Here is a 144179-nt window from a genome sequence, read left to right as displayed (position 1 = left end):
CCCTGGCTCCTCCCTCCCTCGACTCCGCCCTGGGGAATTTTCATCTGGATTTTCATCTGACTCCTCCTGCTCCTGGCTTTCCCCTGTTATATGTCTGGTTTTCTGTTTCCCCTGTGACCTAGTTTTCCCCATTCTGTTTAATTAGTCATTCAGTTCACCTGTTGTCTTAATTATCTCATTAGTCTCCTTTGTTTAGTTCATGCTTTATAAGTCCTCAGTTCTCCCTTAGTCTTGTCAGATGAAAGTAAATTTTGCATTTAATTTGGAAATCAAGGTCCCAGAGTCTGGAGGAAGAGTGGAGAGGCACAGAATCCATGTTGCTTGAAGTCCAGTGTGAAGTTTCCACAGTCAGTGATGATTTGGGCTGCCATGTCATCTGCTGGTGTTGGTCCATTGTGTTTTCTGAAGTCCACAGTCAACACAGCCATCTACCAGGAAATTTTAGAGCACTTCATGCTTCCTTCTGCTGACAAGCTTTATGGAGATGCTGATTTCATTTTCCAGCAGGACTCTGCACCTGCCCACACTGCCAAAGGTACCAAAAGCTGGTTCACCGACCATGGTGTTACTGTGCTTGATTGGCCAGCAAACTCGCCTGACCTGAACCCCATAGAATGTGGGGGACAATATGGTGTATTGTCAAGAGGAAGATGAGTGACACCAGACCCAACAATGCAGATGACCTGAACGCCGCTATCAAAGCAACCTGGGCTTCCATAGCACCTCAGCAGTGTCACAAACTGATCAACTCCATGCCACGCCGAATTGAGGCAGTAATTAAAACAAAAGGAGCCCCTACCAAGTATTGAGTACATATACAGTAAATGAACATACTTTACAGAAGGCCAACAATTAACTAAAAATGTTTTTTTTATTGATCTTATGAAATATTCTAATTTGTTGAGAATTGGTGGGTTTTTGTTAAATGTGAGCATAAATCATCACATTTAAAAGAACCAAAGACTTAAACTACTTCAGTCTGTGTGCATTGAATTTATTGAATACACTAGTTTCACAATTTGAGTTAAATTACTGAAATAAATGAACTTTTCCATGACATTCTAATTTATTGAGATGCACCTGTATAGCACTTTTAGCTTGTCATGTGTGATCAGGGTGAGCTGACTTAGCTCTAACATCACTGTATCTCCAGTAACAAACCTGCACTGATCCTGCAAAATGAATCACTCCAGATAAGTACAAAAATACTGCATATTACAAACACAACCAGTAATGTAACACCTCACTCTTCAAATGCAAAAACACAACAACATTATTTCTAGAGGTGGCTGATATATTGAATATTACTGGTGGTTATAATATCGATTATAGATCGGATCTTTGAATTTTGTTTAGTAGCGTTAAATTTAATTTTAAATCGTTAATTTAAAAATACAATATTGTATTTTCAGCAGCCAAATTTCTTGGTCCACCTAATATCAGAATCATTCATAGATAAATTATAGGACAATATTAATTCCCCTCCCGAGTCCATATATCAAGAACTGCCGGGTGTGAAAGCCGCAGGAATGGCACGAATAAATTAAGAATAAAGAAAGCTTATTTCAAGATATACTTGATTCTTTATCTGCAGTAATAAAGTCTCATCTGTAATCATGCAAACGCGCCGCTCCTCTGTTCTCGTTTGATCAGTGAAGCTCCTTCATGCGTCGCGACTCCAGAAACATCATGACGTAGTAGTTTTGGCGCATAAAACAAAAGAGCTACTTTGTGCGTGGTTACATGTTATTTCAGGCTTTTCATTTCTGTTCAAGTTCAAGTTGTCCTAATTCAGTGTGTAGTTAGACCAAAGACTATAGTTAGACCCATTCATGACTCATTCTCCTAACTAAAAGTCAGTCATTATTTTACAGTGCAGTGTAGCCTAGTCTAATTAAAAATGAATTTGAATGCAAATTAATTTAGTCTAGATCTGTTAAAAGTTTGCTTGCAATTTATGCAAATAAATGTGTTTAAGTGAGAACAACATAATGATATTGAAAGTATTATATACACAGATGTAAAGTACAGTACTATTACATACAAATACAGTACTCTCATAAATTACACCGTCAAATATTATGTCAAAAATTAAACTTCATAGAGTTCATAGCGCAAGAGCTGGTGATGAAAATTTCAACAATAAGTTTTATTGGAGTATACTGTATAAGAAAGTGTATTTAAAGGATTAGTTCACTTTTACAAAAACTTTTGCTGATAATTTACTCACCCCCATGTCATCCAAGATGTCCATGTCTTTCTTTCTTCAGTCGAAAAGAAATGAAGGTTTTTGATGAAAACATTTCTCCATATAATGAACTTCAATGGGACCCAAACGGTTCAAGGTCCAAATGACAGTTTCAGTGCAGCTTCAAAGGGCTTTAAACGATACCAGACGATGAATAAGGGTCTTATCTAGCGAAACGATCGGTCGTTTCAAAAATAAATAAAAAAGTTTAAGTTTTATAAGCACAAATGCTCGCCTTGCTCTGTTCTGTGATGCGCGTTCGTGACGTCACGTAATACGCAATGACGTTGAAAAGGTCACGGTTGACGTAAAATCCAAAATGTTCTTTTAGGCTTTTTAATATTAAAACACCCAGGATACGCACACGAAATGGGCATTTTAAACGAAAAACTGACACAAAGACATTTGAATATGTGTATATGGTCCTCCTTCCGCACATTTGTAAACACTGACTCGGTACTTCCGCCTAAGTCAACCGTGACCTTTTCAACGTCATTGCGTATTACGTGACGTCATGAACGCGCATCACAGAACAGAGCAAGGCGAGCATTTGTGCTTATAAAACTTAAACTTTTTTATTTATTTTTGAAACGACCGATCGTTTCGCTAGATAAGACCTTTATTCATCGTCTGGTATCGTTTAAAGCCCTTTGAAGCTGCACTGAAACTGTCATTTGGACCTTGAACCGTTTGGGTCCCAATGAAGTCCATTATATGGAGAAATGTTTTCATCAAAAACCTTAATTTCTTTTCGACTGAAGAAAGAAAGACATGGACATCTTGGATGACATGGGGGTGAGTAAATTATCAGCAAAAGTTTTTTTAAAAGAGAACTAATCCTTTAAGTTTAGAAGAAAAATAATTTCAAGTGCATTAATGCACATAGACTAAATACATTTAAAATACATTAACAATGTAATTTTGAAGAACACACTTAAGTTGAAATTAAAATCAATTATTTTACATGTGCTTTAGTACATTGATAAATATATCAAAATGAGTGTACTTATTTTAAAACACAATAAAAACATAATTATGTAAAATGCATGTTTAAGTAATACTTAATTAGACATTATTTTAAAGTGCATTTTTAAAAAGTGCACTTAAGTATGTTAAGACCTATTGTCATTAAAGTGTACTCTCTTTAAGTACACTTAAGTGGCCTTTAATTTAGATTAGATTATATTATCTGCAAGTGCACTTTTTAAAAAGTATACTTTTAATAATTGAAGTACACAAAAAGTACACTTTTACTGCAATTAAGCACACTTCTTTTTCACAAGGGAAATCATGCAATAGTTGGCTTACACTAGAAAATAGAGCCTTCCACACTGTGTAATAAGCAGATCTGTTGTCAAACAGTGTAATTATACCAAGCATTTCATGCATCATATGCCAAAATCCACGAAATGGAATGTTTTGTCGCAAATCCCCTCTGAGCCGTGTGATGAAGCTACGTGAAATACCATTCTGTAAACAGGTTGACTATTATAATAATGCTTCACCATAATCAGCATCAGCATCGTGTACTGTTATAATTCACACACCCACTTCATTTTTAAAGATCTCATGATGTAAGTACTGACAGAAATATCTGAGTACAACTTTGCCAAATACATGAAATTAAATCCATAAAAACATCAAATCCAAAGTTGAGAGAATTTTTGAAAAGGCTCTCTAAGTTATTTCAACTGTATGCTATTATTACCCACAAAATGAACAAATCTGTTTCAGCAATTAGAAGAAGGCTGGCAAAGTGAAACAAATGTTTTAATCATTCAATACTGCCTGAAACACATCAAACGTGTAATATATCTGCATTTGGATTGACAGAAAAACAAACCAGATGACAACAGTGTTAAACCAAACAACAGTTTCTGTCACCAGAGCACACAGACTTCAGAAGAGGTCAAAGAAGTAATTTCAGGTATGAATAAACCATTCCAATGGACTAGAAATGTTTTTATTTAAGGGACAGCTTGTGAAAAATGATGTCAGAGCTCTTTCCTGCATGAATTTCAATATATTTATACAAAATATTTTTGCAAAACAGCTGAGACTGAACTCCAGCAGCCAAAGGTCACTCTTCCCAGCAACCTACCTTCTCCTGAAACCCCTAGAGGAGAAAGAGAACCTCTGATACCTGTTAGTACAGGAGAAAGCTCCAAAGCCTTAAGGAAGGCCAAGGAAGTCACTGTGAAAAGCAGAGCACCTGAACAGGTCCAGACATTTGCTCCTGAAGTCCAATTGGAGGCTGAGGAGAATGACGTACATTATGTACCCAAACAAGAGACAGATATCTCAGCTGCCGCACCAGCTAATGCTGAATGTGTCACTGTGACAACAACTAAAGTGGAAAAAGATTTGTCTCTTCAGCAAGAGAGGTGAGATTTTCCTACAAATTGCTGCCATTTAAAGTTCAAATCAAAATGCTGTAAAATTAGCTAATTTTCCTCCCATCTTAAAGTTTAAAAGGGATGTTGTCAATGATATTTTGAAGTAGCAAAAAAGTGTCAAAAATGACTATGGGCTGAAAAGAAAACAAGTTATAACGGAAGACTGAACATTGTCATTGACCACCTTTGGAGATAATTACATAGAAGCTGTCTGATGCCAGTGAGGAGCAGTAATGCGCTAATGGACTTTTTTTTTTTTTTTTTTTACACTTTTCTCCAACAGATAAGTACTATATAGAACATTAGAGAGATCACATTTATGGAGGACTGTAATTAACCCTGCTAAAGTAGCCAGAACAATCATCACAGAAGTTGAAATATAAATTATGAAAAATTTAACTTCTGCTCATTTTCAGTGAATAATACTCATAATAACATCTCAGAACAGACCAGAAATTAAATATAACAGTCATCAAGAACAGCAGTACACCGCTCCTTGTGGAGAAAAGTCCTCAATCATACTCTTAAAAATAAAGGTGCTTAAAAGATTCATCACAGCGATGCCACAGAAGAACCTTTTTTGGTTCCACAACAGTTCTTTAAAGAATCATCTCTTTCTTACCTTTTTATAATCTGAAGAACCTTCTTTCACCACAAAGAACCTTTTATGAAACAGAAAGGTTCTTCAGATGTTTAAGATTCTTTATGGAACCATTTAGACAAAAAGGTTCTTCTTTGGCATCATGAAGCACCTTTATTTTTAAGAGTGTACAGCCTTGTTTTTCTCATCTGTTGTAAGAGTTTTAAAAGGCAGAGTGCTGATAATATAATTCCAAGAGCTCTGTATTTTTTAATGTGTTAGCAGTTTGTTTTGCACTGAGGCACAAAAGACCGTCTACCTCAAATAAAAGGCTATGTTGTGCTTGCCAAAAAGCATTATTCATTAGACTAATGGACAAGGTCCTGAGATTACACTATGTGGCATTTTAACTAGTGACTGTATGCATGTTGCCAGGCATTATGAGTTTTAGGCCATTTAGTTTTATTCAAAACATTGCAATTAAGGACCTTGTGCTGCAATTGGTTTTGCTGTTGTTCACAGTAGCCTCTCATGTGCAGCCACATAGACAACAAACCCACTTATATGCCCACTGTGTTTATCGATTCCCATTACATACATATTTTTGAACTGATTACATATATCAAAGTCTTTGAAAATGTAATGAACAGTACATCAAATGATTCTTCCTTTGATCGTTCACAGGACTCTTGAACAGGCAGATGCTTCACAGGTTGGTGTGAAGACTTTACTCAAGTCAATAGTTCTTGAACCGCAAGGGGAGCCAAAGGTTGAGGTTCCTCAAAAACAAGTTGAGGTTTCACTGGTTGGTGACGAGGCCTCTTTGAAACCATCAGTTCCTGGACAACAGCAACTAGAGAAGCATGTTCCTCACAAACCTCTGCTCTGCACCAAAGAGCCTGTTGACAAGGATGCAGACGCCAAGTCACAACATAAAGACACAGTGGAGGGGGTAACACCTGTGCCAAAACATGATGAGAGAAAGACGGAATCTGAACCAGTTGACAAGAAAAATGAAAATGAAACTATTGGGACCATTTTGGAGTCTGACCTAATAAAGAACTGTGCAGCTACTTGTCCACAAATAACAGCCATTGTTGAGGAAAGCACAGCAGAATCATCACCTCTTAGAAAAGCTGAGTCACAGCTACTGATCATTGGTGAGTTAACGTTGTGTTACCGCAGCTGGCAAAATTCATTTCTTACAGTGATACTGTGTTAATAAACCCTCACTAGTCAGGTTACATTGTGATGTATGTTTGTAATTCACTAAAGAGTCACTCTTTTGGGAGTTGGACTACAGAAGTTGCGCTGTATGATTTTTGATTCACTAAAAAGAATATTTTCTTAAGAAATGGCTGGGGAGTCGGACTACAGAGGTTGTGCTATGACATGAGCAACAGTGAATACATGTGATGAACACTGACCATGTAATTGTAGGTCAACTTAAAACCTAATTCATTATTTGTAATTATAACTAAGCAGCTTAAAATTTGTCAAACAGTGTGAAAACTTTTAGCAAACAGCACTCCGGATGTCAGCGTTCATCATGTCACCATGCTACAGCCTGTATTTGTGTTTGGGGAAGTCTCTTAGCATGCTGATATTTATTTTTTTAGATGACAGTCCACCTCTTCCAGCCCCGTTTGACCATCGCATCGTCAGCGCCAAGCAGGTTCCCATGAATGCATATTACGCCGTCAACCCCGATCAGGTGCTTGGCGGGTGAGTCCAAGTGTTACAGAGATTGTTCACCCAAAAATGAATCAACCTCTTGTTGTTCCAAACCTGTAAGACTTTCTTTCTTCTATGCAACATAAAAGGAGGTATTTTGAAGAATGCTGGGAACAAAACAGTTTTGGTTACCACTGACTTCCATTGTATGGAAAAAAAAAAAAAAAAAACACACACAAAGGCGTTTACCAAAATATCTTCTTTTGGCACAACATGAGCATGAATAAATAATAACTTTAATAATAACATTTCTGTATGAATTATCACTTTAAACTTATTTAATGCTACTTGCTTTATTTAACCTATATCACAAAGGACCGGATAGGGATGTCATAACATAACCCTTCTATATATACACAAAAACTTGTTTTTCTTGTTTTTAATTAAAAAAAACTTGTTTTAGCATGAATTAAGAAAGCAATTTATTGATATTTATACAAAAAAAAAGAAAAAATCATTAAATGGTCTTTGAAAATACGATTGAATTTATATATAAATGTATTTTGTATTAAGATTTTAATTTTTTGAAAACAAGACGAATCTGATACTGGCTAACATTTTTCTCTTGGCTCTATATGTATGTATTGTATTTACCCAGTTGCGTCTGTCATGCTGACAACAGTGCAGCAGATAGGAGTATTAAGTGGAGGGGGGTTACTCTTTCTCCAGGACTGGCAGATAAGCATGCGGGCACAGCCCATGGAACATACAGCACTAGTTGAATGACTGGTACACACAGACAAGGGCTCATTTGGACCCCCTCTCCACTTCTCGCTCCACATACGCCACAAATAAGCACTGGCTTGTTTTTTTGACTCATCATCGGCAGAGTTTATTTTGGGCAGGTGTTGAGCAGGTCTGTTTGCATGGAATTTATTTTCAGCCAGCAGCAGTCGCCATCTTGAGACAACCATGTTATCTCATCCCATGGAGACACAGAGAGTAAATACACAGTGAGAGGAAAAACAGCAAATAGTGACAGATAACTTTCACAAAGGTTGAAATGATTTCCATAATGCATGAAATGAAATCTGTGTGTATGTGTGTTGTTGCAGAGGCCGTTTTGGACAGGTACACAAGTGTGCTGAATTGTCGTCAGGTCTTACGCTAGCTGCTAAGATTATAAAAGTCCGGGGAATGAAAGAGAGGGTGAGTAGTACAAAATATGCATAAACCATTAGCGTTTCAAAAATGTTTATCCCCCCTTTCTCCCTCTCTCTTTCTCTCCTCTCCCACTCCAATCTGTCCATCACTCTGTTCCTGTTAAGTTGCTTTATGAGAACATTTCCTTGACAACCACTGACAGTTCTGCGCACATGAGCATATGAAAAAATGGGCAAACATTCACACATGCTCTTGCACTCTCACAAATAACATAATAACACCCATAGTCCCTCAAGGACATGGAAGCGCATGTTGTTTTTAGTATCTGCATTAAAAAAAGCATACATCCATACAGAAAAGTACATAATATTTATACAGCGCTCCAAACACTGAGCTGTTTTCATATAATGTGAAATCTAAAAATCTTTGCACATGTACTTTCATCAGTTCCCAACATCCTCCACGCTTCAACAAGTGCATCTAATTACGTCTAATGACTGCTCTTCTGTCATAAGTACTTGCCCTCAGTGCAATGCCATTCTCTGCCCTCTGTTCTGTCAGTTGCCGTCATTAAAGAGCAATCAGTGAGCAATGGGCAAGTACAGGTCATTTTCAATCTCTCATGCTTTAATTCCACAAATGTCAAAAGAGCAAAAGAAGTCAACACACAGTCACATAGAGGGTATCTCTCTATGCATATTTTCTGGAACATTTACATTTTGAAATGCTCCTTCCTAGTGACAACATGATGTTGCATTCCTTCTGCATGCACCGTCTGCTCAAAAGTGTGCGAGAGAGAGAGAGAGGGAGAGTAGCTTCATATGAAATAATTGAATGCTTTTCCTGGGTCAGTCCACAGAATAGCGGACAGGAAGGGCAGACAATTACAGGGTTGGCAACGGCTGTCAAGTCCCCATTTCGGAAACTGTTTAAACGCTTGTTTTTGCTACCCCATGCAATCATTGTAAATCCACTTCCAGCAATTTAACAGCGCAATTTAAATTCTGAAATAGCTTCTCTCTTACTAATGACCTAATTTTTAACACTGCTGCTATCATCCTTTTGAGAGTATAACAACACCTTTTCAAAAGCTTAAAATACAGGCCTTAGACAGCTGTCTGAAAAGGAAATGCATTGCAGATGATCATTTATTTGCTTTGGCATTATTATTATTATTATATTTTTTTGTGCTTTCATTCCAGGATGAAGTGAAGAATGAGATTGGAGTAATGAACCAGTTAAACCATGCGAATTTGATTCAGCTGTATGATGCTTTTGAGTCTCGAACTAATCTCACACTCATTATGGAATAGTAAGTACCCCAATGTATAGCAAGGTTCATTGAAATATTTACGGCTTATTTAAAAAAATTGCAAATATATAGTAAATATTGGTCTAGATATTAATTCTAACTTGGCTTTGGACGGTATTCATTAGGCCTCATTTGCAAGGCAAATTTTCTCTTCTGGCCTGGTCCACACATTCTGTCGCAAGAACATAGAGCTCCCACACATGCCACTTTACACAGACATGATGGTTTGTCATCTTCCTGCCTTGTTCACAGATTTAATTCACATTTTTTGATGGTATTGAATTGGCAAACCATTTGCTTTTAATTGAATGATGAATGTTTTGTGTCATTAATATTTGTAATTCAAGACATAATATTTCTGAGATGGATATTTTTATATAAAGATATGGAAAGAGTCTTAAAATTCAGTTTTGTTTTAGCATTAAAAAAAAAAAAATTGCACCCACATGGATTAAGCCACTTAATGTCAATATGCATGGCCAAACGGACTAAACTAAAAGAGAGGAGTTAATTTGTGACGGTTCATTTTAAAATATCTTTCAATGGTTTGTTATTTCAGTGTGGAGGGTGGTGAATTGTTTGAACGTATCATTGATGAGAATTACCACATGACGGAGCTGGATGCCATTGTGTTTACCAGGCAGATTTGTGAGGGGGTTCAGTACCTTCACCAGCAGTACATTCTCCATTTAGATCTTAAGGTAAACCGCACACACAGCACTGAATGTTATAATGTGACACTGAGGGGATTAGCAGTGCATAGTGTTGGCTGTCTCTATGGAAATATCCACCAGCGAATCATCAATGTATGTCAACATTTGCTGTCTGAATGTCGTACATTTTAATTAACATATTGCCAAGGGACTTGTGCCTTGTGTTGCTGTTAACATGTTGTTTATATGAAATGCATACCATATGCATTACAAATGTACATAAATTACTTATGTAAAAGTAAAAGACTGTTCACACCAAGGACGACAACAACGATAATGATAAATATATAGTCTTAAAAATCATTCTAAATTTAAAAGTAGCCGTAGAGTCCACCTCAGAACTGTTACGATAATGACACAGAGAAAATATATTGTTGGAATTACTTTTAGAAGGTTTTTTCCCCATCTGATGAACAATAAAAACATCGACAGCCAATTAGAAGTCATCCTAATTTAAAAAGCTCAAGAATTTAAAGCGGCAGACAAAACTGTAGCACACACGTACAAACAGAATGATGATATAAATTGGTTTAGACATTACTATAGTTAAATGTATCAATCTTGATGTGAACAATATTTCCTGTCTTTAATTTGAAACATGAAAATTGTTATTTACGTCGTTACTGTAGTATTCATAATCAGTTTTAATCTGAATCTTACTTTTTATATTTTCTTTCATATAGCCTGAAAATATATTATGTGTAAACAGCACAGGGAATCAGATCAAGATCATTGACTTTGGACTCGCCAGAAAGTAAGCAGACCTCATTAAATTCTCTTATTATTAAAAAGTAGGTTTATAAATACTAACATGATTTTTTAATTATTATTATTTCTTTTAAAAAAGAAGCACATTTCTCAGTCTTGTATAAATATTTCCCTAATTTCACTCTTAAAAGAAAGTGTTATAATAATGTCTTCTGATTCACACCACTTTACTGACACACTGCGCATGATCGCCATCATGAAAGTTTATTTTTTGACATCTTTGTTTACTTTAAGCCTCAGAGTTCGAAAGCACTGTAACAATCAGAGTCCTTACAATGTCATCGAAATGTACCTTGTAACTGTTAGAAACCTGCAAAACTTATGAGTCTTGCTGTGATTTCCATTTTTTCATTTAGCAGACATTTTATCTAAATGAGAAACACTACAACAAAAGCAATGCATGCTACTGAGAGAGCAGCATAAGAAATGCCAGAATACAGAGTGCCAGAATTGCTTAGAGAAGTACAAAAGAAAAGTAAAGAGGTAGGTGAGACTCTGTGGAACAACCGATAGAGAAAAGTAGAGTTTTATAAAGTACAGTATGAGTCAAGATCTTACAGGGGATCTCACAGTTTTCTAAGAGTGGAGAGGGAAGATCATTCTTCCACTGAGGTGCCGTGAATGTGAAGGTTTGGGGAAAAGTGGTTTCGAGCTTCTTTGTGAGGTCGCCATGGGATTCCACTCACAAATTCCTCTCAGATTTCTGAAAGAAACAGAAATTTGCTGATGTGAGTGTAGGTAAAGAGTACAGAGCCAGTGCCTATACTTACACAAATATTGTTGCATTGAACTTATGTGGGATGCAGCTTGGATCATTTGAGATTAGACTTCTAGATTGGCTCAGATAGGAGGGGTCTGCTTTTCCTGATTTTTGTAGAGTGCAAAAATGCATAATTGGGTGGGATTTGTAATTTGGTCAACTAATTTAAAAAGTCCAACCTGGTGTTATTATCGTCAAGGTTTTTTGTATGAGTTTGGGTTTTCATATGGGTATAATATAAAGTCCAAAAACAAATTTGCCAAATGTGTCTGTTCCTCTCCCACCAGGTATAGACCCAGAGAAAAGCTGAAGGTCAATTTTGGAACTCCAGAGTTTCTGGCACCAGAAGTTGTCAACTATGACTTTGTGTCATTTCCTACAGACATGTGGAGTGTTGGTGTCATCACATACATGCTGTGAGTACACAACTAGAAGCCGTAAGGCAGATCTATTAATGCAGCATTTCTTATTTCAAAAGCATTATGCAGACTTCCAACATTAAATAGAATGTAAAAATTGTCATTAAAGAGTCAGAATTGACATTCATAAAATATGTACATATACATTAATGATGTATGTGTTATAGGAAAAAAGTGACCCTTTCTTTCCACACTGATTTGCACAGTGGCATAGACTGAGTGAATTATCAGCGAGATCAAAAGCCAAATGCAAATGTGATGCCCATGAAAACTTTAGAGGGCTCATTGAACAGAGCCCTGATAAAAGGGCACTAGTTCCATACAGCTCGAAAAGCATGTTACCAGCCCTGCTGCTCTGAGAAAAAAAAACAGTACACACAAGCAAACATAACATCCCATCTTTGATCCTGTGCCCCCATCACTCTCTCCATGAGCAGTGTTGGCCATAGATGACCCTCTACTCTGGTCAACAGAATAGCAGCTCGGCCTCATGATTGAATTAATACTGATTACCTGACAGCTGTTGGTGGAGATTTAGAAGGTCTTGCCCATCCAAAGAATATGTGTGTCACCTACTTCACACTTCTCTGAGAACTGAACACCCATCAAGACTTAGGTGTTCAGTGTATAGCTTTTTATTTAAAGTAGACACAAACACATAATTGTGTTAGTGGTGAGTTAAGTCACTTTAATTGTTTGTTGTACTCATTTCAAGTTTTATAGATGGTATTGGTATTGCGGTTGCTTATCCATGTACTTTATATATTAATATTCTGCTTTTGTTTTAGTTTTGTTCAGTAAGACTTTCAGTTCAATTTGTTAACATAATGCTTTCGGTATCATATCAGCATAACATTTATTAATGTTAATTTATAAATATTGTTAATTGTTAGTTCATGTTCATTCATTATAAATTACCTATTTATTTCTAAATATTAATTTATACAACTTGAATTTTTACAAATGGATCATTCTGGTGTGTGGCTCTGCTGATGACCCAGTGCTTGTTGTACATGCTGGGTGCTTGTTTGTTTTAATATGTGTATATGCTAAAGTGAAATGTTGAGTTTATTTTTATTTTCATATTTTTATCATTGTTCTTGGATAATTGTTTTGTTGTGTTGATCATGTTATGGTGTGTTGCGAAGCCAAAATTTTTCCAATCGTGGACAATAAAGGAACTAAATAACTAACTAATATAATATATATTTGAACATTAACTTGGATTAATAGATGCTGTAAAAGTATTGTTCATTGTTATAATGCTTATTGTTAACAAATTTAACCTAAAGTATCAATATTGATTCATTAAACTGGTGATTTAAACAAAACAAAAATACAAACACAATTCAGTAATCATGAAAAGCCAAAAATATTCACAGTGCTTCAATAAGAAAATATCAAAGTAGATCAGAACGGTAAAAAGCTATGGTATGAGTGCACCTTTTTTCATGTCATACTTTGAAGCTTAAAACTAAGGGCTTTTTTTTTTTTTTTTGTCAGTCTGAGTGGCCTTTCTCCATTCATGGGTGACAACGACACAGAAACAATGAACAACATTCTGCACGCCACCTGGGACTTTGATGCAGAGGCATTTGAGAATGTGTCAGAAGAAGCCAAAGACTTCATATCCAGCCTTCTTGTGCCCGCCAAATGGTATTCATCCATCCATCATTATTCCACTAATGCAAAACCTTGAAGTACAGAATATACCATAAGTCATGCTTTCTATCACACATTCTTCAGTATAGCCATGTCTTCTATTATTTTTCCTCCTTTCTGGCCACCTGTCTCGTGGCTTTAAGAGCCTCACTTTTCTCTTCCATTTCCCCACTTTGACCTGCTCAGCTTCCCTTAATGCATCCTGACATCAAAACTGAAACCTCTCAAAATACAGTGCTGTACACCAAAAAAATGGCACAAATTACATATAATTGGCCGGTGGCATTAACATTGGCCCGGTGAATTTTAAAGTGCTTGGAGCTCACCCTCATGTTGCTCTGTCTTAGCTAACCTCTCCCACACAAGGGCTGTACTGCTCAGCTGGCATGAGATAATAGCAGGCTGGCACAGCAGGTGACCATGCGAGGGCACGTTGTCTTTTGCCCACTATCTTATCATGGTCCACGCAGTAAAATTGATAGTTAATGATTCAGTGCGCTTTGACAAGGTGCATTTAGACGCAGCATGACACCCACTCTGGCCTTCCTCCCTTCTCTTTATCTGTGGTGACAATGTTGTCTAATGACCTCATCACAGCCCCCCACACGAGTTGTGTGATTCATATCACCCATGTACATTCATGCTTTCAGCCAATGAATACTAATGGATTATTGGCTTGATGATAATGTAGCCCTAGTATAATCAGCTGGATTATATCTTTCCTACTGGTAAAAATGCACTCATGTAGTGCGCAGGTTTTACAAAGTCAGGTTTTACTGATCAAAGTACAAATGATCAGACATTTTTTCAGTCACTTTCAGGACACAATCTTTTCCTCTCACCCAAATAAAAATGACTGTCTTTTGGCTCTGTTAGCCAAATGTTAGCATGGTTAGCCAAACATTAGCGCAGTTAGCCAAATATAGCACAGAGACTCCCCAAACTTGTTTTGGTCTAATCCACTTGATTGAGAATCCACGTGCCCCAAAATTGATCGATTTTTGAGGTAAACTATCCAGTGTGCAACGTCCTTCAATCAGATTAGGTATTAAAATATTAAGTATTTCACATTTTATTGGTGCAGAGATGAGTAGGCTATGTGTATTTTGTAAAGTGCAACAGCTTTTTTATCACTTAATTACAAGAACCAAAACTAATAAACTGTGCCACCTTTTAGAGACAGAAGTTTTAAGCAATTTTAAATTTTAACAGAAATTTTGAAGTTTATTTTAAAGGGCAAAGTATTGAAAATCAAAATGTGTAAATAAAGCTCTGTAAAACTTGTATTTTTAAAACAAGTTTAATTTATTAAAAGCTTGGGCCAAAAACTGTAAATACAAATAATGTAAATACTAGTAAGAAGTAGTCATGTGCAAAGACTGCAAGTATGGAACGGGCACAGTTGTCTCTGTCTCATTTCAAAGGCCGGAGGTGGCATTTGTTGGCCATATACGGCATTGAGAATGTCTCATTTAAGAGAATAAGCCATTACACTAGCAAAGAAATACATTACTGTAATTTACACCTCACAAGGAGTAGTACATTTTATAATTAGGCTATAAGTTTTCTTAAATGAGATATCCTCAATGATGTATGCCACTTTCAGACAGCGCAGTCATTGAAATGAGACCGTTTAGCTAAACATGTTCAAGATATTTTAATCAAAACATGAAAGATACATAATATGATATATAAATGTGTAATAAATTGACCGAATGATTCATAGTCATTACACAGAAATGGAACTGTTTTTTTTTTTTTGAGGACCGGATGTTTTGAAGATCTTAATGTGTGTGTCTGTGTGGTCTCTATGGTAGCAGCCGTATGAGTGCATCAGGGTGCATGAAGCATAGTTGGCTAAATAACCTGGAGGACAAGGCCAAGATGTACAAAGTTCGGCTAAAGTCTCAGATGAGGCTTCAGCGTTACCTCGCCGCTCACCGTCAGTGGAAGGTACGGAATCACCAGTCACTGCATGTGTTTGATTTAGAACATATGGTGTTGCTGAACTGTACCACATATACCAGCATAACATATGATCCTGTACTTATGGGAACTTTGTTTTTACAGAAACATTTCTATGTGGTTGCTGCAGCAAACAGGTTGAAGAGGTTTCAGCAGAGCAGATCAGTTAGTACTCCGAATTAGCTATTAACCTGCAATGTCAGAAGCTTGAGAGGACATCACAACGTTACATCGCACACTGGAAAATAAACTTTGTGTCTGAAGATTTGAAATAGCTGTTTAGAAAGTGTTTAATATGTTCTTGCTTTGTTTATAGCCAGTAGAAAAAACATCTTGTTAAAAAAGTGTCACATTTTCTTAATGTACCTTGTTTGGAACACCATTGCATTTAATTTACACTTCTTTATCATGCTTTCACACCAGGAGTGTACAGCATGGATTGCAGGACGTGCTTTTGAACCACATGAAAAAGCTTTTGTCCCTTCTGTGAAGGTGTTTTTCTTGGGCACTACTGCCTTATATTAGTATTTAAAAGAAGCCGTTTTCATTCTCATTGCTCAGTATTTTGAGTAAAAAACACAGAGCATGAAGATTTGACATAGAAACACTGTATTCATCCTATATTTTCAATCTTTCTTTAACCTGTTGATTTGAACTGGTAACAAAATCTGAATAAGAGACTCAGCTGGCATGGTATGTTTTTAATTTTTTTAAATTTGCATTTAAAAAAATTCACTGGTCGTTCTGGAATATTTGAATGTTAACATTGTGCATTCTAAGAATTTATTGCATTTCTGTTGGTGCACACATTCATATGATAATAGCATAATCACAAACACGCAAAGGTGGTTCTGTGTTTGACATGGCAATTGGTATACATGTACACAGAATTATAGGGCACTTCTGTTTTGCTATTTCTGTCATAGTTCTTAGAATGTGCTTCTATAGGAATCATTGTATCGGGTATTTTCAGCATAATATAAATGGTCACAAATTGCCTGTAGAGAATGAGTGTTTAATTAAAACATTAAAAAAAAGAGAGAATTGAATTGTGTCAAAAATACACATTTTATTCATAAAACCAAACTAAATTGGAAACAGATAAGCCATTTCTTATTGAAACAAATAGATAAAACCCCTCCAGATGATCTTGAATGCATTATACTCCTTCTGTGAGATTTTAACCACAGAAATAATCCCACAGAACACTGTGAGCAATGAAGTCATAACCATCCAAATCATGATGGATTAAACACCACAATTCAAACATTAACACACAAACTAAATGAACCACGATAAAATCCTGCATTTTGAAAACACATCTAAATAAGGAACATAACACTTAGTAAACCTTTGGACAATATTAAATCCATCATAAAATGGTAACCATATTTGCACCAAGTTGTAATGAAAAAGGATAATAAAAAGTGCCTCAATTCCTCTGGAAATGTCCATATGTGAATGGAACAAATTTACACAAGGAGCCAGAAGGGGGCAGACAACTTCTCTTGGTAACAGAGTACTAAATCCAATGCAAAGTAAGGTCCTATTGACATTATGCAGAACCATAATTAAATCTGAAACATAAAACCTAAGAGTTCAAGAACCGACTGCCTTTGCTTTTAATGCATTTTCAAGGATTTTTCTTTTCCACTCTTCATAATTTCGTGTCTCTTCTTCCTCAGTCTTCTCAACCCGCTCTCGCTTAGGAGATGTTGAAAACTTTTCATCTGGAAAAAGCCAAAAGAGACAATTACTTTTATCATCAAACATATGCTATATTATTAAATCTAATACCATTTATTAGTCTTATTACTGAGAGAAAAACCTTTTTCCACAGCATTAAAAAACATGCTTAAGAACAGAAAAGGTTCTTCCACTGTAACATTATGGCAGCTTATGGGTTGAATAAGAATTTGCCATTATTATTTACTGTGGTAAGCAAATGGATTTCTTACCACCATCTCCTGTTTCTAGCATTTCGGTGATTGTCTTCTGCCTCTTTTGAACAGTTCTAGGTTTCTCCATAGATGAAGCCTCATCTGAGGGTACAGGGAGATATCAGAGCGAATCAGTCATCTTAATATCACAACTTCAATAACTACTTGAGAAGAAAAATGTGTTTCTTCATGACAGATCTCTCTGAAGTAACATTTCTTTAATGAAGAAAAAATATTAAATGTTGTGCACCTTCAATTACTCAATCTGTGTTAAACATGAAAGCCAGACCAAGATCTCCTACAAAAATGCTTTTATTCGTTTTAATTAGGCAATGTGTCATTTTCCAAAATGTTTTGTTTGAAGGAGTTACACTCACTGCAGATTTCCTGTCCGAATTTCTGAAACTGTGTGCTCAGCCGGTCAAAGATGCCCTTCTTTGCTCCAGATGAAGAGGCTAATTTCCTGTCAGTTCTGATTTTCATGCACCTTCAAAAAGGAAGGACAGAACTAATTTATTTTTCCATCTTCAGTAACAATGTAAACCAGGTGCAGCTTAGATTTAGAGATTTATGTGGCTTGTTGACATGCATAAGCCCATCTGGGAGATTTATTTGTTCATTATCAAACAGTAACAGTTTGGTTGGATAACAATAGTCCAACACAGGCTCAGTACATTTAGATTTAGGCGGCCTTATAACCACCACCTGGCATTTCTCATGTAAGCACTCACTTTCATAGAGCCTTTTATGCAAATAACCTAGCTGTAAGTGCGGACAGGAACAAATGACTAAATTCAACAACTATGTGATAACCAATCGAAGATCTGACCTTTCCAAATGTAATTTAAGCTCCAAATCAATCTGTTCTCAATACACTTCTCATAGCCATATTAAAGTACTTTGACCACAGTGGCACTGTGAAGAGCTTAATGAGGTTCAAGAGACAATTGAGCTCCCAACCAAAATTATGTAATTATCAAACATAATAATCCACCATCAAGTATTTTTAACCAGTCATTATTTGACTCAATGACAATGAGACATCACAGCAATCTATACTCACTTGCATGCTGCATATAGAGCTGCTGTAGTAAAGAGAGGCTTTGACAGGTCAAGGTCTTGTTGCTGAGCAGCGGGCAAACTGGTCTCATACCTTGAGCAAATGCATGCAAGTTTATAAGTCATTCAGTTAATATTGATTGCACTGATGCAATGTGAAGACTCACCTCTGAAGGACCAGAGAGGCCACTTTAACCGCTTCCAAACACCCATACTGCACTGCAAGATCTCTGAGACCCAGGTTTGACTGCAGGCCCAGCATGCACTCCATAGCCTTCAGATTGCTGGAGTAAACTTTAGGACTCAATCCAGACAGTTTGATGGCATACTCCTATCCAGCATTAAGAATATATTTGGATAATTATAGCAAAAAAGATAAGTAAACTTTTACTAAATGTTAGTGTACAACAGTGTAAAACATTCAATGCTTATTGTGTTAAAGTTATTTTGATCAGTTTATTACCTCTAATTGCCCCTAATTTTTCAACAGCAAATATCAGTCTGTGGATAAGCATTCTTCGTATTAAATATAAGATATGTGATGCATTAGGAAAACAATATTTCTATTAACTGTCAACCAGACTGTAATTTTATCTAAATGACAGCAAAAAAGTGTTTCCTAATTATGTGTGTATATTTAGGATACATATATTGCTATAAAATTAGCCTTGGAAAAATCACCGTAATAGGCCATTTATGAAACGATAATTTCCATTAAGAAAGCTATTTTATTCAATACAGAATTTGAGATGAGATGGAAATGACCATTTTCTTGTGATGCCACAATTGGCCAGTGTTAGGAGGTAAATAAAATCAATGGGCAAACACGAAAGTCTACTGGGCTTAACATTTGTAAAAATTGCACACATATGAATACTCCCATCATGTGATATTACAAATTATAGTTTGTGTGTGTCTGTATGCATATGCTACACATCACAACGCAGAATGGGAAGTGGATCTTGCCTTGTCTAGAGGAAATTTCATGGAAGTCGCTGCCAACTCAAGGCAAATAATGGCCTTGCTGGTGGCTGTAACAGAACCCAGTCCAACACATTTCACTTGGGATAATCGCATGTATTCCTCGGCTTGACTGAAAATAAATGAGCAGAATTAGTTGTGTAGTTATACTGACGTGTTTACATCGGATTGAACCACTGTCTGTCAAAACAAGCGACTCGACACTGGAACACTTACCTCAACACTTTAACAGCTGTTATCCCAATCTTCGAAGCAAGCTTACGAAATACCTCTTTATCCATTTGTAAATTTGCCCTGATCTTCTCTGTAGCCGCAACACAATGGAACTCTCTCTGCAGATTTAACACACAGACAGTCCGGTTTCGCGCGAAAACGAACACGTGTCACACCCCAAATAAACGTTCGGGTCTGTCATTGGTGGATCAAGAAACGGGCGTGGCCAACGTCGTTCGACTAACACAAGTATAAACCTTAACTACTTTTAAGTATTCGTCAAATGAAAAAGAGGCCAAGGGAAGTATACGATGTAACATTTTGGTCAGAGAAACGTTTTCCATTACGCTTTTCACACAAATAGGATGATGTAATGACACAACTCAGCCAATTTATTTTATTGTAAATACGTTCATTTGAAATCTTAATGTAGTTTCTACAGCGATGAATAAGCCAGTCGTCATGAGGCGGAACAGCAGCGGCGCAGTCACATGACAAGACACGTTCACAGGGGGGTCATCCAGTGTTTCCTCTAACATACCTGATAATCATGGTAAGATATAAGCGATCGTCGTATGCATAGACTGTATGCTGGGTGCTTTGAGTTGATTACAGCAGTGATGGTGTCAGAGGGGCACTGATATCTCTTGATGGACTGTTTTGCGTTTGTGAAGATAGCCGTTAGCATTAGCATTTGAGATGCGGAGGCCTACCTACACTTAATTATTCTCGTTTATTTCCTCTGGCTTGGTTTATTCTACTAGCAATTCAACATTTGGCATGCAGGTGTAATAAACTTACAGCCGGTATGTTTAGCTGTCATTAGAATCCACAAGTTTTGTGCAAAATGAACTTATTTAAACGGCTAATCCTGCTAGCATTAGCCTTATTTCTTTACAGTTAGGTTTCTATCGGTATTTCTATTTATTGTTATCATACGTCTACGATACGTTTATATGCAGCTCTTTGTTTACATGTATTTGAATAATGGCAGTGAATTTAGTATGCATAACATAAGCGATGTTTGGTCAAGGGTTCATTCATTCAGTTTAAAGCAACCCATAATCTATTATGTTTACCGTTTATCATAACACTTTTAAAATTGCAATTCACGTGAATTGTAACTGTCTGGTACTGCCAGTGACACTAAGGATGGGTCGTTTAGGAGGGGTGACTGTATATTGTCATTACGTATGTTATCCTCCACCCCAGCCTGCAGACCATGTAGTCATGCAGCTACTTTGCAAACGTCGATAACCTCATGATTACATACATTTATTAGGCTCATCATCAGATTAATATAGTGTCACTCTTTCAGTTCTTGAAGTTATACTTTCAAAAAAAAAAAAAAACCATTGGAAAAATATTTTGGAATGTCGCAGGACTTTCTGGCTGTAGTGTTGTACATCTTGTAGCCTACTGTATTTAATTTTTAAACAATATTTTTGTAGTTAATTTACAATTATGCACAGTGGATTTCAGTGGTCTTCATATTAATAAAATAGGCTAAAACGTGATAAAACATGTCAAGAAACATTTTTAAAAGAAATGGTGACCAGCAACAGCACTTAAAATTTAGCTTTTGAACAGTAGTGAATATACAAAGGAAAGTGTCCTTTTATATATGAAGTAAATTTTTTTGCAAATTAACTCTTCATATATATATATATATATATATATATATATATATATATATATATATATATATATATATATATATATATATATATTAGGGCTGCCACTAACGACTATTTTTATTTCGATTAATCTATCGACTAATTTTTCGATGAATCTAAACGCCCCTAACACTATAATAACTGTTGAGAGGTCTATGGAAGCAGAATAATGACAATAGTTTTTGAAACATAAAACATGCTGAATTCCACAAATCGAAAAAAAAGATGCATTGCAATTAACAATGCTTGCATGTTAATGCCTTGTATTTCCAGGGCTTGCATTTTTAGGTCCTGAAATTTAACACAGTTGTTTATTTAAGCTGTGAATATTTAAATTCATAATATTTCACACACATTTTCATAATTAAAAATTCAATAATTCATATTCACCTTACAGAATTCACATCCAAAATATTCAATCTGTTTAAAATTACGATGTATAATATTCAACAGGCAAATTTTGGTCATTTTATTTCGTTTTCCAAATTCGCGGCCACAAATTCAGTGGTTAAAATTTGGCGTTGCACAAACGGGACCCGCAGGAATAGCAGTAGAGCACCGATGCATGATCTCCAGCTGATGTCAGCCGCTCACCAGCAGGTGGCGCAAGCGGCTGTTGATGAAGGCCATATGTGGATCAAGTCATTAATTTACAAAAACTGATTTGCAGAAATGGAGCAAGCGCTAAGTAGAAGTTTTGATTCTTTTTTTATTTTGGTTGCTTAGTTTCTGTAACTTTGTATCATTGCTTGTGTGACGCGGTGCTGTAATACTGGGGTTCCCCTCATACGTCACACTCCAGGATTACCCAACGATGCGTAACGCGTCTAAGTGATATAAGATCTCAGAACACACTTTACTGATGATTATGCGAACTATGAAGCAGTGAAGCATATGTTGAATATGAACTAACGCGCAAGGTTTCATGCTGTTTCCCTCAGAAATCTATTAAAGAAAACGCATTTTGAACATTGAAGTTTGTGATTTAATAAGGTTTTTTTTTTAGCATATAGCAAGGATTCATTAAATTGATCGAAAATGACAGTACAGACATTTATAATGTTAAAGATTGAAAATTACAATTTTGCAGAGGTTTGTAGACAAATTACAGGAGAGGAAACTTTAGAAGGATGACAAGATTATTTAATTTTTTATGTAGGTCTGTTTGTAAAATTAGTTGACCTTAGCAATCCTTGTTGCAGTAAATGGCAATATCGACCTATTATCCTTTTAGATGTTTGTTCTTAACAAACATTTATTTTTGAATCTTAATTTTTTTTAGGCCCAATATGATTTAGGCTAATTCCAGAGATATGGTCATCTCAATGTGGATTAATGAGAAACTGTATACATTTGCCGTGGTCAAAAACTTTGCATACAGCTATTACTTTCATTTAAAAAGTAATGTCTGAAGACATTAAATGCTTTAAATTAGTTATAAAATATAGATGCACCGATATGAAATTTCTCAGACGATACAAATAGGCAATTATTCTGTATGATATCTGCCGATACTGATGTTGTTATCAATAGTTTTTGTTTTTTTTAAGGAAAAAAATCTCTCCCAACTAATGCTTTAAACTATACAGGGAACCCTCACATATGGTAAATTAGAGGTTAAAATGAACAACAACACTATTATTGTCAAAGCTGTTTATTTTCAGATATAATAATCACACTCAAATAAAAACGTTTGTATACAACTCAGTTGCACATAAGGTAGTTTTCATAACTTGATTTCATGGCAGATTTATTCAAACATATATAATTTTTTATAGCTAACTATGAACTGTGAACAGTGGATAACTTTGTGACATTGTTCACAAGCTGCATTATGTGACCTCTTTCTTTCGGTTCAAACACTGATTTGATTACATGAGTGATTACATGAGACATGAATAATTTTGGTAAGTTGTACTGTATCTTTCAACATACCTTCTGATGTTCATTCATGTTTATTTTGCACTATAACTTTTATTAAAGTGGAAGAGACTCGTGCTCCGTGTTGCTGCTTGAACTGAAGCTGCTACTAGGGGTGTGCGATATGACGATTTTTGATCGTGGACGATAAAAATGTCTCCACGATCTGCTTTTGAAGAAATATCGTAGTATCGCGCTACCGCGCACATTGTCAAATACAGTTCTGGCGCCGCCGTCTCTATATACTGTACAACACGACATACAGCAGTAGAGTTACTCAGACAGGACACTGCACTTATTCGCGTTCGCAAAAGTACATTATTTGCATACAAGCCTTGCTGGTTAAATGTTTCATTCGCGCGCTGGTCTGACGTGCGCTTGTTCTGAGCGCATACACCTGAAGCACGCGCACTAAAACGCCTGTCTAACAGCGCCTGATTACTCAACTAAGTTTTGCGCTAATACTGTCAAAACACACAAGGTTTACATACAGACTCAGTTGGTTATCTCTAAAATGAAAGTAAATAGTTAAGAGAGAAACGGATGTGTGCCTGTATATTAGATGCGTGCAGCTCTTAAAGGGACAGGACACTAAACGTGCTGTCGACTGTCATTAAAGGGATAGTTCACCCTAAAATTAAATTTCTGTCATTATTTACTCAGTGGAAAACCAAACAGTTGCTGGTCCACATTGACTTTGATAGTAGGAAAGAAAAATCCTATGGAAGTCACTGAGGACCAGCAACTGTTTGGTTTTCCACCTTCTTCAAAATAGCATTTATAAATGTTCAACAGAAGAAAGAAACTCATTCTGGTTTAAAACAACTTTTGAGTAAATGATGATATAAAAATACAACATTATGACAGAATTGACAAACAGATGACAGAATATTAATTTGTGGGGGAACTATTCATTTAACGTTAACAAAACAACAAAACGCAAAAGAGAAAAATCACTCACTATTCTTGACTGAAAAACTTTAATACAGTTGCTTTAGGAATCAGTCTATCTAGTGTTTTATTTTTATATTTGTTCATTCAATTTCATTGAATGCTCTGCTAAATACACCTATTGTACCTGAAAATAAAGCACTGTTTGTTTTATTTGTATATTATGTGTATTTGTAATGTGTATCTTTGTTCTTATTTTTTAATAAGAAAAATAAAATAATGACAAAGATTTTTATCTTCGCCCACTTTGGCCTAAATATCTGCCATGCATCTTTGTCTTTCTAGTTTGGCTGTAATGCTCAGACAACTTGTAAAACCAAAATAGTAAAACTAACAAAGAATCGTGATAAAAATCGTGAATCGTGATATTTCTATAAAAAATCGTGATATGATATTTTTCCCATATCGCCCACCCCTAGCTGCTACAGTGTTCTGTCACACCACATTTAAGAGCATCAAAACAGCCCTACATTCAACACAAGAAACAGTTTCTTCATGCAGGTTACTGTCTGACATGCTATTTTACCACATTTTGATTGAAAGGAAATAATCTTCCCTGATCGTTGGCCGTTTTTAAACAATCTGCCGATGACTGATAGTGCAGATGATTGCTTTTATTGGCCAAAATGTATTATTGGCCAATACGCCGGTGCATCCCTACTGTAGAAGTTATTAAAAAATATAGAAAATGGTAATAATTTTCTATCCAAACTTTTGACTGGAGGGACATATAATATTGATGTTGAAAGAAACTACTCTCTATATATTCTTTTCTTATATTCTTTTGGACAGAAGTTTTTGACACTAGTTTCTAGTTTGATTGTTTGACTGCACATGTTTATTCAAGCCTACCACACAGCAGTCGCCTCAGGATGAGCAGGAGAAACTGTTGGATGAAGCTGTGCAGGCAGTCAAGGTTCAGTCATTTCAGATGAAACGCTGTCTGGTGAGTTAAGTACATGCAAGTTTACAGTTTCTGTAACACTGTTAATTTATCCACAGCAGTGTGATGCTTCTTGCTTTTAACAATTAAAACAAAACACAAAAAACAAAATTATATTTATATTGAAGAGTGAAAGCTGCACCCTTACTGTTTATGAACATTTATGCTCTTCATCCAGGACAAGAACAAGCTGATGGATGCACTGAAACATGCCTCAAATATGTTGGGGGAGTTGAGGACTTCTATGCTTTCTCCCAAGAGCTACTACGAACTCTGTATGTTTCCATTGCATTATTTGTTTAAATGGAACAGAACAAATTTTTCTTGAGTGTTAGCGAACAGTGTACTGTGCAGGCTTTTTTTGACCAGTTACCTTACATGTCATCTGTAGAGATTTTGTTTATTTATTGCACTAAATTGTTGTTGTAGACATGGCCATCTCTGATGAGCTGCATTACCTGGAGGTCTATTTGACGGATGAGTTCGCCAAAGGCCGCAAGGTCGCTGACCTCTATGAGCTTGTTCAGTATGCAGGCAACATCATCCCTAGACTGTGAGTATCTGAGGAAATCTCCCCAAATACTATAACTGCATTAAGACATTTTCAAGATTTTGCCATTTTAGTCACGTTGTCCAACACTGTGACAATAAAATTGCCAATAGAGCAGTCTGCATCCATTTGTTGATCTTGTTAAGATCCGCAATTTCACGAGTAGGCTTGCATTCAATGTTCAATATCTGCTGTTCGTGTATTTCTTTTCTCACACTCACTCTCTTTTAGCTAGTCTAGTCGTTCCAACAGCTGTTTATCAGTGCCTGCACTTGTTGACTTTGTAGCCAGTCAATACTTTTATCTTATGTCTTAACACTGTTCATTCATTCTATTACGCAGCATCAATTTCCATTTAGAGTGAACATGCCTTGGGCATAATTTACATTATTACAATACCTTTCTCCCCAGCCTGGCACAAACGCCTCGATTAGTTCCGCGTTTGATGAAGGCCCGCTTTCCGAAAAATGAAGTGTGTTGTGATTGGTTAGCTGTCCCAGTGCATTGTGATTGGCGAACAGCTTAGACAGCGTTTCAGTACTGCCCCGCCCCTTACCAAAGCAGCAAGTTCGTCAATATTGCCATATCAATTCAGACCTCGAGAAGAGGATAGCGCAGAACCTTTGCACGCACGGATATTGCAAGACAAAGTGGTAACGTTATTGTTGTTGTTTTTTTTTTGTTGGCTAAATCACATTTTAGATAGGATGTCAACAACAGCTTAAAAATAACTGCATTTACTATGTACAGATAAGTGCAACGGTAATATGTATTGTTTATTGGTCTTTAATTCTAACATTATTACATGAATTGCAGTGAAACTGTTATACAGTTGAATTCCCATAGAGTTCACTATTTGTGGTTGCGTATATATATGCAAATTAATTCTCTGTCAGCGGGGGGTGCTGTTGGAGTGGTAGAGAGCTAGGTTTCCCCGGTAACGCTGTACACAAAACAGAGCTCCGCTCACAAACACTACGTTATCAGACATTACATGCAAGATGAAATGAAAATGACATCTATAATTTTCTGAAAACAGTCGGTTTCCATCAGAATTACAGTGATATAGAAACACTGTAAGCACCGGGTTTTGATTTTGAAACGTGCAGTGCTCAACCAAGTGTTCTCCCCAACCACCAACCAGTCAAATTTCTGTAGGCAGGATTTATTTTTGTGATATCACAAATACAGGAAAACAACCTTGTAGTCCAAACGAGCTGTTCGTTGTAGTTCTTGAAAAGGGATTTTTTTTTTAAACGAAATATCTCCCTTTGAGATTTGTAACTTTGTAGATCTTTTTATGCCTAAACATACACACTACACACTGACTAAAATTCAAAAAGTGAAAAAGCATAATAGGACCTCTTTAATAGATCTAATATAAACATGCGATTTCTTTCCCAGATGTTTACCTTCACAAACATAACCGACTGTATTTTTGTAACTTATGCGTGTTTTTAACATAAACTCGTGTGTGAAAGAGAACTTAGTACTCGCATGCCGTGTGCAGCCACTTTCTATATGTGTGCTACGGACTCTATCAGAGGTTTAAAGTAATATGGCTTTAAAACGTGTGATTTCAGCATGATAGACATGTTAATCAAAACCAAACAGTTGGGTTTTTTTTAGCAGTTAAAAGCTGAAAAAGCACTTCTCTATTCTGGAAACGGGGTGGGGAGCAGCAGCTCATTTGCGTTTAAAGAGACGTGCTCTAATACAGCGAGTTTCTGCTTCCACTCAAAATAGGCATTTTCAAAATGATATAATAAATGATCCGTGGGGTATTTTGAGCTGAAACTTCACAGACACATTCTGGGGACACCTGAGACTTATATTACATATTGTAAAAAGGGGCGTAATTGGTGTCCATTAATTAATTAATATAATTAAATGATCTATTTATTATTTCATAAATTAAAATATATTACTATTGTAATGCAACCACACTGTAAAATAATGGTTTCTGAAATGATTTCTTAAGTGTATTAATTATTTTACTTTACACTGCAGTTGCACATTTATAATACTGATGTCTTGATATACTCACTTGCAGTTAATTGCTCTAGCTTTTATTTTGGCAGAGAACTTCAGGTAAGCCTTTCAAGTTTCTGTAACCACAGGTTTGCAAATCAGTGTTTCCCCTGCCATTATATTAAAGGGGAGAAGCACCCCTCCTTGAAGGTCAAGTTAATTTTATTTTATTTTATTTTCTATATAGCGCCAGATCACATTTAAGGTTACCTTTCCTACAGAACAGGTCTATATCTTGTTCTTTTATTAAACAAGCTAAATAGCCTTATGTTATTTATCTTATTTGCACGATGGCTTGACATTTCTGTCTCTACATGGTTGCATGTTTACAGTTCTTCTCTGTATCGCGCATGGCGGAGTTCTGCCCTGATGCGTATATACACACACACACACACACACACACACACACACAGAGACACGTGAGTGCACACACAGGTGAGCACACTCCCACCAGCGGACACAGAGCATGCATTGGAAAATATGTCGCGTCAACCACCTGAAAAGCAGACAAAAATATCTGCATTTTTTTTAAAAGCTGCACACTTTGTGGATAATCATAATAAATAGAAATGTTCCAATGTTTAGTTCAATGTACAGTTCAAGTTATTGTTACGTTGTTATTATTGACTGCTGTCTTTAAAAGAATCACATAAACACCATGACCCCCCCCCCCCCCCCCCCCCCCCCAGCTGTAAGCCTGGGAGAAGCACTGCAAAAGCTTCTCATTACAAATACAGTGAAATGCTGTAATCAATCATCTATCCACAGAAATTCTATAAATTATGCAAATTTCAAAAGTGTAAACAATGTATTAAAGTGTAATATTGTATTCCCAAATGCATGTTAAACTCACAGCACATGCACAGATGGAGTTGGCTGCATTCACTGTGAACTGATGCGCTCCGTTAAAAACACTTGATCACAAACTGTTTGCACGTATAAGCACAGCACAGTCCTGCGCTTCACTGTGAAACATGCAGTGCAATGAACTATATACTTATTTAAAATACAGAATGTTGAATTTGTCAACTTGCTGTTGGAGAGAAAAGACTGAGAAATGCAGCTGATATCAGTTTATCGATATTGTGGAAATTGGGACAGATTTACTAGCAGCTTGCACCAGTACAAATCCTCTTTTGGCAGTAAAAAACAACTGTCAGAATTTACTAGACGTTAAGTGAAAAAATTAAGGATGAAAGGGTGTGGACATGGTTTCATTTGTGGCTGACCTTATTGCATATGGATTTAACCTTTCAAAAAAAATTAAGGGAGAAATATAAATAAATCATGCAATTTGATTTAATAAGGCTTGCGGTATCTACTTTACTGGTATTTCCGCCATTATTTGATGCCTGAGAAAAGCATGTCTTAACCAATTTTGCACTTGACATAGCTATGATAGTTGCTGATTTGCACTGCTCTTGGTAAATTGCTTTGGTCATTATGGAAATGGAAGCTGGTTGTGTTTGTGTTCTTTAATTTGAAATTTATTCTCCCATCTGTGCTTTTATGGGATCGCGGCCTCCTGCTAATAGTCCCTGTTTAGTAAATCTGGCCCAATGAGTACTAAAACAGTTTCACTTTTGTGATTTGTTGTAAATTGACTTTCAGAAAATCAGTCTTAATATTGATTGAATTTGAGCAGTGTGGAGTGGGAGAGAAAGAAATGAGAGGAGAGTGAGAGCACAGTTGGAAAGATGTTTGATTTTTGTGCCGCTCATCTTTAATGAGGAACAGATTGGTGGAATGCATCTGTTTGAAGAAAAAGTAAACCACAAAAAAGCAGTGCTTAAAGGGATAGTTCATGCAAAAATGTAAATTCTGTCATTTGTTCTGCCGAACACAAAGGAAGATATTTTGAAGAAAGTTTGTAACCAGGCTGTTTTGGGGCACCATAGACTTCCATAGTAGAAAAAAAATACTATGGAAGTCAATGGTGCCCCAGAACTGCTCTGTTTCCCACATTCTTCAGAATATCTTCCTTTGTGTTCAGCAGAACAAAGACATTCATACAGGTTTGGAACTACTTGAGGGTGAGTAAATGACAGAATTAAAATTTTTGGGTGAACTATCCCTTTAAGCGAAGCAAGAGCTGCATGTCCATTAACCTTCAAATTGCACAAATTGAAGTTACGAATTGAAAATACGCCTAATGGAAACACGTCAGTTTCACAAAAACGCCCATATATCACCAAAAAAAATTTACGCTCACATGAGGTGTTTTTTCAGGCAGTTCGAAAAAGGAATATTTTGCAAAACTGCAATGGAAATGTTTTTTTCACATTTACAGGTCACATGGCGTATGTAAAAATTCATATGATCATACTTCAATGTACTATAATCTCCAAGAAACACTTCATACATGGCCGCTCTCAAGCATAAAGCCCCGTTCATACTAGCAGCGACTTTTGCTGCACGATATGGCATCCCAGAAGCGGCTCTCCGTGCTGCTTATGTAAAGATACACCTCCTTCGATTAAAATTAATGGCAAGTGCAGTGGCTGCAATATACATAACCTACCAAAATCCGTCGCCATGACTTATCGCATGAGGAAAAAAAATTTTGTTTGCGTAACATTGGTTAATGGAAACGTAGTCATTTCACAACTTTTTTTTTTTTTTTTTTTTTTAATCAACATTTATAAATTATCGCTAAAGTTTTGTGCAAATCTGTAATGGAAATTCTAATGTTATGTGTTTCTACCACAAAGACTATAGAATACCCAAGTCATGTCACTCGTATAGTTTTAAATGGGGAAAAATGCAACGCTCAATATTGCCACTCAAATGCTGGAAGCCCCGCCTTCTGAATGAAAGAGCCAATCGCTAATCAGTAAATCAGCGTGTCACTGCAGCTGCCGTTAGAAGTCCCGGTTGCTATAGAAACAGTCAGCACTCAGGACTGCGCATGCGCACTGGCTGATCTAGCCTGAAAAATAAGCTTTTTATAACACGATTTGAGCAAAAGAAACAACATTTATGATACAGTTCTTGTCAGATTTCTTTGGTGATTTTAAATATATGAAATTTAATTGTAAGCTTAGTGAACAGTTTTGGAGAATTTGATGTTTCCCCATTCAAAGAGAAAGGAGCTGCACTTGGATGCCCGAGAGGCGTTTCAAAGATGGCCGCCAAGTGACATGACTTGCCTTAAAGAGACTTTGATAACAACTGAGGTTTTATACAGAAAATAAAGTGATTCCTGGGTTACTGCTGTGAGTGTGCTTTTTAATAATTGCTAGAAGTGATAAAATGGTTGTCAGGAGTTGGCCATCATTGGGGGAGCCTGGCATAGGCAATGTTCTCTGGGACAACACAAGGCACCCCCACTCACATGCAGTGAAATGTGCACTCCAGTTCTCTGACTCAACTGCAGCACTTTCATGGCATTGTGCCTGCTATCATTTCTGCCCACGCCTCTCATTGAAGTGTAAGGTCCACACATTTGGCCCAAAGAAGGTATCCAATGGTGGTTGAAGGTTTCCTGCGTGTTTGGTCTTTTCAATGCGCAAAGTTCTTTAATTTAAGTTAAACTCTAATCTGACTCCATTTTATTATTTAATCTGATTTAATATGACCTCGTATTTAGGTTGAAATGCAAATTGATTGATTGTCTATTTCTAATTATTCTTCTGATATTTGATTATTCATTATTTGATTATAGTTAACTCTCGACTTTATATTTACTCATTCATTCGGTTTCTCATGTTGCTAACAAGGATACAACATAATCTATTAGAGTCAATAATTACAGAGTAAAACAGAATAAGGTCAAATGTAATAATTTATTATCAGTCAGGTAAATACTGCATGTTATGTCAATTACATTGCCAATTCAAAGAGATCAAATCATATCAATACAAAACATCGAATTCTCAAAGATAAATCTACAAGTAAAAGATGCATACCTGACTTTATAGAAATACATAGTGTGAGCATTGAGACACACCACACTACGGGCTTCTAGCTACAGAAAAACACCCGATCCTTTTGCAACATTTCCTTAAGTACTCTGACCAAGATAAACATCCCCCGAAATGGAGACAGGAACTAACGATTGGAATTTGCTTTGATCAAGTCGAGTTAACACCTTTTGGGACAGAAGGTAATTTGCATGAAAGGTACTGGGAACTGACCCACCCTCTACAGTGTGCAATGCATCTCTAAACTCTTAGGATCTGTATTATCTTTTAGTTTACTACTTGTAAGAATGAGACCATTGTACCAGACGACATGAGACAATTCAAATGATACCAAACATGACTGTAAATATCACTTGCGTTAATGTAGAATATTACATTCTGCTATCGACCATTCTGAGTGAGTTGAGTGAAGGGAAGGATGGGTGAGGGGAAGAGGGGATGAAAAGGAACTGATGCATATGTGAGAGAGGCATTTTCTCTCAGTGGGATGTGGAGACAGATGGTCGGTATGTTAATGCACTGTGTGCGTGTTGTCCATCTCAGAAGTTCAAAGTGTCTGAGGTTCTGTAATTCTTACAGAAGGAATTGTGATCTAGTGGGTAACTTATTTCTGAGCAGCTGTAGTGCTGCTTTGCCTCCTATTGTTTCAGTTGCTATCTTTCTATATGGGTTGCACCACTGTAGCAATCTCTCTTAAATTAAAGTCTCTTAACCTGCTATAAGCCAATACAATTGATCTCTTTAACGTCAATTTGTAAATGTGTAAATAACAATAACGAATAACATAAAAAGTCTGAAATATTTTTGGGGTCTTGAATTTGTTGAAAGGACAGGAGACTTTTGTTAAGACAGATGCACACTGCCAGGTTAATTTGGCACTGAGGTAAATGTGTAGGGCTGAATGTATGTAAATGAAATGCCATCAGTAGCACTTTGTTGTTATTATTCAGAGCTTGTTTTTGTTGACTGGCCATGAGAATCAGTAATCAGCTTTTGAACATGTGCCATTTTAATGCCTCTGGTCAGGTTTTGTTCGGCTGTTGATAAAGACCAGGGTTATGAGTCCAAGCTGCAGTGTAGCCCATTCAAATGGTACAATGGCCGTTTTTAATGTTTGCACGCAATTTTACAGCTGTGGGGATAATCAAACTCCCCGCTAATCTGTCCTGAGTTTAATATGTACTGCTGGAGAGGCATTTATTCTGGTGAATCTGTTCATTGTAAATGATCTGGAAAATCAGTCAGTTATGCTAGCAAATCCGTTCCGACTAAATAGCTCACCCTCTGAAATGTAGCAATGGAAATCCTAATTAGTCTGTTCATGCGAATGAGCATGTTACTTGTTAATTAAATGTAAGTCAATATGAAGTAATTTATGGAAAATCTTTAACCAAATTTGTACTGTATTTTATTTCCTGTATTGAATGTTTCTAACTTGCCTTGCAGCTGTGGTTTGTTAATGGCTTCCATTTGAACTATCTGAGAATATTGAGAAGTCATCAAAAGGAAATGCTAAAAATATATATTGGGATAAAAAAAAAAAACACTCCCAGCCCTAATCACCTAATCACAATTCAGTTCTTCTGAATGATGAAGTGATATTACCAGGGTTTTTTTAATTATAAAATTAAAATGTCTTGGATTTCATTCCCTTAAACCTACTAGGCAAGGCAAGGCAAGTTTATTTATATAGCACATTTCATACACAGTGGTAATTCAAGGTGCTTTACATAAAAGAAAGTGAAATAGACATTAAAATCAATAAAAACATGGAAATAAGAATAATAAAAACAAGGAATTTTAAAATGATATAGAAAATGATTTAAAATAAATTTAAAGAAAATGATTATACATAAAATGTATTGCAGTCAGTTCGGACATACAGCACAGTGCTCATTCAAATGCACAGTTAAACAGGTGAGTTTTGAGTCTTGATTTAAATGTGGCTAATGTTTTAGCACATCTGATCTCTTCTGGAAGCTGGTTCCAGCTGCGGGCCGCATAATAGCTAAAAGCAGACTCCCCTTGTTTTGTGTGAACCCTTGGTATTTCTAACTGACTCGATCCTAATGATCTGAGTGGTCTGTTTGGTTTATATTCAGTGAGCATATCAGCAATATATTTAGGTCCTAGGCCATTGAGTGACTTATAAACGAGTAAAAGTACTTTAAAATCAATCCTAAATGTAACTGGAAGCCAGTGTAAGGACCTGAGGACTGGTGTGATATGCTCAGATTTTCTGGTTCTAGTCAGAATCCTGGCAGCAGCATTCTGGATGAGCTGCAGTTGTCTAATGGTCTTCTTGGGAAGGCCGGTGAGGAGACCATTACAGTAATCCACCCTGCTGGTGATAAAGGCATGAACAAGTTTCTCCAAGTCTTGATTGGAGACAAAACATCTAATTCTTGCAATATTTTTGAGATGATAGTATGCTGATTTAGTTATTGCTTTGACATGACTACTGAAACTAAGGTCTGTCTCCAGAATCACCCCAAGATTTCTGACTTGATTTTTAGTTGTTTGACCCCTAGAGTCAAGGTATGCATTCACCTTGAGAACTTCATCTTTGTTTCCAAATGCAATGACTTCAGTTTTCTCCTTGTTTAACTGAAGAAAGTTCTGGCACATCCAACTGTTAATTTCATCAATGCATTGGCAGAGGGAGTCAATGGGGCTGTAGTCATTTGGAGATAAGGCTAGGTAAATCTGAGTATCATCAGCATAGCTGTGATAGGCAATTTGGTTCTTCCTCATTATCTGACTTAGTGGGAGCATATACAGGTTAAACAAGAGCGGTGCAAGAATTGAGCCTTGTGGGACTCCACATGTCATGGCCGTCCACTTAGACTTATGCTCTCCTATACTCACATAATAACCTCTCCCTTCTAAGTATGACCTGAACCATTTGAGTGCCATCCCAGAAAGCCCGACCCAGTTTTCCAGTCTCTCTAAAAGTATGTTATGATCGACAGTGTCAAACGCAGCACTAAGATCTAGTAGTACCAGCACTGATATTTTGCCAGAATCAGAATTGACGCGAATATCATTTATTATCTTAATGAGTGCTGTCTCTGTGCTGTGATGTGCTCGGAAACCAGACTGAAAATTGTCCAGGTATCCATTTGACTTTAAGTAGTTGTTCAGCTGATTAAAAACTACCTTTTCAATAATCTTACCTATGAAAGGAAGATTTGATATGGGTCTATAGTTGCTCAACATGGTGTTATCAAGATTGCGCTTTTTCAGAAGGGGCTTAACAACTGCAGTTTTGAGGGAGTTTGGAAAAGTCCCAGAAAGAAGTGAGGCATTCACCACTTCTAAGAGATCAGCCTCTAAACAGTTAAGCACATTTTTGAAAAAGGATGTGGGAAGTGTGTCAAGATAGCAGGTTGAAGATTTAAGGTGCTGTACTATTTCTTCCAAAATTTTGTTATCAATTTCTTTAAAAACACACATAGTCACTTCTTTTTGAAATTGCGGTCGAATCTGTGTGACCTCTGCATAACTTGAGGATGTGCCAATCGCCTTTCTGATATTATTGATCTTCTCAGAAAAGAAGGAAGCAAACTCATTGCATTTGCTGTCGGAGAGCATTTCACTGGGAATCTGACTTGGGGGGTTTGTCAGTCTCTCAACAGTCGCAAAAAGAGTGCGAGTGTTGTTTAAGTTACTGTTTATAAGGTTTGAAAAGAAAGTCTGTCTAGCTGTGGCTAGTTCCACATTGAAAGCATGAAGGCTGTCTTTATAGATGCTATAGTGAATTTCGAGTTTCGTCTTCCGCCACATCCGCTCAGCTTTTCTGCATTGTCTTTTCATGCTCTGAACTGCTGTTGATTTTCTCCAAATTGATTTCTGTTTCCCCGTCTTCTTGCTGACCTTTATCGGGGCAATATCATCAATAACATTCTTAATTTTTGAGTTAAATGACTCCAGGAGAAGATCACCAGAGTCTGCAGAAATGGTTGGTGTTAATGATATTGCCTCCATAAATAGCGCACTTGTGTTCTCATTAATGCATCTCTTACTGATAGAGACAGATCTAGATTCAGTGGTGACCGAGATCAATATATCAAAGAAAATACAGAAGTGATCAGATAGTGCTACATCCTTGATTACAATGGATGAGATGTTTAGACCTCTACTGATGAGTAAATCTAGGGTGTGTCCACGATTGTGTGTGGGTCCGTGCACATGCTGACTCAGGTCAAAAGTGTTTAAAACAGTTATAATTTCTTTTGTAGTTTTGATTTCTGCATTATCTATGTGAATATTAAAATCCCCTGCAATAGCAAAACAGTCAAACTCTGAGGAAATCATTGATAACAGTTCAGTGAAATCATCAACAAAGGCTGGAGAATATTTTGGAGGCCTGTAAATAATGATAAACAGGGTGCGTGGAGCACCTTTCAGCACAATACCTAGGTATTCAAAAGATGAATACTGACCAAATGACATTTGCTTGCACTGATAAACATCTTTAAACAGAGCAGCTACACCTCCACCTCTCCTAACAGTCCTGCAGACACTTATAAAATTAAAGTTAGGAGGGGCTGTTTCATGAAGGACTGTTGCACTGCAGCTGTCTTATAACCATGTTTCATTTAAAAACATAAAATCCAGGTTGTTTGTGGTTATTAAATCGTTGATCAGAAATGATTTATTTTTAAGTGAGCGAATGTTTAAAAATGCTAACTTGATGGAATTACATTTTGTCTCTACAGCAATCTTAGATTGATGCATTATAGGCCGCAGGTTAGATGGGTTAGCCGTACGGCTTGAGAAGGTCTTAGACTTTCTATTGCTTAATAAAACAGAGATAGAGGAGGCTACAGGCACACTGGGTTCCCGCTTGTTCTGTAAACATTTGTGAATGTTGCTGCTAATATAGCGGGGACCCGACACATATCACTGAGAGCTGTTATCAGTTGTTTTTGGTTCACCTACACCAGATGGAGAGGGGTTTGGGCCTTGACGTTGTGGCAGCGGCCGGAGAGCTCTCGCAGGAGGAGGAGGGTGAGCTGGGCCTGCAGTCTTTGGTGGTTGTGGGGCCCGCCGTTTTTTAGTTGATATCTGGGGGCTTGAAGCGAAAGAGTGGGAGAGTTTGGTCCCAGCATACACCAGTTCCTCCATTTTCTGTGAGAAGCTTAGAAGTGGAGATTCTGGGGAGAGTGATAGTGTATCTGGTGAGCAGGGCTCTGGCTCTGGTGTTTCCGCTGGCTGTGAGATGTCGTTCTGGCTTCCCTGGCTGTTTTCCAGAAGGTCGTCCTTGGGTGCTGAGTCTTGGAGCTGTTGTAGTACGTCACAGTCTGCATGTGATGAGCTCTGTGGGCAGGGCTCAGCTGGGATGTCCATGAGCAGTGCTTGTTGTGGCTGCGTGGTGTTATCATGTTGACTCAGAAGCTGACATGAAGTCCTGTGGTCACTCATATACTGTCCAGGTGTGTGTGTGCCATTCAGGCCGAGTAGATTGGCACACACCGCTGAAGGATGACGGAGGGAGAAATAGATATTGTCCTTAAGCACTCTTGCACCGAGTCTGTTTGGGTGGAGGCCATCTAGTTTAAACAGTTGTCTGTGGCCCCAGAAAAGGTTGAAGTTGTCGATGAAGTTGACTCCTTTTATACTGCAGGTTCTTTGTAGCCATGTATTCAGCCCAAGCAACCGTGAGAACATGTTAGTTCCCCTTGCTGGGAGTGGTCCACTGATGAACGACTGAACTTCAAGATTTTGAAGCGTTTCAAAGAGTTCACTGAAATCCTTCTTAAGGAGTTCTGACTGCTCCTTCCGAATATCATTCTTCCCCACATGGATGATGACTCGATTTGCAGTCTTGTGCTTCATCAGAATGTTCCGAAGTTCTTTGTTCACATCAGAGACATTTGCTTGAGGAAGGCAGTATGTAGTTGTAGTCCTGCTGCTGATGTTTCTGATAATGGCATCACCCACTATCAGAGTCCTGGGCTCGACTGCGCTCTGAGCTGAAAGCCGCTGTCTGCTCGACCTTGAGCGCCTGTTAGTAGCGATGTTAGCTGCTGGCTGATTCGATCCGTGTTTAGTCACATTTGCAGATTTCTCACCCACATTCATTAATGCTTCAAATCTGTTCTCAAGATGTATAGGGGGTGGTAGAATGCCAGTGTTTACAAGTCTTGTCATAGCCGTATCTGGGGTAGAGGATGCTACAGCAGCAATACGAGATACTCGTGATAATCTGATGTCTCGATTGCCTTTGGGTCTCGCTCCCTGTTTGTGCCATCGATTTGTCTGTCGATCTGTTTCGGCTTTTTCCTCTACACTTTGTATAAACTTTTGAGATTCAGAGGACTCACCAGCTGTATGCTGAGGGGGTCCGTGATGACCGTCTGCTGTGTGTTCCGCCTGTTTTGGAAGTCCTACATCCAAATAGTAATTAATCTACACAAAGAATTCAAAGACCAAAGTGTAGCTAAATAAACTAACTCAAATCCTCTGAAATCAGTCAGGCTCAGGGAATTTAAAGTGTTACTTTTGTGCCTGTTACTGAGGAACTTGCATTAAGCCTGGCAGATGTCTTTTATTTCTCTCCAGTATTTTACATTGCTTACATTGCAAAAGATAAATGCTGCATATGATGTGAAACGCTCCTCTTCTAGCATTCAAGCTTTATGAGTACATCCATCATTTTATTATGAGGCTCAATAATATTTGCTTTGAAGTTCTCTGATCTGACTTCAAGTACTTTAGTTATTTGGTGCCTTTGTTTTTCTACTTTTTGTGGTAATTGAGTCATATTGCTCATTAACTTCTCTCTCGTTGGCTTCTCAGGTACCTGTTGATAACTGTCGGAGTGGTGTACGTACGCTCTTTCCCTCAATCCCGCAAAGACATACTAAAGGACCTGGTGGAAATGTGCCGTGGTGTGCAGCATCCTCTCCGGGGCTTGTTCCTCAGGAACTACCTGCTGCAATGTACGCGCAACATCCTGCCTGATGATGGAGAGCAGGCTGAGTACGACACTCCGTATCTAATGGCTGTGATTGCACCTCAAGTAGCTCAAGAGTATTGTGACTCGCACTGAGCAATTTAAATGATGCCGTAGCGTAATCCTGTGTGCTAAAATACAATTTAGAAAAAGCCTATTTTCCCACGTTCAGAGCTTAGATGGCACCTAGACCGCTTTTGACAAAATGATTCACTACAAAATCTCATTATCTGCTAAGGATTGAATGATTACCAGTGTTCTCTCCTATTTGATTTAGGGAAGAGATGACCGGGGACATTAATGACTCCATTGACTTTGTACTGCTGAATTTTGCCGAGATGAATAAACTGTGGGTGCGCATGCAGCATCAGGGACACAGTAGGGACCGAGAAAAGAGAGAGAAGGAGAGGCAAGAGCTGCGCATCCTTGTAGGGACCAATCTGGTCCGACTGAGCCAGCTGGAAGGTGTCAATGTGGAAAAGTACAAACAGGTGCGTTTTGGTTTCAGTGCTCCAGTGCCGATAAGTGATCTTACTCCAAAGTCCATAAAGCTCTGTTAAAGGTTTAAAAGGGTGCATTGAAATTCGATTTGACCTTGATTACCTGTTTATTCGTGGGAACCTCAAACTAGCACTTAGCATAAATCACTGGGTTAAAGAGCTATTGATGGAACGGCAACTGCGTAAGAGGTTACCGCATCTTTTGATAGTCCTTTGAAAGCTGTTTGTTAAAGCACTCCATGTTTACGTTCATGAATTAACAATGTGACCGGCTCAATATGCTCTCATTTGATTTTTAAATTCAAGCACCCATACATATGCATAACTCTGTGCCCACAAGGCAGCTTTTCTGATGTACTTTATGCTTTTTAACTAGAGGTACATGAACATTTTTAACTTGATATTGCAAATCAAAATTCTGTAATTCATGCTTCTAGCAAACAGCTTAGAGACTCGTGTAGCTTGGTCATATTTCAAGTTTTTAGAACCACAAGTGTTTGATTTGGGAAAATGTAGCTGAACAAAATAAATAAATTATTTTCAAGCAAGAAGTTATCCATATTATATTTGAATAGTTTGTAAAACAGACAGCCATTCTCATTTTGAGCCATTTGTGAAGGACTGATCCCATATGATGGCAAAGATGTTTGTAATATTACAAAATATTTCTATTCTGAACAATGCTCTTCTATTCATAAAAGAGTCCTGAAAAACAATTATCACAGTTTTCACAAAAATATTATTCAGTTAAATTATTTTCAACACTGATACTCCAAATCAGTATGCTAGAATGATTTCTGGAGGATAATACGTAGTAGCTGTTGAAAATTCTGCAGGAATAAATTACATTTAAAAAAATAAAAATAAATAGAAAACCGTTATTTTAACAGTATTGCTGTTTATAGTCATTTTTCTATTAAATTATGCATATTATGCATCCTTGGTGAGCATAAGAAAAATATATATTTTTTAAATCCTACCCCAAACTGTAGCGTATAGTAAATTTCACAGACCTGTTTAATGTATAGTGGTTTTAAAGCAGCATATACTGTAGGTAGAAAATTGTAGAATTGTGCTGTGATTTGCAGTTATCTTGTTTGCAAAAGGATTTGGCAGCACTAACAAAGCATATGGTAAATATGTGTTGACTCCCCACAGATCGTGTTGTCTGGGATCTTGGAGCAGGTGGTGAATTGTAGAGACTCTCTAGCACAGGAATACCTCATGGAGTGCATCATACAGGTACAGAAATGTCCCAGCATCACGCATCATCCTGTTTAGTTCTGTCAAATGATTATTTTATTTGCATAATAAATGTGTGTATGCTGTGTATGTTTATTATGTTTATATAAACACACACACACACACACACACAGTATATATTTTGAAAATATTTACATGTGTATATTATATTCATATAATTGATATTATATAAAAATATTTTTAATTTATGAACATAACTTTTTTTTTTCTTAAATATATTCATGCATGTGTGTATTTGTATATACATAATAAATGCACAGTACACATACATTATGTAAACAGAGACTTTTATTTTGGATGTGATTAATTGTTTGACAGCACTAATTCTGTTGTACTTGACTGTAGGAGTCTCTCTTTTAACATTCTCCCCTTGGCTTTTTCACAGTTATTTTAAGTAATAGCTGTGGGCATGTTATAGTAAATGCCCTTTACAATTTTGTCTGCACTTTATTTTCTGCAGGTCTTTCCGGATGAGTTTCACCTGCAGACGTTGAACCCGTTCCTTCGCTCTTGTGCCGATCTGCATCAAAGCGTGAACGTCAAGAACATCATCATTGCTCTTATTGACAGGTGGCTTATATAATGCAAAGAATGGTTATATAATGCAAAGAAATGTTAGCACTTTATTTTTATAACTTTGTTGCATATTTCATGTACTTGCTACATGTAACTAACCCTAAACCAAAGCCTTTTTGTAGTTTATAATTACTCCGTGCTTAAATGTATAATTACACTGTAACAAGGAAACATAAAATAAAATGTAACCAAAGAAATGTACACATTCAAACCTGTTTTGGGGTTTCTGTATATTGAGTCTTATTTGATTGTCGTCCCACCCCACAGATTGGCCTTGTTTGCTCACAGAGAAGATGGACCTGGAATCCCTGCTGAAATCAAGCTGTTCGATATTTTCTCACAGCAAGTGGCAACTGTCATACAGGTATAATATCATGCAGTGCTTTTATTGAAATATTAAGTGACTTAGTAAATTCACTAACTTAAATATAAATGTTTAATGTTGCCATCTTTATTTTTTTCTTGTCAGTCTCGTCAGGACATGCCTTCTGAAGATGTTGTTTCGCTTCAAGTGTCTCTCATTAATCTGGCCATGAAGTGCTATCCTGAGCGTGTGGACTATGTGGATAAAGTGTTGGAAAGTACTGTGGAGATTTTCAACAAACTCAACCTGGAGCAGTGAGTATTAGTTACAATGTTTTTCTCGCACCATTCGGCAGACCAGCACATGGTCAAAGCAACACCCACACTCTTTAGCACTGCTAGTGTGTTGCTAAAAGATCCTTAGGCTTTTACTTGCTGGAGGATTTGAGTACTTAATTTATGTATTTATATCCTCATTTCGGTGTAAAGAAACTGTTACAGGAGATCATGCCTATAATAACTACAGAACCTCTTAAACCAGTATACCGATCCTGATCTATTTTTGAGCTGTTGCATTGCTCATAGTCACTGTGTAGATGGTTTTAAGTGAATAAATATATTCAAATAAAACAACTGAAAGTATTATTAAAGTGTCATTGCTGCTTAAACATTTTCAGTTTTCTTCATATTTATTTATCTCTGAATCTGTCTTTAAAAGCTTACAAAACCCTAAGGTTGAAACTTTTGTCAAAGTTTGAAAAGGGTCCTTGCAGTGTGTTTTAAGCAGAAGTAATTGCAGTTTAATTTGTAGGGTTCTTCAAACCAGGAATATTTAATAGAATATAATAACACATTATGACAGTAAGTAAAATGTTTTTCAAAAATATCATAGACACTGGGGTAAGGCGGCTTGATCAAAGAAGCCAGTGCAGATACTACATTTAAATGTCCCTATATAATGTCCTTCCTGTACTGTCTTTGTTAGCATTTTCAGCTTTTTCTCATGTGTTAAAAATAAATGTGATTGTTTCTTTGCTGACGTCCAAAATCTTCCCAGACACCTAGCAATTTTGAGGGTGGATGGGATGCCACATAGACATGATGACTCACTGTTTGCAATCACAGAGAGTGACTGATCACAGCACAGGCCAATCATGCTAAAGGCTGATATTTCTGACTAGCTGCCACTTCAGCACACGTCTGTTATGTTGTGGTAATGATTTTTGGTGTCATACCTCAAATCTTCCTATTTAAGACAACTGGAAGTTCTGTAAATGCTGGATTTGTTTTTCATGGATGAATTGTTTCGCCGCCTTCAAAATCTTAGTGTGACTTTAGCACATAAGTATACAAACCATCTGCCTTTTAAAATGCTTAGGGCCACAGTAGTAAGATCACTCATTACAACATCAGTGTATCAGCTTCTATTTATGATTTCAATCATGTCTTTTTGTGCAGCATTGCCACCAGCAGCGCAGTGTCTAAGGAGCTAACCAGGCTGCTAAAGATCCCCGTGGACACATACAATAACATCCTCACCGTGCTCCAGCTCAAGCATTTTCCACCTCTCTTTGAGTACTTCGATTATGAGTCACGCAAAAGCATGAGTTGCTACGTGCTGAGCAACATTCTGGACTACAACACCACCATAGTGGCCCAAGATCAGGTATATATCACCTACGGTACTAAATGGTCAGACTGGTGATGTTTTTGCATGTCTCAAACGAAATCCCAGTAAGAGGTACTAGAAAGTTTGTGAGTCTTGTAATGTCTTGAACCTCTTTGTACAGTAAATTACATCGACTTTCATTACCATACAGAGGTTTGAGGTCTATAAGATTTTTTTTACAGTTTTGAAACTTATGCTCACCAAAACTGCATTTGTTTGATCAAAAATACAGTAAAAACAGTATGTTGTGAAACATTATTACAAATCAAAAACAACTGTTTTTCAATGTAACAAATTCCTGTGATAAATAGAAATTTCAAAAGAATAGAAATCTTTTGTAAATGTTGTTACGGTCACGTTTGATGAATTTAATGCATCCTTGCTAAACAAAAACTATTAATTTCTTGGAAAAAAATCTTGCTGACCCCAAATGTTTGAATAGTAGTGTACATTGAGATACTCATCTAAGTCTGCAGGTCTTCACAACATTTATATTGGGTTAACATAGTGTTTAGCTTTTGCACATCACAAATGCAAGAAAAAGAATTGGTTGCTACTTCTGTTTCCAGCTTGGTAAGCATAAATAACATCAATAATGCCTATGACCATAGCATGGCAAACCTCAAACCTGTGTGCTGAAGACCATAGTTTAATAGAGAAGACCCAGATTTATGTTCTTTCAGAAGAGCAGGTTAATTGCAATGCTTTAGTTCAATTACATCTTTAACTGATGGTACTTCACATACTATTCTTCTCCAACAAAAATATTTACTCTCGGTTCATTTTGGTCAATAAGCATGTGGAGTTTAAGCATGTAAGAATTTATGTGCTATCATATTGTCTCAGATGAAGCTGTAATGTTGGTCAAGTTTAAGCAGAAATACAGAAAATTCTTAAGGCTTCACAAACTTTCTAATGCCATTGTATTTCCTTTTTGGATTTATGAATATGTAACCAATAGTTGCTTCTGTAATAGCAAGTGACTGACAGGTTCAGGTGGCCTACTGTCGGTTTCCCCCTTTTCTTTTTATGCTGCGTGCCATGGCTTTAGAGCACTGCAGAGGTTTTTGATTGCTTTTGGCTTTAAATGGCGTTTCACTCAAGCCCAAGGGTCTTTTCTGACTGTTTTTTTTAAAGGTGCATTGTTAATTATCCCTAAAATCTATGACTCCTAAGGGAAACGTCAGCTATGACTCAGACAAGTCTAGTCATCGCACCGAGAGAGGAATATATTGAAATTCCCGTGGTGAAGAAGGTTGGAGCTCCTTTGTACCAAGGACTGTACCAAAAAAGCACCATCCTTTTGCTCACCCACTCATTTTATGAGCAGTTGAAAAGAGAGCACGGAGTACATAACAGCAGTGAGGAACCATCTGAAGCCATTTAAATCTGTTTGCTTTAGAGCACAGAATTGCAAAAAGAAAAAAAGATGACTGTAGCCAAGCTACAAGAATTATCCAGGTCTGTTAAAAAAGTAAGTTGTTGTATTTCAGTTGGAATAAAGTGTTAACGTGACATTTTTAAAAAGCACATTATTGCCTTAATGTGACTGAAATCAAACTTTTAAAGTGCACTTGCACATTACAGGGTCAGTAGTGTGCTTATAGATGAATGGGCGAAGTATTTTTAAGATGGAAAAACATGTCTGCCCCATAATACATCTAGTCATATTTACATGCTCGCTCTCTCTCTCTCTCTCTCTCTCTCTCTCTCTCTCTCTCTCTCTCTCTCTCTCTCTCTCTACAAATTCTTCAGAAGTCACTTTTGGTGCATTTTAGGGTCATTAAATAGCCTTCTGCTATGTCTTTTGCTGTGTCTTAACTGTTTGCACCCTGCATTCTAGGCATAATCTCATGGCTCTTTTCTTGCAGGTTGATGCAATCCTGAACCTGGTGTCTACGCTGATCCAGGACCAGCCAGATCAGCCTGCTGAGGATCCTGACCCAGAGGACTTTGCAGAGGAACAGAGCCTAGTGGGCAGATTTATTCATCTGCTGCTTTCAGACGACCCTGACCAGCAGTATCTGGTACACGTTCTTTCCTCTCTTAGCCTCTCCATTCATCATATGACAGAGCAAGGCATTGTTAGCCTCCACTCAAAGAAATCTATAAAAATGCACTGCTTTTAAGTGCTCCTTATTTGTGGGGAAAGTACAGCATGTTTCTTTGATCATTTCACGAGCATTGGATGCTAAGGAGAAATAATCCCCTTGATGGAACATCATAAGCAAATGATTTTTTTGACATCAGCCAGAACTGCTGTAATTAGCTCCCAGTGAAAGTTGTTTTATTCCACATTCAATCAGCTGATGAGGTCATCATGCTGCTTAATGAATTATTTAAATCGATTTATCTACTCTTTTGTTTCGTGCCTCCCACAGATTTTAAACACTGCCAGGAAACACTTTGGTGCTGGGGGGAACCAGAGAATTCGACACACTCTTCCCCCGCTGGTGTTTGCTGCTTATCAACTGGCCTTCCGTTACAAAGAGAACTCCTCCTCAGTATGTCCCACATTCAACCACACAACATCCTATTCTGCCATGTCATTGCCTTAAACCAAGCGCTGTCTTCTGTCTGTATAGCAATCTTTGGAGGCAGCATGCTAACTAAAATGGTACATCATTAAAGAATGATTTGAAATGCTTTGGGCAGCAGCTCTGTTGGCGGACACATGCATATGCAATAGCGCCCCCAGTAGAGAACGGGTTTTCAAACTTTTTATTTCCAGGCCCCCCAAATACGATGATCCCCTTGCTAAAATAGAATGGCAGCTATATATTCTCTTGAATAAAAATGCATTTGTACTGTGTGAGAGCAATAAAAATCATGACGAGGTTTACAGGTTTACAAAGGAATTGTTTAATTGAGTTGAAGAAATATACTATGATTCAAAAGAATGAAATAACTTTTATTAATGTCATGATTTTTGAGCAGAACAAAACTGGGTGAAAATTCGGTAACAGGGTCCTACTTTATATTAGGTCGCCTTAACTACTTTGTACTTGCATTTAAATGAATTATTCGGTACAGTGCACTTATACATGTCTACATGTTTTTACATTGTACTTATATTTTAAAAATACCTACATGTAGTTGCATCTGTAATTAATTTCACAGCAATTAATTACACTGTTGACCCATCCCTTACACCTTAACCCATCCTTAAACCTAGCCATACCACCAGACCTGTCCCTAACCTTACCCGTATCCTACCGCAAAAGTGTTTTGTAATACAATATGAACACAATGCATTGTATAAGTGTATTGTACTTATTTTGTGATTTATGTAGTAGTTAAGCCCACCTTATATAAAATGGGATCAGTGACATTTATAAATTCAGTAATTATGTAAATTATTGCATTTAACATCAAATTAACATCCATAGTAAAAATTAACAACACTTAGAAATACATTTTGTAAAATCCAAGTATACTTTTACAGAGTCCCTGGAAAACCCAGTATGAAAACCTTTGCTGTATTTTGGTTTTAGCATGGCACATTAGTCTTAATTAGATGGGACTATTTTTATCCGTTTGATACAGAATTAAACATTATTTTCTCAGTTTTACAGTATTTCTGTATTTAGGTTGGTAGCTCGCTTGATTTTGTAACAAAGCCCCTATGTAATTACACACCTGTACAAAAGATAACTTACTGTCCACATGGTAAGTCTGACATAGCTGTTTGTTAGCTAAGAGGTCAGCAGCCCATCTGTTGAGTACAGAAACTATAAAAAATTATAATCATTAAATTTACTATAAATTAATCTACTGTAATTTCTAAAAACAGTGACAAGCATTCCTTCTTAGAATTCTTAGTAAACCCTTTAACATTTTTCATTTGGCATCCATAGTGAGGAAATGAAAGTACACCTTTTTCTTTCTCATGGAAGTGCGGTTGCAGAAGCCTCATCTGTCATTTTTCACACTTGTGAAATGCACTCGCATTAGAATCGCAGTTTATAATAGAAGAGTTTTTTTTCACATATGTCAATCTTTCTTTTCCACAGGATGATAAATGGGAAAAGAAATGTCAGAAGATTTTCTCATTCGCTCATCAGACCATCAGTGCTCTGATAAAAGCAGAGCTGGCGGAGTTACCCCTGAGGCTTTTCTTGCAGGGGGCTCTGGCGGCTGGAGAGATCGGCTTTGAGAACCATGAAACTGTTGCCTACGAGTTCATGTCTCAGGTAGAGAAGCATTTTGTTTTGTATTAAATGCCTGATAGGTCACTATTAAGATGAGTAACATGCGTGGATTCTTTATCCTTGCCTCTCATGTTCATTACTATTCACAGTGATACAGTAATAGCCTGAGAGCAAGACTAGATCAGAAGAATATTGCTTTACATACACTCTCACACCCAACACATTATTTCTGAAATGCCTTTTAATTTTTGTATGTGTGTCCCAAGGCCTTCTCCCTGTATGAAGATGAGATCAGCGACTCGAAGGCTCAGCTGGCCGCCATTACGCTAATCATTGGCACGTTTGAGCGTACGCGGTGCTTCAGTGAAGAGAACCACGAGCCCCTGCGTACCCAGTGTGCCCTGGCTGCCTCCAAACTGCTGAAAAAACCCGACCAGTGCCGTGCAGTCAGCATTTGTGCCCACCTTTTCTGGTCAGGACGCAACACTGACAAGAATGGAGAAGAGGTTGGTATATGTCTTCCACAGTTTAAAGGACCAAGGAAATCTAAAATTAGTTGTTCCTTTGTGACTGTGAATTAGACTGACCTTAATTGGATTGCAGGTTATGTAAGTCTCATTGAATAGTCTTGAACAAAGGTACGACCTTACAATGAAATAGCACATAATGCAGTTTTTTTTTTTTTTTTTTTCAAACGTGCCATGTTTATGTTGGAGTTATTTTTTCATAACCTGTCAGAATAATCTGAATGTCTTAATCTTTGTCAGTGGGTGTCATTTTCAGATTTCAAGTAACATTCTGTGTGATTTCATTAAGTTATTGTGGGTGTTTTAGCAGTGATGCATGCTATTTTAGATATGAAAATGAGAGTTTCAGTGGAATCGGATATTCGGGTATTTGCTGTCATTTCGGAAGCTTAAAGCTTTTTTTTATTGTCAAGACGCTGTAGGTGGAAGATGTTCTTATGAGTCATTTGTATTGAGGTGAGAATTAAGGGTAAATTGCTCACAACATTAAATGAATCTGCCAGTGATTTCAGTGAAACTTGGTGATTCATTTTAGAAGCAGCATTTTGTGTAGGTTGTATACATTTTGTTTAGAATGTGACGTCTTCTCTGCTTTTGCATCTTCTTGACCTCTCATATATAAGTGTGAGTTTTTGAGTTTTTCTCTGGCTTCGTTCACACTGCTTTTCTTAGCTCACTCCCAAAATGCAGGAGTAATTTAAGGTTGTCAGTTCAGTTATAGAAGGTTGTTACTCGTATTAACAACTGTACTCTGTGTGTGAATGTTAACCGTAATCATCCAACCTAGTTTGTCAGTTTGAGGACATGCAACAAGAACAAGCCCAATTGACCGTGGCAAGCAACGAGCCGAAGAGGTCATGGAGCTTATAAATTCCATAGTATGGTGAAAATCTGTGTCAGTAAAGTATCTACAAGCATCTTCTTGTTTCTTAATCTAAAAGGATTTATTCAGGTTTCCAAACATCCAACAAAAGACACCAAAAGAAAAACCATGTGCTTCCACAGCTGATCACAAAGGAAGTTATGCCCCTATAGGCTTAAATACTATATCTTCTAAACATCACCATCCTATTCTCTTAAAGATACACTATGTTAAATATTAACCATAGTCCAGAAACATAATATTGAAAACAAAATTATAAAAACACAAAAATACTATTATGAAACATAAAATAAACAAATAGGGTTTGAGCATTATGGCCTATACACTCCCAGCCTCTAATTGTATTGTTATTAGAAACAATTATAACAATAAGACCATCAACAATCACTATCCATATTCTAGTGCAGAGCAATTATTATTCTTGATGAATAATATCAATATATCTTGCTTCCAACAAGAGACAGGTCTTTGTGATGGGTCTATCAAGCATGCTTGTTTTGTCTTAACTTGAACTCTGCGAACAAGTCCATGTTCATCTTGTATCGTTTTGGTAACCCTTCCCATTACCCATGAACTTCTGGGTGCTGATTCATCTACAATTAAGACAATATCTCCAGGTTTATAATTTCGGGGTACTTTCATCCATTTTTGACGTCTTTGAAGCTCTGGTAAATATTCTCTAATCCATCGCTTCCATAAGAGATCAGCCATGTATTGCACCTGTTTCCATCTTTTTCATGCATAGAGGTCTTCCTTTTGGAAGAGTCCAGGGGGCAAAGCAGGTTTTACCTTCATTAGCAGCAAGCGGTTAGGTGTGAGGGCTTCTAAATCATTTGGGTCATTGGAGGCGGTAGTTATTGGTCTGCTATTCAAGATGTGGAAGCCACACAGAGAAATGTCTGAAGACCCTCCTCATCCAAGTTCTGAACTCTCAGTGGCATTGAGAATCTTCTTAACAGAACGGATTATACGCTCCCATACACCTCCATGGTGCGATCCAGATGGATTTTAGAAGGATCGAGGCTTGCTAGGTCTGGTAAAATCTGCTATCTCTGATCCAGTTCATTTGCTGGCTTCCTTGCCTTCAGCAGGCGGTATTTGCCCACCAACTGGCAACCCGGGGTGTTGAACTAGTGGGATAATTGGCAGTGGATGGCATTATGCAGGCCAAAATATAAACAGAAACAACGTCCTGGAACGGATATTTCTATGTACAATATAATGGCTGTAGCACTGTTTTTAGAGAAGATAACTTGGCATGTTTTCTAAATCTCTGCAAATATAGAAGTCATTTTAGTACAGTAAATAAATTATTTTGTTCCTTTAAAACTGCTTCTGTGTTGAGATACTCCTCGTTTTTGTGTATAGTTGTACATAAAAGCATATCTGCAGCAGTTGTAACTCATTACAAGCTATTATCCCATACTATTAGTTTAGCTGTAGGGGGATCTGTTGCACTCATAGCACAGACACTTCCATTACATATACATTCTTGGATTCAGTCCTAATGATTTTTTTGTGTGTTGATTCGTGCTGATAGGTGGCCAGCTCCTGCATTGACCAGTGGGGCATTTTGCAGCGCAGAGCTGTGGCTGTGAAGTGTGAACGCCATGTGTTCATCTTTCTACTTTAGTGTTTATCCTCCTTATGAGTGCTGCGGGTTGTCACAGTTCGTTTCAGCACTCCACAAGGAACTGCTTGTTTGGACGTTTTATTTTTTTGAGGCATACTCATTTTGTTTAGACGGGTGTACTGCACACATGCTGATCCATACAATCACTCTGAGGTTTGTGGCATTAATGTTTATTATATATTCAAAGACAAAGAATTGCTGAATGCAGGCAGCATATGAAAGCTTTGCCTTTTAATTATTATACAGATATTTTAACCAAAGAAAGTAAACTATATTAAAGAGGGAATATTTAGCATGAATTCTCAGTGCTGTCAAAATAAAGAGTTTTGATTCCAATACTTCACGGCCAATGTGATAATTGAAACATTAAAAAAAAAAAAAAAAATGACATAGCTTGGCTTACATATAAATCAGCATGGCCAAGATCATTAGGGTGTGAAACAATCTATGCAAAATAACACATCCTCTTTAACAGGTTTTTTTTTTTTTTTTTTTTGCGTTGGTGTACAAAATTTGAATGCTGTTTCTCAAAAGTTGTGTTTATCTCTTTGCCTGAATTGATGTTTTTTTTTAAGCAAACCATGACTAATTTTAAGTTATTTTCTTGAGGGACAACACTGAGTGTAATAAAATGCAGCATGAAGTATATTTTATTTTGTAAAATATTAGCAGTTAAGACTGAATCTGAACATCTGTAAATATTTTTGGTCATTTATTTCTGTTTTCTTTTGCACTTTTATGCAAATCCACCGTTTACATTAAAAGCATCTTTTGTACAATACCTCTGAAATACATGCCCTTGAAATGGCGCTAAAAACAGGGGACCTGATGTGGCATTTGTGCTTATTTTCTTTTAGTAAGGATCGATATTGGGTCAATGTTGTTGTGACTCATAAATGCAAGTGGAAAAATACGATCATGCTGTGTTCCTTCTCTCAGCTCCACAGCATGTTCTTGGGTATGTGTTGCCCCTAACAACAGAGCTTCCCAATCCAGTTCACAACTCCATACGCTGAAAAGCGGAGCTGGCTTAAGTGGCTTTTGCCAAGATAAAATGGAATAATTTGAGGCTGTTCACCACAGTCACAACTGAAATCATTTTTTTTTTTTTTTTTTTTTCTCTGTTTTCAGATCCGTGATGGGCGGCGGGTGATGGAATGCTTGAAGAAGGCTCTGAAGATCGCTAATCAGTGCATGGACCCCTCCTTGCAAGTTCAGCTCTTCATCGAGATCCTCAACCGATACATCTGCTTCTATGAGCGAGAGAATGATGCGGTATGACCAGAGATGCCCTTTCACTTTTGACCATTCACTCCTCTTTCTTCTCCACTCTCTTATACCTCTCATTACTCACTCTCCTTTAACCTGTTGTCTTTGCTGTCTCTCCTCTGTTCTCTCGTCTCTCACTCATTCTCACTTTCCCTCTCCGTGCTCCACTTTTTTTGTCTGGCGCAAGCAGCGCTAGATTATACCTAACTTGCACTTATCTGAGAGGAAGCATCTGTATCCATGTTCAATTTGAGGAAGATTGAGTCAGGACTTGCCAGAGCAGATCTGGGCCACAGGGCAGCCAGGGCTAAGAGGAAGCACAAACAAACACGCACGCAGTTAACGTCAAGGTGTGCCCATCAGTCATCTAACTTATTACTGAGGTCGATCTTGACAGCTGAGCTTCATCCTAGGACAAGGGCCACTTTAAACGTGGAAATAAATGGGAGAATCAAAACCAAAACAAATTCCCAAGCTGCATTTCATTGACACATTACCTGTCAGTGTTTCTCCTGTTGTTATTGTGTTACAATGGAGAGCAGAGTTGGGGAGGTTTAAATGATTGTAATGTTGTTCATGGTTTGTGATTATATACAGCACACTGACAGAAATCAAATGCTTGCCGTAAATCTATAGTTTGACACCAGTGTTATTTTTGTGTGTCTATGTGACGCTGGTGTCTCTGAGTGGGAGAGTGTGTGGGTGTGTGAATTTACCTGAGATGCACGTCTCCTCGTGTCTGGATAAATTGCTCACAGTGATTTCAGTGAGTGCTTTTGTGCCTGGCACAGTTTTTGCACCATGTCTGCACTGCGACTGCGAGAGAGATCGCTCACATTTATAAAAACAAGATAAGCACAGCTATTATAATCAACAGAACTGTCTATGCCGCACATTTTCCATTTCTTCTTTTCCTATGGAATTTTATGTCCTTCATTTTTCTGTAGGAAAGTATGGAGTCTGTCACTTGTTTTTGAAAGAAGTATCTTATGCTCGCCAATGCTGCATTTAATCGAAAAATGCAGTAAAAGCAGCTATACTGTGAAATATTATTACAATTTAAAATAATTGCCATTTTAAAATGTAATTTTAATTGATTCCTGTGATGGCAAAGCTGAATTTTAGTTTCACATAAATAATTCTAATGCGCTGATTTGGTGTTCAAGAAAGATTTTATATTATTATCAAGGTTGAAAATAGTTGTGCTGCTATACATTTTTGTGGAAATTGTGATGCATTTTGTTTAGGATTCTTTGAGAATGGAAAGTTTAAAAGGGCAGCATTTATTTGAAACCGATCTGATCCTAAAATTTAGAATGTTAGTGCATCTTTAACAATGCATTGTCATTTTGATAACAACATCATTGAAAATAATGAAAGTTAAGTGAATCAGTAACTCTTCTTACCTTAATTTTAAGAGTCAGTTGTTCATGAATCATCCTACACTGGTCTCGCTGTATGTTTTAAATTCAATACAGATAGAACCAGCTCATAAGACTAATTTGTTCAAGAATATGTCTGCAGAGTTTGCGTTGTCTATTGGTTTTTCTTACAGCCAATTTAAAGATTTTTTTTCCCATTTTTTTTAAATGGTACACTACATCTTTCCCCACTAAATCAACATTTAAAAAAACAAATGCTGTTTTTGAAATAAATGTGCAAACTAATTAAAATGATTATAAGAGTGAACACAATCTAATCACAGGGATTTGAGATTTCACACTTTGATACGAAGAAAAGGCCCTTTGTTTATTACTTGGTTTCTTTGTCACTTTTATTTGCATAAATCCAGAGCAGCCTGGATTTACTCAATCTGTGTGCGTTGCTTTTCAGGTGACGGTCCAAGTCCTGAATCAGCTGATCCAGAAGATCCGTGAAGATCTCCCGAACCTGGAGGCCAGCGAGGAGACGGAGCAGATTAACAAACACTTCCACAATACACTGGAGCACCTGCGTCTGCAGAGAGAGTCGCCCGAGTCTGAGGGACCTGCTTACGAGGGGCTGGTGCTGTAGGAGCCTCACGCATTTACATTTATATTTGTGTACACACGCATAGAGAGATATATGTATATGCCCACATGTGCACACCAGGGTATTCCAGCCAGGGGAAAAACTAAGCCAAACCCACCTGCCTCTCTACCCATTCCTCTCATACTTTCTGTCTGTTGTTTTTCGTCCTCTGCCTGTCTTACTCTCTTCCCTTTTTCCTCTTTCTCATTTCGTGAGGCGTTTCCTTGTGAGAAGAGTCCTTAGAGAACAGTGTATGCACTGCACTCCTGCTCTGCGCTTCCTTCAGTCTACCATTCCCTCTTGATACTATTGTTGCCATACAAATGAGCAAGAATAAAGCTATATATTTAAGGATGAAAATAAAAATAAGTTTTAGTGTTGCTACACCACTTTCTTGCCCCGCCAGCCAAACTGGAGAAAAAAGGCAGAGCTTTATTGAGCCATGCATTGTTACGGTCTTTGTTTAGAGGACCTACACTTGATTCTACTTCGTTTTTTCAGCATTAATATTTTAAACGCCATGCTGAATTAAAGACATTTGTGTAACTAATGAATAGTCTTGTTTCTCACCCTTTTACTTTATGGCAGACACTTTGGTGGAGTGGGACAGTGTGTTGACTAATATGTGGAATGGGTGAACGTGTATAGACTCTATTAATGAATGAGTAGCTGTGGCTGTGAATCGAAACAATGTCAGAAGACTTCTCTTGCATCTTGTCTCCTTTTTTTGAATTATGATTCCCCTGCCTTCATATATTGTATGTATAATCTAATTGTAAATCAGTTACAACAAAATATCATTGATTTCATGGCATTTGCACAAATAAAAAATATTAACCCCACATGCTTGTATAAGTGTGATTTTAATATGATTAAAGTTGCTATGAAAACAAGAAGTGGCAGATCTTCTCTTTCAAATTGTGACGTACAGTACATCCAAAAGTTATGGATTATCAAAAAAGAAGCAGGCTACTTTAGGTGTATAACAGAGACTCCGCTTTCAAATAAAAACTAATAAATATAGTTTTGTGGATCTTTAATTTGTCCTGACAGATCGCTGTACCGCCTCTGTTCAAGCTGCACGTGAACCGCTCATCTCTTCCTCTTTAAAGCATGAAATAAACATGATTGAACAGCAGCAGGTATCTTGTTTCAACCACAGAAAGATGTCGATATACACTATTTTTTAAGTTTAAGTCCACCAACGTCTGCTCTCCAGTCTGGTTTGTTTGTCGGACAAAAAATGTCAAATTCGGCATTATGATTGGTCAGATCCCCTGTCAATCAAACTCCCTGCGAAGGGTCAATTGGTTCTATCCGTTGTTAAGAAAAAAGGTTTTTGATTAAACATTACGAGGTCAGGTAAATAACTAAAACTTGAAACGTACAATGTTGACAACATTCTATGCATTTAGAAAATAAATTGGAATTGTAATTTTTAATGCTGTTATTAATAAGCATATGTTGGAGACAAATTTTGCAGTGAATTTATTTAATATATGGAAGTATTAAGAGTATTTGCCAGTTGTTGTTTTTTTTTTTTTTTTGGACTTACTGTTCTGTATCTGTTTGAACAGAATCATAATGCATTGTACATTTTATTAACGTTGATTAGAGACAAGTGTTCAGACTTTGCTATAAACCCTGAAATAATCCAGTATAAATTGGTTATCTTGATATGATTATAAGAAATGAGTCATGTTTCTCTGTATTTAGTCTGTCCCACAGTTGCTAGGGGAACTACAGGCTTCGCCAGCAATCCCTGTACAACAGTCATGTAGAATCAGCATACAATTATCATGAACAGGATGGTTTGAGATATCATCTCAAATGCTCTCATTGCAGACTGTGGTTTTGAGAGGTATAATATTCCATTATAATCATCACTTCACCAGTAGAGTTTATTTTGGAAGAAAAAAAAAAAACTTACAAAGGCAAACATGGCACTGCGCTAGACACTTCCAGTCATGTATACATAATTTATGAAACGGGTCAATAATTCATTGAATTTGAAAGAAAAATAGCTATGCCACCATTTCATACAAAAATGTGCGTTTAAATATGTAGATAAAATATCTCTGTCTACTCACAATGTACACAAAAAAATGTACTGCTAGATACAAGCACATTAAAAAAAGAAAAGCCCTATTTGGAAATGTGGTCATCCTCATAATTTTAATACTTCTGGTCCATGTTCTGAGGTTGAATTTTTGTTTTGCTCGGACACAGTAATTTGCTGAAGGCTCTTTTGAAGCTGCTGTGGCACAGAGGATACAGGATTGGATTGATGGATGAGTTTATCCACAGCAGCCAGAACGAGATCTCATAAAGGTAGTGCTGGACGCACTGACCATGACATGCTGCCCGAATGATCATCAGCAGCGTGTAGGGCGCCCAACAGAGTCCAAAAACACAAACTATTATAGCTAGAGACTTTGCCACCTTTTTATCTCTAGACAGGCGAAAGCGGCTGGCCAGACTGGCAACCATATCAGGACGGTGTCTCTGTGATCCAGCCGAATGATCCACGTAATGAAACTGTGCCTCACTGGATGTCAGGATCCGATCTCCGACCTGCAGAGGAGGCAAGTCTGCGATTGTGCTGTCTCTTCGTTTAGTCTGTCTGCCATTGCCAAACTCTGCAGCAGACACCTTTGCAGTAGAAGGTAACCGGCAGCACCGTGACCTTGAGGACAAGTCGACCTCTCTTTCCTCGACAGGCCTCACAAAAAACACACGCTGTACATCGCCGGTTCCAACCTGCCTCATCTTGAAGCTCCTGAGCCGAATATAAGTCGGCTGTTCTTCCCTCACTGCGCATCTGTTGCGGATGTTGATGTAAATGCTGAGGTTGAAGTAAGTGACGCTTATGAAAGGTGTGAAGAACTCGACGGTGGAGGCGATCATCAGAAAATACCAGTTGAAGTAAAATTCGGCATAGCACTCTCCATCTGGCACTACGCTTCCTCCTGCGATGTGTTCCCAGCTGATAATAGCTGGACCATAAAGAAGGAACGCTGCCAGCCACACGCAGAGCATCTTCAAAACAGTCTCTCTAGTTATGCCCTTCTGGCAACGGTAACTCACCTGGAACACAGATTTATAATTGATATAATATGCATTACACTTAGGCATGCATAGATAGATATATAGATAGACAGACAGAGACAAAATATCATCTTTTCCCTGGCTGCCAGCTGAAATAATTACATTTTATGATTAAATGGATGTCACATTGCATTTATATCTGAGGCAGAAGCAATGGGGTTCACGCTTTTGTGCGCTGCTGCATAATGGGATATAAATAAATGTTGACAGGTGACTGTTAAATGTGTAAGTGTGTATGGCATTTGTAGGTCTGCACTCATTGTGTCTGTCCAAATTATTATGTCCATGTGATGATGTATCCAAACATTACTCTTCATCTGTATGTGACCAGCTGACTCCTGAATGAAACTCTTGATACTTGTTTTTTATGTGGAGACCACATGCAGAATTGACGTTTCTCATTTTCAGCGTTATTATACTATTATGTTTTATTCTAAAAGTAGGCCTATTAAAACACGTATCATTAGGCTACTTATTTCCATCAGTATTCTAATTCTGTAAACTATGCAGCTAATATTTATACTAATCTATAATTTACTTGTTAATCTGATTTGTGTTTAAAAACAAAGTGTTTTTCCAAATAAAAAGTGCGTTTAATGGACCGATAAAATTTGATCTCTATACTGTATACTCTGTCATTTGAAAACATTAGTTCAACTAAAGCTGCTGCACTCTTTTTTGAAAATGAAAAAATTTATGTTTTGTGTTCCACGTCAGAAAATTTCATACAAAGTTGAAGAGAGATATAGGTTCATTGAGTTACTTGTCATCTCTGAGCTATTATTCTGTGCTCATCTCTGTAAAAACTAGGTAATAAGGTACATCTGTTTGGTTTTTTTTGCAGTGTCTGTCAGTGGTCACCAGTGGCTCAGTCTCATTAGTTTGGATTGGCATTCTCCAACACAGATTTTGACAAATTGGCCGTTTTTCAAAGAGAATGCGTCCAAATGTCATAACCTAATTGTATTACCAGCACAATCCATGTGTGCTTCGCAGCACTCACCGCTTTAGTGACGGACTGAAACCTGTCGAAACTGATGAGCACGATGTTGAAGACAGAGGCGGTGCACAGCATATAATCCACCACCAGCCACAGTTTACACAGACCTCTGCCCAGTCTCCACTCACCCGTCAGGACATAGGGAATATACACAGGGATGCAAAACCCGCCTGAAAATCCATTAAAACACACATGCATTTAAAGGACACTTAATACCAAATCTGAAAAACAAACAGTCATCAATGCCACTCACCGACAAGAAAGTCCGCGATAGCCAAATTCAAAAAGAAAAAGTTGCCTTGTGTGCGTAAACTTTTCTCAACCACAAAAGCTAAAATAACAAGCGCGTTCCCCAGGATTGTGGCGAACACCAGCAGTGTCATAAGCACAGAAATGAATATTGAGGTGGATGGAGAAAACTGGCCATACTGCGCGCGCCGGTTCTCAAATGCGTCCAAGTCGCCAAGACTCGTCGCGTTTTCTCTCTCCAGCCCAGTCCAGTTGGGCGACTGCGGATTTCCTGATTTCCACATGAATGAAACAGCTGTAGGTATCCCGGGAGAGTGTGCCGCGGACAATAAAGAGGTTTGCATGGTGTTGCCGCCGCTTTCCTCCGTCATCAAGTAATTATGCATGACAGTCAGCGCGTAAAAGCTGCCGAGCCATTCGCGCGCCTGACCGTGATCGTCAGCTGCTCCTTCACAGTTCAGAGAGCGGCGCGGTGGACCACAGCTTTTATACCGACGGGAAACAGAGCGTTCATTGGCTGTTTATTTAACGCTGCTCGGTCTGATGATGTCGATGACTGCGTTAGAAGTGTTCATCCAGGATTACTTAAGAGTGTCAAACGCCCAGCTCTTGCGTTGTCATCTTGTGTTCAGCATCTCTGTGATAACAACCCAGTTTTTCTTGCATCACCTCCCACCACATGCCGTATTTAACTTGCTCAAAAATCAGTCTCACAAAATGTAATATGCTTGTTTGAAATCTCACGTGTTGAAAGGGGGAATAACTAAAACGGTTTGTTGGTCTTGGCTGTTTAATGTGTCTGCTCTCCAGACCAAACTGGGTTTCACTTGGTCTTGCTGACCTCCAATCCTGACCATCTGAAAAATTGATAAAATCTCTCTAAAACCACCCACTCTAGGACCAACAAGTACCAGGCTGTTAGCAGGGTATTATTTTAATCCATTTGCTGGTGCTGTTTAAGCCTCTTGATGTGGCACTGTATAGATGATCCCCAGACACGCAGGGAGGTAAAATATACCACCAACAGAATGAATCTGACCCTAAACACAACAGCAGAGTGAACAGCGGGTTTTGTTTACTTTGGGAGATTACCGTGCCATACCTTGCCTAAAGGAATCTGAAATAGCAGGTGACATTTAATTCTTACTGTCTCACTGGACCACTAAACCCAAGATGTGATGTCTGACAGGTTATATTTTGTCATAATTAAAACACTGTGCCTGAAATGAACTGCAAAGAATTAAAATAAATACCCAGGAAGGTCAAATAAATTCATGGAGATTTAAATGTCACATCTCTTGAGAATCTACTAAAGAGACATGAAAGCCACGCCAGGACTAATGAGCAACTGCATGTAAAATACACAGCTGCTCCTGTAGAGAACCATGGGCTTTTTTCTTCTTTTTTTGCAAAGCACATCAGAAACTGTGCATTGTTGATTTTAATTATGCATGTCCTTTTTAACACAATATCTATTGCATAAATAAGTTCATGTTCAATAAAAGCATTTAGCCTTTGTATTCAAATAATGCATTTCTAAGGAAATAGTTCTTGTCAGTCTGTAATAGTCATATAATCATTCCGTCTGAGTCCTGTCTGACATCCTTTCATGAAATCATATTACAGATCAGAGAACAGCGAGCAAAGAGAAAGTAAATTTAGTCTGTGGTGAATGAACTAACCACTGCAGAAATAGGGAGCATTTGACCTTTTGTGAGAGAGCATCTTATTTGTAGAATTGGGACATTGTGACTTGTCATATTCCTTTCTGGATCTGTAGTTCCATTATCGTTGTCTTCGAAGGCACAGAAGCATATATGTGGAACACCCTGTGGTCTTTCAGTGACAGAGTAATGAGAGACTTTATGAATGCGTGAAAGACATTCATGCACAAAGCACATTTCTGTGTACAGATGTGCTGAGAGATGGCACACAAAAGAAACTGAAATGAACAATATGGACAGCAGTGCACTGATGCAAAGCTGAGATGTTCAAAATATCTGTTTGACCATCATTGAGAAACATCTGGGTATGAAGGGAATATAGACAATAACAAGATGGTACAAAACCTACTTGAATTCACCAAAATAGATAATCATAATCATGGTGCTTGTGTTATGCCAAACAGTAACAGATGTGTTCTCTCCCCACCCACTTACAACATCATAGACTCTCTCTGTTCACCTCATTCACAAACACTCACTAATTCATGTTAATTGCAAGAAGTGGGAACCATAGGCATATCACATGAATGACGCTTTTGGAAGCAGCACATAATTATAGGCTGAAGTTTTTGGTCTTCCTGTTTATCAGTTTCACTTGGATTTCACATGTTTCCTCACAGGAAGCAGGCGTCCTTCCCACAAAAGAGAGAAAGAAAATGAAAAACCTATCTCTGCCCAAACTCAATTTTAAACTGAATTTCTATTTATACATATGCAAAGGTTTGTTGTGTGCTTTAAAGGAATAAAAGGAAAAAATGACATTTACTCACCCTGAGACCATGCAAGATTTAGATGAGTTTGTTTCTTAATTGGAACAGATTTGGAATAATTTAGTGTTACATCACTTGCTCAACATTGGATCCTCAGGAGTGAATGGGTGCTGTCAGAAAGAGAGTCCAAACAGCTGATAACAACATCACAATATTCCATCTGTTTGGCCTCTCATTCTGACGGCACCCATTCATTGCAGAGGATCTATTGGTGATGTGATAATGTCTTCAAAACTGTCCCAGTGAAGAAACAAACTCATCTACATCTTAGAAGGATAGGGTAAGCAAATTTTCATTTTTTGGTGAAGTAATAGCTTTAAGTAAAATATTAGAATATGTATAAAAGACTATGTTTATTTGTCAGATACTCAACTTGGATGAAAGTGAAATAGAAGAGACACACACACACATACATACAAAAGGTTCTGTACACATTATATTCCAAATGCACAGAACCCAGTGTTTACCCTTTTATGCACTGTAAGAAAAAAAAATTGAATAAAAACAGAAAATACCAGTAATTTTCTGCCAGGCCATTTTCCTTTAGGTTTACTGACTTTTAAAAAAAAAATCAATACTTAAAATTCTTTTATAATAACAGTACATTTGTTTAAGTGTGTGCACGCCATATAAAACTTGTTTTGAGTTTTATGGCAGAATTAAAGTCTGCTCTGGCCCTTTCAATAGAAAGCTTCAGTGTTTATTTATTCCATACCATTCTTTCACGTAAGTGAACTTCACTTAATTGAAACGTATTTGCACCCTGTTATCTCTACATAATAAATTGCTTGTGGTGTGCCTCATTTGTTAGTCACTTTAGATAAAAGCATCTGCTAAAGGACCGAATACAAATGTACATCATTCTCATTTATAGTCAATTTGAATGCTTTTCCCTTTTGAATCCACAGCAGTTCACTTGTTTATGTTTATTGATTTGTAGGTGTTTCACTTACCACTCCACAAAGTCCTCTGTACTCTGCCTCAACTTTTTGTAGCCTGCAGATAACCAGGGATGGGCAGTATTTCAAATACATGTATTTAAAATACGTATTTGAAATACAAAATACTATTTTGTATTTAAATACCTTTGAAAAAAATTGAATGTATTTTAAATACATTTAATCTTAGTATTTTTGTATTTTCAAAATACATAAAATACTTTTTGCCAATCAACCTCTTTATTAGACTGCTGATACTCCTGTATCAACTAGCTCTCTCAACTATGCCACTTTCATGCATGTGAGCTACAGCTGTATGACTCCATCTAGAATTGGGTTATGAAATTTCTGGAAACAAGGAATACTGCCTACATGTGCCATCAAAATTTCCAATTTCAGAAGTCCTGATTACAAGCATGTCGCATTCAAGTGCTTTGCTGTTGGAAAGAATAGGAATCGTGGAGGATGCCAGGTTTCCTGGGAAAATCTTATTGAAGTCAAACGATAAATAAAATGTAGCATCCCATTTGTCTATATCTATATAGTTAGCTTGTTGATGATTCTGGATTTTCAGTCAAATACATGCTGTTTTGCTGTGTATAAACCATACAAAATGATTGAAATGGTTATTGCACTACTATGTGCATGACTTTAACATTAAAACAAGGTGATCTTGCTTTTGTGGGGAAAAAAGCATACCTGTCTCAGCAGGTAAAAAAAAAACCCTAGCAAGGGGAACATAGCATTAGCACTAGTCAGTCTTGTTAGTTTTTTTTTTTTGGTTAGATTTTGGTTTCATCAACTAGTCAAATGTGTTCATTAAACTTTAATCATTACCGCTTGCTGTGGTGATATGACAATATAAATGTCAGCGATGATATAAACTGTAAATCGATTTATCTTTTTCTATCTCGATTATATATCGTCGTGGTATGCAAATATGTCTGTGGAGCTTTTAGTGGGCAGGAGCAATTGACACGTCAGAGCGATAAAGAAACATGGATAAATGAGTAATAAGCAGCTCATAAAGAAAAAAACTTTTTTTGTTTAAATTGGGCATACTCACACTAGGCACAGCTACCTTGTACTAAAGCTAAAGCTTGATTTTCTTTTGCCGAAGACCTTTGTTGGATGCCCGTGGTCTTCGGGCCCTCAGGTGACACTGCATCACTCCTCGGTAGTGTTGCCAGATTGGATGGACGATTTCCCGCACAAAAGCTCACAAAAACCCGCCCAAAACTTTAACTGTCAAAATAATGTGATAGAAAGTAACTCAAGGTTGATAAGGGACATTTTTTACTCCTTATAACGAAATAATGACAAAATAATATAAATATAATGCTAGATAAATTTCCCATGGATCAAATCGGGGCATACATTAAAGAGAACTACCAAATATGATTAAAATATGCAAGCAGACACTGTCAAAACGGCAATCAAGAAATTAAACCATGCACTCGAAAAGCACATGCATCATTTTCAATGTCAACAGTAAATTGAAATGCAAAAAAGTGCACAATATAAGTGATCAGAATAAGCAGATAACTGCACCACTGAGGTTGGTATATTCAGTCTGGCTTGGAGGATGCCAGCACTGAGGTTTTGGTAGATTGGCAGCTACAGTATGTGGGTTGAAGGACTTGCTTTTAGGGGCTATAGCTATAGGCAACCATGGTTCTGGGGAGATGGAGGTGTAAGGTAATTGCACCTGCAAGGGTGACGAGTGGTTGTAGAGAAATGGCGTGGTGAATCACAAGAGGGCTTGTGCTGAACCTATTGAACGTTAGTCATTTCTATGTTCTCTCCTACTGCTCCTTACTTCACTTTTTTCCCTTTCAGTCGGTCCTTTATCTTTCTCCTGTAAGAGGTTTTGCCCTCCATGATGTTTAATTCTCTTTGTACATGCTTTACCCTCATATGACCATTAAGGCTTGATTGAAGTTTACATCTTATAGCAGTTTTGTTATTGCATGCTTATGAATAGGCATAAAGTCAACATGAAAGCAAGTGTGCGTGTGTTCCAGTGTCTTTCAAATGCCTTGAATTATCCTGCAGCACATGCAACGGGTGCCTTTGTGACCTTATTAGAGGATGAGACAAGTGACTCTTGAGTCATCAACTACTGAATAATGTATGATTAGTCTCAGACAAAACTCTCTAGACAGTTAAAGCCATCAAGGCATAATTGCCCAAAATTACCCAGTCACATTTTCACGAATGTTAGGACACATTTTACAGTAGTGAGTAATTGCTTAAATATTGACTAATTACTATAACATACTTAGTATCCATGCTGGGCAGCAATAAATAAATGCAATCTTTTTAAACTAGATTTACAGTTGTGCAGTTAGTATCATAAATTGTATATTTTTAGTCAAGTAGTCAAGCTTTAAGTGAAATACCAGCACCGGTAACAATATACTTCTCCAACATGTCACAGCCCATTTCATAATATCAACAACATTAATGTAATTAAAAGCAACTTGCCTATAATATACTTAGATATTAAAATACATACATACATATGCATATTAACATGTATAGCTTAGCTACAGTTTCAAAGTAGTTATACCACACTCTTAAAAATAAAGTTTCCAAAAGGGTGTTTTCGCAGTGCTGCCATGGAAGAGCCATTTTTGGTTGCCCAAAGAACCTTTCAGTGAACAGTGTCTTAGTGTGAAGAACATTTTAAAAATAGAAAGAACATTTTTCCACTTTGTGGAATGGAAAGTTCCTGTGGATGTTTAACAGTCTTCATTGAACCAATTATAAAAATATCTTTATCTTGATGAATGCAATGCTATGTATTTATTTTGAAGGGCTGCTTATAATTATGTATAAATATTTTTACATTATAGACAAATATGTCAGCATGTAATGCATATACAATGTAATTAGTATGGATGGACATCCTGATATAAAGCATTACTGAATCTTTTTAATATTTCATCTCCACTCATATGCATGCTAATTTTTCTGTGTTAAGAGTCAGCACCTTCTTGGTCTCTAATTTGAATGTGATGTATAATGGGCTATGGTCTGCAAGGAGAGAAATAGCTATTATGTAAGTTTGTCCACTATCTGTCTTAATCTTATTTTTTTTAAAGATTTCAATAGTGCGCTAAATAATGACACCTACAGTAAATCCCTGAATATCAAGCATCAATCTACTGTCAGCATTTGATTGGTGGTGACTTTTACACCTCATGGATCGTGAGGGGTCAGAAAGAGCTAACATGTGTTCACTCTCCACCTCTGCAGGGACTCTGACTATTCACACCACTGAGAGTTGGCCTTTTCTCCTATAGTATAAAATTGTTAGAACAATAGTATTTTCACCATCTAAGAAATGGTTAAAAGTCAGTTATTTATATCTTTTGTTGTAGCTTGTCAGTGGGAAATATCAGTTTACATTTCCAAACATTAATTTTGCCATTAATTGTAATAATCCAGTGAGATTTTTATTTGCACAAGGAGTCTGACAGCCAATGCTCCACACAGAGATCTTATCTCATCATCATCCAGTCTATTTGGCTTGACATGAAGAAACAGAACAAACCTGAGACAGACTAAATGTCTGACAATGTCTCCAAGATGCTTCCTACTGACACACTACAGCAAAAGATAGAAATAACTGACTTAAAACCCTTTTTATCTGGTGAAAATACTAGTGTTCTAATCATTTTGTCTCAGTATGAATTAAGGTCACAGATTCATTCTGCTCAAATTAAGCATTTGTTTCTGATGATTTAGAAAGAGTTAGTCTTTATGGTTTTAGATGTTCCTTGTTATTTACCCATACAGAAAACACTCTTAAATATTATTCTGACTCTTAGCCTACCTGAAGCAAAATCATAACAACATCATAGCAACGAGGATGCCTCTGCCCTTCACAGAAGAGAGCTGTATCTGGATGAAATAAAAATAGGTGAAAATGCAACCTATGGGTGACCGTTGCCATGGTCTGCAGTTTTAAGCTGTAAATTATGTTTTATTGGATTAGCAGTCAGAGGTCTAATATAGAAACCTCTAATGGACAAAACAATGCCCATTCTGCAGGGAATGCTTTCTCAGATTACAAACCAGATCCCTTTAACGCATACAGCATCAAAAACACGTTTTAAAAAGTTGATCCTTCGCATTTCACATCTATACATGAAAAGTGTCACTTGGTTAAGCCCTGTCTATGAAACCAGGTCAAAGTATACTTAAAAATATACTTGAACTTTACTTAAGTATACTTATATAATAAAATAAACTTGAAGTATACTACTTTTTGGTAAGGGTACATAGCCTACAAAAACAGACTTTCATAGCAGCAGTAGGCCTTAGCTGATAATGCAGAACTAAGCAACACACTAGTAGCAATGTTTTTAATAACCACTTATCAAAAGAAAATAGTTAAAATAGCCTACTAGTGGACGATTAATTTAGTCTCTTTCATATCTTTCTCATCACTGCCTTCTCGTGGCTGTATAAAGAGACATCATGGGGTCGATGCCTTGACAGAGTTTGTGAAAATACCTCAACTATGAAAGATATTGGTGACACTCCAAAGTTGTTCACATTCTCCAAATTGAGGAAATAACTGTTGCTATAAAAACCATTAAACTCCAGTGAAAATAATGAAAAATGAAAGGCTACGATTATGCCTATGCCTATATATTCTATATAACATACATAATTATTAGGAATAGTAATTATTGTGCTTGCTACTATACTACTATATACATTTGTTTTTGTGTAGCCCATTCTACTCCACACAGAGCACGGGCTTGCTCAGCTGAATTGGTGCCTTCTGCGCCACCTAGCTTCTGGTAACGAAATAGCATCAACATTAAAGCAATAAAAACAAAATAAAATATTTGATTATTTATTTATTTATTTATTCAATGAATTAAATGCTTTCAGAGATTAAAAATTACAAAGTAGTTTTTGGGTGAATGTTTGGGGAAATTTTTTTTTTGGAAAACACTCACCACTGTTAATCAAGTATGAGTGTCATGATTAAGTTTTGACTTTTTTGAGGAGCCTTTTCAAAAAACAACTTGGCAGTGGATAAATGTGGATACATCATTGTCAGAGCTCTGACTCCTGTATTCCTGCCTCTCACAGAGCCCTGTATATTACCTGAAAATACACACTTAGAAGCCTGTAGTTGCCTTGACCTTTATAAAAGCCTCCCCAGTGCTCTAGAAGGCTTCACATGTTTTATATGTTCGTCCCAGAGCAACCTCCTGACATTCTATAGAGTTTCATTAACCTACATCGAAATTTATTTATAAACATAACAATTTATCAGTAATTTACTGACTGGACTTACTCCACTGTGTAAAAAATTGTTAACCCCTAAGTCTCACTGCTTCATATTGCATTATAATCATGTTTACTAATGGTCTATACACACTGATTATTTAATGTGGTTATCCAAAACATGGCATGAATGCTGGCTGAGCACACCATCTCGGTCTCTCCACACTGCTAGTTCTCTCTGTACCAGCCTCGTTGTAAACTCAAAACTTTGGGTGGGAGGTCATTCTCTTGTATTGGTTGTATTGTATTGCTTGTATTTCAGGTTGTGGAATTCTCTGCCTCTCCCCCCACTCACCATCATGAACAGCACTGTGACTTCAGTAGAGTCATTCAGATTCCTGGGCACCACCATCTCCCAGGACCTGAAGTGGGACAATCACATTGACTCTATTGCGAAAAAGGCCCAGCAGAGGCTGTATTTCCTCCGCCAGCTAAGGAAGTTCAACCTGCCTCAGGAGCTGCTGAAACAGTTCTACTCTGCAATCATCGAGTCTGTCCTATGTTCTTCTATAACTGTTTGGTTTGGTTCAGCTACCAAAACAGACATCAGAAGACTACAACGGACAGTTAGGACTGCTGAGAGGATTATCGGTGCCCCTCTGCCCAGCCTCCAAGAACTTTACACCTCCAGAGTGAGGAAAAGGGCTAAGAAAGTCACTCTGGACCCCTCACACCCAGCTCACTCTCTCTTTGTACTGTTGCCCTCTGGCCGGCGCTACAGATCACTGAGCACCAGAACAGCCAGACACAAGAACAGTTTTTTCCCCCAGGCCGTATCCCACCTGAACAACACATAACACACCCCGGTACTGTACATCTGTAAATAACCCATCAAACCTTCATCTGTAAATAGGACACATGCACATTCACAGTTCTGTCTATGGTCATGTCTCTTTTCTGTATATTTTTATTTTTATTACTATTGTTATCCTTAATTATTGTATATTCTCTTCATTAGTGTTCTTTATCACCTTAATTATATGTTGTCTGCACTATGTTTGTACTTTCTGTACTGGAAGCTCATAACACCAAGACAAATTCCTTGTGTGTGCAAACACACTTGGCAATAAAGCTCTTTCTTCTTCTTCTTCTTCTTCTTCTATTAGGAATGTTCCATCTTTTGTTAGTTTTTTTAATTATTATATTTTTGTCAGAACAAGGTACACTGAAAGTATTCAGTGACAGGGGCACTTTCAAAGGCATCCATTTTTCAGAAAATATTAGATTTTTTCAGTTTTTAGAAAGAACATTACATCTCTAAGTGACAGTTTGGTGATTTCCACTTTAAAAGAATTCTTCTTCTAGATATTAATGTTGCAAATGCAAAGGCATTTTCTTCATCTTTAATTATGTGAATGTTGTCACATGTGACTCCAAACAAAGCCATTATTGGGTTAGGCTGAATTCTTAAATTAAATGCAGAGTTTAAAATCTCAAATACTGAAAACCAAAATTGTGTCATTTTAGTGCATGGCCAGAACATATGGCTTAGATCTGCATTCAATGCGTTGCCGTCTTTTGATTGTTTTTGTTGAAATTGTTTTTGTTGAAATTACTCAAAACATATCTCTTTAATGAAGCTATTAAGTTATAATCTTACAGTTGTTGTTGTCGTTGTTATTGTGTTGTCATTGTGATTGCTATTATGGAGTAGTGTTGTTTCTTTTATTATTGTTTTATACTGTTGTAGCACCTTGAGTGTAAGAATGGCGCATTACAAATAAAATGTATTATTATTGTTATTATTATCAGTTTTGGGGAAAGTTACTTTTAAAAGTAATGCATTACAATATTGCGTTACTCCCTAAAAAAGTAACTAATTACGTTACTTAGTTACTTTTTATGGAAAGCAATATGTTACGTTACTTTTGCGTTACTTTTTAAATATGAGCAGGTCTTGATTGTTTTTAATATAAATTCTATTAGCAAATGTAAAAGCCCTTTCACACCAAAAAGTGCAATGAATAAACCTCAGGCTGAAGGAAAAGTAAATTCACATCTGTATAGTGGAACGCAGGAGAAGGTTCAACACTCTTCAGGAATAAAAAAAAGAAATGAAGCAATTGTTAGTTTACCTAAAGTAATTTTTGCTTATTAGTATGGTTGAACCGGATCATCAAAGGTCAGCAGCAAAGACATTGGTTAATAAAATGGGATTAGATACATTTGTGTTATTTAACATATTTAATTATTGCAGGTTTGCGTCATATTTTGAGTTTGGATTTCACTGTTTTAATTCATTTTGATGAATACTAAATCTGTGTTTTTTGCGAGTGGAATGAATTAATGCACATTCACATTTAGCGTATAACTAGAGTAACATCATGTTCATACACAACGCCTCTGTATTTCCAGAGTAACTCAGTATTTACAAAGTAACTCAGATATTTTCTTGGAAATGAAAAAGTAATACATTACTTTACTAGTTACTTGAAAAAAAGTAATCTGATTACGTAACTCACGTAATCAGGGGCGGCGCCAGAGAATTTTGAAAGCGGGTGCTGAGGGGGTGCTAGATCATTGACAGGGGGAGCTGGGCAAGTAATAGTAAATATGACCAAAACAGGTTATTATTTTTCATATGAATAATAAAATCACCCAGTCCGATTTTGTAACAATTTTTTACATGGCTATTTAACTCATCACATTTTTTTTTTTTTTTGGCCTGTTCATTCTGACAAATTTTGTACAGGCGCATGTCAACTGTTTATTTATTTTATTTATTTAGTCATTTAGCAGATGCTTTTATCCAAAACGACTTACAAATGAGGGCATAACTGTTTATGAGTGTGTGAGTAATATCGAGTCATGGAGGCGTCTGCACAATACCTTGCTTTTTTGTTTTGTTTTTTTCGTCATTTTTGGATGCGCTTTCTGCCGTCTCCTGCAGTCTCCGTGAAATTCAGCACGTCACAACAATTAACCGGCCCACAGACATAAGAAATAAATCTAGGCCTATAGAAAAATTGAAATGTAGGCTATACTATTATACGAACCAATTGAAATAAAAACAAATATTCTTTAATTATGTAGTCTGTATGAAAATGTGCATTTCTCTATTAATTGCACGTCTATTACTGTGGCGAGTCAGCGTCGGCAAACTTCATGTTTGCAGCCAACACTGAGAAAGCACAAGTTTAGTAATAAATAATAATAAAAAATGTCTTATTTTTCCCAGACGGATTCTTAATCATTATTTTGCAGGTGCTTTGAGGCAAGCTTGAGCGAGGATCGGCTATAGCCTAATATGCAAGTATGGCTATATTAAAGGATGGTTTGATTTTAATTTAACGTGTGACTAGTTGTCTAGAAGAATCTTTAGTCGGGCGCAGGCCTAAGTGATCAGACTTGTGGTTTTTGCATGGTGGATAGTTAAATGGATAAAAAAAACATAGAAGGAACCGATCTATTTTTTAAATAAAATGATATGACATTACGAAAAGTGCGACTGAAAATCACGTCATGTTGTATTGCTTTGCATGTTATGCATGCGTAATGAGTCAAATTATTTTTTGTATTTTATTTATTTCATCTTCTTTATTTGTGGGGGTGCTATGGTCTTTCTTGGGGGTGCTGAAGCACTAGCCCCTCCCTAGCGCCGCCCATGCATGTAATGCATTACCCCCAACACTGATTATTATTGGAATATTCCTGTAAGTGTTCAGACTTCTGATGAATGTGATAAAGGAAACATGTTTTTAGACCAGATTTTAGCATACAGTCTCTGGCTTATCTGAAACATTCTGCAATCTGCCAGAGTTCAATAATATGCCAAATCTTTAGATGTTTTGATTATTTAGTTTATCTACTTTCTTACTATATAGTAGACACAACACTCACAAAAGACTCCATTTCTGTTTATCTCAGAGATTTCAAACTGTGTGCAAATAAGCTCTGCTAGGCAGGAAGGAACTTGTGGTTCAGGCAACATAGAAGAAAGACTAATATGAGTATATTGTCATCAATGTGTGATTTTTGGACCGTTTCTATCTAGCTCTCTGCTAATGATATGTCCATGACAATTTCAACAGAGAATTATAATTATTATGTGTGTTTTTAACCGTTGTCAGGTATTCAACACAAAATTTCAAGATTTTCTTTTTTAAATATAAACTTTCTAACACATTGAATGTATGTGACACTTGTGTGAGGGATCCTCATGATCCTGACACGTGTAACCTGACACTGACGGGGGATGGTGTGTGTGTGTGTATACAAACAGCACAAGAGAGAGTGAGCTCTATGGAGCGATTTTTGTGCCAATATTTATCAAACAAATCCAGTGTTTTGCAAATAAACACAATCTGCTTTGCAAAGAAAAACTCGACTTTCAAACAAACGCAAAGTGATTTGCAAATACAAAACTCTTTCAGAGAAAATGCAGAGGTATGGACAAATATATGTATCGTGTGTTGCAACTGTGAGACTCATTTGCCTTTTTATGAGGAAACTTGGCTTGATTTTCTCCCAAATGCGACAGGCTGATTTTCTCACACGAGTGCAGGCAGATTTTCTCACATGTGCAATGAGCAACTTTCTTTTCCAAAACAGCAGATGGCGCTGTCAGTCAATTTACGCTAGTCTCCCAAGACCTGAAACACCTCTTTACCTTTTCAGACCAATATGAGTGGGAACAGGTGAGTTTCTGTCTTACTAGATCTATAATTAACCATTTAGATTTAGATTTTCACAAAGCGACCCTACTACAGTGTCAGTGAAATTCACAACAAGTGCTGTAAAGTTGTTAACATGATTGATTAGTTCAAAAATCAGAGGTGACCTGGCTAAACATCTACCTAGGCTGTCTTTCCCTATAAAAACTGATCCATTCTCCGTACCTCTTATCCTCTGTTGGATCGCGGGATATAGAATATACATATATATATACATATGATATATATTGATACAATTCAAGATGGCGGCGCGTACGCACGCAGCGGCTTACAGCTCTCGCTTTTGGTGCACTTTTGTTTGTTTTCTCGTGTGTTTTTTGTTTGTTGCTTCTGTGAAGCATAATTACAGCCGTCAGAACTTATTAGATATCGGATTTCAACACAAGATTACAGCTCTCGCTTTTGGTGCACTTTTGTTTGTTTTCTCGTGTGTTTTTTGTTTGTTGCTTCTGTGAAGCATAATTACAGCCGTCAGAACTTATTAGATATCGGATTTCAACACAAGATTACAGTCACACATGACTTTTATCGCACACACAATATCCCAAAGGACATCACCAGACCACCGGGATCTCCGTGGATTGTTGTCGGTCCTGGCAGACGACGCAGACGGCGTCGGGAAAGGAAACAAAAGCGGGGCTGCCGGGCCGGCCTTCTGGAGAGACTTAGAAAACAACCACATAAGCCTTCTCTACCAAGTATATTTCTCACCAATGCAAGATCTATGGCTCATAAAATGGACGAACTGGAGCTTTACATCGCCGGGAATCACTACATCCGCGACTGCTGCATTATGATAGTATCTGAGACCTGGCTTCACCCAAGGATCCCCGACGCAGCAGTGCAGCTGGCGGGTCACACTTTACACCGCTGGGACAGAAACAACGACTCTGGTAAGAGCAGAGGGGGTGGTGTGTGTATATTTGTGCACAATGACTGGTCAAACAACAGTATAATCTTAGATAGCCACTGCTCTCCGGACCTGGAATTCATGACTGTTAAATGCCGACCGTTCTTTTTACCGCGAGAGCTAACAGTAGTGATTGTCACCGCTGTTTACATACCACCCGACGCTAATGTTAGCATAGCTCTCGCTTTCTTATTAGATGCCATAAACAAACAGCTGTGTGCTCATTCCAATGGAGTACACATTATAGCTGGAGATTTTAACCAGGCAGATTTGAAAACAGTACTTCCACACTTTTTCCAACATGTTAAATGCCCGACCAGAGGGGAAAACACACTGGACCGTGTGTACACCAACATTAAACATGCATATAGAGCTATTCCTCTCCCTCACCTAGGCCACTCAGACCACCTCTCTCTGCTTCTTACTCCAGCATATATTTCCCTCAGAAGAAGAACATCACCACTCATAAAGACTGTTTCTATTTGGCCCGAAAATGCACTCTCTCAGCTCCAGGATTGTTTCACACACACTGACTGGGAAGTTTTTAAACATCATGACCTGGCTGTTCACACTGAGGCGGTACTGGCCTACATCAAGTACTGTATGGACAACGTCACAGTGAATAAAATCATCCGGGTTTTTCCCAATCAGAAGCCTTGGATGACCAGCCAAGTCCACAAGCTCCTTAAAGACCGGAAAGCTGCCTTCAGGTCAGGTGATAGAGCTCTTTACAGTGCTGCCAGAGCCAACCTGAAGAGAGGAATTAAGGATGCAAAGAGGGACTACAAAAATAAGGTAGAAGATCACTTCACAGACGGCAAACCACGACAGGTATGGCAGGGATTCCAGCACCTAACAAACTTCAGAGGCAGCAGCTGTGCAGCTAGAAACAGCTCGGCTCCACTGGCAGAGGAACTGAACTGCTTCTTTGCTCGTTTTGACAAACCACAGCTGCAAAAAACTACACCACCTCAGCCTACAACAGACCCTGGTACCCCCCCACTCACTGTCCAGGAGCATGAAGTGAGGCGGGTGCTCAGAACAGTGAACACACGGAAAGCTGCTGGCCCTGATGGCATCCCAGGGAAGGTGCTCAAGGGATGTGCTGACCAGCTCTCAGGAGTCCTTGCAAACCTCTTCAACCTCTCTTTGACACAAGCTTCAATTCCATCTTGCTTGAAATCTTCCACAATTATCCCCATACCAAAGAAATCAGCCACGGATAGCCTCAATGACTATCGCCCTATCGCCCTCACACCGATCATCACAAAGTGCTTCGAAAGGCTGGTGTTGCACCATCTGAAAACCTGCCTCCCCTCCACCTTCGATGAACATCAGTTTGCTTATAGAGCTAACAGATCGACTGAGGATGCAATAGCCATAGCTCTCCATAATGCGCTGTGCCATCTGGAACATCAGGAGAGCTATGTGAGGATGCTCTTTATTGATTATAGCTCAGCCTTTAATACCATCATACCGGACATCCTCTTCAGCAAACTCACAGATCTGGGCTTCCCCTTACTCACCTGTACTTGGATCAGGAACTTCCTGACTGATCGCCCTCAGACTGTTAAACTCGGTCCCCATCTCTCCTCCACCCGCACGCTCAGCACTGGCTCCCCTCAAGGGTGCGTGCTGAGTCCAATTTTGTACTCTCTCTATACGTATGACTGCCGCCCAGTTCAACACCAGAACAACATCATCAAATTTGCAGATGATACTACAGTGGTGGGCCTAATCTCAAAGGGGGATGAGGCTGCCTATAGAAATGAGATCCTGAGATTGTCAGAGTGGTGTTCAGCTAACAACCTGACACTTAACACCACCAAAACAAAGGAAATCATCCTTGACTTTAGAAGGCACAGGGCAGACCCCGCTCCCCTCTACATCAATGGAGACTGTGTAGAGAGGGTTCAAACATTCAAATTCCTTGGTACAATCATCTCAGCAGACCTCAAATGGTCAGCCAACACCACAGCGATCATCAAGAAGGCACAGCAGCGCCTTCACTTCTTGAGAGTGTTAAAGAAGAACAACCTAAAGGAGAAGCTGCTGGAGACCTTCTATCGCTCTGCAGTGGAGAGCCTGCTGACATACTGTATCACAGTATGGTACTGTAGCTGTACTGAGGCAGAGAGAAAGGGAATACAGCGGATCATTAACATCGCACAGAGGATCATTGGCTGCCCTCTTCCCTCCCTGAACGATCTTTACAACTCCCGCTGCCTCAGCAGAGCCCAGAACATTGGAAAAGACCACTCTCACCCTGGTTCTCACCTGTTTAAACTGCTGCCCTCTGGCAGGCGCTATAGATGCATTAAATCACGGACCAATAGACTCAAGGACAGCTTCTTCCCCAGAGCTATAATCACACTGAACACACACATGCACTGAACACTCACATGCACTGACATCTTACTCAGTAAAAAATGTGTATTTGTGTACCATATTTCTGTGCAATTTCCATTCTTAAGTCTTTAATTCCTTCAGTCCAGTACAGCCTTGTATTCCTGTGAAACATCTTCACTTTTTATGCAATGTTTTTTATATTCTCATTCCAATAGTTTTATTCAGAGCCAGAAGTCTACCTCATAGTAGTGCAATAATCTTTTTGATAAACTGTGACTTATTATTATTACTTTTATTTGTGTATGTGTATGTATGTGTGTATGTATGTATGTGTATATGTGTGTATGTGTATGTGTGTGTGTATGTGTGTATATATATATATATATATATATATATATATATATATGCACAAACAACTCTTTCTATGTTTATTTTCTTTATTCTTTGTCTTAGCTTAAACATTTTAATTGTACATCACTTTGTAGTATGTATATTTATTTATTTATATTTTTCTATTATGTACCGTGCACCCTATGCAGAAGCTCTGTAATTTCGTTGTATCTTGTGTACAATGACAATAAAGACATTCTAATTCTAATTGTTCAACATTCAAAACTATGCACATGTATAATAGATAGCAACAATATTGTGTACCAAAAATGAAAGCTTAGACAATTTAAATTAATATCAGATATAGTAATATCACCCAAGAGGTCATTAATTATTAATAAAAAATGAAAACAAATCACATTATTTAGTGCAATATCTAAAACTTTTTTTTTTAAATGATGTAACTGTGCAATCATTTGTCTAAAATAATTACGTATTTTTTATATTTATTTTCTGGTGTCACTCTTGTCCTGTCAATTGGGGAGAAGGATCAAGTGATAGGATCACGCTGATATAATACTAAATTCATCATTTTAATAAACAGTGGTTTAATAAACAGCGTGCTACACGGGTGACGACACACTCTGGACAGCGAGGACTCTTCTAGGAGTGACTCAGATGACCAACGTTTGCATTTTAAAGAGCCACTAATATAATTCCTGACCGTAGCCTTTTATTCTTAAATTCATGAGTTAAAATGTGCTCGGCCATATATAAAAAGCTACATCATTTTAGTTGAATTTTTCCAAACAGGCTATTGTCAGACTAAAATCTGCTGCTATATTGGTTGAAATAGGAAATATCTCCTTACAGACCACTTTTAGCTTTAAATGTTGTACAAGGCATGTATATTACTATATATAAACATAAATATGATAAACTATGATATCCCTTATGAAAATTAAAGTTGGTTTTACTATTGTAAAAGTGTGGTAACCATGTTTTTTTTGCAGGTTACCATTTCAATATAGGCAGCTTTACTACAAATACCATGGTATTTATTTAGTAAAACCATGGCTAATTTTCATAAGGGATATTAATGTTTAGATTATATTTTGGTACATTTATATAACTGAATCACAATAAAGCTCACCTGAACTAAAGCCGGGCTCACACTGTGCGATTTTTAATAATCTTTTGCGATTGCTGCTTGTCACACTGTACGAACATGATCCCCATGTCAGACTGTAGGATCTCAGTTGTCTTAATGTCAGACTGTACGACAGTCAAGACGCGATAAAAACGGACGTAGCCTACTCAAGAAGACTTGTCCTGAGTTTTACGTCATCAATACGTGACCCGCGTTCTCTCGCTATAATGGTAGCTAGCAAACAACAGCAACGTGTAGCGTTAGTTTTATTAATTAAATGCCTTGATGTTAAAAAAAAAACTAAAAACTAAAAAGACGACGTGTGTGGAGCAAGTCATGGCTGGGCAAAAGAGGACTTTATGGACTTCCAGTTCTACAGAGCGAACTTGAGGTAATTTTGTTATTCGAGTTTAAACATCCTGCCCCTTAATAAATAAACTTTAAGTAAACTTTACGTTGTACATATATTGTTTTTTACAAATAATGAATGGTTTGAAGTTGTCGCGCTAATTGCGTCATCAAGTTCAGTGCTCCTATTGGTTCTTGGTTTGACGGTCGTCGTAGGAGATGTCACACTGCAGGAAAGTGTCTGAAATCTTCTGACACTGCCAGAATTTAATCGGAGGAAAAAATTGATCGCAACGGCCATTAATCGGCTGTCGGTGAACATGTCAAACCAGCGATCTAGACAACCGATTTTAGCCTAGGATTATAGGAATCTTTTAGGATGTTAGGATTTTCAAAATTTGTCTCAGACGAACAAATCGTGGCCAAAATCGCACAGTGTGAGCCGGGCTTTAAACTAGTTTGATTATAGTAACCTATTTGTATAATTAGATTAGCCTACTCCTTTCAGTAGGTTGTCTATGTGTAGTTTTATACTTGTTTAAACTTTTACTGCAGAGGTAGCCTACAGCATTTCTCTCCACTGTAGGCTATGTTTCAACATACAGTAGAAGAAAGAGACAAGTTTTAGATATTGCACTAAATAATGTGATTTGTTTTCATTTTTTATTAATAATTAATGACCTCTTGGGTGATATTACTATATCTGATACTAAATTAAATTGTCTAAGCTTTCATTTTTGGTACACAATATTGTTGCTATCTATTATACATGTGCATAGTTTTGAATGTTGAACAATTGTATCAATATATATCATATGTATATATATATGTATATTCTATATCCCGCGATCCAACAGAGGATACGAGGTACGGAGAATGGATCAGTTTTTATAGGGAAAGACAGCCTAGGTAGATGTTTAGCCAGGTCACCTCTGATTTTTGAACTAATCAATCATGTTAACAACTTTACAGCACTTGTTGTGAATTTCACTGACACTGTAGTAGGGTCGCTTTGTGAAAATCTAAATCTAAATGGTTAATTATAGATCTAGTAAGACAGAAACTCACCTGTTCCCACTCATATTGGTCTGAAAAGGTAAAGAGGTGTTTCAGGTCTTGGGAGACTAGCGTAAATTGACTGACAGCGCCATCTGCTGTTTTGGAAAAGAAAGTTGCTCATTGCACATGTGAGAAAATCTGCCTGCACTCGTGTGAGAAAATCAGCCTGTCGCATTTGGGAGAAAATCAAGCCAAGTTTCCTCATAAAAAGGCAAATGAGTCTCACAGTTGCAACACACGATACATATATTTGTCCATACCTCTGCATTTTCTCTGAAAGAGTTTTGTATTTGCAAATCACTTTGCGTTTGTTTGAAAGTCGAGTTTTTCTTTGCAAAGCAGATTGTGTTTATTTGCAAAACACTGGATTTGTTTGATAAATATTGGCACAAAAATCGCTCCATAGAGCTCTTATTATTTATCCAGGAGCAGTAGCACACACACACGAGCGTCGCTGTGAACTCTGTGTGCCTCAAGTTTGCTCCCTTGAGCTCCTCTATCTACCCCGAGCACTTACACGGGTGTAGCCAGACAAAGGGAGCTGATGTGCGTTTTTTTTTTGGTCCATGAGGAAAATGTGGATGAGGTCAGAGCGCTCTGGGAAGTGAAGAGGCTTGTGTTTGGAGACCACACAAAGAACTGCTCTGAGCTGCTTACCTGTGACAGCGTGGACAGACACATAACGTTACACACATGTAGTGCAGCTGAGTTACCGTTACCGTAGCCGCATGGGGTTTGTGAAGAAATAACGGCTTCACGGACAGCTGCTGTAAGTTAGGCCTCTCCGCTAAACTCACCCTCACCGGACACGGTCTCTCATCCACCAGGAGAAATGGGTCTCATTTTCGCCAAGCTATGGAGTTTCTTTTGTAATCAAGGTAAGAGATTGTGTTCTGGCTGTTTTGTAGTGGGTGTTTTTGACTGTTGTCCGCCTCGGGCTGATATCCAGCGGAACTGAGCGAGCTAACGTTAACGTTCATGCTAGTGAGCTCCTTTAAATCCGCAGCGCTGAGCTAATGTTAACCCTTCAAAAACACAGCCTCGCACCGACACGTTTAACTTTACTTAACGAATATTTTAAAGCAGGCAGGATCTTGTTTTCACTTCGTAATTGTAACGGTTCGGTTAGTCGGTCCGTTAAGTTACCTTCTCCCGGTAGCTCAAACAGATCTTATCTGGGTGTTAGTGGTAAAGGTAACATATGGGTCATTTAAAATGACCTGCAAACTGAGTATTGGCCACTTGTTGAATTGATAATGTGCTTTCTGAAGACTGTAGGTAGTAACCATGGTAAGACAAAGGCTTAAAAGAGTCTGGCACAGACCCTACCAATGTTTTTCTCCTAAAGTACTGCTGTATTATAGTAAAGTGATGTTATCAGGTACTTTGATAAGTACCATGGTACCGACTGATTACTATATGCATTTATAATGTATTTATGTGATGCCTCACAGTACTATTATGGTGTCTTGTCCATAAACATGGTATTACCTTGGTACAATGTTGAAAACACGGTAATAAAATACTCTTATGTTTGGCAGCTAACTAGATTTTAAGGCAAGACGCCACAGCTAAATATGTTAAAAAAAACAAAAAACAAGGTAGGCTAATTAATAGACATCACTATACTGACGCCAAATAATTAATCACAGTACATTGAGACAGTTATTTGTATTACATGTTTTCTAAAATGTGTTTTCTAATGAAATATACATTTCAGAGCATTTTGAATATCTCTTTTTATCACTCCATAAATCAGGAGAAAAACTGTCAACAGCCAGAAAAAAACAAAACCAAACAATTAACCACATATCAATCCATCTGCAGAAACCTGTAAAATATTGATTGTGTGTTTTCTTTCCACTCATCTGAAAGACATGTTATGTAAGCAAATTAGCCCAAAATCTCAAATTGACCAGTGTATGAAAAAACGATGGTTTTGTCTGTAGTCTCTTGCTCTAAAATGAATGTTGCTGCCTACAACTGACCTGAGGTAAAACTGTTTTCCAGCTCTTAGCTGTTTCATGTGTTTCTGTATGATTTAGCCTATCAGATCTGATTTGTTCTCATGTTTTTTCTCTGACATATTTGGGTGTCTTCACTGCTGCTGTGACAGATGTGTCTCTCGTGATGTAGGCCTAGAGGACAGAGGGGTCAGCTTCAACTTGTGCAGTGACAATAAAAGGACCTGATTTGAATTGAAAATGCTTTTGTGTAGAGAAACAGACGTCACGGCCACCTGGCAAGCAAAAGCAGTGTGAGGAAACCGCTTTCCTCTCCCATTGTTTGCCAGTTTCAGCAGTCAGTTCAGTCTGCCCAGAGACATCCAGGCTTCAGGACACACAATGATGGACATGTGCATGGAAACTGCAGAGTTTTTAACTTTAGTGAACTAGATTGTCCAAAAGTTACTCTTCTAACCGCATTTTAACCTGAATGCATATTTTTATAATTGAAAAATTGAGCTTTGACAAAGTGGGCAAAGAACAGAATGGTATTTCCTGCTTAATTTTTTGCATTTTTTAGCTGTTTCTTCCCATGACAAACATTCCTAACCAGATTCAGATTGCTCTAATGTTGGACAGATGTTCCTTTAACACTGGAATGGACATTGTTGATATTGCGTGCATTTTCAATAATTTCTGACACCAAACTATTTGCATTAATTCAAGGTTATACGTGTTAACTGTTGTTGAAATATGGTTTTCTTGTGTGTGCTAGATGCATTTATTACAAATGAACTAGCCAGTCCTCTGGGCTAGATGCCGAGTCTTTTTCTAGGTCCAAAAGGAGCTCCCAAGAGAAAGTAGGATAACTCTTTGGCCTACTCTTCTAGACACAGAAGGAATTCTGCCTGTTGGATTTGTAATCTCATTCTCTTTCCTAATTCCCTGAATGACTGTCCTGAAGAGGACCAGTCACTTCATTACACTGAGTGTTGCTCTCTAAAACAAAAACATTCATGCAGTCATTCACAAAAATGGAAATTCTTGCTATATATAATGTAAATAGTTTGCAGTGTAGTTTAAGAACGTATATTAAATTAGTCAAATATAGATATAACACCTATTGGTCCTGTAAATCATTACACAAATCATGTTCATAACTTTTGTCCTTTGGCTAAAGCTTAGATCAGTAGCTCTTGTAGTCTTATATTAGAGTCAGGTTAAATTTGTCCTTGTGTTTGTTTTGAAAACTTCCACCAAAACCTGTGGGTGGTGTTAATTGTAGTCTTGAGAAACCGTGTCTCTTTTTGGCTTCACTTTGTCCTGTGATGTTTTTGCTGGAGGCATACAGAAGTAAAATAGGGGGTTGGTCATTGAGGAAGTAATAGCTGTGAAATATTTTGTCTTTGTGGCGCTGTCAGATATATCATGAGTTATCCAGTCCTGCTTCCTGTAGTTCACATCAGTTCAAAGGTGGATAAAAAATCCAAATGCGCTCTCTCTTTCTCTCTTACATAAACACACACAGGCTGTCAGATTTTCCTAACATTGCTCTGATAAAGGACGGATCACCAGTTTATCTAATCGCATCATCTTCTGTTATGCAAGCGTGCATCCCGTGTGGCCGAGCTGTGCATTTGAATGGGATTGTTGGACCAATTATCTTCCAGTTAATAGAACTTGGAGTTCAACAGAATTAAACTCTGAATGGAATGAAAGAGCACAGCAAATGTGACGAACCCACTTTAACATTATAGCTGAGGCATAAAATTGTCTCTGTGTATTTCAAGTAAATAATGGATTCCATTATTTTTATGTTTTATTGGCATTCACATATATTCCTATTCTTATTTATTGAGATGAATGGGTTGTTTTTAATTTCATGACTGTATTATTGGTTTGACCTTTCTTATCAGTAATGTATTTTTATTTCTATTTTGTAGAACACAAGGTGATTATTGTGGGGCTGGACAACGCTGGGAAAACCACTATACTTTATCAGTTGTGAGTAATGGATATTTTATTTTATTTAGACTATTTATTGCACTTGTTTTTATAATTTTTTTAGTAGTAAAGAGTCTGTTTCATACAGTAGAATAGAATAGTCTCTCTATTACCACACACGGGGGCCAGTTGAAATTCTTCTATCTAGTTAAGACTTTAGGACATGAGACAATTGCCTGAACATGCAATACACACTAAACATTATAATTAAATTTATTCATTATGCAATGTTATGTGCAGTGTACATACAGCAGCGTAAAACAATAGATAGAGACACTGTACTGATTAGGTAAAGGAAGTTTCAGTGTGGTAATTAATGTGAAATATTGACTGCATCAGTATAGATTGTTTCATCTGAACCTTTTTTCTGTGCGCGTAGTTTAATGAATGAGGTGGTGCACACGTCTCCTACAATTGGCAGCAATGTGGAGGAAATAGTGGTGAAGAAAACCCACTTTCTGATGTGGGATATTGGTGGACAAGAGAGTCTCCGCTCCTCTTGGAACACATACTACTCCAACACTGAGGTAATGCACTTACTGCACTGCTCTAGGATGAACCTGTTTGATAAGAGATGATTGTATTAACAGAACTGAAGACGCACACTTCTCAATTCATGTAGAGGGGACCTTTAGAAATAAGGGCATTACATTGTTTGATTTTTTTTTTTTTAACGTGTGAAATGGAAGCGTATTAATTAATTGACTGTGAACAGAATTCAATCACAAACAGCCTGTACATTGTAAATGTGACCACCGGTTGAAAGTTTACAATAAACAAACCGAGGATGAATTTTCTGCATTTTGTTTTAGGCCTGTATTTGTGTTCACAGAGACCTCATAAAGGGGACAGGCAATCTTGGGCGAAAGACGTAATGGGTTGGGGACATGACTTGAATCTGCATATGAGCATGACAGCATAGTTTAAAGGTGGGGTGAGAGATTTCTGGAAGCCAGTGTTGGTAATCACCAAAACAAACACGCCCCTGCCCCAAAATGGTCTCGCCCCTATTTTGATAGCTCCGCCCCACACATACATAGCCTACGCAACCCAGGCAACGATTAGTTCTGTGAAACAAAGCAAAATCAATGTTATACCGGACGCGAGCAGCGCAACAAATCCCCGACAGAAAACTGCTGCCGCGTTCTATTTATGACGTGCTGACACAAATTCAAATGATTTTCAGCGGTCGCTTTATCGCATCCAGTGTAGGTAGACTTTAGCTGTTGTGGTGTGCCGTGTCCGGTGCAGACACGGTGTTACTCACCTGTCGAGAAGAACCAAATCAACCTCGGCGTCCGATCGCAGGCCTTCTGCTCCTTGAGTTCTCTCCAGCGCTGGAAAGCTGATCCGATATTTACACGGTTCTACTTCTTGCCTTATCGTTCCGCAGACGTTTTCCTCTGTTTTTTATCCGCCATCTCTATCTTTCTGTCGCTGGGCTTGGCTGTTCACTGAGAGCTCTCTCCTCTGCATCATGAGTAGACACGCCCCTTACTACTGATTGGCTACACATTTGTTTTGGTACTCGACCCCAACTCGGTTTTTTAAAGAGTTTTTGAAAAATTACACACCCTACCTTTCATTTTATTTGTACAGCACTTTTTACAATACACATCATTTGAATGCCGTTTTATAGATAATTAAAAAAAAAATGAATAGAAGGGAAAATTATTTTGGTTTGTGCACTGCCGTTCAAAAGTTTGGGTTTAATTAAAAAAATATTTTATTCTCACTAAGGATGCATTTATTTGATAAAACTGTAAAAAATAATAACTATGTAGAATGACTGAATTTTTTAAATATTATTTATTCCTGTGAGAAATCATTCTAATATGCTGATTTGCTACAGGATTTTGGATAACGACTTGGGCATGGACCAATCACTGAATAGATTTCCTTAAGAATATTCTCAGATAAATTCACATTGAATAGTTAAATTTGTAAGGAGTTTACATTAACACACATTTGACAATAAATACTTTTCTAGAGAATACATTGATAAATGTTGGAAATGAAAGAAACACATTTTCCACCATGTCGTAATTACCTGCGAAGCGTCATCTTTAAATTCTGCTGAAAATACATTGCTGCATGGTTACACCGTGTCTACACCGGATACGAGCGGTGGCGTGGTGTGGCATGACAAAATACTATGCGAGTTATAATCAGTGAACGGCGCGACACGACAAATCCCAGACAGTAAACTGCTGCCACGTTCTATTTATGACGTACTCTGACAAAGTTCAAAGGATTTTCAACGGTCACTTTGTCGCATCCAGTGTGGACAGACTTTTAGCTGTTGTGGCAGAACAATTGTTGCTTCCGGTGTAGACACATTGTTAGGGGTGATATGACGTCGCTGACAAAGATGATACCTGCCCTGTCCAAATGATGCCGTTTGATTAACTGCTCGTCGTCAAACATTTCAAAGACGTTCTCCTCTCTTGAAAGATTTGCGCATGTCTCTGTCTCCTCAGTTCCATCACAAGCCCCTACTGGCAACTCCTAACCACTTGAGAGACCTCTCGAGCGGTCTTAAATAACTGGGAGAGTAAGAGTGATTCTTAGCTTTAAGAAATTTGATAACTTGCTTTTATACTTAAGTTTCAAAGTAGGAGTAAATTTCATGAATTCTCAGCACTTCAATAAGATCTTACTGACACAAACCTTTGAGCGGTGGTTTATGTTCTCCGCCACATCTTCAACAATGTGTTATTTCCACATCAAATAACCATCGAGGTGCAACCGACTTGTGGATAGACTTATTCTGTTGGAGAAGTCTTGGTGTTTTTGCCATCTTAACATCAACAAAATAAGTTTTTGTTTTTCCACTTCTTGTTTTCTGTCAAATTAAACCAAGTTTTGTCTAGCATGTCCTCCTACAGACATATTTAAATACCAGTAGATATTTTTAGTACCAGTAACAAACACCACATACTATAATAATAGTATTTTTAAAGGAAGTAAGTTGAGATTGTTTCTGAGTAGGGATGCAACGATTATAGATTTTGCTGGTACGATTATTGTCTGATGAATAATCACGGTTTTACGATTATGACGATTATTAGGCATTTATTCATTTCCCAACATTAATAATGTATAAAATCACATGAACACTCTTTAGATGTTAAAGTGTTATTTATTGCTGGCTTTTGAAACAGAAATAACACAGTAACCAACAATACAGCACAAAATAATAATAAACAAACAACAAAAAGTCCATCTCTTCCATTAGAATTAAAAAAGGTGACCGCTGCTCTGTAAACATCCATGACAGTATTTCTCTTTTGAAAATAATGAACGAAAGAACAATAGGTAGGTCCCATTTGTTAACATTAAAGCAGGTTAACATTAACTAAAAATGTGCAATAGCTAATTGTTGCAGTAGTTAATATTCTTTGTTAATGTTGATTAATAAAAAATACAACTATGTTAGTTAATGTTAGCTCCATTGAATTATATTAAGACAACTTTTATTTTTTTTTGATTTTATAATGTATTATTAAAAGTTGAAATTAAGATAGCATTATTAATAAATGCAGTCATTGTTTTTTTCATGTTAACTAATGGAACTTGTGTTACTGAACAATAATAACGAATCAGTCGTTGATATATAGATTGATATCGTTGATATACTCTATTATAGATCAGTGGATGGGCCATGGTTTAGCTTAGAAAAATGTTTGAAAATAAATAGCTCATTAAGTCTTTAAGTAAGAATTATTTGATGCTATTGTGAAGACTAAAGCGAATATAAATATCTAAATGACTGTGAGTGTGAAACATTATTTATTTACACAGTTTTAGGAAAGTAGTGCAGCTGATTTGTTTACTGGGTTACCGGGGTAACGGCAGTGGCAGCGCCCTCTAGTGGCGAATGTGCGTCATTCACCGCGTCTTCACTTTAACTCGCTCCGCTTTTCTTCTCATCTGTGCTCATTTAAATTAAACCGTTGCCTTTTCAAAGTTCTAAAGTAATCATATGAGGCTGCATCGCAATTTTTCCATAAATAAACAGAATAAATTAATACGTTTGTTATAGGCTACTGTATAAGTTAGGCTGTTTTGTATTTTTTTTTTTTTTTGTATTCGCACTTGTGCTGCTAAATACATTTTCCAGTTCGCACACATCTATTTTTAGTCGCAAATGCGAGTGAAATGCTCGCACTGTGGAGCCCTGCACACTACTATCGACAGGCATTTCTTTGGTGGAAATAAAGCTTTGCTGTTTAGTCCCTCTGTCACTAATGTAATTAGTGTAGTAGCCTCAGTGTCTCTGATAAGCAGCGCGTCATTTGAAGCTGGTGCACCACTTGTGTGACTTTGTTTTCATTTTGCACAAGCTGCAACAGTTCAGCTCCGTGCAACAGAAACACTCGGTTTTGCGAAACCTTTACGATTAATTAACCGTGACGTTTTAAAGCGCGGTTAATCGCGGAACCGGTTAATCGCTGCATCCCTATTTCTGAGTAACAGCTGTGTGTTCAGTCTGCTGTGAACAATAGTTTGAATAACAGTTGTGCACAGCGGTAATTCCGCCAGACCTTAGCAGCTGGTGTCTGTTTCAGAGTTCAAAGTTCAGGGTTAGAGAGAAAGGTTTGAATGGCGATACCCCTGCCTTTCATTCAGAAAGTGTGCGTATGAGATTTGTGGTGTAACCCTGCTGTCAAGCTCTATTCAGGAGCTCTTGTTCTCGAGGCCATAGATACATGATGTCTGCCAAGGACATGCACACTGAGCAACAAACAAATGTGACCTTAATAAACTTAGTCATCAGCCCTGAATGCAAGTGCAATAGTATGCTGCCTGACATCTGATAATAAAGTTTTGTATGTACTTTCTCTTGGTAGTTCATCATACTGGTAGTGGACAGTACTGACAGAGAAAGACTAGCCATTTCTAAAGAAGAGCTCTACAGGATGCTTGCACATGAGGTAATGCTTTAACATTTATAGCAACCGGATCATGGATATAAATCCCATCTCAAAAAAAGCGACATTTGAATCTGTTTTTCAGTTGTTGTTTTCGGTCTTCTTTCTTTCAGGATCTGCGCAAAGCTGCAGTATTGATCTTTGCTAATAAGCAGGACATGAAGGGTTGTATGTCAGCAGCAGAGATTTCCAAATACCTGACCCTCAGCTCCATCAAGGATCATCCCTGGCACATCCAGTCCTGCTGTGCGCTCACTGGAGAAGGGTAAGACCTGCAGTACAGACACATGGAGTAACTCTACTAGCCTATAGGTGCTGTACGGTGTAATAGATTAATGATCGCAAAATGTACAATCAACCCAATAAAACAATCAATCCAGGCTTATTGGAAAAATGTGCCCCTATCTACATTTGTGCAAAGCTCTAAAATGTACTTATACATTTAATTCACTGCAGTCACCAGCTGAAATGAACACTAATGACAGTAAAACAACAAAAACTTTATTCCTTTTCACACAAATTATGATTACGGGGCAGATTATAGATGAATAAATATAAATAAATATAGATTATAATGACATAAAAGAGGTGGAGTTGTGCTTATTGTTGCACTTTATTGTCGATCGCTACTTTCCGGCATACACCACGCCTATCAAGTAAAGGGTACTGTTGGCAGTGGAAACGCAAGACTGATCAGGGTTACCCGTACCGAATCATACTGTACCGTACCGCTCAGTGGAAATGAGTCATTAAATTAAAAATGTTTTAACCATTAAAAAAACAGTACTTCTGAAAACAATGTACTCTGACATGAGATCCTCTAAGTTGCCTTATTTGTTCTACTTAGAATGTGCTTAAAACATGAATCATTTAATAATCTTGTTAAATATAATTATCAAAAATCTTTTTTTTTTTTTTTTTCTTTTCATAATGTACATTATAATGCCATGATGCTGTGTGCTGTAGGTTTTAAAACTGTTTTTGCTTTTTATAGGCATTGGTGTAGAATTTTAATATTGACCATGTATGTTATCACACTGGCCAGAGTTGTACTATTGGGGCATACCTATTTTTTACTTCTTTTGTTTTGTGTGTGGGTTGTTTCAGGCTCTGTCAAGGTTTAGAGTGGATGACCTCGAGGGCTGGGCTCAGATAGCCTCTGATTCCACTCATTGGACTGATTGACAGTGATTTCCACCTCCTCCGGTGGCATCGCAGGCTCATCCCATTGGCTGCTTATGTTTTATTTTGAATCTCTTAATCAGAATTGCCACTCTGCAGCTGAACTCTCTGGACACCTACCTCAGCTGGGATTTATCAGTTTCGTGAATCTGGTTTGACTGTCTTGTCGATCAATATTATATCGGGAATGACTGGATTTTTGTACTGAGTGTATAACAGAAGATCTTCAAAGTCTAAAGTATTTGAACTTAAAGAGAGGCACTACAGTGCTGGTATGTGTTTGTGAGGAGGGACTGTGTTTTTAACACACTGGCAGTGGGACAGATGTTTTCCAGATAAGTATATTAAGCTAATCGTGTATGTTGTTCTTTAAATCTACTGGGAAGTGATTTGAATGGTCAAAATGTTACATTTTCACATGGGGAATCTTTGGGTCAATTATTGTTATTGTTTGTTTTTGGTTAAGCTTTTTGGGTATCAAGTGTTTAAAGTGCCATTGGTACCCAGCAACACCACTACATATCATGAACACACCTGAGCATGTCACTTAGTACACATTACCTCAATCATTAGTTACAGTAGAGGGTGCTGTTACCATTTCAGACGTGGCCATTAGAGCTCAAAACATAATTTATGTGAGATGCAATTTAAAGAAGGATACCAGGTTTGATCATTGCTGCAAGGTAAAGCAGAGTGACACATTGTTTTTCAAGCATCTTTTTTTGAAATGGCACACATTAGAAAGCAGCAGTTGGCTGGATTTACTGAAATGTCTGTTACAGGTGTGTGTGTGTGTGTGTGTGTGTGTGTGTGTGTGTGTGTGGGGGGGGGGGGGGGGGCAACATCACTGCAGGTGAACTAGCATGTTTTTGTCTCTGTGTTTTTAAGTAACCATTCTCCTTGCTGGAGTGTGGTTATAGCATAAAGTCCTTCAGTTATGAGGAGGAAATAATGTTCAATAGAAACTCAGTATTATGATTTTTGGATTTTTTAAATTTCTATCCCAACCCACTTGGTGCAAATATTCACTGTAGATGATCTTCACTTGTCAACTAGCCATAATAGCTGTGTCTGTTGCTATATGTGATTGTCGGTTTATTCAGATTTGTTCATATCCGGACATTTTCTTTTGTCACTCTTTTTTTCAGGTTATATGGTACAATATGTGTGCATGAGCTCTAGTTCTTATTTGTTTGCATGGTGATTTTGCCAATAAGCTTATTGGTTCTAGCTAAAACTTCTGTTTTCACTTTTTTTCCCCCATCCTCTCCATGCTCTGTGCTAAGTTAAGGGGAAACTCATCCAAGACTTTGTTGCAGAGACTACAAATTGGTGCTGTCGCTGACATTGTTCCCAACATTGAACTCTATTTGCATAATTGTAATTGGCTGGTGATCCACACAAATCAACCCTATGGACCTGTCTCTTTCTGTTTTGCAAAGGTTTTAGGTGGTGATTCTTTGAGGTCATTATTTAAACTGACTGTTGTGGATGTGCTGTTTAACCTTCATTACAATTTCACATGGAGACGCAAAGAAATGAATTTGGCTGCTGTGACCATTAACATAAATATGTCATTGATCAGATTTTTGCAAGATATTTTCTTTTCACAATCACGGTCTAAAGCAGTGTATCAGTGTGTGTTGTTATGCATCTTTACAAACCTGATATGAGTTTATTTTGTATCATACAATGTTGAACGGAGGTCTTTTGGAACAAAAACTATTTAAAATTGGAATTGTGGCTTACCCGTGAGAATGGGACTGATGTGTTTCTGCCAACGGCAATGTAATATTCTATTTCATTGCTGAAGTTCATGGTCAAACCATTTGGTTCTCAGATGTGCCATTTCTAAATGAGCCGGTGAAATCCGTAGCAACTTTGCTAATTCTTATAGTTTTATAATAAAAGCTTTTATTTTGAAATCTTAATTGTTATTGTTGTATTATTTGGTCAAATATGATGGTTTCAGTTTTTTTTTCTACTTTTATTTTATACAAGAGAAGGTAAATTCTTTTTGTGCATTTTGTGAGTTTTATAAAGCCATTTTAGTGTATTTGAATTCAAAATACAGACTCCACAGCTTTGGACCATGTATCCATTTGGAAATTGTCCATGCTTGCACTTTGTTTGAATCTATTTCTATACAAACTGGCTTTGTAGCTGATGACAGGGAATGCTTTCAGCTGAGAAAGGAATTGATTCTGACGTAAATTGTCCATGTGTTGAGTCAAAAAAATAAAGAAAATGTGGGGTAAAGGGCACTTTAATAAATAAAAAAATTGCCGTTTTATTTTGGGCGGCTTTTGCATTTTATTTATAGGACAGTAAACAGGAATATAGGTCTGAGATGGGTACATGACCGATTCGACTCCTCCAATCCAACAGCTATTTTTATTTTTAATTCAGTCCCCAGAATCTTCAAGGCTTCTGGAGTTCACTATTTGCTGACTTGCTAGTTTCATGTAAAACATGTCAAATTGATTTGTGGCAATAAATCTCAATGTAATCCCCTCCAAAGTCCATTGGTTTATTTATTAGGTTGTAAAGCAGGCATCTATTGCTGTAAAATACAACGTCTTAACTTTTTTTAATGTAGTTAACTATTCATTAAAAAGCTAAAAGAGTAATTCTCCTAAGACTAAAAATGATGCACAACATTAAACTTATGTTTTAGGTTATTTGTTTTATTGTAAGTACCAGAGGTACATAAGGAGAATCAAACAGGGTTAAGAACCACTGATCTACAATACAAAAACATGAAATTAAAGGATCATCCGTTCATTAAATACATCCGTTTTTTAATAATCAGATGGAGGGGAAATTATCCACACTGAGAACAACTCTCCAGATGATAATTGTAAGACAGATGATGTGTGAAATATGTTCACGCTTGCATTGAAGATGTGCCTGTGACTGTCTCCACCACATCTGCCTTCTTGCTGCAGCATCATCACTGAAAAACAAGCCGGACACATTGTAAACACTCAAGTGTTATCAGGGTAACACTTCATTTTGATAGCCAACTTTAGACATTCTTCAAACAGTAAGTAACTTTACAACTACATGTCAACTAGCAGTCATTAGATTATTAGTAGACTGTCTGCTTAATATCTGCTAACACTTTATTTTGATGGGTCCACAACATATAGTGACTATGAGAATCTTTACAAGTATATGTCAACTTATTCTACTAACCTTAAACCTACCCTACTGAGAGTTAGTAGACATGTAGTAGCAAATTACAGAGAATTAGTTGACGTAGTTGCAAAGTTACTTATAGTAGCATGTCTAAAGTGGACTATTAATATAAAGTGTAACCATACCTAATGGACCAGTTTGAAAGCTACTGGGTAATTTGTTAACGCAATGTTCAATAACTGTATTTATGACTGCGTGAGATACATTGTCTCGTCAATATTTGATTAGTTTCCGAAATGCTTACCGTTTTGTTAAAATAAATAACAAATTGCAACTGCGCATTTTATCCACCAGGGTGCGATATTGTCTCGTGCCAGTGCCGCACTTCCGCACAGTCAGACGATGTTAGTCTTCGATCGCAAAGGTGTGATTACATTCTCTGACATCCATTTGCCTTTCATCAGCCTTGCGTGCTTTCTCTTTGTGTTTCACACTTGCACTCTGGCAAAACGCTGTAGCTGAGGTTGAACGTTATTAATCAATCTATCAAGGCAATCATGGCCTGTCACTTCGTGTAATGATCTATCAAGTATTCCAGCAATACTCCAATATAAGGTAGTGATTTCTTCAAAGTATGTGTAATCATTACTGTTCCAGACTGATTTATAATGCACACTTAGCCTTCTGATGTAATTGCTTACATTGTATTAGGATCAAATCTATTTGTCGTACTGATGCTTTGTTCTCTGGAGCCTGGGTGATGGTTACCAAACCTGCACACCTACTCAGAATTGAGCTGCTATGGAAAATCTCCTTAACCTTACACCAGTCTTATTAATGATTAATATGTCATAAATGTAAAGTGGAGCGGAAGAAAAAGAAACTTCACCCTAGAGGTGAAGGGCAAATCCTGTACTGTTTGCTAAAATTGGGAAATCACTTAGGATCCTTTGGGTCCTCTGTCATCATCAGTAGGGGTCATAATAACGGGTATCCATGGTAACCCCACTGTTAAAAGGCTGCAGTCTATTCTGTGGCCTAGGTGCAGCTCTGTTTTAAACAGAATATTTCTGCCAACAAAGAGAAAGTGAGTCAGAGACACAAAGGAATGGAGGTGAAGGACAGGGGAATCTGAAGATGAAACGACTGGATCAAATACAAAGTGCTCTCTTTCATTTGAACCCCAGGAAGGAGAATTGACGTATGCCAATGTGGGTCTAGTCTGTTCTAGTGCCAGGAATATCATTTTATTGCCTCTGTTAATAGGATGGGAATATTTTGTCCCAAAGTACCTAGATGAAACCGTAGGTAGAGCGGCATACAGTTATTGACTGAACTGACAGAATATTTTCCCCTGATTTCTGTCAATGCTGTTCTGTGACTTTAGGTCCATGTCTTCATTTGCATAGTTTTGGTCACATCAATATAACTAATTTCCTGAAGAAAATGTAATTCTGGCTAAAGCAATTAGAGCCAAAGCCATTGTGATATGTTCATCACTGAGGCCTATCAAGTCTGTCTGTCAGTTGTCTTTGCTATTTTGGTTACAGGAGCCTGTTCTGTGAGGATTCTGTGACACTTTTCTTCCGCTTTATTTATGACTGTAATTCCTCACCTTTGTACAAAGAAAGATATTTCTACATGTCCAAACTGAGCTCCTGCATTTAATGCACAGTTGGTACAACAGGACCTATTGTTAAACCCAATTATGTTTAATGTCTTAACCCTTTTTGATCATTTTGAAAATTTGTGTAAAGGTCTTCCAAATATAGGCTAGAGCATTTAGATGCGCTTGTTGTTTCATTTTCATTCCTTGAAGTCATATGACTGATGTGCTCTTTAAACAGACGGCCAATTCTTTCATCTAACTTCGGGTTTTATTTCAAGCCTGCCATTTATGTTCTATACCTCCTTTTTGCATTTTCTTTCCTTAATCATTTTCTAAAAACTAACAGTAACTAACTAACTTCAGTATCCCTTAGAAGCAACACATGATAAAACATGAATATGTTACTGTATGTAATCTTAAAACATGTAGGTGATTAGTCCTGACAATGTGTGTGCAGACTTGTTAAAGATTAAACAGTTTGTTTAAACTTGTCTGGGTGAGAAAAGTCTAAAGAAAGAGAAATGATCAAAGAGGGAGGATCCAATCAAGAATGAACAGTCATTCAAATCATGACGCAACTATTTAACTGTAGATTTATAACAGAAACATCTACAGACATGTTGATTTGGAATAAATATTCTGAATAATGGTATTTCAATACTGTAATTGTATTTCTTCTGTTGATCTTTGTTTCTGTACCTTTTGTATCCCTGTTTTTATATTTAAATGCAATGCAGCTCTTCAATCTATAAAGTTGCTCAGGTTAAATTTTTATCATTATTCTCAGTAACGGAATGGTAGCTGATTAGTGTTCAGCCGAGTGTGATGCTCATACCTGTTCAAGGAAATTAAATTCATGCTCATTTACAAAACATTTTGGTTGCCTCAAATTCATGGTGGTTTATTGAGATGCATGTAGTTTCCAAATCTCTGTGCTACAAACACTGCAGCCTGGATAATATGATCAAAGCACAGTTATATTTAGATGACTTGTCCACAGTGACACACATCTGTGTGAGTATAAGGGTCAGCTCAGCTGACAGAGAGAATAAAAAGTGGTTGCTCAAAGTCTTTTTCCTCCATGTATTGTTTGTAAGTAACAAAAAACGAGCTGCATGTAGATATTTTCACAGAAAATTAGTACTACAATTAACAACCATTAATTCTAGTAGTATAGTATATCTTATACTAATGTATATTATTTTATTTTGTATCTGTTGTACTAGTATTACTCTCTGGAAATGCATTTTAAAAAAGTGTAAAAACAATTGTACCTACTAAAAAAAAAAAGGGTTGTCACTGTGGTTGTCCGTTTCCATTTACACAACAATTTTCAAAACACTGGATACCGTACTGACAACATTTGGTTTAATAACTTTAATTTAGTTGTTGTCACTGTTTCTACAAGTCATTTTCCTCTCTGTACCATTCTGTCCTTCATTAATCTTACTGTAGCATTTAAAGTGTTTTACACACCATTTGTAAAACTCCCCTTATAAATAATATGTTCTATATTTGAAACCTATGTATTTTGTCAGATCATTGCTCCTTGAAGTGCTGATCGAGCACTTCAAGGAGCAATTTGAAATTGGAAAAGGAATGACCTTGCTGAGTTGATTATTTTATTATATTAGTATTTTGATAGAGAACATATGGGGCTTTTAGCTCAAGCACAAGAGGAATGATGCATGTGTCAAACTTCACTAACTCTTGTATTATACCTTTCTCTGCGGGATAACATGCTTTGGACCTAAAAGCTGAACTGTAAACTGAGAATTCAATAATAGTACTCATTTAAAAGTCATAATTTCAGGTACTGGAAGACCTGAAATAGGTATTTTTGGACTGTGGGTTCCTTGATATGGATGCTTTCCCAACCAATTTATTTGGATCATTGAGCAGTGAACAAATAGTTGTAGTCTTAACAATTACTCCAAAATAACTACAGACCTGCCAGTAAAAGACAAATATTGAAGTTACGCCACCACCACCAGAAAAACAAAGAAAGGGGGTCTGAGGGTGCCTGTAATAAATAGTGTGACAAATATTGTTTTATAGAAAGCAGGATTGAAGAGCGGAGGGCTTGTAAGGGTTGGAGATGCTCTCCATGGGCTGATGGAGAAGGAGAGTGATGGAATGGGTGGATGACCTAAGGAGCAGCCATGGCAGGCTAATAGTTTAGCTCTGACAGGTAACATACAGACTATAAAATTCCATTTATTCAATTCAAAAGGAGAATGAAACTCCCAGGAGTGGACGATCAGTGACAGCTTGAGTCTGAGATGAACTGTTGTAAATGAAAAGTGAGCAAGAGCTACAAAATCAGTAAAGTGTCCATGTAAAAGAGGGCTTTGCACAGTCTTAGTGTTAATAGACAGCATTAATGAGCAGTAATTTATATTATTTTATGAATTAATAAGTGGATAGATCTTATACCTGTTTTTTTCTTCTTCTGCAAAACACAAAATCAGACAGCTTTGGTTGGTATTGACCAGATAAAAATTATTTTAAAAAATTTATATTATATTCGAAAAAATTAATTTATGTTGCACAGAAGTAAGAAAGTCATAAAGGTTTGGAGACAACATAAGGGTGATGGGTGAGTGTAAGTGATTGTAATTTTTGGACGAACTATCCCTTTAATGGTGATGTTTGTAGATTTTCTCCTAATCATTATTATTATGCAGAGCATTTTTAGATGAGCCATTTACAGCTCGATTTCTCCAGATGCAATAAACATTGTGTCTCTGTGATGCATAACATTACAGCAGTGTTTGAGTATGCTAACGTGGCTACAATGACTCAACGACATGTGGCATGAGTTTGGTGCTGGACTACCTATTTGTTCACCTGTTTGAAGATGTAGATAATATTGGAGGAACCTGTTTGAAAACAGTCATTTTCTAAAAAAGGAGGATGATAAACAATCTTCCTTAATATTGCTGAAATGTCCACAGAGTGTATGTAAATGCCCAAAAGCTTATTTAAAGACAGATCAATGCTTAATACACTGTCTGTCTTCTGTTGTGTTGTCTGTCTTGACGACTGACATAATAATTAGTGTCCATTAAGTGAGAACACAGCCACTTAAATCTCCTGGCGCTGACAATCAATAAACCAAACTAATCACATAGACAGCAAGTGACATCCCTGGTGACAGGATTTGTTCTTCAATTGGACTATTAAGGATTTGTGTGTCTTAATATCCATTATCACTACCTCAGTCTCTGGATCTTATCACTCACAGGAGGATCATTAGTATAGTCACCTTCTATTTGCCCAGCTATTATCCTACAATAGCTCATTTCAGCTAACATCTTTAGAGGGATGTCAAGTTTATCAGTAATGATGTGGGGCTGATAGAAAATGTATTGTTTATTGTTATTTATTGTTTAACTAATCCCTAATTATTAATTTCTTATTCTTATCACTGTGTTCTTTTGTGCTTGAAGGATATTCTGATATTATTATGGCCAACAGAGCAACTCTTTTATCACACCCCATTAATGATTTAGAATTTTAGTCATTGTTTCATGAAAAATGAAATTATAGCTGAATGAACAGGACAGAGGGTGGAGCTAACGCTTGATTACATTGCCATTTTATTTTTTATTCAGTGCTGTTTCTTCGAACTGAAAATGAAGGGAATTAAGATAGCAGCAAATTTCTATTAATACTTGTTTAAATTGCTTTTTATGTCTTCACCTAAATGTTTAACTCACGATTGTAAACTTGAGTTCTTATTGCACAGAATATTATGTCTTAAAATAATAGATTAGATTTTACTGTCACTTTATCTCTAGCCAATTGCATGGAGTTTGACCCCACACTTTGACATCAGGTGCAGACACACACACACACACACAGAGATACATAATGAAAGAAAGCAGGGCTATTGTGTAACAGCCATAAAGTCATTTTCATTAGTGTTCCGTGAGACGCGGCTGTCCGTAGCACAAAGTCGAGGTTATACAGCAGACTGAGACTCAGGATTTTGAGGATTGATGTTTTGTGGATACTGAGGTGTGAGTGTGTCTGTCTCTGTGTTTGTGCTTACAGATCTGAATGAGTGTCTGTCAGAGAGCTCAATGAGGGTGTGTGTGTGGGCCTCATTTCTGCTGTGTTTCCTGGCGAGTGTGTCATCTACGCCATGTCTGCCTGAGGAGTTTACTTGTGCGAGAGGCGGCTGTGTATCTGAGGAACATGTGTGTGATTTCAGAGAGAACTGTGCAGATGGCAGTGATGAGACTAACTGTAAGTATTAGTCTGTAAGTTAGTCTTATTTGCTCTTCAGCTCCTTTGTCTGCTCTTTTATTTGTGTATGTTTCCTGTGCTTATGCAGGCAATTCTTTGACAGTAATGGCCCTTTTTTCCCTCTCTGTTGGCAACATGATTTTAAATGCTCCTAAAGGCCCTCATGTGTAAATAGTGAGATTTATGGCACACGCATAAAGGAGCGCACTGGGAGGTCTTACAACAGTGCTTTTATAATATTGATTTAATCCTTTTGGGGCTTTTAAAAAGCAGAGCATTACAGAATTGAGGTTGATGTATTAGGGTTGACCACTATTTCTTTTGTTTTGCACCTTCATCCTTTTAATGATGCTAAGAAAGTTTTTCCATTCGTATTTTCATTTTCATCTTATGTTGTCCATATAAACACAACACATTATATTATATAACTTGATTTTTTCCATTTTGCATCTCCTGAGTCTATTTTGTGACAACAGATTTTAAGCGCATATTAAATGTGTTATATGATGGATGCCGTACAGAGTTGCATGTTTCTAATGGTGTCTCTGTAACAGATTTTAAATGATTAGCAGACACCAGTGTTTATTTTACTGTAATGTAAAATAAAGTAACTTTCCTCTCATATAGGCTCTGAGTTTGTGAGATGTGACTTTGAGGAAGGTTTCTGTGGTTTTCAACTTCAAAATGAACATCATATTTGGATAAGAGGATCAAGTTTGAGCCGTCCCAGTACTGAGACCGACCACAGAGAAAATGTTACTGGTAAGTAAAACAGTTCATCTTATATCGGTATGGATACCACTTAACTCTATAAAACCTACTGATGAATTTGTAAGGCTTCTAATTATTAACATGATCAGCGTTTCTGAAAAACCTGTTGTACACAATCTTCTACATGCCTTCCACCCTGTAACTTTTACATTAGTTTTCCTCCCTCAGTGTAAGCACCATATCAGGGCCGGCGCTAGCCATTTGGGTGCCCTAAGCACAAACGCTTGGCGGTGCCCCCCCCACCACCACCAAAGAAATAACTACCATTCAGAATTTCTTAGTTAGGTTCTCTTTACTTCCAAAATAACTGCTGCAAATAAATAATTGGAACAGAACAATGTAAACACAGAAAGTTAAAAGTGCAAAAAAAGTTTAAAGTGCAAATAACAGTATAAGTGTATGAATTTTATGAAGTATGAATTTTAAAGTGCACATTTTAAACTGCAAATAACCATACATAACTGCACAGTAGAATTTACTCAACAGAGGGACTACATCTCTATAAAGAGACCATTCTGCTATTCTATAGAACTATATTAAACATTTTCACTACCATCAGTTGTCAGAGGCCCTACAGAGGCACACGCCTACATTTCCTAGCTGCAAAATCAGCTATCAGGTCATCATATGACAGTTTCTGAGCCACGTCCCCATTGATGCTGATGACAGCCAGACCACTTAAACGTTCCTGCCCCATTGATGAACGCAGGTACGTTTTGATGAGTTTGAGCTTTGAAAAAAAAAATTTGTATAATTATTTTGTATATATAATTTTGTATAATTATTTTGTATATATAATTTCTATATACAAAATAATTATACACAGTACACGCACATATATCATGTAGACACAAACTTTTATTTTGGATGCGATTAATCGAGATTAATCTTTTCCCAGGCCTAATAATTTGACAACTCTGTGAATATGAAAATATACAAACACTGAGATTGTGTGTTTTTTTTTTTTTCTAATTTCAGTTTCACCAACAGAAGTCGCCCTTGGCCGAACCTCTTGAAAATGACCGCATAGAACAACAACGAAAAAACTTTATCTAAGCGGTCTAATTTGGCAAAATCACATCACGTTCAGTTGCAGGGTTTTTCTAAAGTTCACCTTACCAAGAGGCAGATAGGCATTATATTGAAGCGAAGAAATTACAATAGGGAACGTTCTGCACTAATAGCTATATGCACACACATCAGTAACGTATAGCCTACCTAGGGGGAAAATTAGCTTTATTTGTCATTCAAATATGACGATGAGGACCCCAACGATTGGCCTTCCTTTCCTTCTCAAACAAACTGCATCTTTAACAGCCCAAGTTTCAAAATTTCCCGGGGGAGAAACCCCCGGACCCCGTTAAAATAAAAGACTCAACATGCAGGGCTAAAGCCCCGGATCTTTTGCACTACTAGCGACGCGGACGCGCCGACGCCCCTGGACATGCATACTACACGCACAAAACTAACATTTTTATTTAAAACATTGTCTTACCTGCAAGCGACGCGCGAGCATCATCCCGCTGTCTCTTCTTTTTTCTTTTTTCCGCCCCCGACTCTTGGTGCCTTTTCGAGGCCATGTCTGAGGTCGGTGTCGGCCAAATTTGAAATTGATTGAAGTATAATTGAACAGACCACTGGAAGGGGGGGCACCAGAGGGAGACTGGCACAGAGATTCACCTTTTTCTCGACTAATTTGGTCTAGGCCTATATTACTTTTGTATTGCTTTTGTATATTAACATGCTAGAAATATTTTATTTGTTATTTATACTAGTAGCCTATATTGTGATGATATTTTCACGACCCAGATTTTTTGGTGCCCCCCCCAAGCACTTGGTGCCCTACGCGCAGTGCGTGATGTGCGTGTGCGGAGCGCCGGCCCTGCACCATATTCTCACTATACAGTATACTAGATGTTAACAAGGTTTGGTTTGATTTTGTATTTCCTGACTTCTCAGGACACTCTTTATTCTCTTTTGTCAGGTCACTGCCTCTATATACACTCAAAAATTGGAGGAGGAGTCACTGCTGAAATATACAGTCCTGTCTTCCAGCCTTCACAGACATGCTGGGTACAGAAAAAAAAAGCATGACTAAACATCTATTGATGTTTTATTTCATTGTCAGTCCTAAATTCAGATACCACATAAATCAGTAGCTTTTTAGAGCAAGCTATCAAAATACTATTTTCCATAATATACAGGTGCTGGTCATAAAATTAGAATATCATGAAAAAGTTGATTTATTTCAGTAATACCATTCAAAAAGTGAAACTTGTATATTAGATTCATTCATTACACACAGACTGATATATTTCAAATGTTTATTTCCTTTAATTTTGATGATTATAACTGACAACTAATGAAAGTCCCAAATTCAGTATCTCAGAAAATTAGAATATCAATTAAGACCAATGCAAAAAAAAATATTTTTAGAAATGTTGGCCAACTGAAAAGTATGAACATGAAAAGTATGAGCATGTACAGCACTCAATATTTAGTTGGGGCTCCTTTGGCCTGGATTACTGCAGCAATGCGGCGTGGCATGGAGTCGATCAGTCTGTGGCACTGCTCAGGTGTTATGAGAGCCCATGTTGCTCTGATAGTGGCCTTCAGCTCTTCTGAATTGTTGGGTCTGGCGTATTGCATCTTCCTCTTCACAATACCCCATAGGTTTTCTATGGGGTTAAGGTCAGGCGTGTTTGCTGGCCAATCAAGAACAGGGATACCATGGTCCTTAAACCAGGTACTGGTAACTTTGGCAGTGTGTGCAGGTGCCAAGTCCTGTTGGAATATGAAATCTGCATCTCCATAAAGTTGGTCAGCAGCAGGAAGCATGAAGTGCTCTAAAACTTCCTGGTAGACTTCCTGCGTTGACCTTGGACCTCAGAAAACACAATGGACCAACACCAGCAGATGACATGGCACCCCAAACCATCAATGACTGTGGAAACTTTACACTGGACCTCAAGCAACGTGGATTATGTGCCTCTCCTCTCTTCCTTCAGACTCTGTGACCTTGATTTCCAAAGGAAATGCTAAATTTACTTTCATCAGAGAACATAACTTTGGACCACTCAGCAGCAGTCCAGTCAAGACGCTTCTGACGCTGTCTCTTGTTCAAGCGTGACTTTGATACTGAATTTGGGACTTTCATTAGTTGTCAGTTATAATCGTCAAAATTAAAGGAAATAAACATTTGAAATATACCAGTCTGTGTGTAATGAATGAATCTAATATACAAGTTTCACTTTTTGAATGGTATTACTGAAATAAATCAACTTTTTCATGATATTCTAATTTTATGACCAGCACCTGTATACCTAACTGTGTGATATTGGTTTTATACAACTGTTAAAAATGAATATTGACTTTTGACACAGTATTGCCGGCTCTGCCAACAAAATTGTTTAGAACAAAGCCACAGCATAATCAGTGTTTATGAACAAATTGGTTGAATGATGATTCAATGACTTACTCTGGCTTAGTTCCTGAATGAATAGGCTGACGGAATGGTTCACTTATATAGGCACTTGTCACCACTGACTGATGTAAAACCTGCTAAAGATTTGCTGACAAATCATCACCACTAATGCGGATACTGACAGTGTGTCTTGAACTAACACAGACAAGCGGGGTGATAAAAACAATGAAAAGTCCCAGTGTCAAATTAAATAGCCTATTAAAAAATGTATATGAACAATTATTTTAGTAGTTCAGTAAATGAACCAATGCAATATGTTTGTTTTTTGTCAAGAGAGGCATACTGTAGAGTTTACCACAAACCATAAGCAGCATCTTGTTAAGTGCTTGTCTCAAGCCCTCGATTATGTGTGTAGAGCACTTATCCACTGCCACAGCTACACACTCTTATTGACAGCAAAGAGTTATGCAGAGCCGTGACACAGTAGGTAGTGCATGCACTCATTGTGATCTATGGTTTTAGATTCCCTGTTATCGAATATGGAGTAATTCATTTTGAGTGATTCTCTGCTTAAACGAAAATAAGATGACATTGAACTTGGCAGTAAGATGCAATAACATAACCTCACTTCACAACAAAACTGCTTTGAGTATGAGATGCTTTCAGCATTAATTTTGCTTCATTTAGCAAATGCTGAATATCTTTAATGTTTCATCTTTAAAGCTCAACGTGTAATGAAGCAAGCAATGTACCTCTCGAATCCTTTGTTCACATAGGACTGTTCACATAGCATGTTCTTTTGAGGGATTTATATTTTCTCTCTCTTTGTTGTCCTTTCCTTTGAACAGCTAACTTTCTATCGTCATATTGGGATGCTGGAAGGGGCTTTGCAGGTTCTGATCCAGTTCAGATCTTCGGGAGAGATGCAGGAGGTTTGGTTTCAGTCCACCTCCAATCCTGATCCACACACTCTTCCCTGGATGCGAACAGTGGTGGTGTTAAACAGCGGAGAGGAGTTTAAGGTTGGTGTGCATGTACTGTATGTGGGGGAAGGGGTATTATTGCTTGGTATGTATGGTGGATAGTTCAATCAGTAACCCAAATCACTGTGAATCTACAGGTTGTGATTAGAGGATTGATATTCAACAGCAGTGACCCATATGAAGTTGTAGCGATTGATGATGTGTCCTTCAGCAGAGGATGTGTGGTAGCAGTAGGTGGGTGAACAATAATATGTCTTCTCAAGAGTGCTTTTTTCTGCAAATCAGTCTGCACAGTCTGGACTGTTTCAGGGCACCATGTATATCCAATAAGGCTGCCTAAATTCACCTAATTCAGTTGTTCACCTAGAAATTATATTTGTCGTTACAAATCTGTATGACTGACTTTATTCTGTGGAGCATCAGTATCATTCTGCGGTGTTGTTAGACCATTTTTACTGGGGCAAGAGTGTCCCAGTAAAAGTTACTGATAAATCCTTATGTGTCAGTGGGATTGATGTATACTGACCTGAGAATCATTTTGTTTGATAATACTTAAGCAATCAAGTCACATGTTAGCTGTTGTAAGAATTTATAGTCTGCCCCGACCCAGATTCCACTTCACAACGTATGTTTGATCATGCTCATTTCCCAAAATGTCTTAATTATTATAGAAAAGAAGAAAGTCAAGTTATGTTGTTCGACCATTTGGGATAATCACATCCTGAGCAAATGGTGATCAATTATAGAATGGGAGCGGGTGCGGGACACACGTCCTCATCACTTTTTCTTACACTGTCTAGAATCAGAACTAGCAAAGCCAGATTCACAAATGAATCACTCTTTTGATCTAATCGGTCAAACTGGTTTGCAAAAAGCACTGCGTTCCATAAAGGATAATTTGGCTTGTGAAGGGCACTTCAGGGCACAACACCATATTCAATGATCAGTCCAAATAGAAGGGTACAAATGATGGACACTTAAAGCAGTGAAGTGAAGCGTCGTGTGGCCAAATATGGTGACCCATACTCGGAACTTGTGCTCTGCATTTAACCCATCCTAAGTGCACTTAGACAGCAGTGAACACACACACACACCTGGAGCAGTGGGCAGCCAATGCTGCGGCGCCCAGGGAGCAGTTGGGGGTTCAGTGCCTTGCTCAAGAGTCTCACCTCAGTCGTGGTATTGAAGGTGGAGAGAGAATCGTACATTCACTCCCCCCACCCTCATGTTGTTACAAACTTACTTACCCGTAAGAACTTCGTAAGATCTTCAGAACACAAATTAAGATATTTTTGATTAAATCCAAGAGCCTTCAGACCCTCCATAGACAACAATGTAACTGAAACGTTCCCAGACTCAACTGTGTTAACTATTTTAACAATTTTAGTTAATATAGTCAATTTGACATCAGTTTCAAACGTAATATTACAAAGCTACGAGAAAACGTTTTGCTTCGTAAAATTGTGGTTGAACAACTGATGTCACATGGATTATTTTAACCATGCCCTCACTACGTTTCTGGGTCTTGGAACATTTCAGTTGCATTGCTGTCTATGGAGTCTCAGAAAGCTCTCGGATTTCATCAAAAATATCCTAATTTGTGTTCCGAGGATGAACAAAGTTCTTATGGATTTAGAACAACATGAAGGAGTAATCAATGACAGAATTTTCATTTTGGGTGAACTATTCCTTGAATTGTTTGCACTGGACTCTCACACTGCAATAATAATAGGAATACAGGATATTTTAGAAAAGAGCGGTGGATTAGGTGGATATTTACCTACAGTTTATTGTAGGAAATGCAAATGTCTTCTATCTTTTGTCAATGATCAAACAGCTCTTTATTGCACATACAGCTTGTGAACAAAACTGCAGCAGGTAAAGCCAATTTATTTAGAGACAAAACAGTATTAAAAAGGGTCTCAAAATATCGACAGTTTTTTTGATGGAGGGCCTCATGTGCATGCTACTGATGAAAGTATGGAAAATCCCCTGATATCATCAGAATGTGTGCATTATAAAAGTTCTGTTTCCTATGAATATGCTCCTCCTTCAGACGTCCATGTTTGGGATATAATGTAGCTGTTTGTAAAGACGCAAAGATGAAGTTATGTGATGGCTGTGCTTTAGAAATTTCTGAAGGGTGTGAGATGCAGGAATATAAAGCTGTAAATAAGGTCTAATACATTTATAGCCTGTGCTGGATGGACTATGACACCAGAGGGACAATAGTGACGGGCAGAAGGGGACCTCAGCAACTTTCTGATTTACAGCTCAGCCATGATAGAAAGAGGGAGAGACATTTTTAATTTCGAGTATATATAAATGCCTTGACAAAATCATGGTGGGTTTTATTATCTTCTAAAGATTTTATTGGTCTACATTTTAAGATGTAATTGCTGACACAGCTTTGCAGTAAGTCAGTAACTTTTATTTTACACATTTGTCACAAAAAATGCTTAATTATTTATGAGAAAAGATAATCGTGCTTTATTTTCCGCCATAAATACAGATCTGCACAGAACAGAACAAGGTTGATTTTCTATGACCAAGCGTTTCAAAGGGAGGTTTATGTGTTTAGTTGTAAATGTGTGTGTGTTACGAGACCGCATTTTTGTGATTTATTTCAGCAGTACTCTGGACAGTCAGATTAATCATAATAATATGCCCATGTTCAGATCTACTTCACATGATAACGCGGGAAGGAGCTCTAAGCCACTCTTCACTTTATGAGTCCCATCTTGACCTTTTGCTTACCTTTTCTATGAAATATGTATTTTGGCTTTATTGTTTTCTCCAGAGACTGACATCAAGGCACCTCTTCCAACTCAGTGCCCCCCATCTCAGTTTCACTGTGGGGCAAATATATGTGTAGATGGGGTGAAAGTGTGTGATTTTTCATTAGACTGTCCCAACGGAGAGGACGAGGCCAAATGTTGTGAGTATCCATCTTATTTTTAACGTAACTGTGCACAGCTATTTGTAAATTGAATGTCCAGGTATCATTCGCTTACAGTTATTTTTATTGCAGAAATAGCTTACTTAAAAGACTGGAGACTCGAAAATTTAAAACAGCTTGCATGATTTCACTGGAACATGAGCCATATCACTGTTTATGAAATATTTACCTTGATTGATACCAAATACTTTATTTTGTGCAATGAATGAAAAAGTTCCCCCATAAACGAAAATTATGTCATCATTTACTCACCCTCATGTTGTTACAAACTTACTTTATATGGCTTTCTTTCTTCATTTGAATATAAATAAGATATTCTGAAGGGTTTAACTGTTTTCTCTATATTTTGAAGGGTGGTTTTATGTTTAATTTATTGTTTTATTATTATTTCATGATGTTAATTTGATTTTCAGCGGCACAGTGTGATTTCGAGTCCGACTCATGTGGCTGGTATGAGCTTGTCCAGGGTGATGGGTTTGAATGGGTGAGAGGCTCAGCTAATGGAGTCGCCATAGATTATGCAGACCAAACACCACCCCAGGACCACTCTACTAACACAAGCGCAGGTGAGGGCACTGTCATATACATACACAGACTAAATAAATCATGAAATGATTTTGTCTCACATTTAATTTACTCTCACTCCCAAAAGATACTAAAACTGTAATTCTGACCTATAAAACACATCCACTTACTCCATGTGCACATTTTCTAACATTTCTGTTTCTCCATGAAGAACCTTAGTTTGCAATAGCACTGAAACATTTTTTAAAATCCCATTTAACTTATAATGTTTATCTACAAATCACCTGGGAGTGTAAATTGTGTGAGAATTAGGCTAGTTTATTTCAGTGCTTTGCCAAAGAAAAATAGTGCTGCTTTTCGTATTATGTAGATAATTATGTTTGGCCTCCGGGAGATTTGTGAATCAAATGGGAATTACTGTAATGGCTGCAAATGCCATTTCCATTTTCAGGTTTTGTTAATACTTTTTTTATATTTTACTATCTATTTTTCTCCCAATTTAAGGCCACTTCATGTTTATTTTCAAGAGGAGCAGCAGGTTGTCCCAGCAGGCTTTGCTGCACAGTCCTACATTCCAGCAAACAAGTTCAGATTGTGTCATGACCTTCTGGTAAGGCTCTGGCTTTATTCAAATATATTCTAAGCTAGTAAAATACATGAATTATAAATTAAAGGGATAGTGAAAATTCTGTCATTAATTACTCACCATCATGTCATTCCAAACCCACAAGACCTCTGTTCATCTTCGGAACACAAATTAAGATATTTTTGATGGAATCTGAGAGTTTTCTGACCCTCCATAGACAGCAATGCAATGCAACTGAAACGTTCAAGGCCCAGAAAGGTAGTAAGGACATTGTTAAAATAGTCCATGTGACATCAGTAGTTCAACCGTAATTTTATGAAGCTACAATAATACTTCCGTGGCAGTCTTTGATGCACGTTCACAACAGTACCATGACGCACACGTGTGCATTCCTCTGCTTGCAAACAAGGAGCAGCACATCCAGGTTCTCCTTTAGAACACCAGCTCCTGCGTCAGAAGCATCACAAGCATGCATCGTGATGCTGTCGTGAATGGTGGCAGACTGACTCAGAAGAGAAGAATTTGTTGAATGAAGTCATTATTTTTGTTTTCTTTGCACACAAAAAGTATTCTCATTGCTTCATAAAATTATGATTGAACCACTGATGTCACATGGACTATTTTAATGATGTCCTTACTACGTTTTTCTGCCTTGACCGTGGTAATTGCATTGCTGTCTATGCAGAGTCAGAAAGGTCTCAGATTTCATCAACAATATCTTAATTTGTGTTCTGAAGATGAACAAAAGTTTTACAGGTTTGGAACAACATGGGGGTGAGTAATTAATGACAGAATTTTCATTCTTTGGGTGAACTATCCCTTTAATTAAAATATAATATATTTAAAAATATATGTTAATATTTGCGAAGAAAACAAATCATAATCTTCACTGCAGTATATTTTTTAACATTCATTGTTTAGATTTAGTATTTACATTGATTGATTTGCTTACAGGCACTATAATTCTGGCCATTCTGTTGGTGCTGCTGAAATGCACATGGTGATAGAGGGCTTAGACAGCAGCACTATACTTTGGCAAACACTTTACAACCAAGGTAAAAAGTGGCACCCTGTAATCGTCCAGATTGGCAGGCAGACCAGGCCTTTCCACATTTCAGTTACAAAACTGAGCTTGGCTGTGTATGAAGGAGTCTCCGCTCTAGATGATATTATGTTCCATAACTGCTCATTGCCTGAAGCTGTGGAGATGTGCCCAACTCCTAATTACCTTCACTGTAGCCGGAGCAAAGCATGTGTGAACTATTACCAGATCTGTGACCTGATTGATGACTGTGGAGATGGAACAGATGAGGAAAACTGCTGTAAGTATTTGTGGAGTTTTAAATGGTCATTGAAGTAGTTTATATTGTTTGACGTTAGCAGTCAAGTTGATAGTGATCTTTTCTTCTCCTATCAGCGCCAGAGCTAATGTGTGACTTTGAGGAAGGCCTGTGTAGTTGGACTCAGGAACATGAGGAAGACATGTTTGATTGGACCCGTATCCAAGGACCCACTCCCACTTTCAGCACAGGCCCATGGAAGGACCACACACGAGCCAATGCAGATGGCCACTTCCTCTATATCGAATCTTCAGACCCACAGAAGTTCAAAGACACAGCCGTTCTTATCAGTCGGCCTTTTCTCCAAACTCCTCGCCGAGGTCCTGAATCTGAACCACCCTGTGCTTTTAGGTTCCACTATCACATGTTTGGCCAGCATGTGTTTCGATTGGCTGTGTACAAGCGCACACGTAACAGTGGCCGGGGAAACTTGTTGTGGGTTCGCTATGGTGAACAAGGCAACTTCTGGCACAGGAAGACACTGCTGATCAACAGCGCCCACCACTTTCAGGTGAGTTTTGATCAGAATTATGAGGACTGGAGTGTACGAGTCTAATGTTGTCCTTGTGTGCTGAATCATTTGATTAACTGGCTGCTCCAGCTTTAAATTTTATACTCATACATTCACTCTGTTGATAATGCATGCACTAAAGTCTGAGCAATCATAGTAACTGTCTCAGCAGACACCACAAAGCATGCTGAAGTGTAGGATAGTATTAGCAATATTAAAATTATTTTCCAAGCTTATTAAATTATAAACTATAATATATATCATGTACTTCCGGTCATTCCAGATATGTGGTACAAAAGTCCACTTGTCTGCATTTCCAGACAAAAAAAATGTAGACGCTAGGAAAAAATTATATTTCAATGCTTTTGCATTCTCTTTTGTGAAAGAAATAATATGGGATAAGAGGAAAATTTATATTTAAGTGCCTTTGCGAGTTAATTCAGCGTTTATAAGGGAAACTCAATCCACCTGTTAAAGGATTAGTTCACTTTTAAAAAAACTTTTGCTGATAATTTACTCACCCCCATGTCATCCAAGATGTCCATGTCTTTCTTTCTTCAGTCGAAAAGAAATTAAGGTTTTTGATGAAAACATTTCTCCATATAATGAACTTCAGTGGGACCCACAAATGCTCGCCTTGCTCCTTTTCACCGTAATTGCGTATTACGTGACGTCACAACGCGCATCACAGAACAGAGCAAGGCGAGCATTTGTGCTTATAAAACTTAAACTTTTTTATTTATTTTTGAAATGACCGATCGTTTCGCTAGATAAGACCCTTATTCATCGTCTGGTATCGTTTAAAGCCCTTTGAAGCTGCACTGAAACTGTCATTTGGACCTTGAACCGTTTGGGTCCCATTGAAGTTCATTATATGGAGAAATGTTTTCATCAAAAACCTTAATTTCTTTTCGACTGAAGAAAGAAAGACATGGGCATCTTGGATGACATGGGGGTGAGTAAATTATCAGCAAAAGTTTTTTTAAAAGTGAACTAATCCTTTAAGTTGTGACAAGTAATACTGTTTCCAGGTCCAAGCCTCTACTCGTTTCAATTGAGAATACTATCTAATACAGCACTTTATGAGCACTATTCATTTATAGTGATTATCAACCGATTCGTTCAAACACACATTCAGGAATAGCAGAATTTGTTTGTGGTTTGTTTGGAGTAAGTTACTTAATATTAACTTCTTGTTTATTGAACTGCCCTTAAGACAATAAACCACGATTTTACTAAAAAACAAAAAGCCATGGTTACTATAGTTTAATCATGGTATTTTGTAGTAAAACTGTGGTTATACAAATGGTAATCAATACGCCAAAATAACAAGGTTACTACACTTTTGCTACAATAAAACCATGGTTAATTTTAGTCACCGCTCTCATCAGGGTGGACGGCGTCTAGATGTTCAATAACAGTATATCGCTTCAAAGGTATTTCCAACTTTTTTCTTCAAAGTGAAGAACACTGAAAGCCACTGAATCATGTTCGGTCTCTTGTACGCTGCATGTGCACGTGTGCGAGCACAAGCAAGCTGCTGGCTGCAGTTCACTTAACGGCCACCGGTGTCGCTAATAAGGGTTTATGAATTCTAAATGTAGCCTGATATCAACTGTTATAAATCCAGTGGTCCTTATAATTAAGTGATTCGCTTGTTCATAATGTGTCCGCTTTAATGGTCTAGTAAGTTTTTTTAAGTAAGTTTTTTTTTTTTTTTGGTAATAAAATAGAAAAGGCATTACCAAAGCACATACTTGATATGCCCATTATAGTCCACTTATTTTTTAGATTGTTGTTACACACTGCAAAATAAAGCTTTCTGCTTTCTTTTTTCTTCTTTTTCTTCTTTCTTTCTTTCTTGCTGTTACAGATTTTAGTGGAGGGAACTGTTGGTGATGACTTCAGCGGCGATATTGCCATAGATGATCTGTCTTTCATTGGCTGTCAGCCATATGATGGTGAAGGAAAATTTATATGGAATTAGCTTCCTTAAAAAAACAAAATCCTTAAAATTACATTCTTATTAGGACTGGTATCAATATGGATCCAGTTGCCCATTACAGGATGTTAAAATTCTGGGTTTTAAAGTATTTATGTGTGTATATCTTTGTATATGTAGGTGACTTGCCCTCAAAGGAGCCTAGCACCTTTGCTCCTATCCCCACCTTGTCAACAACACCCCCTCATAGCTGCCCTCCTGACCAGTTTGTGTGCTCAACTACAAGAGAGTGCGTGAGCCTCAGTCAAGTGTGTAACTTCAAACCAGACTGCTCTGATAGCTCTGATGAAGAGCACTGTGGTATGCATCTTAAATGTCTGTCTACCAACTGTTCAAAAGGTTTTTTGTTTTTTTTTGGAAAGAAATTATTACTTTGAGCAAGAATGGATTAAACTGATAAAAGGTGACAGTAAAGACATTTATAATTTTACAAAATGTTTTTTCAAATAATTGCTTTCTATTCATCAAAGAATCCTGACTGATAGTAATAAAAATGTTTTTAGCAACAAATCAGCGTAATACAATGATTTCTGAATGATTAAGTGGAGTAATGATGCTGAGAATTCAGATTTGCCATCATAGGATTAAATAACATTTTAAAATATATTCAAATGGTGAACCGTTATTTTAAATTGTAATATTATTCAGTAATATTACTGTATGATTTTTCATTTTTTATCAAACAAATGCAGCATTGGTGAGCATAAGAGGCTTCCTTTTTTAAAAATATAAATAAGATTTTACAAATCCCAAATTATGCATCCATCATCGATCCTTCTGATATTACTGTTTCGTCTGTTTTCAGTGAAGGAGTATTGTGATTTTGAAGGTGATGCTCTGTGTGGATGGTATTTAAGTGTCCCGGCCACTCCTGTTCCTCCTCATTCCTTTCGCTGGCAGACAGGACAAGGGGAGAGTATTCATCATGGAGAAGAGAACCACAGACCTGCTAACGACCACACACTGTGAGCAATAAACAGCATTATTTGCTGGAATGTGTTTGTGCTTTCGTTTATAAATGCATGGTCAAATTTGCTTATATGCAATTGTGTGTTTTCAGCTTTATTGTGTATACTCATCTGTATATGTGTACTTTTTGCAGTGGTTCTTCAGAGGGTTGGTATATATTTGCGGACAGCTCCAATGGAGGATATGGTCATACCACTGATCTCTTGACTGCTCCCATTAAAATAACAGGACCCCAGTGTACACTTGTGTTCTGGTATCACATGAGTGGCTTTACTGTTGGAATGCTGCAGGTGCAGTTATCTAGAAATTATGAATATAATTGTTACTCATTTGCTGCAATGGTAACCCATGCCTAGAAACCATCAAAACATATTATTAATGTGACAGAATAAATTTCATGCTTCATTTTGTCTTTCATTGTGTTCAATGTCTAAAATGCTTGTTATGAAGAATTTTCCAGAGAACAATTTGCAGTTTGTCAAAACAATTTCAAAATTGTATGTGCAGGTCTTCATCAAATCAGGCTCTGTCACACATGAAGTTTGGTCCCAAAGTGGTAACCAAGGCAACAGCTGGAGGCGGGGTGAGGTCTTCGTAGGAATCCGTCATAACATTCAGGTCAGTGTTTCTGTTATATGAGTGAGGACTAATAAATAAATGAAAAAATAAGTTTTTGAATGTCCAGCTTTTTTTCCTTTGGTTCTCCAGCTGTGCCTAAACAACTGCAAAAAAATTAATTATATTCTTTCTATAGAATAGAAAAGTTTCTATTCTTGGAAAAATTCTTAAAAGGTATCACAGCTTATGCATATTACTATTTTTACTGTATTTTTGTATATGATCAAATAAATGCAGCTTTGGTAAGCATAAGAGACATCCTTCAAATAAAAAAATATAAAAATCTTACCGACCCCAAACCATAGTTTGAACCATAGTTTATGTGTCAACCAGGTAAACACATTTTATGAAATTTGTTAAAAAAAGTATTTATGACACTTTATAAAGATTTTATAAAGGTGATCGGAGAATTGTGTGTTTAGTATTCCTGAAATGTGGGGTAAAATGTTAAAGTGTCAAGCTGATGTTTGGACTGTTGATGCTTGAGCAGAAATATCATGACCTTTTCTCCATCTGGCCCTTGCATATATAAACACTCTTACAAATGTAGTTCTTCATTGTACTGGATACTTCATGACACCCTCACTCATTAGTACTGATTGCCCTTTTGCTGTGTACTATCAGGGGCCTTAGTGCTCTTTACAGGCCCTGTCCCAAATGGAAAACTTCATGTGCACTTGTGGTCTTACGGACTTACAATGGCCGCTGCGTGCGCGTGTCCGTTAAGTCCACGAGACCATAGGGTATCCCATTCCTCATTTTAGCATTCAGAAGGGTGCTCACGAGCACCCCCTTTGCGGCTGTTATGCACCCTCGGTCTGCACTGCTGCCGAGCCCGTACTGGGGTGAGCTCCGTGGCAGACTTCTACTCGACAGTCAAAGCGGCATTATGTCACGAAAAGTGTGGACTCAGAGGAAGACCGTGAGGGTTTAGTGTGCCATTTGGGACAGGGCCACAGTATGCAGCAGCTCTCAAACACTTCCAATTCACAATCTCCATGTATAGTTTTTTCCTTCAGCTTTACACACGTTTTTTGTTTTCTTTTAAGATAATTGATTTTGAGTGACATATTTTCACATTAGATTGTTTACCTGATATGTCTCATAGAGTAAATGTGTGCTTGTAGATTTGTGCATTTGACTATGCTGCCGTATGGAAAGTATTGTGGAGCAGATGATGTAGATTACCGCAGGTTAAAAGCATGCATATTTTGGTTTATGAATGTATTAATAGGTGGGTCTTCGAGCCGAGCGAGGCATCAGCTACATGGGTGATGTTGTTGTTGATGACGTGGCATTTGTGGACTGTGCCCCTCCAATAACGTCTGGTCTTCCTTGTCGTAACAACGAGTTCATCTGTGCCAACGGTCACTGTATCTCTGAGGACAACTTGTGTGACTTTATTGATCACTGTGGAGATGGCTCGGATGAGAATCATTACATATGCAGTAAGAAACAAATCCATCATCCTCTTCCCTGTCATTTTTTTTCAACTGTATTTCAGTGATTAGAATTTGTGTATGGAAAATTTTACACCTCATATGCAACCATAGTAAATGTATTTTCATGTGCATTTGTGTTTGTTTTAAAGGGATAGTTCCCCCTAAAATCGAAATACTGTCACAATTTGCTACCCTCATGTCTTTTCAAACCGGTATGGTGTTTATTAATTATGTGAAACAACAAAAAAGAAGTCAGTGGGCTTCAATGTTGTTCAAACTGCAAAGTTCTTTGGAAAAAAAAAAAAAAAAAAAATATATATATATATATATATATATATATATATGCTAACACTTTATTTTAGGGTATCTTAACTAGTTGCTTGTTAGCATGAACCTTATTCTAAATCCGTAATTCTACCCAATACCTAAACTTAACAACTACCTCACTAACTATTAACTTAGGAATTTATTGAGGGAAAAGTCACGGTTATTAGTGAATAAGTGTTCCCTATTTTAAAGTGTTAATTTATTTTTTTGGTTTTCTGCAGAAGAAAGTAAGTCATACAGGTTTGAAACAGCATGAGGCTGAGCGAGTGAGTGATGACAGAATTTTCATATTTCACGATCCCTTTAACAGTATTAATGTTTTTTCCCCAGAGGGATTTAGCGGTCGCTGCAATTTCGAATTTGACCTTTGCTCCTGGAGACAGAGCCAAGATGATGGTTTTGATTGGTTGATAAAACCAGGAAATATGCACACACATGGGACTGGACCATCCACTGATCACACCCTCCGCAACCCACTGGGCCACTATCTATATCTAGATGGGTCCTTCCCACAGACAACTGGACACACTGCCCAAATTGTAGGACCTCGTTTCCGCTACTGCAGCAGAGATTGCAAAGTGAGTGCTCACTGGCATTTTATGTGTTTAATTCACTGAAGCCCAGAATGAGTATGTACTTGCATTATATTCAGTACAATACAATGGAAACAATTAACAAAAAGTAAAAAACAAAAAAAAAGACAAAACAAAACCAGTGAACAGGGATGATGACATTTTCATAGATTTGACCAGTGGTAGATGCCTTTTGTTTGTTTCTTGTCTTGTTCATGCTTCCTTTTTTTTTTTTTTCAAAGTAAACTTATATTTTTTTAATAAGATCAGCATCTTGCAGAAGTTTAAAGTTGGGAGTTGCCATTTTCAAAAAGGCTTTTTAAGGTTAATGGACATATAATTTAAACAGACTTTTTTGTCTTTTAACAGACAAATTTAAATTTAAACAGACTGAATCCTATTTATTGGCTTAGGAGGAATAAAGTACTTAAAGTAGTATAATTTTTTACAGTCAAAGTTGTCATGTTTTTATAGTACAATGAGTTCTCTTATCTTAGAAGATGTTAATGATAAATCTGATCTTGGGTTCACATATTGGAACACAAACATGAAATTGTACTCGGTTACTATCGTAACCTCGGTTCCCTGAGATATGGGAACGAGTACTGCGGCGTAAGATGGGAAAAACTCCCTTTGAAATATCGACAGGGAACTGGGCTTTTTTCCTGATTGGGTCTTTCACAGTTTCATAGTAATACCACTTATACATTTTTTTTTTTTACAACTCAGAGGTGACTGCAACATTGCACTGAAAATAGGAGCCAGCAGCATTTGTGTAGCTTCCCTGCTGTGAATTTCAAAAATCCCCCAGCAATGCATGTAACTTCTCAAAATGTTACACTGTAGCTGCCGATCATCTACCGGTCCAAAAAAGCTTTGCCTCTACAAAGTCTTCTCATTCCTCCCTACAGCAAGCTGGCTTCATGGCCCTGGGTAATACAGAGGAATTTATGTGAAGAATATTTGTGTTTTAAGAAAAGCATTATAGATTGATCTTTCCAATTTGATCATTAGCGCAATGAGGATATTTAATTCCCCTGCATTGCTGGATCCATAGCTTTTGCTGAATATAATGGGGGGAAGTGAATGTCAGGATTTGTCTCTGTTACTGTGAAGCACATAACTCAGTCACTGAGCCAGCCGGCAGCACTCAATCATCCTGTCAAACACACACACACACAAAATGTCTGTGGGAGAAAGAGGAGCATCTTTCAAAGCTCTCATCAGTTTGTGTGTGAAGGCAATCATGTTTCTGGATCTCCTCTGACTTGAAAGAGTGTTTTCATCCTTTTTAGAGGTGTGTATGTGCGTGTGAGATAATTAGCCCATGGAGACTCGTTTCCCGATTGTCCTCCCATTCAGCTTGCATAAATCAATCACAAGAAGCAGCTGAAGAGGAGGAGTTTTGTGTGTATTTGTCAGCCTTGGTTAGATGTTTTTAATATCGTAAGTTACAATTATTAACATAGGCGTTTTTTGTTGTTGTTGTTGTTTTTATATTTTGTGTCATGCTTAGTAAAAGTAGCAAATTTGTGTGTGACAGAATCAATTGTCTCATCCTAAAAGTCAAACTCTTCCACTAAGTCACCAGTCAGTCAACTACGGACAGGAGTCATTTACACATACAGAAAAGGAAGAAGAATATCAGCCACCATAACAAGCTAAATCAATCAATAAAAGAGAAAATTTTCCACCAGATAGACACCGTTGTAGAAAACTGAATCCATTTTTTTGAGCGAGATAACTCATTCAATCGACGAGTTTGTTTAAAACACTGATTAATTGAAGGCTTGGTTCTGATTTGAAGCCTTTTATATTGGCTGAGCAGAAATAGGCAAACTATTTGGGAATATTGTATCTAAAATGTAAGTTAATGGGTATTAACTGTTGAATAAATAATTTTAAACTAGTAATCATACTGTTGGTCTAAACATCAGTGCTGCTGTGATTACTGTGGTATGTTTGTGTATAACAGCACCCTTGATACTGGGATATTATTGATAAAGTATTCTTTCTTTTTGTCTGATTTCCAAGATGGTCTTTTACGTCCATATGTCTGGTGACGGAATTGGCACTCTGAATGTGTACATGTCTACAAACTCCAACCGCTCACTCTTACTCAACCTTACTGGAAATCAAGGCAACTACTGGAGCAGACAGGAACTGCCTCTCTCGTCTACTGACAACTTCCGCATTATGTTTGAAGGCAAGGTGGGCCTTAATACCAGAGTTCACATCTGCCTGGATGACATCACCTTCTCATCAGGCTGTATTCTTAGCAACAGCTTTGAGACAGACTTCACTCCCCGGTTACTTCCAGGTACAGTTGCACTAATGGTGCCATATATTCAGTGCCCTCCAAAAGTATTGGAACAGTAAAGACACAATTGCCCTCTTGGCTGTGGAGTCAATACATTTGCAAATATGATTAAAAGATGAATATGAGACAAAACTACAGAATGTCACATTTTATTATTAGCCGTTTCAACACATACATGTTTTACCAAATAAAAAGAACAGCACTTTTAGAGTTCATCCCACTCATTGATGTGAGCATAATTATTGGGACAGTTGAACATAAGGCAGATATAAAAGATTAAAAGCTATTATTTAGTTGCAGATCCCTTGAGCACAATCACAGCAGTGAGTCTGTGACCCATAGACATCACCAGACTCTTGGTCTCATCCTTTGAAATACTTTTCCTAGCCTTTAATGCAGCCAATTCCAGTTGTTGCTGGTTTTGGGGAGTTTCTGCCTTTACTCTCCTCTTCAGCTGGTGAAATTCATGTTCAATCGGATTTAAATCTGGAGATTGACTTGGGCAATCTAAGACTTTCCATTTCTTTGCCCTTAAATTCCTTTACTGAACTGGCAGGTGTTTTGGGTCATTGTCCTGATGCAATATGAAGCACTTCCCAATGAATCTGGAGGCATTTTCTTGAATATTGGTAGGCAAGATGGTTTTGTTCCCTTCCAGATTCATTCTGCTACTGTCATCATACATTAAGTCATCAGTAAATTTGAGAGGGCCTGTTCCAGAGGCAGCCAAGCATGCCCATGCCATGACACCACCTCCACCATGCTTTACAGATGAGGCTGTATGCTTGGGATCATTTGCAGTTCCCTTTTTTTCTCCACACTTTGCTTTCCCATCACTTAGATAAAGGTTCATATTTGTCTCATCGGTCCATAAATACAGTTCCAAAACTCTTCTGCCTCACCTTTGTGCTTTTTTGCAAACTCTAATCTTGCCTTTCTATTTTTGGTGCTGGTCAGAGGTTTGCATCTTGCTGTGTAGCATCTGTAATTCTGTGTCAAAGTCTCCTGAGGACAGTAGATTGTCAGAGCATCACCCCAGCTTTCTGGAAGTTGTTGGTGATTTTACAGACACGTCTTTTAGGGTTCATTTTCACAGCTTTTATGATTTGTCTGTCATCAACTACTGTTGTTTTCTCAGCCGATTAGGTCGTTGTTGGTTGCTGGTGTCGCTGGTGGTTTCCAAACTCTTGATTTCTCCGTGCCCTTTGTTTTTGCAAGAGCTCTAATTGACTTCCTCTTTTCTTTTAGCATCCAAATTGCTTGCTTTTCTCTCAAAGTCAGCTCCCTCATCTTCATCCTGGTTTGTGTGTCATCATCGAATGCAAGATTCAGAATACAGAAGTAATGGATATAACTGATACGACACATTCCCTGCTTTTAATATCTGAAGAATTAACACAGCTGATCACTTAGAAAGACCTGTGAGGCATCTGTTCCAATACTTATGCTCACATCAGATGAAACTCTAAAAGTGCTGACCTTCTTAACTGGTAAAACATCTATGTGTTGAATCACCCAATAATAAAATGTGACATTCTGTAGTTTTCTCATATATTCATCTTTTAATCATATTTGTAAATGTCTTGACTCCATAGTCAACAGAGCAATTTTGTCTTTACTATTCCAATACTTATGGAGGGCACTGTATATGCAGAGCTACCAGTGTAAAGGGAAATGTATAACAATGCTCCACAAATGCATAATCAATCCATGAGCTTCACTATTGACAATGAACATCCTTTTTATTTTTATTTTTTTTAGCTTAATTGTTTTCCAATAGCATGTTCAAAGAAAAAAGCTGTGTAGAGAAACTGTAGAAAAGTATCTTTTTCTTCCTTGAAACAAAACATGAGTATACATTATATCTTGCAGGCAGAATCAGAGGCTGTGCAGTAGAGTTCATATATTTAATACTTAATATACTTTAATATTTCATGCTAATTATGACTTTTAAGTACATAATAAAATGCTATTATAATAAAGATAAACTAAAATATAAGAACTCTGTTCAAAAACTTGAGGTCAGTAAGATTTATTTACAAAGTAATACCTTCAATCAGCAAAGATGCATTAAATTAATAAAAAGGTGAAAAATGCTGTTCATTTAAATTTTTAAGAATCCTGAAAGTACGCATCACGTAGTTTCCACTAAAATATAAAGCAGCAGAACTCTTTTAAAGGGGTCATATGATGCGATTTCTTGTTTTCCTTTCTTTAGTGTGTTAGCTGTTTGTGCATTTATACGATCTGCAGAGTTACAAAGCTCAAAGTCTCCCACAATCCCACATACAGACCGGGCTAAAACGCCTCATTAAAACACACCTCCACATGTCTACGTCACGATATGGAAATATTTGCATGCCGCCCAAATGTTCACACAAAGAAAGAAGGCATGCCCTGCATCCCAATGTTCATACTATCCATCCTAAATAGTATGTGCGATTACAATAAGTGTGTCCCAAAGCATAGTATGTTGAAAAGAGTATGCCAAAAGTCCAAATTTCAGGTCGATTTTTGAAATGTGGATCCGTGCACGCTCTAATGGCTAAAATTGCCCGCAATCCATTGCGCTTTGGCAAAGGATTCGGTCCAGAACTACAAACACGTATAAAACGCGTTAGAAAAACTACAAACGTGGCGGATGCATGCGATCGACGATTAGGTAGAGAGGTTTGCAAAAAGGGGTTTGAGTTACTAATAATCAACATTTAACCTGGTAAAAAAAATATTATTTATTGTTATTCGCAGGGACGTGCACAGGGGGGTTGCTCAGGTTGCCCTGGCAACTGCCCATATGCCCTTTTCGACTCACGTTGCCCTTCCGAGGAAAAAAACAACAACATCGTACAATGGATGCAGATTTTCACGTAGGCCTAGATTAATAATAATAATTAAAAAAAAAATCGAAAAGCCTCATTCACTTCTATTCGGGCACCGAAAGTGAAAGTCAGTAGGGGAAGGGCAAACTCTGTTTATGTGGCTGCTGCAGCGCTGCACGTGACGGGCACCTGAGCTGAGCCTGCATGAGCGGGCGCGAGATTGTCGCGGTTGTCGGGTGAGGCGTCTCAACGTTGTCGGAAAAGCTGAGTTTGTGATGTATAACAAACGAATGTCATATTCCCCACACTATTCAAACTAATCAAAATATATGCCACTCTACCTGTGTCCACTGCAACGGTAGAACGATCCTTTTCAAAGCTGAAGCTGGTCAAATCAAGGCTCAGAAATCAGTGTGGTCAAGAGCGGCTGTCTGACCTCCTCCTGCTGGCCATAGAGAAGGACATAGGAATCGAACAGAAAGAAGTTCTGAAGATTTTTGTTGAAATGGCCCCTAATAGGCGGCTTCTCTTTTGAAGCTTTGCATGTTTAGTGTGTAAATTTGGAGAAACCTATCAGTGACTTGATAGGATATTGATAGGGATATTGATGTAGGGATTTTCATGACTCAAGTCATGTTTTTCTGTGTTATTATTAGTAGTAGTTAAGGTGAGCAGAGCAACTGCCCCTCAAAATTCCTGTGCACGTCCCTGGTGTTATATTTCATTGGCAACAGCAATGTGAACTTTTATAAACATCCATTTGGTCATTAACTTTTAAATGCATCATTATGCAGAAAATACAGTATGAGCAGAGTTCTCCGCATGAAAGACCCGTGACTGGCAGATAATTTAAGTGAAACGTGGAGGGTGACAAGATGATTGACAGGCCAGTTTGACAGTGCGGTCCCGCCCAACGCAGTTGTGTGACGTGATAGTATGTCCCAAAGCTTGCCTACTCTTCTACTGCACACTCAGAAGTGTGTACTTTTTCTTCACCAAAACAGTACATACTTTAAGGGCGTAGAATAAGTAACTTAGGCACATTGGGACGTAGCAATGGTTTCAGTAACTGCAGTAGTGTTGATGCAGCAATGTCAGGGAGACGCTGTGTGCTTCTATGCGAAAGCAAAAGCCCTTTATTTGGCCTTCCCGAAAGTAGATGCAGTTAGGAATCATTAAGATTACTTGGTTACAACAGAACAGTACAACCCAAATGTTCGAATTTGTGCAACGCATTTTATGGACGACCGTTTCGTGAACCTAGGAAAGTACAAGGCTGGCTGTGCACAGAGGCTATTTCTAAAAAAAAAAAAAAGGGTCAATTCTGACTTTGCTATGACAATCTGGTGCTTCTGAATCAGCGACTGTAAGTATGTTTTGTTATTAGTTTAAGTATTTGCTATTGACTGTTCAAATGCGGAGTTTTGCACATCGTGTGTGTGAGAGAGAGAGAGACAGGGTCACATCACAGTGGAGTCAGCTTTCTTAAATGCGGCTTGTGTGCAAACATACCCTTTCCGGCTTGAACTGATGGTAAAACTAAGGACATTATTAACATGTCTTTATATTTACTTTGAAAGCTGAAGCTCGCGATTATGGTAAGGGGTGTTACATTTCCGACGCGTGCTTGTGGTGTTCGGCCAATCACAATGCACTGGGTCAGTTGGCCAATCAGGGCAGACTGCACTTGTTGGAAGGAGGGACTTAGTTGAAAACGACGCGTTTGAGAGAGGCGGGGAAAATTCAGCTTTACATCACAGGAATAAATTACATTTGAAAATGTATTAAAAAATGTTTTTTATCAAATTATTTCACAATTTTCAAGTTTTTACACAAATTTACATAAATTCTTGAATTTATGTGAAATATGAGACCTTTCAATCAAGCATTCAGTATTCTTAACATTAGCATATTTTGATGATCAGAATAAAATAAACACAATCTGTTTTACCCATTAAAATATTTATCTATGTGTGTGTTTTCACAGGATCCTGTCCACTGGGTTCTCTACAGTGTAACAATAGCAATTGCTACAAACCAGAGCAGAAATGTGACTTCACTGATGACTGTGGAGATGAAACAGATGAATTAGATTGTGGGACATCCTGCTCATTTGAACATGGGCACTGTGGTTGGAAAAACAGCATGGCAGATACCTTTAGTTGGGCTCATGGAGTCGGCTCCATTCATATGATCAGACCTCCTCATGATCACACACTTAAAAATGAAAGCGGTAAGACTTATAGACTGTTTATTTACAGCAAAAATGCATGAATCTCACATGGAGGCCTAAGCAAAATGGCCACCCTAAGACCCTCATAAGAAGCATATTGTAAAGTGTCTACAGCACATTGACCCAACAATAACATATTTGATACCCTTTTAAACAAGCTTAAGTGTATTCACTTAAATAGTGTTCTGTACTCTACTTCATAAATAACAGAGCATTCATAATGGTGATTGCAGCACATCCTGCACCTGCTACCTAGATGTTTGAAATAAGCAAATTTATTTCTGTGGAAATGTTTGCTTATCATCTGCAATTTTCTGGTAATTGCTGGCAGCATGAAGATACCTGTAGAGGGTTAAGATGTATTTATTTGCTTCTGCTTATCTATCGAAAGCTCACTATGAGTCTGAGTCATCAACTCTTTATAAAAGTGAGGTGGTGGGAATGGAATGATAGTTGTACCAGTCATTCAGCGAGTGAATTTGTTTTTGTTGTTTAACATATGGTCCTTTAATATATACATTTCATGAGTTCACCTGCCCATCCAGTCATAGTGAATAATGATAAATGAACATGGTTCGCTGACCTCTGCTTGGCTCAAAATCAAGCTAAATCCAAGCTAAAACCCCTGATCATGGTAGGTTATTGGATAAAATGAGGAAAAATAGAAAAAGGAGGAGAGATGCCGGAAGAATTGTCACTGAGGTGGCTCAATGACTGCTATTTATGATAATGTTTGACAGGACTGATCAGGCTCCTTCTCTTGAATTTGGAACTTCCTTCCTTTCTTTTTTTTAATGATAAACACAGTCTGGTGGAATAAAAATGTAAATTTCTCTTTTAACCTGTGAAATCTTGCCAGTCTTAGACATGGTTTTATGATTTCAAGCCCCTGTCTCTTCAGTGTAGCCTCCTTTATTGATTTGGTGCTCTGCTTCACTTCATCTCAGCAAGATATCTTTATTAATAAAGCAGTTGAGCTTGTGATATTGTGTATGAGCATCCATAAGCAAGATTTTATAGCATCAGCATAACTGTCTGAGTCCCAAAATCCCATGAAAGATACAGTAAGTGGGAAAGCCATTCTTGATGACAGTTAGATGTCCTAGGCAGAGATTTATACATCACCATTTGGCAATCCCAAGTTTCTATTATTTCTGACTCCAATAGCTTACACAATTGCATTTTAGCTTCATCTCTGTTTGAGTTCATTTTCAGAATTACTAGATTTTAATTTGGTTTTAAACCAGGTTAGGATTAGTGCATCAAAAATTATGTATGTTACATTAAAAATACAACATCAAAGTTTCCTTAGTGTAGCCTACTATTTTCAGTGAATATTTAAAATACTCATGCATGCATGCTTTTTAGACTAATAATGCCCACAAATCCTTGCTCTGTTTTCCTAATCAATGGAAGAGGTGGAGTTTGCACAATACAACTTTCAGGAGTGCAGGCATGCAGATATTTTTTTTTATCAGTCTGTTACGTTTTGTTAGTTGTAAGACGGCTAAATTGAGTTCTTAGACCCAGCCAAAATTGCAAAGGTGTTTGGCTTTAAATCTTGACGAATGCTTCCAGGGATTTAGGTTTGAGCACCTGATGATATGAAAGCTATTACATGGATATTTATATTTGTCAGTCTCTCTCTACACAGGCCACTTTGTACATCTGGCAGCCACTCCTGTAGGACTGAAGGGTGATAAAGTTCACATGAGAAGTTCTGTGTGGAAGGAGTCTAGTGCCATATGTAAACTCACCTTCTGGTACTATATTTCTGAAAAAGCCACAGGAATCATCCGGCTCTTCATTAAGGTACGTGACTAGATCTTACCAAGTGGAGCAAACATACAGTGCCATTGGAATATATCACTTAAATCAGGGAAAGTATGGAGGTCGTTATGGCTCTGTTGACGAGCTGAAACTAGTGTTATGTAAGTTATGTCAAATTGCTGAAACATGTTCTTACATGACTTTGCAGCCCTGTTATTTGTGAATCTTAGCTGAGATAAACCATTTAGCACTTCAAGTTTGTGTTATGAAACATACCTCAAGAGGGATTATGTGCAATAAACAATTGCCATAGGAAGCTCTTCATGTGAGAATGGTGGAGGAGCATTGGGAGGTGATGAATGTAGGAAACTACAGAATTATGAAAAATGTCAAAGAAAATGTTTTTCACTTAGCATGAAATGTAAAATATGTCTAAAAAATTGTCTTGTTTGCCTATTGTAACATATACCCAGTGCTTAATTTGAGGCAGATCCTGCTGGATCCTGTTCTGGAAAATGTCAGATTTTGGATTTTTGCGTTCTGGTATTTGTTTTTAAAGATCCGGCATTAACAAGTGCAGATTGTGACAGTGCGTGCATGCATACGAGACAGAGCGATTCCGGGTTTATGTAGATGTATTTGGAGTAGGGCTGGGTGATATCTCATGTGATATGTATGCGCATCTCGTCAGTAAAGCCGGTTCCTTGATTAGTGGTAAATCCCCTTCACCTGTTTTCAAATGGAGTGGCATTTAATACACAGAGCCGTAAATCACTGACAAGCTACGCAATATTGCATCGCATACGATATATCGCCCAGCCCTAATTTGGAGCATGATTTGTAGATTATGTATTGGTCCTCAACATTTTATTGACCAATGAACTTGAACTTCCTAAGTTCAAAATCGCTCTCGTTGATTGGTGCCACTGCTTAACCCACTCTTTCCAAAAGTTCCGCTACTTACAAAACAATAATTTGTTTTGTGAGCAGCAGGAACATTTGGAGAGAGTGTTATAATACAAGAAATAATACCAAATAAAGTTAAATATTATAATGTATAAAAAATTATAAACAACTAATCATAAGCCTAGTTCCCCTCACTCCAAAACAAATCATGTAAATGTAACGGTATGCAGAACAGATCAAGAATGAAAAAACTACAATGAAACTGGAAGTACCGTTGGGCTCACGTACCTCTCTCATTCGGCACAAATCCAATGTTTCCGTATTCGCAATGTATTTCAATGTTAAACTATTATTTATAATGTAGACTAAGCTTCATAGGCGTTCGCATATCGACGGAAAAGATCATCCTCTTCACATGCGCAAAAATGCGCTTGCATAACAGCAGCTGTAGACTGGTTATACTATGGACTCTTTAAATTGATACATATGTTTGGCTGACTGTATTTTATTTTGACAATGAACAGACTGTGATGGCAAGTTTGAATTGCTAGAATATGTGGTGTGTGTGAGAGAGCCAAATAGCGCTTGGTACCGCCTTACGCATGCGTAAGCATAGTATACCTGCGTGCCGCACGCTATTTCACTCAGATTTCATGACTAAGGAAAAACACTATCAAAGGTACGGAACGGCCTGAACCGAAGCATCTTGTGCTCTATTCGGGGAACCGTGGTATACGTAACCGAGATATTCCCCTTCATAGGTCACTTCAATGCTGCGGTGACGTCACTGTATGGGAACGCTATACCATCACGCCTGACGTACCTGAGATAGCTGGGATGCGAGGAAAGCATCTGCTCAAGCGGAAAGAACCCGGGAGCCAGGGGGCATCCTCACATCCAGGCTTTAGAATCTGACGAAAGTGCTCGGTGAGGACCATCCTGCCGCAGCACATATATCATCCATAGAATATCCACTAAGGAAGGCTTGCGACAAAGCCACCGCCCCCGTGGAATGAGCTTGGATTCTTAAAGGCGAAGCGAGTCCGCACGCCTCATAGGCTAAGGATATAGCCTCAACCAGCCAATGGGACATGCATTGCTTTGTGACAGCACGACCCTTATTTTTTATTTTTTTTACTCCCAAAACAGACGAACAGCTGGTCGGACTCACACCATTGGGCTGTACGATCAACATAGATCTTCAGATCTTCTGGAAGCGAAAAGGATTCGAAGTGACTTTAGGAACATAATCAGGCCTTGGTGGCAGAAAAATCTTCACCAATCCTGGTGCGAAGTCCATGCACGAAGGTGAAATAGAAAGAGCTTGTAAATCCCCAACTCTCTTGAGGGAGGATAAAGCTAACAATAGGACTGCCTTTAGAGTCAGGATATTTCAGTCACAGTTTCCAAGGGCTCAAACGGATGTCCTGATAGCCCTTGTAATACAATGGACAGATCCCATGATGGAACTCGCACAGGGTGGAAAGGCCGCAGTCGTCGTGAACCCTGCATAAATCGAGAGACCAGGGGATGACGGCCCATTGAAACGCCGTCTATGTACGTGTGGTTAAGGGATATGGCTGCCACGTATACTTTAAGAGTGGCTGGCGTTACTCCCTCTGAAAAACGGCTTTGAAGAAACTCCAGTACTGAAGCGATGGGTCAGTAAGCTGGATCCATATCACGACATCTACACCAGGTAGTAAACAGTTTCCATTTGAAGGCATATTGACACATATGAAGTGTCTCGTAGAAACCGCTCTAGAATTATAGTCTCGGTAGCCTCCGCTGACAGACCGGGACATATCAACTCACTCCGCTCAGAATCCACACCCACAGTTTCCATAAATCTGGCCATGGGTGTCAGATCATTCCTTGTGCTGTCTGAGGGGAATCTCCCACGGAGAGCCCGCTAACAGACTGGTCAGTTCCGCAAACCATGGCTGAGTGGGCCACCACGGAGCTACTAGCAGCAGTCGCTCCACTCTGTCCGACCGTATTCTGGATAGCACCGCTGGAATTAGCCGTATCGGAGGAACGACATACAAACTGGTTCTGGGCCATTCGTGGGCTAAAGCGTCCTGTCCCAGGGGTGATGGGGGGTGGGGGGGGGGGGGGTAGGGAGAACCACAGCGGGCAATGCTTAGTCGTGCTCGACGCGAATAAATCCACTTCCGCTTCTCCAAACACTCGCCATATGCAGCTCACCGTTTGAGGGTGCAGCCTCCACTCCCCTTCCTCCAGGCTCTGTCTCGAGAGCATGTCTGCTCCACAGTTGAGGTGTCCAGGGACGTGAACCGCACAGATCGACAGAAACCTGTTCTGAGTCCACAGAAGGACATTCCTCGCCAGCCTGCATAGGGGGCGAGAGCGTAATCCTCCTTGGTGATTCAAATATGACACAACTATTGTGCTGTCCGTCCTGACTAGCACATGACGGCTGTTCAGCAGTCTTGAAAAATGTTGGAGGGCTAGAACAGACCACTAGCAGCTCCAATCTGTTTATGTGCCACCCTCGCTGTGCCTCCGTCCATGTTCCGTGGGCTGGGCGTCCTTGACAAACAGCCCCCCAACCCATCAATGACGCATCCGTCGTGACAGTCTCGCGACGAAGGCACAAACTCACCATCACTGTACGACCTGCTTTGAAGTGGCGAAGGCATGACATGAATGACTGAATGCGCGGGGGGGACAATCGTGCCCTCATAGCACGAAAATCCAGATCTATCCCCAAAAAGGTTATCCGTTGGCAAGGGATCAAAACACTCTTTTGGAGATTCGTGCTGGTGAGAGCATGTTTGAGTCCATCCAATCGTCCAGGTAATTTAGCACACGAATGTCCTGGAGCCGCAACGGGGCCAGAACTGCTCCATGCATTTCGTAAAGGTTCGTGGAGCCAGGGCTAATCTGAAAAGAAGAACACTGTATTGATATGCTTTGCCCTCTAAAGTGAATCTGTGTCTGTAAACTACCTGTGTCTCTTGATGATCTGAATATGAAAGTATGCATCCTTCAGATCGATCGTGACAAACCAGTTGTTTGGTTGAATCTGAGACAGAATAGATTTTAGAGTCAACATCTTGAATTTGCTCATTCTGAGTGCAAGATTCAAACGGCGTAAATCCAAGAAGAGGAGCGGTTTACGGGGCGGAGCAGGTGCACGACTGGTTAGGAAACAGTCGTCCAGCTTAGATTGGGACTGGGCCTGGGCCGCGTCTGCCTCCCAATGGACAAAATGTCGTCATCATACAGCCCGCAGCTGAAGGAGATCGCACCGTAGGCTGTAGATCCTCGTCGGCAAAAACAACGGGCTCCACGAAGTTTTCGCTGACCTCTTGTACTCGATTAGGGGAGAGAGAGCGAAATAGAGAAAACTCCAGCGCATCACTGTCCTCCTGGTCCGAGTCGCACACGTTGCCCCAACCCATCGCCTCGTGCGGCGCCTCGGCAACCGCAGAAGCGACACGGTTGGACGAGGGGGCAACCTTGGAGAAAACTTTTACCCTCGAGTGTAGAACTTTCAGGCCGTCACAGTGGGGACATATCAACAGGCCACTAAGCACTGCCTGCGCGTGATGCAGGCCCAGGCACACAACTCACCTATCATGGGTGTCCCCCGCCGTGATAGACCTGCTACACGGCTCCTTACATCGCCGATGACTCGTCGCATCCGTGAAGAGGAGTTAAACACTGCTCGAGAAAAATATCTGAGAATGCGGGATGCTTTCTAGGGCACAGAAAATTTGCTTTCCTGAAGGAATGAAATCTGAGTGAAATAGCGCACGGCACGCAGGTATACTATGCTTACGTATGCATAAGGTGGTGCCAAGCGCTATTTGGCCAATAGGATTGGCGGGACGGTACACGGCTTCAGACATTCGTCACACCAAGGGGTGTTCCCATACGGTGACGTCAATGCAGCATTGAAGTGACCTATGAAGGTGAACTGAAGTTGTATTGTTAGTGTCGATCACGGCGCCTTTTAACTGCTGATTTGAATCCGGCAATGTTTCATTTACAAATTAAGCACTGCATATACCCAAATGAAATTGCAAAGAAATTGTAGGATGGGGCTTGATTTTGTCCAGTGGGAATTGATTGGATCATTGGATTGTTGTCGTTTTCTGTTTGCTGTGGTGATGTTTGATTAAAGATCATGAGGGCTCATAAGAACCTTTTCTGCGGTTGTGATGGATAGACAGAAAATGAGCTGAGGGAGGTGTGGACAGAGAGAGAGATGCAAAGGGAATGGAGAAGAGCGGAGATATCTCTGAAGAGCCTGAGGAACTTTATTCTCATATTTGAAGCAGTTCGAACACAAGACGTGAGTGGAGGAGCGGCTCTCGATGACCTGCAGTTCATTGACTGTGCACCACGTAAGTGCTCTTTTTTCATTCTAGGTAATTGATTTCCATTCTTATTGTTAATATAGCTTTAAACAAGCTGGGATTTGATATCTGACTAGCTCAGCTGATGTGAGCATAAATGTAAATGTAAGCTTGAGACGTTTTCTATGGACAACAAGTGAAAGCTTCAGGAGAGTTTGTCTAGTTTGAGCAGTGATGCTCAGAGGGGCGCAACAATGCCTCCAGTTTTCATCTCCACATTTATTTCCCATGAGTCTTTTTCACTTAACGTTCATGCATAAGCTTGACCAGCTCAGGGCTCTGAGGGTTGTGCTCAGCAGCGCCTGATGGAAAGCAGTACCACCGTTTAATTGGATGAGAATTGATTTGCTAATTCTGACAAGCCATCAGGGAAAAACATGAAAGTCAGAATAAGTTCCTCTTAGGTTCTCAAGCTTCTGGATCGTTTAGTGAGACTATGTGTGTAACGCAAAGATATCAAACAAAATCTGTGATCAAAGCATAATTCATTGTTTGTTTGTTTTTTTTAACAAATACAATGGTTATTATTAGAAATTGCCATTCATGTTTTATTCATATATTTTAGTTTAAGAACATGACCCTTTTTGCAGTTTTTTGGTTTTGAAATGTACATCAAGTTTTACCAGACCCATAAATAAATAAACTAAACTACAGTTACTCACAGCTGTGTGCAATATAATAGACTATATAACTTGGATCATTGGTACAGTGTAAATAAATGAGCTCTATCAAACCTTGAAGAGGAGCAGAGAAATTAAATCTAGTTTTTACAACCTATTTCTTTCTGGGAATATGTGCTTTGGAAAGAATTTCTGTTCCTAGATAAAGATTTTTCGCTCCGTGGCATAATAACTCAAAGTTTCAGATAATTAAACAGGACATAGTTTAGCATGAATGATCTTACTTTGCTGTCATGTTACGTTTAACGAATTTGAAGATATTCATAGTAAAAAGCTCTGGATGGATGCTATTTTATTGCTATTTTGAGCAATGATGTTGAATATGGTCATACTTCACGTGTCATTTGGATTTCACATCTTTTCATTGTTAGATGTTCATTTTTGTTATTGCATGGAGCATGTGTTTTTTTAAATTATGCTGTTTCAGATCAGTGAGACTGAAAAAGTGTCCTTGTATTTCAGGAGCTGTGCATCCTGGATCATGCCCCTCTGTAACAGATTTTGTGTGTAATAACGGAGACTGTATTGAGTATCATTTCGAGTGTGATGGTAAAGCTGACTGTTCCGATGAGTCTGATGAGATTGACTGCTGTAAGTACATCTGCTCTAACCTTAAAATTCTTGACTATTAATGCAATATATATACAATGTAAATACAAAATAGGTATTAATACAATATCTATGGATCTAATATCTCAACTGTTCATGTGGTCTGTTAGTGCATGTTCCAGGAGCTTGTAATTTTGATATGCCCAGCGGCCTTTTGCAAGAGACCTGTCAGCTGTCTCAGGATTCTTACGATGACTTTGATTGGGATATAGGCTATGGCAGAATGCGTAATGGGACAGGACCATCAGCTGACCACAGCCACGGTTAGTAAAACCTAAACTTCACAATGACCTTCAATCACCTGGCTAATACAAATATGACTAGTAAACACACACATACAGTATCACCAAAGAGTAACATGTTAAAATCTTTATTTTGCTTTCAGTAATTAGAAAATATGCAATACTAAAAACTAAATATTATCATTATGTGTCATAATGTGTGTCTTTCTGATTGGCTGAGATTTGACAGCACCTGTGGATCACACAGATTGTATTACCTGGAATCTTCTTACCTCCCTTAAACAGTGAAACAGACAGTTTGATAATACCTTATTCTGAACCCAAACACGCTACATATTAATCTAAGACTAAACCTTTCTAGTTTATGTGGACAAAATAGCAATTTTTGTACAAGATTGCCATGAATATGAGATGCGGTTTCTCTAAAATTGAAGACAGCCGTCTGAATCGTCTAATGAATCGTTGCGTGATTTAAAAACCAAAAAAGCCATTTTCCAGCTACTTCATCAATGGGTGTAATTAGGATCTGGATATCTGCCCCTTATATACTCATGTCCGGTTCTGCTGAAAGATCAGTGTCTCTCAGTAAAAGCATTAAGTGTACATTATTTTAATTGTGAAAATGTGTCTGCCCTCTAAAAGGTGATCGATTTACTGAACTTACTATTGATTTTTCATGCCAGACAAAGAGTCAAGGAAATTGCCGCACAGTGTGTCTTTTGAGTAAAGTCGAGTTTTGCAGTGAAATCTAATCATATTTTTTGTTACAATATATATCATAATACTATAATAATATAATTTCAGTTTTGACCTGATAAGAAATTGTTTATATTATTTGTAGGGGTGTAGTGGTGTATTGAAGTCTAGGCAAAATGAAAATTCACCCCATCTTTTTTTGTTAATGCATGTTATAGATTTTATTTTGTAGATTTTTTATGCTTGTGAATATTAATGTAATTGTTAATGGTAGTTGTAAAATCTTAACATGCTATTTTTTTAAAGTCATTTACTATTTTAACAGTTTTAGCAGGCATCTTTGCTGAAGTGTAGGTGACATTTGGTTTACTCTTTCAGATGGAGGAGGGGGGTATCTGTATGTAAACTCCAGTGCTCAGAGAGAAGGAGATATCACCAGATTAATAAGTCAGCAGGAGTTTCCTGCGAGTGTTGGTATATGTCATCTGCGCTTTTGGTTCCACATGTATGGCTCACGGCACATGGGTACACTGAAGGTGAGGTAATAATGTACCTTAATACAAATTAATTTTGAAATACACACAAGCATCTTTTAAACGAGTTCTTACCATATCATTCAAAAGTTTAGAGTTTAGATGTTTTTGAAAAAGTGTCATGCTCACTAAGGCTACATTTATTTAATCAAAATACAGTAAAACTGTAATATTGTGAAAAATTATTTCAGTTTAGACATTTCTTTTGAAAAAAAAAGAATTTCCTGTCTTATGTGTGATGTAATCTTTCAGAAATCATTCTACTATGCTGATTTGGTGCTCCAAGAATTTTTTATAATTATAATACTTTAAAATAGTTGTTAAGTTTAGGTATTGGATAGGATTATGGATATAGAATATGGTCATGCAGAATATGTGCTTTATAAGTGCTAATAAACAGCTAATATGTTAATAACAGGTATGCTAATTGTCACGGATCAGAGTAACAGTCTTTAATATAATCCGAAAACAGGTTAAATCCACACAAGGAATGGCTGGTGTCACGACCATAACGACAAACATAGGCTGTGTCCAAATTCAGGGTCTGCATCCTTCAGAGTACTCATTTGAAGGATGTTACGTCACAGCGCCGCGACGAAGGCTGTCCAAATTCGTAGGATCCTTCAAATGCGGCCCACAAATACGTCCTCCTTTTCCCCGAATTGGAAGGATGGGTGTGGTGGATCCTTTCCCGTCCTACCTATCCCATAATTCTTTTCGGCAGAGCGTAATGGCGGACGAAGCGAGCGGTAGCGGAGTGGGAGAGGAGTTTCTCTGACAAAACAAGCTAAAGTTTATGCTTCGGCTCAATGAATTTGTAGGAGAAATTAGTAGAATACTTAAAAACAAATAAAAATAGGCTATAATGGCTTACCTGGATGTGACTGTCTTGTAGTCTGATATAAAAAACTCTCCGACAACGAGCAAAGAAAGTATTTAATTTATTTAATTGCTTTATTTCTTCCAAAAGAATTAAAATGAGGAGAATAACCACGCATATAGAGAGTCCCGGGGCGTGACACTAAAGCCCTATTCGGACTGGATTAGTTTCACAAGGGTAGATGGAGTAATGTTAATTTACCACAGGACGTCTGTAATATTAATGGCCAATTCGCACGGGATAAGAAATCTCAGTAAAACTACCAGAAATGGGAGGAGTAACTTGATTTATGCAGCGCCGTCACCTCCTGTCATCATGTGCGTGCTACATCGATCGATTTATTAATTAAATTATGATTGGATTCTGTTTTCAATACCTAAAACTAATTTTAAATAGTAAATTATGGAATATTTACGTACATGTTTACAACTGGTCTATTTGCACGGGATTAGTTTTACCTGAGGTAATTCTTCTGGACCTTTTTACGGAAGATAAAAGTCGCTGTAATCTTTGCTGACATCATCAATGTTTACTGAGATGGCACATTCAGACGGGACTAAAATCATTGAGAAGCTCTGGTAAAGATCACTTTACCCCACCTCAACATGTAAAACTAATCCCGTCCAAATAGGGCTTAAAGGAACACTCCACTTTTTTTGAAAATAGGCTCATTTTACAACTCCCCTAGAGTTAAACAGATGAGTTTTACCATTTTCGAATCCATTCAGCTGATCTCCGGGTCTGGCGGTAGCACTTATAGCTTAGCTTAGCATAGATCATTGAATTGGATTAGACCATTAGCATCTGGCTCAAAAATTACCAAAGAGTATCCATAATTTTCCTATTTAAAGTTTGACACTTCTGTAGTTACATTGTGTACTAAGACTGACGGAAAATATATATGGCCGATATGGTAATAATCAAGGAACTTTGCTGCCATACCAGCAATTGCACAGCGCCTGAAAGTAGTCCCCAGATAGGTAACTAGTTATGATATAGCTGCGTAATATCACTGCGCCTTCTGCACCCATGGTATGGCAGCAAAGTTCCTTAATTATTACGCTGAAATAAGAGTATAGTTCCTAGCCATATCGACCTAGAAAATCGCAACTTTTCATTTTCCGTCAGTCTTAGTACACGATGTAACTACAGAAGAGTCAAGCTTTAAATAGGAAAAATATCGAAACTCTTTGGTCATTTTTGAGCGAGATGCTAATGGTCTAATCCAATTCAATGATCTATGCTAAGCTAAGCTAAAAGTGCTACCGCCAGACCCGGAGATCGTCTGAATGGGTTCCAAAACGGTAAAACTCAACTGTTTAACTCTAGGGGAGTTGCAAAATGAGCCCATTTTCAAAAAAAAGTGGAGTGTTCCTTTTAATAAGCTAGTAGTTAAAGCTAAAATCCTTTTAATTTAACTAGTTCAGTGGTTCTCAGACCTGTCCTGGAGTACCTCCAGCCCTGCACATTTTATATGTCTCCCTCATCACACCTGATTCAACTCATCAGCTCATTAGTGGAGACTGCAAGACCTGAAGTGGGTGTCTCAGACATAGGGAGATGTACAAAATGTGCAGTGCTGGGGGTACTTCATGGAGAGGTTTGAAAACCATTGAACGGATTCTGTTGCTTATATAACGTCGGCTCCCTGAGATACGGGAACGAGTACTGCGTCGTTAGACGCTATGGGGAAAAACTCCTTTTTCTCAGAGGACTGAAGACTTTTTAAATCACACAGTGTAACTGCACAGCCATTGGTTCCTGCAGTGAATAAAAAACGAACCAATGGCTCGGCAGCAGTGCTGCTGGAGCCAATGGTGGTGAAGCCCACCAGGCGGGCCTATCTGGCTATATAAGCGGGGCACTTCGCTATAGGATTTCAGGTAAATTCGACTGAAGCGACGACACTGAGTTGTGCAGCGTCATGGCACGGCAAGGAATGCAGTACTCATTCCCGTATCTCAGGGAACCGAGGTTACATAAGTAAACGAGTACGTTCCCTTTTGATACTTCACTCATACTGTATTGCTAGACACTATGGGGAACAAATGCAATCCCGCCGTGCCATGAAGAAGAACGACTGATATGAACTGGCCTTGAGCAATAAAGGCTCATTTATGCGCAGGGTGAGCCCTGCAGGAGGCAAGAGGGCTGAACTCATTATCCCAGACCTAGATAATCATTCCAACGGTCATAAGCCTCAGCACTAGTAATAGGGCCAAAAGCGTTCCTGAACAATCAGGCCGTGCTTGAAAATTAAACCGCCTTAGACAGGCGTGTGCCACTTTAAGCAGATAGAATCTGATCCTGCAAGGACGGAATGTCCAAGTTATAGAACCTGGGAAAGGTAGACGGCATGGCCCAGACAGCCCAGATGTCTGCTATGGATACACCACTAGACCACGCCCAGGAAGAGGCACACCTCGAGTGGAATGGAATGGGCTCTCACTCTAATGGGGTCTGAAGACCCACGGAGGAGTATGCTAGTGCGATAGCGTCAACTAACCATCAAGAGATCCTCTGCTTTGTGACCGGGGACACTATGGTGCGGCCACCAAAGCAAACAAAGAGTTGTTCCGACTGTCTAAAGGGGTCGGAATGCTCAATGTAAATTCTTAATGCCCTGTCTGGGCAGAGAAGGTTAAAATTCTCGGGCCGGTTGCACCAACTGGACGTACGGACTCCCATCCCATCACTTCGTAAAAGTGCAATGAGCCAGAGCCAGCCCGAAGGGCAGGGCAGTGTATTGATAAGCCACTCCCTCTAAGGCGAATCTCAAGAATCGTCAGTGACGGGGGGCTATCTGAATGTGAAAGTAAGCATCTTTCAGATCCAGGGAAAAGAACCGGTCCTCTGGGCGAATTTGCAAAAGCATCTGCTTCAGTGTAGTCATTCTGAATGTTTCATGAGGGCACGGTTCAGACGTCTGAGATTGAGGATGGGCCGAAGGCCGCCATCACTTTTTGGGGCAAGGAAGTAAGGCCTGTAGAAGCCTGACTCTCTCTGAGCTGGTGGAACTGTCTCTATGGCCCCTTTTGAAAGCAAATTCTTTACTTTGGCTCTCAGAACGTGAGCGTTCTTGCTCAGCACTGAGGTGGAGACCACACCACTGAACCGCGGGGGTCTTTGAGCGAATTGAAGTGAATAGCTTCGTAGTATAATCTCCAAAACCCAATGAGACATTCCGGGAATGGCCTGCCAGGCCTTGGCCCATGTGGCAAGGGGTTGGATTAGTTCGGGTGGTGAGTCGCCGTGTGGGGACTCGACACTCAAGATAACTGGAAGAGGAAATTTGCTCTCTTTTTGAAAATGTTTGTTTTTTTATTTTTCTATGTGTGAGGGTGTGTGAGGGCACTTTTGGAACAAGTGGGCAATGGCTTGGGGCGACTGGTGGCTGTTGCAGAGCTGGAGCGTTTCAACAAGAAGTATTGTATGGACAGGGACGACTTCTGAGATGCAGTGAATCTTTCTGCAAATCCCTCGACGGCAGGTCCGAACAACCCCATAGGGGAGACCGGGGAGTCAAGGAAGGGGACCTTGTCAGCCTCCTTAACCCTTTAAAACCTAAGCGTCATGCTAGCGGGTCAGCACTCCCCCCCCAAAAAATTAATAATCATATTACTAAAAAAAACCTAAAAAAAAACACTATATCTTTTTTTATTTACTCCTCCCTTGCGAGCTTGTACTTATTTGAACAATGCCTGAGACTTGGTGTTATGAGCACTTTGTCTGTCTGATTGCCTCTTCAAGATGAATCGCTTTGTATTCCCCAATTGTAAGTCGCTTTGGATAAAGCGTCTGCAAAATGACTAAATGTAAATGTACTCAGCGACCACTAAATGGAGTAACATAAATTAGGTATCATTTTAAAGCTTAGACTCTCAGGTTTTTAAGCAACATAATTAATTATATATGGTTTATAAACATTATTTTAAACATGCACTTTTTTATTCACTTTTTTCAAAGATAGTCTTGTTTTTTATTACTTTGAAGAAATGTGCATTAGTAGGGTAATATTTTGCTCAGTGTGCCCTCTTGTGGCTTTTTTTCCCTCTAACAGAAATCATGCCTTTTAAATTTGAATATTATTCAAATTTTGATCATATTTTAGTACAAAATTCGAATTTAGTTTTTCAGCCAATTTGACAGTCCTAGAGTGTAGCGCTGAGGTGGCCTGCCCAGTGGAGGAATACGCTCGTCCAGCAAGGGCAGAAGTCGTCCTGCAGGGCTTGGAGGGTGAGCGACTTTCTCTTTCCATCCAATGGTAGTGGGCAGGCAAAGGTGCGCAGCCACTGAGGAGGCATCCTTTTGTAGACCTTTTCTTTAGCACCGTCCACTGAGGAGAGAGCAGAAGAAGAGTTAGAGCAAAGGCGGGCTGAGTAGGGAGTGGGCCACGACTTCGTAAGCTTGTCATAGACCTCTGGGAAAAATGGAGAGCCTTGCTGACGAGGGGCCTGACGGCGCCACGGCAGGAACCATTTGTCCAGATGGCTACGAGTGGGCTCCTCCGGCGTAGACCACTCCAATCCCAGCTCTTCGACTGCCTTAGAGAGGATGCAAAAATTTCGGCATCCATAACTGGCTTAGAGTCGCTGGGCTCGGCAGACGATGAAGGGGGTGGTCAGCGGTAGAGCCCGACATATCCTCTGCGTCTGATGCTATTAGAGACATACTGTCATCTAATAGCTCGTCCTTTATGGCACAGAATGAGACCATGTCACTCGCATCAGCTGAGGGACACTGGTCTGCATGCTCGAAGAGGACAGTAGAATCCTCTCTGCATGGCGGAGGTGAGGCGCGCGGGGTCTGGGCTGGCATGAGCTCGCTCATGGCTGAGCGATTAGTCCCTTTGCCCCGCTGTTTTTTCCTCAAAGGTCCCTGGGAGGAAAAAAACTGGAGGCCGAGAGTGGTGGATTCGCTCTCTAAAAAGTCCCTATACTAACATGTCTTACTGACATTTTTTATAACATTCTAAAAAAAAATTGTATCTGTAGTGTATATTCACGTCTTCCCTTTGCATTATGTGGCAGTATTTTACTCACAAAGATGAGCATTTTGGAGCTCTGCAGCCTGCTAAATATCAGTCATGAAGTAAATTTCCCCCCTCTGGTCTTATTCCATGAAACGAAGAGCATGTATTATGATTCATAAAATGAATAATGAAAAATAAGCTTTAAAGTTTTTGGAGCCAACTGTGCAGGAGTTCAGTGAAACTCCTTTCACTGGCTTAATTTATATTGAAAACACTGAGCTTTAAACCATCTCTTGAAGGCAGCATAATGAATTCTGGGCACTGTATTACAGGTGTATACCATGGGCCACAGTGGAACACCCCTGCTAATGTGGGCAACCTGCGGAAACCATGGAGACAGCTGGCATTATGCTAATGTGATCTTATCAAATGCATCACCCTTCAGAGTGATTGTTCAGGCAGAAGTGGGAGCAGACCAGTGGACTGACATTGCTGTGGATGACATCTCTTTCACCAGACAATGTCTTGTCGGAGGTACAGAACAACTGATTGCTTTTGATTATTGTCTCTTCCTGAATTGAAAATGGGTTTACTATTTTGTTTCTGTATATGTTCAGGTCCAGTGACCCCCATCCCACAAACATGCCACAGAGATCACTTCCAGTGTTTTTATCTGTTTGACTGTATACCACTGAGTTGGCACTGTGATGGTGAGGTGGACTGTCTGGATGGCTCGGATGAAGAGATGTGTGTGAGTGTGGTTCCTGGCACTATGCCTTCTCAAACAGGGTGTGCGACGGGAGAATACCACTGCATGAACAACAGCTGTATTCCAGCTCTGCTGCGCTGCGATACGGTTTTAGACTGCCCAGATGGAGAAGACGAATATGGATGCCGTAAGACCCAAGCGCAAATCTGTTTCATCCTAGTACATCATCGCAGTAAAACAAATTAATAAAATTCTCTGTATCTGTTTCTGTAGCTGTTAAGATATGTGATGATGGAGAACTAGTGTGTGAGGTGACAGCAGACTGTGTAGCATATCAGAGTCGATGTGATGATATTGTTGACTGCCCTCCTTTTAACCCTGATGAGTCCAGCTGCTATGGTAAAACAAACACATTCCTTCATCTCACATTCTTATTTAAAGGGGTCATATCATTCATGTATTTTTTAATTAGTTGCTGTCTTGCTGCTGTGACGAATACAGTCAGAGTTGTATTAAAAAATGTCCTGGCTCCTCCAAGCTTTATAATAGCAGTGAATGGGGGGTCGAGATTTTGAAGCCCAAAAATCTATCATAAAAATTGCTCTGCACGGCTCCAGCTGGGGGTAGGGGTAATAAAGGTTTTCTGAAGCGAAGTGATGTATTTGTGTAAGACAAATATCCATATTTAAAACTTTATTAACTGTAACTCTAGTTTCTGCTACCTGTCATACGTGCGTTCATGAGAAAGTGGCGTTCCAGCGGATGAGGTAGGATTTAGGTGTAGTGTAAGCTCTGGTGAGAAGTGACGAACGTGGAAGTCCAGAGGAGAGAGCAAAACAAAACACCAGTCACGAATTAGAATTACAAAACAAGAATTTATAAAGAAAAATGTTGGAGGATTTCGATATGAACCAAGAGGAGACTAGTTTTCCTTTGCTGTAAACAAAACCATCGAGATTAGCATTATCTCACCAGAGCTTATGCTACGTCCTACATCATCCACTGGAACGCCACTCTCTTGTGATTTGACACATTTTAACTTGTATCTCCCTTTCTTATATAACTTAATTGTTTGGTCTTTTTATAACTGTCATTTTGACTTGCGAAAATTTGTGAAATAGTTAATAATTCATATTAAACGTGCAGTATGAAAAATTGACAGCTAGCGGTTGAAATGGGTACTGCAAAAACAAAGGCATTCCGCCCCGGAAAGCACATTTCAGAGTAGAATTACTGGCTATAGCATGATTTTTCAGAGAAACAGCTATGTAAACATAACATATTTCCTAAATATCTACAAACATATTATGTTATTTTTGGACTTTAAAAGAGTCAAAAACTTACATACAGCACCTTTAACAATTTAATGCTTGGTAATAAATACAGACAACTAATGGTAGTAAGTACAGTATACTACCATTCAAAAGTATGGGGTGAACATTACAGTTAGAAGAGTAATGTTGAGAAATATAACAATTTAAAATAACTCATCTATTTTAATATATTTTAAATGTATGCTTAAAAAACAGTTGTGCTTTACTCTCACTTTTGATCACTTTAATGCATCATTGTTGTAAAAAAAATCATACGGACCCCAAACTTTTGACGGTATGCTATATTGTTTTATTAGAAAAAAATAAAAATTTGGGATTTCAATTGAAGAGTCGAAAAATGATTTAGGGATTCTGAGACTGCAAATGATTGTTCATCAGACAATATGAGAGAGGATAAGGAGAAAAGAATAGACAAAGACAAGATCAGTACGTACTTCCCTAACTTTATTCCCTAAATGAAAGGTTAAATTTATAGCTTAAAAATTTATGAACAACATAAAGCTCATCAAAGTAAAGTGACTTTTTAGGAGTTGCATAATATATTACTTCTCATTAAGTGGGCACTTCCTTCAAGGGAATATCCCTGCAATCTTCAGATTAAAGGAGCTGTGGCCCAGGAGCACTGTAGGGGTGATGAGCCTCGGTCAAGGACACGTCATTAATGTGGACTCTCTGTAACTCTTGTTAAGGATTGCCACTAACCGAGCTGGAACCTGTACCTTTAGCCGCCAGCCCATAACTTTAACCACTATGAAGTACCACTTGATCTGTGTTAATTAATGTGAAATGAGGTCAACAAATGAGGCCTGGGTCTCTTCCATGCCTGCTTCATGCCTTGCGGGATGGGGCTGTTGTTCCCCACACACACACTATTAAACATTTACATGGAGGAACCTTATGAACACAAGCGCGCTCACACACACAGGTGTACACTCAAGCATTCACATTGGTGTAAAAACGGGTGCTCACAGACACACATTGTTCTGATCTGCTGTTGCTTCAAAACTTACTTTGTAATATTAGTTATGCGTGTTGCTCAATAACATTTAACATTTAGAATTTATTGTGATTCATACAGATGTTGGTTGTTGCTGCAGTTTCTCTGATGTTGTGTCTTCTGTTGTGTCTTCTGTTGTTTTCTCTTTTTGTCAGCAGGTATCGAAGCAAATTGTCTGTTTTTTTTTTTTTTGTCTTGTTTTTTCCTCTCTCTCTCTCCCCCTTCTCTGTTGACTTTATCCACAATTTTTTTTTTTTTTTTTTTTTTTTTTTTATTATTATTATTATTTTTATTATTATCATTATAATTATAATTATTATTTTTTTTTTATTATTATTATTATTATTATAATTTTTTTTTTTTTTTATTTATTTTTTTTCTCTCTCTTGTTTCCTCTGTCCCCTGGTCTTGTCGGTCATAGTATGGTTAAATAAAAGGGTATATAAAATTTAATTAATTAATAAAAAATAAATAATATAAAAAAAAAAAAGGCTGTGAATGATGATAGCATAACTACACATACGTACTGTCATGTGTTATCTGTGTTACTGACAGGCCAAAAAAAAAAAAAAAAAAAAAAAAAAAAAAAAAAAAAAAAAAAAAAAAAAAATAATGTGAAATGAGGTCCTTATCACATTTTATCATTCAGTTATGATGATGATTTTATCATAAGTCATTATTATATGTGGATGTTTTATTTTTCAGACTGTCCAATTGGGTACTGTCTCAATGGAGGGAGGTGTTCAGTAAAGGAAAATGGACCAGTGTGCATGTGAGTTAAGTTTCCCTAGCACAATAGTACACACACACACACACAGTGGATCCTAAAATGTTAATAATCAAATAATAACTCTTTTTAACAGGAGCATTCGTCGTTAAAGAGGCTTTATCTTACTGTTCACTCCTCTTGTACTGCTAATGCAGATTAATGCAAAGTATGTTTGTTACAGAGGACAAATAGATTATGATTTTTGTTGGTTAGAAAAAAGTGATTGCTAAAATCCGACCTAAAACCTCCTTTCAGTTTTACCTGGGGAAAAAAAAAATCCCCACCTTCACCTGTCGGTCATGGTCAGGCAAGGTGACAAGACCCTGTTGGAGATCTTTGCATTGAATTATTCATGCTATCCTACAGTGCCAGCCGAATATCACATTGAAATGTGTGTGAGTTATACAAAGAGTATCAGCACCCTGACTCTCAGTTTAAACTTGTACTTTTCAGAGAACTGCCAAAGCAGGCTTTCTATAATTACTGTTCCGTTTGTGCCAAGAAACACAATCTTTCTCTATTGAAATTAACCCCCCAAAGCATCAAATGTTTTCTCTCTCCTTGTCTCTCTGTTTGAAATGGTGTATGTCATCACTAATAAATTATGAGAATTACTTAAGTCTCTTGTTTGCCGATACTAGTGTATCTGTGTGTGCATGAGGTTGATTGCAGAATAGCTTAAGGGCATCCTTTATGTGAAAAGATCTTCCCCACAGGCTAGAAAAGGAAAAGAAAACACAAGGAGAAAGTAAGAGAAAAGTAGGGACAAGAGAGAATGCATGTATTTTTCTCATTACAGGAGCTAAGGGAAGGCTGTTGCTGATATTAAGCTCATGTGGATGTCTCCAGGCAAATGCTCATGCACTTATTTATTTATTTATTTCTCTTTTGGAAAGTTGAGGAGCCAGCATTCCCTTATGAATTATCTCTGCCATTCAAAGTCAGTGTGTGCATGTTTCTGCAATTATGATGTTTTTCTCTGTCTTTCTCTAGTTGTCCATCACAGTGGACTGGTAATCGTTGCCAAATAAAAGAAAAACCTTTTTTCACAACTGTGTCCGCAACACCTGTGATGCCAAATAGTAAACTAGGTAATTGGATTGGTGAGTATATGCACATGGTGTGCATGAATAGAGATGTACTATTTTCCATGCAAAGATAAGCAATTAATGTGTTTCTTTAATTGTGAACTCTGCAGCTGTCAGTGTTGGATTAAGTGTGGCATTAATCCTGGTGGTCATTGCAACTGGAGTCATTCTGTTCTTGTTATTTCAAAGGAGAGGTTCACTAAAGTAAGTCCATTCACATTCAAATGAACTCTGAAAGTGTCTATAAAATGTATGTGTATTGACTGCATTGTTATTGACTGCACAGAGACTCCAGTCTTATTGATAATGAAGAGTTAGATTGCTCAACCATTGACTTGCAGAAAAAGGTCAGTCATATACCTCAACTTATAAAAGCCATGATAAAATAAGTTGATTTCTCTGACGGCTCACATTATGCAGTTGTGTGTTTGTTTTTTAATAGAGACCTTCATTTTCCCTGCCATGTTGCATTTCTCTAATACATTCCCTAGACTCTCTTTTTTTTTATCCCACTCCATTTCTTTTTTTTCCCACTTACTGCCTTTTTTCCACTTTGGAGCGAGCAGTGTTATTTAGTAATTTGAACCGCTCTGCAGGTGTGAGAGAGCTCTGTCACACTGCTGATTGGAAATATTGACCCACAAGCTTAAGTTTGTGCGTTTGTGTTGGTGTAAGTATGTGTACATTTAGCACTCAGTGCTAAAATTGCTGTATTTTGCATGCGGCACACAGTAATTTTCACTCTCCTGTGCAGTGAGGGGTAGTTTTTATTGAAGTCTGGCATATTTTAATGGCTAACTGAGATTTCGCCATATTTTGCTCAGTTATGCATTCATGTCTGTGAGCCGAATCAAAAATGTAATGCAGTAGGAACCCTAGTGTTTTGAAAACAATTACTGATTTCATATTAGTTTTTTTTATATTCTAGCAGCCACTTATTACACTAATGTAATTTAACTGTGAACTTTGGAAAGATGATATATTAAAGTATTATTATTATGGTTGTTCCAGTATCATTTTGTTAAAAAATATTACTGTGTAATTCTGGTTTCAGCCGCCCTCTCTTGATGTTAGACCCAGGTGGCCTGTACATCCTCAATTAAACGTCAGCGTTTACCCGTGGAGAGAGGATCCAAAGGTATGAAACTCTGGTTGTCATATTTAACATAGTGACCATTCATTTCCATCCCAAAAACACTTTTAATTTTAAAAGACATACTGGTGATGTACAATGCAATCTGTGGACTGTTTTATTGCTCTGCACTCACTTTTACTGGCTGCAGTTATAGCTTTGACATGCAATGATTTGACTGAGGCTTGAGACCAGAAGACTTACATTAATCTTCTGCTTAAGCAATAAATGTAAATAAGGTACCAGAGAAAATACGGACAAATCATAATGGAAGAAAGGTCCATCATAATGTCTCATCATAATGATGGGATGCAATTGCTGGCCGCTCGAGTGTTCCAGAATTGCTCTGTATAAATGGACTATAAGAAGACTCAGTGGTTTTCATTTGTTCATCTGGGCTCATCTTTGCTTGTGTGTTTTGTTCAGGTCTCCAGCTCAAAGGAAAGCAAGCTCTCTTTCTCCAATCCACTCTACAAGTGCTCAAACAGTTCTGAAGCTTGAAGAAAACACAGACACGCAAACACTGGCTGTCATGTCCCTATAGATTTAGAGCACTTTCCACTTCATTTGAGCCTCCCCGACAGCATGGCTGTACTTGCTTAAGGTTTAGAGGGCTTTTTTTAACACAAACTGGTGGGAGGAAAAAGTGTGACCACAAACAAGTTCCAATTAAGCAAAATGAAGCAGTTAAACTATCAGTCGTAAAAAGAAAGTTTCTTATAATAGTCTGTGACATGTGACACACTCCATATGTTGTGAAATAGTTCTGAGGCACTGAAATTAAACTTCCATCTTTCTTATTTTACATGAGCCAACACTTTTCAGTGCCTGTTTTAACATGAGGGGCTATGCTGATAGATGCCTTAGTATGTTCAACAGCTCAATTAATAGTATCTAATTGCTTGTGAATGCTCATGTTCAGTTTTCAGATTTTGTAACATTAATTTCTATAATTTAGAAGGCATTTTTGAACATATTTTTGTTTAATTGAAAATACCAAACAGTGTCTTTCAGAAAATAAAGGTATTTTGTTTTTTAGAGAATCATAGCTTTATTAAAATGAATTTAAATTAAATATTTAAGATGACAACAATGTAACATTAATCTGGGAAGGCTTATTAAATCTAATATGGAGTCTGGGTGTCATTTCAGAGATTGTTTTGTTTTTATAGCCTGCTCTCCTTCCAGATCTCTGTGGTTTCGAGAATATTGTATTTTCATTACTTTAAATGTGTGTTCAATCACCACTTGGTCTCCTTTTGGATTCAAGCAGACCACATTTTGACAGATGATAAAACTGAAAACTGTAATGATACCAAAACATGCACAAAGACAAGTGAAGTAGTTAACTGTGCAGTGCCAGTGTTTAGGGGAAAAGGACATTTTCCTTTGTACCAGAACACTGTAACAAAAGCTGTAAATGTACAATGATAAACTCTGGTGAAATGTTTCAATATGACAAACTGTCTGTAACCCTGCACTCTTTGTC

General features: G+C 38.0%; 6 protein-coding genes across 11 annotated transcripts in view; 4 read left to right on the top strand and 2 right to left on the bottom strand.

The window, feature by feature from the left end:
• The window catches only part of LOC306844081 (myosin light chain kinase 3-like), a 24321-nt gene extending 7217 nt beyond the window's left edge, over positions 1–17104 (top strand). The window contains exons 2-13 of one of the 3 annotated variants that reach the window (XM_079375968.1): positions 4082–4175; positions 4302–4632; positions 5909–6384; positions 6844–6949; positions 8014–8107; positions 9265–9374; positions 9934–10075; positions 10771–10841; positions 11903–12031; positions 13538–13690; positions 15514–15649; positions 15767–17104. In XM_079375968.1, the coding sequence (XP_079232094.1) occupies positions 4082–4175; positions 4302–4632; positions 5909–6384; positions 6844–6949; positions 8014–8107; positions 9265–9374; positions 9934–10075; positions 10771–10841; positions 11903–12031; positions 13538–13690; positions 15514–15649; positions 15767–15844 (1920 nt within the window). In that variant the 3' untranslated portion in view covers positions 15845–17104. The remainder of the gene's footprint in view (positions 1–4081; positions 4176–4301; positions 4633–5908; positions 6385–6843; positions 6950–8013; positions 8108–9264; positions 9375–9933; positions 10076–10770; positions 10842–11902; positions 12032–13537; positions 13691–15513; positions 15650–15766) is intronic. The other 2 variants (XM_079375970.1, XM_079375969.1) reach the window with 2 other exon arrangements.
• On the bottom strand, positions 16349–20022 carry LOC306844093 (origin recognition complex subunit 6-like). The gene is made up of 7 exons (XM_079375997.1): positions 19858–20022; positions 19627–19753; positions 18828–18991; positions 18665–18754; positions 17979–18088; positions 17620–17703; positions 16349–17391 (listed from the first exon to the last, which is right to left on the bottom strand). Exons 1-7 carry the CDS (start codon positions 19920–19922, stop codon positions 17261–17263), a joined length of 771 nt encoding a protein of 256 aa, XP_079232123.1. The 5' UTR covers positions 19923–20022; the 3' UTR covers positions 16349–17260.
• A 66-nt stretch (positions 20023–20088) lies between these two features.
• LOC306877849 (vacuolar protein sorting-associated protein 35) lies at positions 20089–54595 on the top strand. Of its 3 annotated transcripts, none has more exons than XM_079429842.1 (17): positions 20089–20407; positions 25249–25347; positions 25523–25619; positions 25774–25897; positions 38653–38835; positions 39087–39300; positions 40468–40551; positions 41033–41142; positions 41416–41512; positions 41618–41766; positions 42910–43117; positions 44992–45147; positions 45502–45624; positions 47134–47313; positions 47538–47777; positions 51446–51589; positions 53417–54595. In XM_079429842.1, exons 1-17 carry the CDS (start codon positions 20405–20407, stop codon positions 53594–53596), a joined length of 2391 nt encoding a protein of 796 aa, XP_079285968.1. In that variant the 5' UTR covers positions 20089–20404; the 3' UTR covers positions 53597–54595. The 3 variants fall into 3 exon arrangements, with proteins under 3 accessions (XP_079285968.1, XP_079285969.1, XP_079285970.1); XM_079429843.1 differs by having other exon boundaries at positions 20119–20407; positions 25261–25347; positions 53417–54479; XM_079429844.1 differs by lacking the exons at positions 51446–51589; positions 53417–54595 and adding an exon at positions 51172–51282 and having other exon boundaries at positions 20322–20407.
• LOC306877865 (histamine H3 receptor-like) lies at positions 54439–58589 on the bottom strand. The gene is made up of 3 exons (XM_079429871.1): positions 57955–58589; positions 57705–57871; positions 54439–56680 (listed from the first exon to the last, which is right to left on the bottom strand). Exons 1-3 carry the CDS (start codon positions 58334–58336, stop codon positions 55769–55771), a joined length of 1461 nt encoding a protein of 486 aa, XP_079285997.1. The 5' UTR covers positions 58337–58589; the 3' UTR covers positions 54439–55768.
• A 19329-nt stretch (positions 58590–77918) lies between these two features.
• LOC306878228 (ADP-ribosylation factor-like protein 5B) lies at positions 77919–90097 on the top strand. Of its 2 annotated transcripts, XM_079430443.1 has the most exons (7): positions 77919–78392; positions 79631–80008; positions 81404–81464; positions 81844–81991; positions 86318–86401; positions 86512–86663; positions 87506–90096. In XM_079430443.1, exons 2-7 carry the CDS (start codon positions 79951–79953, stop codon positions 87552–87554), a joined length of 552 nt encoding a protein of 183 aa, XP_079286569.1. In that variant the 5' UTR covers positions 77919–78392; positions 79631–79950; the 3' UTR covers positions 87555–90096. The 2 variants fall into 2 exon arrangements, with proteins under 2 accessions (XP_079286569.1, XP_079286570.1); XM_079430444.1 differs by lacking the exon at positions 79631–80008 and having other exon boundaries at positions 87506–90097.
• Positions 90098–96418: 6321 nt separating this feature from the next.
• malrd1 (MAM and LDL receptor class A domain containing 1) lies at positions 96419–143688 on the top strand (the record flags this gene model as incomplete). Its single annotated transcript, XM_079434777.1, has 33 exons — positions 96419–96584; positions 97212–97346; positions 99340–99428; positions 101628–101801; positions 101900–101996; positions 104563–104700; positions 105135–105287; positions 105751–105856; positions 106787–107154; positions 107250–107683; positions 109557–109644; positions 109806–109985; positions 110491–110650; positions 110788–110944; positions 111162–111272; positions 112507–112720; positions 113372–113619; positions 115648–115933; positions 120740–120985; positions 122640–122797; positions 127860–128037; positions 129192–129320; positions 129449–129601; positions 130655–130812; positions 136994–137195; positions 137279–137557; positions 137644–137769; positions 140407–140473; positions 141464–141561; positions 141669–141762; positions 141845–141905; positions 142613–142696; positions 143117–143688. 33 exons carry the CDS (start codon positions 96419–96421, stop codon positions 143189–143191), a joined length of 5412 nt encoding a protein of 1803 aa, XP_079290903.1. The 3' UTR covers positions 143192–143688.
• Between the last annotated feature and the right edge of the window lie 491 nt (positions 143689–144179).

Source organism: Barbus barbus (assembly GCF_936440315.1).
Source record: "Barbus barbus genome assembly, chromosome: 2".
Taxonomy (NCBI): domain Eukaryota; kingdom Metazoa; phylum Chordata; class Actinopteri; order Cypriniformes; family Cyprinidae; genus Barbus; species Barbus barbus.
This window is presented reverse-complemented; position numbering and strand designations above follow the sequence as displayed.

What these genes read in the sequence shown, in the direction of transcription:
- LOC306877849 (XM_079429842.1), top strand. An exon ending in ACCCTGACCAGCAGTATCTG is followed by an intron (nt 45,148 to 45,501) that starts GTACACGTTCTT and finishes TGCCTCCCACAG; the next exon opens with ATTTTAAACACTGCCAGGAA. An exon ending in CTGACAAGAATGGAGAAGAG is followed by an intron (nt 47,778 to 51,445) that starts GTTGGTATATGT and finishes CTCTGTTTTCAG; the next exon opens with ATCCGTGATGGGCGGCGGGT.
- LOC306878228 (XM_079430443.1), top strand. Translation starts at nt 79,951, where the DNA reads ATGCATATTTTTATAATTGAAAAATTGAGCTTTGACAAAGTGGGCAAA. An exon ending in AGTGGGCAAAGAACAGAATG is followed by an intron (nt 80,009 to 81,403) that starts GTATTTCCTGCT and finishes TCTATTTTGTAG; the next exon opens with AACACAAGGTGATTATTGTG. An exon ending in ACAGGATGCTTGCACATGAG is followed by an intron (nt 86,402 to 86,511) that starts GTAATGCTTTAA and finishes TCTTTCTTTCAG; the next exon opens with GATCTGCGCAAAGCTGCAGT.
- LOC306844093 (XM_079375997.1), bottom strand. Translation starts at nt 19,922, where the DNA reads ATGGATAAAGAGGTATTTCGTAAGCTTGCTTCGAAGATTGGGATAACA. An exon ending in GCCTCTCTGGTCCTTCAGAG is followed by an intron (nt 18,755 to 18,827) that starts GTGAGTCTTCAC and finishes CATTTGCTCAAG; the next exon opens with GTATGAGACCAGTTTGCCCG. An exon ending in GCTAGAAACAGGAGATGGTG is followed by an intron (nt 17,392 to 17,619) that starts GTAAGAAATCCA and finishes GGCTTTTTCCAG; the next exon opens with ATGAAAAGTTTTCAACATCT.
- LOC306877865 (XM_079429871.1), bottom strand. Translation starts at nt 58,336, where the DNA reads ATGCATAATTACTTGATGACGGAGGAAAGCGGCGGCAACACCATGCAA. An exon ending in TATCGCGGACTTTCTTGTCG is followed by an intron (nt 57,872 to 57,954) that starts GTGAGTGGCATT and finishes ATGGATTTTCAG; the next exon opens with GCGGGTTTTGCATCCCTGTG. An exon ending in TTCAGTCCGTCACTAAAGCG is followed by an intron (nt 56,681 to 57,704) that starts GTGAGTGCTGCG and finishes TCTGTGTTCCAG; the next exon opens with GTGAGTTACCGTTGCCAGAA.